This window comes from Gambusia affinis, linkage group LG06, assembly GCF_019740435.1.
Source record: "Gambusia affinis linkage group LG06, SWU_Gaff_1.0, whole genome shotgun sequence".
In the NCBI taxonomy this organism is placed as follows: Eukaryota; Metazoa; Chordata; class Actinopteri; order Cyprinodontiformes; family Poeciliidae; genus Gambusia; species Gambusia affinis.
Window position 1 is genome coordinate 9,829,247 of NC_057873.1, and position 138,950 is coordinate 9,968,196.

The 138,950-nt window shown below is 39.1% G+C and overlaps 6 protein-coding genes across 21 annotated transcripts; 3 read left to right on the forward strand and 3 right to left on the reverse strand.

Moving 5' to 3' along the window:
• Nucleotides 1-20,020: 20,020 nt before the first annotated feature.
• pax3b (paired box 3b) lies at nucleotides 20,021-49,681 on the reverse strand. 11 transcript variants are annotated; one of them, XM_044120271.1, is made up of 9 exons: nucleotides 49,061-49,681; nucleotides 48,412-48,647; nucleotides 48,132-48,258; nucleotides 47,668-47,811; nucleotides 32,475-32,674; nucleotides 31,756-31,921; nucleotides 30,092-30,318; nucleotides 27,324-27,603; nucleotides 20,021-23,520 (listed from the first exon to the last, which is right to left on the reverse strand). In XM_044120271.1, exons 1-9 carry the CDS (start codon nucleotides 49,143-49,145, stop codon nucleotides 23,486-23,488), a joined length of 1,500 nt encoding a protein of 499 aa, XP_043976206.1. In that variant the 5' UTR covers nucleotides 49,146-49,681; the 3' UTR covers nucleotides 20,021-23,485. The 11 variants fall into 11 exon arrangements, with proteins under 11 accessions (XP_043976206.1, XP_043976211.1, XP_043976204.1 ...); XM_044120276.1 differs by having other exon boundaries at nucleotides 48,204-48,258; nucleotides 49,061-49,680; XM_044120269.1 differs by having other exon boundaries at nucleotides 48,132-48,261; nucleotides 49,061-49,680.
• A 4,973-nt stretch (nucleotides 49,682-54,654) lies between these two features.
• On the reverse strand, nucleotides 54,655-59,137 carry LOC122833116 (E3 ubiquitin-protein ligase RNF182). The gene has a single exon (XM_044120425.1). It carries the CDS (start codon nucleotides 58,826-58,828, stop codon nucleotides 58,067-58,069), a length of 762 nt encoding a protein of 253 aa, XP_043976360.1. The 5' UTR covers nucleotides 58,829-59,137; the 3' UTR covers nucleotides 54,655-58,066.
• A 2,403-nt stretch (nucleotides 59,138-61,540) lies between these two features.
• sgpp2 (sphingosine-1-phosphate phosphatase 2) lies at nucleotides 61,541-74,716 on the forward strand. Of its 6 annotated transcripts, none has more exons than XM_044119446.1 (6): nucleotides 61,541-61,600; nucleotides 62,349-62,599; nucleotides 64,097-64,258; nucleotides 68,878-69,057; nucleotides 72,807-72,896; nucleotides 73,696-74,716. In XM_044119446.1, exons 2-6 carry the CDS (start codon nucleotides 62,393-62,395, stop codon nucleotides 74,239-74,241), a joined length of 1,185 nt encoding a protein of 394 aa, XP_043975381.1. In that variant the 5' UTR covers nucleotides 61,541-61,600; nucleotides 62,349-62,392; the 3' UTR covers nucleotides 74,242-74,716. The 6 variants fall into 6 exon arrangements, with proteins under 6 accessions (XP_043975381.1, XP_043975380.1, XP_043975378.1 ...); XM_044119445.1 differs by having other exon boundaries at nucleotides 61,543-61,600; nucleotides 62,345-62,599; XM_044119443.1 differs by having other exon boundaries at nucleotides 61,559-61,600; nucleotides 62,105-62,599.
• Nucleotides 74,717-75,145: 429 nt separating this feature from the next.
• farsb (phenylalanyl-tRNA synthetase subunit beta) lies at nucleotides 75,146-87,856 on the reverse strand. Its single transcript, XM_044119442.1, has 18 exons — nucleotides 87,722-87,856; nucleotides 87,258-87,313; nucleotides 86,874-87,028; nucleotides 86,630-86,702; nucleotides 86,416-86,531; nucleotides 85,456-85,606; nucleotides 85,255-85,363; nucleotides 85,080-85,150; nucleotides 84,929-84,990; nucleotides 83,984-84,035; nucleotides 83,829-83,890; nucleotides 83,362-83,569; nucleotides 83,194-83,274; nucleotides 83,009-83,101; nucleotides 82,039-82,156; nucleotides 81,711-81,863; nucleotides 76,423-76,570; nucleotides 75,146-76,086 (listed from the first exon to the last, which is right to left on the reverse strand). Exons 1-18 carry the CDS (start codon nucleotides 87,777-87,779, stop codon nucleotides 75,309-75,311), a joined length of 2,544 nt encoding a protein of 847 aa, XP_043975377.1. The 5' UTR covers nucleotides 87,780-87,856; the 3' UTR covers nucleotides 75,146-75,308.
• A 1,318-nt stretch (nucleotides 87,857-89,174) lies between these two features.
• Nucleotides 89,175-118,118, forward strand: acsl3a (acyl-CoA synthetase long chain family member 3a). Its single transcript, XM_044120301.1, has 15 exons — nucleotides 89,175-89,335; nucleotides 95,721-96,233; nucleotides 99,474-99,651; nucleotides 103,164-103,273; nucleotides 103,672-103,810; nucleotides 105,709-105,859; nucleotides 107,234-107,357; nucleotides 108,343-108,414; nucleotides 112,024-112,163; nucleotides 112,271-112,443; nucleotides 113,634-113,708; nucleotides 114,108-114,299; nucleotides 114,539-114,653; nucleotides 115,426-115,583; nucleotides 115,665-118,118. Exons 2-15 carry the CDS (start codon nucleotides 95,859-95,861, stop codon nucleotides 115,820-115,822), a joined length of 2,160 nt encoding a protein of 719 aa, XP_043976236.1. The 5' UTR covers nucleotides 89,175-89,335; nucleotides 95,721-95,858; the 3' UTR covers nucleotides 115,823-118,118.
• Nucleotides 118,119-119,377: 1,259 nt separating this feature from the next.
• On the forward strand, nucleotides 119,378-121,410 carry kcne4 (potassium voltage-gated channel, Isk-related family, member 4). Its single transcript, XM_044119588.1, has 2 exons — nucleotides 119,378-119,499; nucleotides 119,982-121,410. Exons 1-2 carry the CDS (start codon nucleotides 119,394-119,396, stop codon nucleotides 120,560-120,562), a joined length of 687 nt encoding a protein of 228 aa, XP_043975523.1. The 5' UTR covers nucleotides 119,378-119,393; the 3' UTR covers nucleotides 120,563-121,410.
• Nucleotides 121,411-138,950: the final 17,540 nt, after the last annotated feature.

A 138,950-nucleotide genomic window follows, 5' to 3' on the forward strand; every position in this document is an offset into this window, starting at 1 on the left:
AAGATTTGCTGCTATAAGTAAATAACACTCCATTATGACCTCTGAATTCATCTCATACTGCATCACAGGCCAAGCCAAGATGCCATATATTATCGGAAAATGTCCCAGCATTGAGCTTTATGATATGTACTCACCTGACATTTTATTAGGTACACTCATTCAATTGCCTCTTGACAGGAAATGTAAATTAGGTAATCAAACGGCATGAACAGTACTGTCAGTGCCGCCTCCTCTTTTACAGTATTACTAAGAGGAAATGTATATGCTATAGCACAATGTTCTAAGTTTCATAAAAAACATATTTTACTACCATGAACCAGCTTAAAGAAAATCAATTCAGTGACCTGTAGCCATTTTGCATGTTTTATTGTCATTCTAAGCTTGACTTAGACTTTGTGGAAAGATTCTACTACAATCTTCTTGCTCAAAAGTGGTTGTGTAAGACAATGTCATGGTAGTTTCTTTAGGAGTTTAAGCTCAATATGAACAACCAAAGATTTTCACATCTAGAATTACATCATTTAGTCCATGAAAACAAAAGGACACTATGATTTTACCCATTTTAGCCATTTCATTGTGAAATTAGTTTTATTTCCAGCTCACTCATATTTGTTTTGTATGCCCAGCCCCAGTTCTCACTTCCCCTTCAGTTCTGGTCATCTGTCACCCTCTGGAGGCCTGTTTGGTCTGTTTACACACTGATTGGTTTTCTGGAAGTTTTCAGTTTGGACAAGAAACAGAATGAATCTGGAAAGATCTTTCAGTATTGCACCCAGAGTAAGCAGATTGTTTAATGAGGATGCAAATACTAGAGGTGCTGTAAAAGATTGGCTTTTGTGCTTCTCCAAACTATTATATATTTCTGGGATGCATAATAATTTATGACCACTGTCTTGAGTTATTCTAACCTATTGTTTTACAGTTAGATGTCAAATACATATCGTAAAAAGTATATGACCTTAATAATTCTTGAGGGTTACTTTCCTTTTTTTTTTGAAGCCTGGATTTATTCTTACATCGAAAGAAACATTTTTAACTCACTGTTTGCCTCGAGTAATTTCCCTCATCAGCACTGGTCTGGGCTAAGGACTACCGGTGATTTTAAAATGAAAGAGGTTTACAGATGTACAGGTAGAAATAGAAATGTGGCTTAGCAGATCAGTTTAGTCTGGGTAGCTTTCTCCTCATCTCCTCCTGAGGGCAGCTTCAAACTCAGGGCTACATTAATCCCTCATGCCACAGCCCAGGTATCTTGTCCTTTCAGACTTAATGGGGCTTTGAAGAACACTTTGAAGTTTTTAGAGAGACTTTTTTTTTTCATTTACAGCTTGTAACATTATATTAATTTGCCAGGACCTAATAAATAGATCTAAGTATTTCTTTTTTCTTAATTAAATAAAATGCCTTCAGAAACATGGTCATTTGAGCATGATCTTTTCTTTAAAGTTCTGCCATATCCTCAAGGAGTCATGTTAATGACCGTGTTGACTTCACTGCACGTTAGCCATCTCATGTATTCAATATATTTACCATTGGTATGATAGATCAGAGGGAATTGCATTGGAGAAGAAACCAGGAAAATTCAAACACAAGATTTCTGAAACCTTTAGATATATAAACAAATATTAAAAGTAGTTAAAGTGGAAGGATGATTCTCTGCAACAAACCTGCATCAATAAGACAAACCACACTGAAATCATCAGCATGAACAGGAAGGCGGATCCACTGACGGAGAAGCACTTGGATCCAAAAAACAGGGCAGTCATAGAAGAAAACCAGTTTAGACATGACACTAAACATATAGACATAACTTTTGTTCAAGTATCTCCAGATATGCAAAGCTTTGAGAGACGAATTCCCAAGAGATGCAGCCATAGATGCGGTGAAAAGTTATAAAAAATCAAAACTTGGATGGTTTTGTTGATCATATTAAAGTCCCCCCAAAATACATTTTAGATTTGAGGTTGTAATGTAACAATATGTGAAAATGTTCAAAGGGTATAAGTGCATTCACGCCTTGGAAAAGCTGTGCTTTGCCTTGCAAAAAGCATCCTCTTCCATTATGTATGTACTAGAAGAGAAGTGTATTTAACTTGTATGCTAATCCCCTTCTGGTTATTTTTTGGCTAAAGTGTTTCAACTGGAAGGAAACAGTGAAAAATCTTTTCAGTCATGTGGTTCTCAGATAGAGACATCAGTCCCCACCTTCAAGGAGGTTCCAGAAGTTGCTTGGTTCAGCCTGTCTGATGGTAACCAGGATCTAAATGAACTACAGAACTACAGAGATCAGCCAAAGAGCAGCTCATTCCGTTTTACTATGAAAAAAAGAAACAGATGTGCAAGAATATCGCTAATGCACCATAGCAAAGAGTTAGCCTTTTGAGCCCGTTGGAGGCTAGAGGCTCATGTGATGCTCCCTGGAGCGCTTGTCATATTGACCTTTCAGAAGTGACAGATTATTATGCTAACCATGTTGTAAAAAACAAAAAAAGAGAGAGTTCTGTAAGGGCATTTTGCTGCTCTCAGCCTCTTAGGATTGAATCCATTGGTATATTTTTTGCTATTCATGACTTTCAGACCATCCTGATTACTACTATTGTTTCTAAGAATGCAAGTTGAATTAAATTTATCATTTCAATTTTACTGTTTCACCCCCGCGTTGTGTCAAACTCCAGCTGGAGGAGCATGGTGTCTTTGCCAGAGGAAATCAACTGAATTCCAATATTCCAGCCCTTCAAGACTCACAAATAGCAGAGGCACAGAGGGCACAGACAATGTCAGCTGAGTTGTATTGGCATCATTCTGCAAGCTTGCCAAGTCTTAGCCCAGTTTTAATGGGTTTTTACTCAATAACAATGAAGAGACAGAGAACACCATAAAGACAGAATCCCTCTTTCCTTTGTGAATCTTAATAAGTTTGGATGCATTTTAATACGAGCAGCTGTGTACGTAAGACTGCGTTTGCATTTCAAGTTTCATGCACTGCCAATCACACAGGTTCTAGGTCATTCACAGTCTGGAAAAAGTTTAGGGGAAACAACCCAGTGCAGTTCCAGTTACAGGACACATTCACTTGAACAAGAGAGGGAGCAGAGAGGCTTGTCTAATTATGGTCACTGAGGAGGAAAATAAGCTCCAAACACATGTCTGCAGTAATCTGACCCAGAGCGGCCTAGCCTAGCAAACAATCAAAACACTTGTGTTGTTTTTCATGCTTTGGATGACTGGAAGGTGGTTTTTCAGAGTGAAAGGATTGTAAGAAACAGTGCTGTACACTACAGGTACATGAGGAGACTGGAGTTAGAGTCTGAATTGTAGTTTATGATTCTGTGTCTACTTAAAGGGCAGTTTCTGAGTTTTTTAAAGAGTCTGGACTGGAGTCAAAATCCTTAAAGGTGGAAGGTCTCTTGATCATCACCCTCAATTTTAACTCCCTCCACAGATTCTCTATTGAATTCAAACCTCGACTCAGGCTAGGTCACTCCAAACAGTCAATATTGTGTCCGGTCATAAGAAATAGGCATTAATTCTACGTTTAACTGCTGAGCTAGGTCAAACCTGAGCTGAATTATTCCACTCTGATTATGGATACTTTCTAAACTACTTTGTAATTTGTGAAACCACAATGTAGATTTTCAATTCCACCAAAATTTTTATTACATCTATTTGTTCAAATAAATGTTTTAATGTCAATGTCTAAAAACTACTAGAAGAAAATGCTTTTGTTGTTCTGTTAAGACTACGGTAAAACATTTAAGCTCCTGTATGAAATGTAAAGCTTGACAGAAAATCCACAGAAGTATAAAACCGGTCTAATCTGGTAAGACATAAATAAGCTTCGTAAGTGACATTGCTGTAAATGTAGTGCATGTGGTGCTAAGTGGGGGAGTTGTGTCCTTGTCCCACATTATTGTTATTCTATTGTTAACATCCCGGGACAGTAAACCAAATCAGAGACAGACAGTGTGAACACAGAAGGAGAGTTTTGTTTCTGTGGTCTGTTGCTACTGCATCAAACAGCTGAAACTCCACATGTATGAGTCAGAAGCTGATCTGCCTCTTCCAGCAGCAAAATCTCCCCCAGGCCTCTCCTCCAAGCTGAGTGCTGAGGGCAACAAAAGTGACAAGGCCCATTTCCCCAGTCTTTGTGTTTCTGCAGTGGATTGCCTCATCTGTTAAAAATTGGTATGTGATGCATCTGGAGGGATGAAACATTTATCGGATGACGATTTTTCATTACGGCAACAGGAGGGCCCACATCAATATTTCAGCACTCCTTCCTGCCCCACAGGATGTGTGTGTGTGTGTGTGTGTGTGTGTGTGACAAAATCTTAGACAAATCCTTGAGAAATCCTTGAGATTTCGGTTTTGAGATAAGGATTGATGGCAAATGTAAAGAGTGGAATTGTTAGATACATTTTTCAAAGAAAACTATCATCTTGTTCTGTTACAACCAACTTATTGTCCGTACACATCACGTTTATCTGTCTATCATCTACAAACTCACACTGTCTTCTCCTTCCCATCACCCAAAACGACTCTCCTATGTCGCAGCTCTCCCATCATTTTGCTCCTAGATGGCTGCTGTAAGCCGCCGTCTTCAGAGCATTTCCAGCTGTCACACTTCCTCAGAGTTCACAGCGCTGGTTTTAGTCTCCTGCATGAAATATTTATTGAGCTAGAGACCGGAGAGGCAGGTTTGCCACGTGCTCTTCTATCCTCCATCCATGTGACTTTCATTCCATCCATCTCTCCAGATGCTTCCTTTAATCTTTTCTTCTCATCTGGTTGTCATCAGCTGCTGTTGTCCACCTGCAGACTTGAATCTGCCATGAGTTGGACGCTCCTTAACGGGGACGAGACGGAATGCCTGAAATATGCCAGATATGCCGTTGCACAGGGATTGTGATGCTCTGGTTTTATAATGAACAAGATGACATAGGTAAAAGAGAGCTTGTCTTCCTATAGAACAGCACTGCTATAAAGAAAGCCACAAATTGGATCAAGTGAACCTGCTACCAAACAGGCCTTTGTTCAAAAAATTGACTGAGGTAGACTCGGGCATGTTTTGACTTCTCATTTCAGGCCCACTGATTCTTGAGGGGACTACTGAGATCTGCAGTTGTTGCTCAAATACAGAAAATCACTTAAACAGAGAGTATTATGTATGTTCCAGACACACAGAGTCGTTTTACAGTACGACCAAGCAACTATTTTATGCTCAGTTATTGTAGAAATGCTGTATAAATCAAAAATAACTTCAAAGAAACTTGACTTTCTAATTTGACTGCAGCTTCAAGGAGGAGCTCTGGAGAAATTTGTGGGAGCAAACACTTAGGTACCTCCAAATGGAGATCCAAGAATTCATCAAAAATGCTTTTCTTTTTTCAGATATATTATGCATTCAGCTCCATCCATCCTTCCATCATTTCTGACCAACCTTCTTGTACCCCCTGAAGAAAAGGAAGATGATGCTCCTGATCACTGTTGGATTCATCTAACCAGAGCACATTCTAAGAGGTACATCATCTCGATGGCCTGTAGAAAATTGCCTTTTTTTGTGGCTTTTTTTCAGTAATAATCTTCTTCTTCTCTTTCATAAAGACCAGATTTGTGGAGGGCTAATAGTCAGCCTGAAGACAGATTCTTCCACCTGATCTGTGAATTCCTGCAGCTCCTCCAGAGTTTCCGCTGGCCTCTTGATGGCTTTCAGTTTATGTGGGAGTCTTGTTAAGTCTACATGTGAACTCTGTTTACTATAGGTCATTTCTGGAGATACATTGTCTCACAGAATTTTATTGAAGGGTATCAGATTAAAGGAGGCTGACCATTTTCTGTTCATGTAACAGCTCAGTTCTCAACAAAACAGGCAGCAAGTTCAACTTAAGTTACTACAGCGCCATAAAACATTGAGTGGAAGATAAGATTTACTCTTTAAGCTTCCAGCAAGAAGCCTCGGTGCCGTCACACATGTCTCATGATGGAGGGGCTATATTGTTGCACTGCTCCTTTATTCTCTAATCCTACTGAAATACAAGTGAGCCACTGCTGCGCATATGGCTCCCACCTGATGTGTTAACTGCATGTGAAGTGAGACCCAAACATGACACACATATGCTGCCGCCGCTTCCCTCGGAACGGCGCTCTGCGAGCATATGGACGCAGGGGGATACAGGAGCTGAGGCAGGGAGATGTGAAACGTGAGCAGCAGGGGCGAAGGCAGCAAGAGTGGGAGTGACACAACTGAAAATGACAACCCGTGGGGGTTAAACACACCGAGTAACATCGAGATGAGGAGAGAGATGATGAATATTTGAACTCGCGGCGAGGGCGGGGGCCCGTCTCAGAAGTCCTTGTGATGAGCGATGCTGTAAAAATATTTACCTTAAACATAGCACTATGGGACGTGAGCAGCGGGGAGAGGAGGAGAGATGTGAAGTCTCTGCATCCTCCCCCAGTCACTGCTTCCTTCATCCTCGCTTGCCTTTAGTTAAAGTGGGTCAGCGTTACACATCAGTAAAACACGCTGGAGGGGAGGGCTATAGCTGAGATAGACAGATGGGGGGCGATGAGCGGCGCTGCAAGAGGGTGCAAAAGTAAAGGAATGCTGGCAAAGAAACAGTGATTTTGCAGGAGACTGAGAAGAAGCAGACAAGGAGGAATAAAGGGGTGCATGGATGCGCACAGCGGATGATTAATTTATCTTTGTGTTTCTGTGGACCACTTGCGAACGGTGTTGTTCTGATGCGGGGCCCTGAGAGGCTCCGCATGATGGAGGAGCAGCCATTACTGCGCTTAAAGAGCTGAATCCCAACACTCCTCATTGTCCTCCTGTCTTCTCGTTTAAAACTTACAGTTCATGAAGGTCTGGCTAAAACTAGGAAATGATGAAGCCATGCATCTGAGGGAGAGGAAGGCTTTTAACGAGAGATGGATGAAGAGTTTAGAAGAGGGATTAGCTCAGCAGTGAGTCAGCCTGCTCTTGCTGATCCAGTCTTTCTTAACACGTTCATTCCACTTACTGAAAACTAAAGGCAACATCAGCCAACATATCCTGCTGGTTAATACGGATTATAACAACTTTTTACACAAAGTAAAGTGACATTGTTCACACAACGCAAGGAATAGTGATGGGTCATTCACAAAAGCATTGGGTCCCATGAACTCCCAGTAAGGCACAACTAACTCAAAGCATAAAACAGAAAAACAACCAAGAGGCTGATGGTTACTCTGGAGGAGTTGCAGAGCTACAGCTCGGGTGGGAGGATTTGTTAACAGGACAATGATTAGTCATACACTCTGCAAATCTGGCTGTTATGGAACAGTGGCAAGAAGAAAACTATTATGAAGGAAAACCAGAATAAGTCAGAATTCTCTTCCTCCATGTTCCTTCATCATAGAGGAAGAGGTTCTGGTCAGATAGAACCTCATTTTTTGTCTCCATGTAGAGACAAAACTGTATGCCTTACACTGTCAGGCTTACAGAAAAGGCTTTCCCATCCTTCACGGTCAAGGAGAGAGCGCCACAACTTTCTGCTGACACCCTCCACAAGAACTTTGGAATTTTCATCCTGGAGTTTATTTAACAATCCCTGTAGGTATCTGTTGATAACTCCTCACTGCATCTGATAATTGTTCTCCAGGAGTATTCATCTCACTTGCGGATACAAAAACTGAATAGTGGAAGTGGACCAGTTGAAGAGAAATATTAACATTGCTGTCATTTCCAAATAAAACACGGCAACAAGCTTCTGGCCAATCGCACAACACATCACACAGAGATCTGTCTGATTGATATGGAGCAACAGATGTGTAAGTGTTAGAGTTGTTCAGTAAAAGTTTATACGGAAATGTAACTGGAATACTTGGCAAAGCCTAGTTGAATGGAGCCATTTTGTAGGAAATATTGCGTAAAACATTTCAGTGTCAAGACTTAGGGTTATATTCCACTGGGTGTCTTTCGATAAACCAGCCAGGTCTCATTCAATTATAATTCACTCTTTCAGGGTTTGTTATCCATATCAGCTCTCTAGACAACACCCAGGCAGGTTTTGCAGATGCTGATTTTGCTTGGCAGGAAGAAATTCTGCACATTCAACCAACCAAGTTTTGTCTCTCTATTTGTCACCAGTTCAGAAAAGTCTTCCACTTTCTATCAAAGCATCTGCCAGGACAAATCAGCCATGTCTCAGGCTGCTCAGATTTCTCTCACCTACGAGAAAATCCCTCACTTCATGCCATCCCAACCCTGCCAGCCTAGTAGATAAAAACTAAAATTTTGCTCATATTTCTTTTTTTTTTTTTTAAACCTCAAAGCAAAAAGGGTCTTTCTGCTTTGCAGTTCTCTGATGCAGTCCCTGACATCAGAGGGTTTGCAGACCAGCTGGGGCAGATGGCTGAACTCAGATTATTCAGGTGAAGGTGAGGCATTAGCAGTCTGGACACCCACCAGACAGAGGCAACACACACATCTATGCATCGCAAAGCAGAAAGCAGGTGAGAGTCTATGCATACTTTAAGGAGGGAGATTGGGCAAAGCAAACCATCTTGGAATCTGAGTATGCAATATTCACAAAAATACAGACATCCACACACATCCATGACCATTGCGCATGTCAGTTTGGCAGCTCAGTATGAAACTCGAAACTGCATAGGCTAGGCTCATATTTCCGTCGCAGCGCTGAGAGGCTGAGGATTTTTGTAACTGGGGGGCTGCGGCGTGGGGGAACAAATGGGTTAACGGGTTCATCGGCCCAGATCAACTCCATGTTAGCACTGCCATCTGGTGGACGTATTGGGAAAACAACTGTGATGGATGAAGCAAGGTATTTTGTAGAGACTGAGCGTGAGGAATATTCAGGGAATCAAAGTCTCTTTAGAAATAGAGATGTGTTAAAAATGTAATCAAATCAAAGCATGGGGGATTTCTTCAACCTCATAAATGATGATGATAGAAAGGGATTCTGTTGTTACAAAGTGCATTTAAAATGTATCTGGAACAACCGATGATGTCCTGGAGGTAGAGCATCATTTTTTCCTCTAATGGGAGAAAGCAGACAGAACAGAGGATGTCTGTTTATAGAAATGTTAATGCAGTGCCGACTGCGCTAATTTGTGAATGCTTTATTTTTTCTCTACACTAGAGGGCGCTGTCATCACGGTGCAATTCAGCTGAGAAATGTACAATGTGGCTATTAATTTACTTCATTCGTTCTTTCATGAATTTCTTACAATTATTTTTAATAAATGTATCTATGTATGGAATTTTATTTCCTTACCTGTTCTTGCAACTCTTACAACAAATTTTAAAGTATTACATTACCTTTCTTTCTGGGGAGAAGTCAACTAAAATTCCTCTTCTTAAACTCCATATTTTTCTGTTATACATAAACAAAAAAAAATCGCACAATTTATCCAGCAGAGGGCAGTGTTGAGCAGTCAAGTCAAGAATGTGTGAACGGAACATTTCAGCAACAAGGCAGTTCTAAGGGCTTTGCATGAACGAAAAATCATAACTAAATCAACAAATAAAAATTGCATTATAGAGACTCGATAAGGAGAAACAATAAAATGTTGTAATCCAGGGATGAATTAATCCAAGTTCCAATTATTGTTAATCAGAGGAAATGCTACACAAATGGGTTTTTAGCTTTGATTTAAAAATAATAATAATAATAATAATAATCATGATTCAGCAGCTTTTCAGTTTTTTTGAAAATTTGTTCTAGATTAGAGGAGCATAAAAACTGAATGCTGCCTCTCCATGTTTGTGTTTTACTCTGGGGTTGTAGGGAATTTGAGAGCTCAGTGGTCTAACAGCACATTCATGAGAAGAGTTTATTAACAATAAGAAATAATTCAATATATTCAACAAAGAAGAACTTCAAGCATAATTTTATCTCAGAATTCTTAGCAAATAAAGTTGTTATGGCTGATATAGTTTGTCTTTTTTATTTCAAATATAAATCAGGATCCCTTATTAGTCCTTGAGGAAAAATGAATAAAGCCACTTATTTAAGTTTTTTTGTGAAAATAGTGGATATGAACCCCCAGAAAAAGCAAGACAAATTAAATGACACCCAGTGCCTCATCAGAAGAGAGATGCTAAACTCTGCAATTATATTAGATATAGATTATAGTCATATTATTACTTATTTATGTAGGTTTAATCCATAAGGCGCTTATTGGGCTTAATTGGGATTAGATCTAGGTTTTGAGACAGTTTTAATTAATATTTGCAAAACTGAGCATTAGTTAGGAACATGAATTGTTTCTCCTTCTGCAAGAGTGTTGTAGGCCATCGAAACCAAGCCTGCTGCATTAATATAGTCATTTATCTGAATTAGTTAGGAAAATGTTTTTGGTGTGACTTCTATTTGAAGACATTATTGTTTCATCAAGGAACTACCACTTCAGCACTTCATGTGTTTTTAAAATCATTAAATAAAACTCATTTTAAAATTGTGTTAAAACATAGAAAAAAGGTCATTAAATAAAATTGCTGCCACCATAAATTCATGTATTTTTCGTTATTTCAAGTTCAAAATTGTATGAATTTTGAAATTCCTGCAATGCCCATTTAAGCTTAAGTCTATATATAGATTGACACGTGTGTTATAAAAATGTTTTTAACTTTTTATATGTTTATGTATGTATTCTTATATTTTAATCTGATATATGCTCCTATATCCTATATTATCAAGGCAAAAATATATATGGGTTATGTTATGCCTTAGGATAACATAACCTACTAAGATTAAAAAACAATAGCGTTGTAAGACTGCCGTTCATTTGTGTCAATCCTTTTCTGTTTTCTCAGCTCTCTGCTCTCTCTTATAAGGCCACTGGATCTCATTACACTCAAATTCTCAATAAAATCTGAGCATTAATCTGTGGACACTGTCAAAATATTTCCAGCCGCATCAGTAAGACACAATGACTAAGCAATGACTTTGTCTGTTTGCTCAATTAAGAAAGGTAGATGCAACTCAATATCTCTGCGTATGCATGCGTGTGTGTGTTTCCTCGATTGAATGGAAGTAGGAGGAATCCTAAACCTGCGCTGTTTGAAAGAGTTGATGCTGCATTGGGTGTTTATTCTCATATCAACAAAACCACATAAAGGTGACTGGTTAAAAAAAGACCTACAAATCCCTTTACCTATCAGGGACTTAGAAATACAAGTCGGGTAAAGGAGCAAGGCTGATGAAACTCACTCCCACTAGAGAAAAGGAGCTTTATTCTTACATTTTATATCTTATCTTATCTTACAATACATTGGTGCATAATGAGGATTAAGCTATTTGCAGATGATGCAGTGGTTATTCTGGATAATTTTGCATTTTCCAAATGACAAAAAAAAAAAGATTAATAACTAATAAATAATCTTAAGAAAAGCAAGACTGACCCAATCACAAAGGTCGTTGGGTCAGTCTACATCCAAAAGAATTAGCTTTTGGGATCTCAAACCCAAAAGAAGCTGATCTCTTAGCTGCTGCTGCAAGATGAGCAAGATCATTTTTCGTGAGTGAATTCTGGCTCTCAAAGTGACAAGAGAAGATGCAACAAAGTTATTTTTTTTTCTCACTCTTAAATCTGTTAAGAAGCAAACATTCCAGTATTTACAACAATGTCATTTAATATTTCTGAGCTATATTACTTTAAGAGTAGTTTCTGCCAATTTAACCTTTTCCTCTACAGACGGAAACAATAGACTAAGCATCGTACAAAAAGAAAATTTTGCCAGGGGTTGTAACTTTGTTGGGGACAAATGACAAATGAAATGTTTCACATTCTAGAACTCCAGACAAAAAAGTTTGGTAGTGAAAGGAGAAACGGAAATTCTACAACCTAAAAGATCGAACGGAGATCTTTGAAAACTGATCATAAGTCCATCTTCAGTGTTTTATACTGTAGAAGCATTTTCAACTGAGCATAAAAGCTGAAAAGTACAAAAATCCAGAGCATTTTGATGAAATATGGAGCACAAAATATAAATCTTATTAATTATTAAATCATTTTTAGTTTTCACACATATTATCTAGGCCTCTTGTATTTATTTCTGCTGCGTTCTTTTTGGTTGTGTATCGTACATCTAATACCATACACTCCTATCGAATAAAAGTGTTCGATAGGAGTCTTTTTGTATGCTTTTGCCTGTTTTTCTGCGCAAAACTTAAGAGCCCATGGTTTCCATCTTGTTTGTGTGTGTGTGTAGAGTTTCAGCCTAAGCTGGGTCAAGCCAGGGGCCCATCTGGCTCCTGTAAGAGCCTCCGCTTCACGGTACCTCATCCTGATTCATTGCTCGATGGACAGCTTCAGCTGCTATCCCACTTCCAGAGTTTTACATCCCATACTCGTCCAGAAAAACACTCGGCATACCTCCCAGCTCTATCCGCTCTCCCACAGTTCGACGAACTCTGCAGAGACACAATATTTCCCTAAGTGGGCAAAATCCTAAAGAAAAAAAAATGTTGGCCGCTGTTTACATCTGTCTCTGTCAATTTGTTCTCCATCTTGGGGTTTTCTCTTCCCTCCACCCCTCCACCCCCTTTCTCTCAGGGATTACCAATTTACCCCCGCATGCTGTAAATACCCCTCTGTGATGTAGTGGCGCTCACAACCACCTTCCCTCTGTGTGTTGTTTTGCCTTTCTCTCCTTCCTAATTCGCCCCGCATCTTCATTACTCATTTTCTATCCCTGTCTTTTCGGCTTTCACACTCATCACCATGATGTAACCACAATCGCAGCGCTGCGATGTTATTCTCATACTGCGGGCCAAACCTCACAATGCTGGCTGTGTGGAGTTTGGGCGATTCCGTTGCGCGATCCGGAGCCACGAGGCTCTCGTGAAGTTCACCATATGCGCTCATTGGAGCGCTGCTGTCAGTCACATAGCAATGCCACAAAGCTCATGAAAAGACAAAAGGAAAGAAGTTACATAAATTATGAACAGGCATCGACTGGATTCATCTTTCGTCTTGATGTGGTAGTGTAATCACTCAATGACCTATGAACTTCCATACATCTACTTGCTCCAAGCAGGAAGTGTTGGTTCTTCCATGAATCCCGCCCAGGGTGCTAATGTCTTTTTGCACACCACATATAAGCAAACAAACGCACGCACGCCCACACACACACACGCACACACACCAACACACACACACCCTCCCATGAGGAACTCAATTCTCAAACAACAGTCTCTTTTCATAACATCAAGAAGTAAAAAGTATTTGATCTGGGCAAAGCAAGTCTTGTGTTTTACTAAAAGAAATGTACAGATGACTCACAAAGGAATCATTATAAATGCTGCTTAAAAGATTAAAAGGTCCAGTTTAGGTTTGACCTGGTTAGGTATTTCAAAGTTTTGAATTTGAGATAATGAAAACAAACAGTGGAATATGGTATCTTCAAATCACACACCGACTTCGGCCTCATTTCCAAGCAATTGTTTTCAGCCATTTTGTCTCAGTGCAAATGTTGGAAGGGGCAGAGAGCCGCAACAGTTCTCCCCATTATAAAGACAAAATACATTTTATGGAATATTATGATTCCTTGATTGGTACCAGTTAAACTCCTCCAAGATAATATTCCTTATATCAGCTTCCTTTATCTTTTTTGCAAGATTTTAAATCACATATTTTTTTTAAGTAAAACCTGCATTTGTGGCATCAAAACTTGTGTAACTTTAAAATGTAAGTCTTGTTTTTGTAGCTTCTTTTGCACTGTGAAAATCGGAAATTAAATCAAGTGCAGTTTTTTTTTTGAAACATAAATTTAATTAATTTATTAGCATTTCACTGGGTAAAGCATTATGTCACAAGGTTGTAGTTGTTACATTCTACAATTCTTCTCCACTGAACTGCTTTCTGTTTCTGCTAATGAAACCTTCATGTCAACTTTTAGATGAAGATTTATACATTTATATTGTAAAGATCAGGTATCTTAGAAGAGTCACAGTGATTGGTCTTAAGAGGTTGGAATAGCTGAAGTGTGTCCACTCAATTAAACACACCCTGTTTGTTTAAGAACTGTTAAAGTCCCGAATGTTGCTGCCAAGGAGTGCAACCATAGGAAAATTGTAACAAGAAAACCTTAGCGATCTTGACAGCTGGATAAGGTTAAGTGGCTCAGCATGAGACATACATGAGGCTGAACAAATGGTTTGTGAATTTATTATTTGATATCAAAGCAGTGATATAGTAATATTACTGCTAATGGTTGTTATTTTGCTCTTAATAACAGGAGGCAAGTTATGCAACTTTTTTCTGTAAAGAAAATTTCTGAAGGGATAATTGATGGTGGAGGGAGTCTGAGTCTGTGGTGGGGGTGGAAGCTTTACTATTGCTATTTTTCATTTTGTTGAGTATTTATTTTATTCCACTTTTATGGTTTAAACGTTTCTATTACCCAATTGTGCGACAGACTGGCGACCTGTCCAGGCACAAGGGTGAACAGAAAATGGATGGATGGATGGATGGAAGGATATTATCCAATTGGCTTATCTGTGTAAGGTATCTATGTTCTAGACAAATATTTTCTATCGAGTTGTTTTTGCTGCTGCCAGAGCTGGTTTCATCATCAGAAGTGAACAAAATTTATGGTGATTTTTTTTTCTAAAAAAAATTAAATAAATAAAAAAGCGGGGAAAATAGTATAATTGCCAATGTTTGCTTAAGCTGAGTAAAAGTCTGAAATGAGAGAGTCCACATGAGCCGGGGTCTGCCGACAGATGCCTCCATGTTGGTCTAGATGACTGTCAGGAGACATTAGGCATGAATTCAAGGCCTGTTGAAACTTTTCAGTGCTGTAATGTCCAGGCCTGCAGGCCAAACTCCACTTGCCTTGTGGCGTGTTATTGTGTTGCGATAATAACGCTCTGAAAGTTGGAGGATGTTGCAGAAAAGAGGCTGGAGATCCTGATAACGTTTCATCTGAGCGGGGCCAAAGCTGTTGGTTTCGGACCTGAAGAGCGACTCTGTTTGTGTTCTTCGAGTCACGTGGCTCTTGCTTCGCAAACCAGAATCTTCTTGTCTTTCTGAGCTGACTTCATTCCTCCAGCTCTTCCTCTCGATATGCGTCACCATCCCCAAATTGCCTCCTTCCTCTGCAGAGAAACACGTGCAAGTTGCATTTGAGCTTCTGCTGAGACAGTTACAAAACACTGTGCATATTGTCCACAAACCTCTTCTCCTGTTTTCTCATTGACTCACAGCATCATGTGAGACCATAAAAAATGAATCAAGGCAGTCTTCCTTTCACAAAACAAGGAGAGGTCAATTACTGAGCATCAATATTCACTATGTCTATTGATGCTTATCAACATTCACCAGCTGTTGGTGCTTCAGGAATAAGGTCAGAAAGCAATGGCGTGTGACAGCAAAACTTGTACCTGGACCAGTTACTTCCTGATATAAGTGTTGGATGACAACTTCAGTGTATCAAGGGCAGTATGTGTAAAATAATCTGTATTCCAGTTAAGGTTTACGAACATAATGCATCATTTGTATAACGTGTAGGAAAACATGTCTGATATCTTATACCTGGCAGCTTAGTGCACCAGGTTTCTATGCCATGTTAAATGAGAAACATTATCATCGTTCAACTCTGGATAAGCATGGAAAATTGAATACTGAGCATGGAAAATGTTTGACTATATATATATGTATGTATGTATATATATATATAAATACATCCACTCTGTGACTTAAATCTGGGGATTGAATTTGGAGAGAAAATAAAGGAAAAAAGTCAGAAAGAGGAAGAAGTCCTTTGAGGTTTAGCAGGTTGTAAATCCAGAAACCAGCCATAAACAAGCTGATATGGAACCACTTTACTTTTGAACTGGGTTGTAAATGAGAGAATCTTCAGGTTCATCAGGTCCAGATTGGATTCAAGCGAGTTATATAGGAAACTGCATGGTTGCTTCTGTAATGTCGGTGGCACAGATGTGTCGCGTAACGCATTCAGCAGTCAAGCTGACCAGGTTACACCCTGTCAGCTTTCACTTTCTGATGTTTCAGTTCAGATTTTAGTTGAAACAACCTGATTTAACCCCAGGATCCTCACAGCATCAATTTTTTTCATTTTTATCTTTAATGAAATGACAAGTTTGAACAAAAGAGAGACCAAAACAAACATGTGATGACATAACCTTCCTGCTCCTCACTATGAACTAAGTTAATTTCTCTAAAGTCCTCCAGATAATGGGTGAATCTCAGCTACAGTAACCTCTGCTGTACTCATTTTATTGCAGTACGCTGTGATTCTTCTGGATTGCTGCTGTTAGTTTTCTTCAGCTCTGAAAGTTTTTGGCCAAAGCTTGACTTCCTGACTAATTTCCAGCCCGTTCTTCCATCTACCAGGGAAAGAAAGCATTAGACAGCACAGGGTTTTATTGTAAAATGTGAGAAGGAAACTCGTCCTTATCTGTCTTTATCCAGCGAGGGGCAAAGATTCTAAGTTTCTATAAGTAATTATTCATAATTTCCCCATTCCTAAACGTAATATCACTTCTTGTGCAAACCTTTTTCTTTCTACTCCTTTTGACAATGCTTTTACAAAATTACAAAAACTACAAAAAATCTTTGACCAGTTACAGAAAATACAAGTTAGAAACATTCAATATTTTGGCTGGTACATTTGTATGTGAGGGGTTTGGAAAACAGATGTTGAGATTTTCTACTGATGCATGAAATGAAATCAGATGATAACATGGATACCAGTACTCAGCCTCTGCTCAAGCATCTCTTTCTCTGCCTGATCCCCTCTCCTCCTCCTCCTCCTCCTCCTCCTCCTCCTCCTCCTCCTCCTCCTCCTCCTCCTCCTCCTCCTCCTCCTCCTCCTCCTCCTCCTCCTCCTCCTCCTCCTCCTCCTCCTCCTCCTCCTCCTCCTCCTCCTCCTCCTCCTCCTCCTCCTCCTCCTCCTCCTCCTCTGCCTCCTCCTGCCCTGTCCTGTCCTCTGTCAATCTGTTTTTCTGTCTGGAGGTCCAGAGGTTAAGTTGTCCCCAGCATGTGTTAGTGCTCAGGTCAACAGCAGCCGGGACCTGCGATGACAGAGTGTGTGAATGCAGGGGGGCTGTCAGGGGTTAAGTGTGTGTACAGGGGTAAAGCTGGAGGACGTGTCCCTGTACTTCCTTCCACCTGGTGCAGACGCGGAACAGGAATGAGGATTCAACGGGGTTGAGGAGAACAATTAAATAAAGACAGGAAGAGGTGCGTTAAGCTAATGTTCATTTAGATGTAACAAAACCCAAAAATGAAGACAAATTGATTCTGTATGTTTTAAATTAAACTTAATCGTATTGCCGCTTCAAGAGGAGGGTACATGAGGATGATTTTCCCATGTAAATGTGAGACTTGCTGTCAGATGTTCACTGTGCCCAGGAAGGACATCTGGGCTAAATCCACACAAGCAGAGGGAGAAACTGTCTAAGGAGCAGCTGGTCAGAAACGTATGGAGAAACCTGGGCCATCAGAACCAGTCCTCACACACATCCAACATGGTGGGAATGACAGAGGCAGCTGCTAGCCTCGTTTGGAGGTCATGTCGGATCACAACACTGAGAGAAAAACAAATTCCTTCACCCGGGGGCCTGTCTGCTGCGATGTGAAACACTGGATGACTTGGTGCGACGCGGCTGTGAGAGCTTCCCTGACTATCTGGCTGGCTGAGAACAAAAGCCAGAGTGTGCTATGCTTTTCACATCAAATATTTTGTTTCTCTGGTATCTGCAAAGGCTTCTACAGATTCAAATCTGTCTTCTTGTTGCAGCAACACAATGAGTACAAAAACAGTGTCAATAAACTGATCTCAATATTTTGAATATTAGCGGAACTCGATTTCAATTTTTAATCAAGTGGATGGAATCGTCAGTAATTAATTAATTGCAACTTAATCGAAAACCATACATCGACAAAGTAAGCAACATTTTTAATTCAAAACCCCTTATGCAGCTAAATTATTAGATATACAGGCACATGAACATGAGAACAAAGATGTTTATTGTTGAGATGGTATTTTAGTCTTGAAGGGCTTTACTAATAGGCTGACTCCTTTTAGCAAATAACAGCAGTCTTTTCCAGCATCTCATCAGTTTTTTCAAGTAAAACTGAACCCCAAGAAGGCCCAGAGAAGTTTGTCACTTTTCTGTTACACAGATGTAAACATGTGGAATTTACTAAACTGCTTGGTTCATATCTGGAACTGTCTTCTTTGGTCAGATAAAAATAAGATTAAGCTTTAAGCAACAAATGCTCCTGTTGAGTTTGGTTTGAACCAAAGGACTTTTGGGAAATCGCTGTTGAGCGTGGTGGAGGAGCCACAGGAAGACAGAGAGAGTGTGTGTGTGAGCTCTTTCAAATACCTGTTGATTTCAAATATTCCAGGAAAATGAAAATGTATTTTCCTCTGGCTCTTACAACAAGACAATGACCCAAAACACCTTGCCAACACTCCTCCACTGGCCATAGAAAAGCTGCTGGGTGAGCTGAAGAGAGGAGAGAAAAAAAGTAGGATTCAGGATCTACAGAGATTGTCTGCAGATCCCTCCGTACAGAAGGGGTACCAACATGTGTGCCTGCAGCAAAACAAGGATTATTTTCTCAACCTGGGATTGTTTCCTAACTGAATGAAATAAACTCGAGCCAAAAGATTTATTTTTCAGCATTTTTTTCAATCTGAGATTATGGCACTGGAATACAATGTAGTGAGAAGATATTTACACATCGTTAGAAGGGGGGGCCAACACATCCGTCTGTTTGTTTATGTCTCAGACATACAAATTCAGACTGTGGTAAATCAGTCAAGCAAACAGTAAACAACTCATAGAGTTTACCAACTACAGTATTTTTTTTTTCTTTTTGGAATTTCCTTAAAAATAAAATAAAAAAAAATACACACAAATGTATGAAACAACTGTTGGGACAGAGCATGTGTTGTTTCACAATATTGATATTAAGATCTAATGAAAGGGGAAATTTAGTTTGTTTGATTTGGATTGCTGTCTAAAATATTTATCATTATGTGGCGGTTTGAGACGTCATTAAAATACGTCTCAAACCGCCCGGGGGTGCATTAATGAAATAATGGGCTTCTCAGTGCAGGAAAGTGTTCATTAATTAAAATAATGTCTCAATTTAGGAACCCAACAGGTGTGATTTGTCTTCATCCTTAATGGTATGGACTGATTAAGAAAGCAAACAGTGTGTGGGTGTGTGTGTGCGTGCCTACTGGGAGATCTGAGCATTGCTGCTTGTGCTTTTCCAGTGTGTGTGTGCGTGTGTGTGTGTGTGTCTCAAGTGTTCTCACATTAGCTGAATTACTCAGGCTCAGCAAACAGAGCTGACAAGACTATGAGTGATCCTCGGCGTTGTTATTGACTCAGACTTTATTTATAGAGTGTGTGGTCCTGCTGCACAAGCTGCGCGCGGCGGCGCCGCCCCTCCGAGGCCGGCCGGCGAGCAGACGCGATTAATCAGAAGAATGTTATAATTAGGCTCAACACCCTTGGGCTGCATGAACACATGCGCTCACAGAAACAACACTATAAGTGAATAGAAAGTATGAATGCATGTGGAGCACAAACACACACAGAGGGGGCCTTGTGGATGTGAGCACGGTGCATGGGGGCTTTGGGGGTTTCGGAGGGTGCTGGCTGTTTGTACAATATGCTTTAAGGCTGGCTCTCTGCATCGAGAGGCTGCTAAACAAAAGTTAGTTTGTTACAATATGTATGGGGAGAGGAGTATTAATAAACACCAATGCAGATGTCTGCATCTGTGAGAAAGCCTGCTGTGTTCAGTGTCAACTCTAATGTCTGCTGATCCCAGGCCTATTTTGGTTTGAAAGCTTCACATGAGCCGCTTTCAAAAGTACACATTTATCTCTGAGTGCACTTTCATTCGTCCTTAGAGGGGGAATCTCATTCGCTCGCCTTTCTTCTTCCTCTACTGCAGCAGGAAACGAAAATAGCACAAAGAGTCCATTTAGCACAAAAGATCAAAACATCGGCTATTTTCAGGGGTTTTCTTTTATTATAAATAGAAATTATAATGCGCTCGTACACATGACATGACGTCACATCGCTTTGTCAAGTAATACAAAAAATATATATCATGGGAATGAAAGGGCTGCATCAGTCTGTGCAGACAGAAGGACAAAAACAAAAGCTCTTCTGGAAGTACTTTTGAAGCCGGCACCTTGTTGGACCGTGGTGAATAGTTTTTAATAACACTGCTGTCACACACCACATAATAACAATAGATATGTACAGCTCTGCTCAAAAATGTGCACCCACTTATCAGGACATGAATATCATTTTAGTTTGGGTTTTTTTTCGTGATGCAGCTCAATCGTTCTTTTTCAGGGAAGGAATATTTTTCTTAATGACACCAAGATACAGAGAAACCAAACACTTTTTATACCCACCAACTAACTCCCCGCTTACATGAGGCCGAATATTTGGCCACTCTTCTTGCTCTGCTTCATTTTATAGCACAATCAAGCCACTATGCTACCTTCAGTTGTTACGAAAATGGAGTATAGATATTTGTGTTATAACTGAATCTGACGCCTTAAAATGGGCCTCCGTCTCTTTAAGAAGCTCCAACTCTTTCTGACACTGCTCTCAGTACGTCGTCACTGCAATGCTTCTCTATGATGTTGTTTACAACCAGTCTTAGCTCAGCAGACGTGCCGTTACAACAGGTGTTTGCTAACTGCTGCTGCCGCTAGTCTGAAGGAGTGGGAGAGATTTTGTGTGAGAGGTGTTTAGACTTTCCCAAATGGCTGCCATGGGAGATTCAAGGATTTGTTGAAAGTGCATAACAAAGCAATTTTTGGGGGGGCTATGTTGATTTTACATAAGAGACCCCCCCACCCCCCTTTAAAAGAAAGGTTTTATGTGTGTCTGGTATCATTGTCCTGTTGGAGCGCTCATTTGTGTCCAAGTTTCACTTGTTTGGTAACTATTTGGTCACAAAGCATGGTGACGTCATCATGATGAGGTACTGTTATTATTCCAGTGGTAACAGTGGATAACACAAACTGGGTGGAATAATAACCATGGTTATTTCTGGCGTCTAAAAATTTCCTTACATTCAAACACTCAATGAAAGTTGGACACAGCAGGGCAATGAAATTAAACAAACATCCCCTTGGCTTCTGATAAAGGCAGCAAATACTAGGCTTGTGTGATGCTGCTGCTGCCCTAAGACTAGAGAAAGTATGAACTACGCTGAAAAGCCGAGTCTGAGCCAACTTAAATGACCATTACCATTAGAAGAGTGGTCAAGTTCCCAGTCTGTGTTGTAGCTGGAAGCAGAGGATATTTCTCTGGTTTCTCTGGTTATGGGACTATGACCAAATATTAGGTTGGATGTACAATTGGGGCCTTCATGTATATTGTTGACCCAGTTTGGACTGAAGACAATTTGCAATAAATTCAAAGTAGTGCACCCAGTTCTTGTGAACAGTTCCAGTTTCCCAAAATGAATCTGACATTCATATCCACAACAAGTGCATACGTAAAAGCTACAGTAGGCAACTTTACTAAAAATAGATTTATTTATACTTATTTTGTTAAAACTGTCACTATGTGTCGACAGTAAAATATGAGTTAAGACAATCTGAGAAAAATATTGATCTATTCTGCATCCTTGCTGTGGTCCTAATGCCATCTGCAGAAATACACTGCTTGGTCAAAAACAACCAATCAGAGCCAGGTGAAGGGTCTTAGCGCTGTCAAACATGCTCTTCTATGCACTGCTCACACCCTCCCTCTTGCTCTCTGCTAGGCTACAGCTCCTTATCCACAGTGGGGCCTACCATGGATACACAGGCATTGGAGCATGGCCTCCAATGACGGCGAATAAACAGTATTCCAGTAATGTTAGATTGTTTTGCCACCAATAGTATAGCTGCATACACTAGCATGATTGACATCGTTAAGATCCTCCTCCTGGCTCTTACTGCTTGTTTCTGACCAAGATGTGTATTTCTGCAGATGGCAGTCGAACCACAGGGAGGAGGCAGAGGAGCTTCATTTTTTTTCCACAGATCATCTGTCTCATAGTCATGACAAAACGACTGTTTTAACAAATGCATAAAGAATACCCTTTTATAAAAGTTATATACTGCAGCTTTAAGACCAGGACTTTATGCATCAGAAATTGAACCAGCCTTGATTTCCTTTGCAAACTGCAGGAAAACTATAGGTCAGAAGCAACACAAAGTAATAAACTGAAGAATTTTGGCTTTGTGTTTCTTCCATTTTACCCCTTAGTCCTTTTTGAAACGTTGCCCTTCAGTGTTAGAAGTGTTGCCTATTTGTTTTGGACCCAAAAGTTTTTAAGGCACACATGTTCAAAATTTGATCCACGGTATGAATCCAAAGTGTTTCTTAAGACTTCCAGACATGTATCTTATGCATGTATTTGTCTTCAAACAGCTTTTAATGGGAGGGTGGTCTCTAAGATATGTGATATTGCACTTTTGGTCAGCTGGGCAAACGGCCGCCTTCAGTCTTTAACTCTTTCTGTTTCTCAAATGTCCCTCAGTCGTGACTTGTGACCCGTTGGCTTTCTCTGAGCAAGACGGGACCTTTAAAGGTTTTCTTTTACGCTGTGATCGATCTTGCTTGTCCCCTCCACCCCTCCCCACTCTTCTTTAAAGCTACTTCTTTTGCTGCCCTCCACTGCCAGCTCTCTCATCTGTCACTCTCGCCGAAGTCACCCTTTGACCTCCTCTGAGTTGCTCTGAAAAACTACAAAAGGCCGGGATTTTCGCCTTGGCGTCCAAAAACACCAGCAAGACAGAGGGACGGATGGAAGCGGAGACGGGGAGAGACGGGGGACTTGAAGAGGCAGGGGGGATGCTTGACCAAACTCTGCCTGTTGTACAGCTGGAGTGTACATTAGGGCGTCTGATACTGTAGAAGAAAAAAAAAAATCCCCAGATTCATTAGCTTGTGTTTGTTTTCGTTCTCTCTGGAATTTCTCTCCATGTGTGGGGTGTGGACATCTCAAATGAGTGAATGTAACAAAAATCAACTGAGCCCCTTCCTTTTCCTGCTATGACTGGGAGGGATTGATTTGAAGATGATATGTGGAATTTTACAAGTGATGATGCAACGTTCAGGTATGTAAACAGTTCCCATTAAGGTAGGCTGCCATACAGAGTCGGGTTTGGGGTCTTTCCAAAGATGCCGCGAGCAGCAGACACTTTGTGATCTTTGCTAATGTCAGTGGAAAGTGCCTCTCTGCGGCAGATGCAGGAATGTCTACTATCAGTGTGCAGTCTTTGCTCTAATATTCTATCTTATGATCCCTTCTTTTATGTTTTTAAAATAGTCTGTCACTCCACAGAGAAGATCCTGCAGCAGGGAATGTGTCCTAATACACGAAAGCAGTTTTTGGTCCAAACGTTAAGGCTTTTCAGTCGCTGTACACAGACACCCATGGACGTGTCCCTCTGTGAAGTGGCTGATCAGGTGATCTCAGGCCTCAAATAAGGAAGGGCACCTGTGAAAGAGAATGGAGAAAGCAAGTGTTAAAGTATTCCCTATGCGAAGGAAATATTAGGTGGAAAGATAATAAAAGAGATATATGGCTGCCATAAATTCTGGGCATGTGTTTTAGTTCCGCTGACATGTGGCTGTTGTTAGCATAGCATCTGACAAATGTGATTTGGAGGGGAAGGTCAGAGCAGGGTGATGGAAGAGGTGTGAGGAAGAGGGAAAAATAGACAGGACAGCACCTTGCATAAAGTATTCACACCCACGTTTTGCTAAGTTACAACCAGAAGCTTCAGTGTAGTTTATTTGGGTTTTATGTGACACACCAACACAAAGCAGTTCAAAAAGTGGAGCTAAAACAACACAAAGGACTAAATACAAACACAAGCCTCACTTTTCAGTTCTATATTTGTACACATTTTTGGAAACCATGTAATCTTTTTCTTCCACGTCATAAATTTGAGCTGTTTTTGCCTATCATAAAATTTGTGTTTAGAATTAAAGTTTGTGGTTATAATTAAAGTTTGTGGTTATAATTAAAGTTTGTGGTTATAATTAAAGCATCAACTATGAGGAACTTCAAGCGGTGTGAATACTTTTTCAGAGCTCTGTGGAAATGATGAAGTTTGGGTTCGTTTTTTGTGCAATAAACGAATTAAATACTCAATTTAATGCATCATCATTTATTAATGCTGGCGCATGTATTTAAATTCTACTAATATAATACAGTAATTAGGTTATTCAGTAAGGGCTGCATGTAGCAAACCTGTTGCTGGTTTTGCCAACACTGAAAGCAATAGTGACGTCCAATAATACCAGACCTCGTTTACATGACTGGAACGTCATTGATTTAATCTGCATTTCAATTTTTCATTACATTATTATATTATGCAATAGAATGCTATGTTTTTTCTGATGTTTCCATCTTGTAAAGCACTTTGAAGTTTGTATAGCTGAAATGTGCTCTACAAACTAGCTAATAAAATATACATAAACCTCATGAGTTGTAGAAGAAATGTCTCAAATGACTGGTTTGAAAATCTTGTTTGATAATTTGGGTAATTGCTTTATGAAAATTGCACAACTTCACAAATTAATCAAAGGCAAAAAATCTAATGGCTGCCCTGACAGGAAGGTAAGCTTTGCAAAAAAAACTCACTGTAGAGGAGAAAAAAAAAAAGACATCTCTTTGGCAACAGTGACATTGCCCGACTAAAAACAAACAAGTGTTTCATGGATTGCCGCTGTGTTTTCCATGAGGCAGCCCGGTGAGAGCTCAGTTATGGTCCAGTTTCTGACGGAGTATTGGAACCTGGAGCGGCGCTGCTTCCCCAGCTGACCTCAGTCCGACCACCTGTTTCCAATAGTCGACCTGCCAGAGGCTGTTAGGATCTGTCCACCCCCAGAAAAGACCTTTTCCTACGCAACTCCAAGAGCCGCGCACCAGCTATCCAGTCGCACTGATTAATCACATCAAGATGGACCGTTCAGCCATGCAACGCTGCGGAGAAGTGTGCGAGTGTGTGTGCTGTCCTTTATGCACACACGGCCACACTCTCATTCTCTTTCTTCTGTCCACATTAAGATATCTGACCGAGATATTTCATTGGACATTTGCTGCTCTCGGATATTAAGTTAGTTATTCATTTGATACCTGCAGCCACATGGAGGCAGGCGGAGGCAAGCTCCCCGCTCCCTTTGAAGGTCCCGGTTCTGTTGAGGTTGCTATGGGGTCAGTGGATGAACCTGATTGACCAACCCCCTGCGGACCACAATTGGAAACGCCGGCCGTTGTAATCATGCTGTGACGGAGAGTGACGTTGTCCTCCGAAGTTAGACGGAGGCTTGTTTGAAGTTGATTTGAGTCCTTTAGCATGTGGGTAATGTGATGTGAGGGAGCCTCTGGCTGCATGGATTCTCTGGGGGGAAACGCTCTGAGGGGGGCCAGCAGACAGAGCTGCAGCCTCGCTTCACCCTGATGGGAGCTGACTCTGCCGTGTAACCGAGCGTGGAGCTCACTAACAGCGCCGGGACGTTTACAGCTTATATTGAATCAGCTCTGCACAATTAACCCCAACACTTGAGAGCACATGACAGGGTGGAGGAAGAGGGACAGGCAGCCGGTGGATGCAGACGGTAGAACTGAGGCACTCTTCTCTGGCTGGTTTGCTTCAAATATTTTATCTTCAAGATCTGCAGATTCCAGCAGAAAGCTGGACCAGAGTGTCATAAAAAAACACAAAAAATTGGCTAAATATTGATGTTGTTACATAATCTTTGAAGGCTGAGAAAAGTATTTTGTTGATTTATGTTGGTGGAAGCACAATTATTAATTAATCAGAACTACAATCTGACTTCAAGACATCAAAATGCACCATTCACTGCGGTCACTGGTCTACAAAAAAATAAATCTGATTAAAAATGAAACAGCAGATCTTATTATGGCACTGCATACATTTTGTCTTTGGCTCTGCTTTCTCCATGTGAATTTTAATAAAATTAGGCTACGATTTATATACAGAATCAACATGGATGGAAAGAACTAAACAAAGCAGTCGTTTGAACCTAATTTAATCTAGCTGTTAAATTAGCATTTTTATTTTACTTTAAATAAATGTACAAGTTTGGCATACAATTTTACTCAGCTTTGTTTAACTTACATATTTCTAAAAGTTACATTTTAGTTTTTTGTAGGAAAAAAAAGAAGAAATAATCTAATCATCAAACCAAGAGTGATTGAAACGGTTCAGGTTGAAGAAGCTGTGATTTTCTCCAATAAACTAGGCTACAGTAGCAAAATGAAAAATCTGTTTTTATCAATTTACAATTTGCAGATTCACCATGGAACAAATTGATTCAAGCATTGGCCTAAAAAAATTAATCATGTAAAAAATTAACATGATTAATTTTTTACTTTTAATTCACTTTTGAAGGAATTCAGCTTCTTTTTCTCATCAGAAAGAATTTAAGGTTTGCAGAGTTTTCTGTCCCTCCTCAAAGGAGCATCAGTAAACGTCTGTCACTGAAACTGATATCTTAAAAATGTGTCCTAATATTTATTTTAATAGACTTCCGTTACGTTCATGCTCAGTCTGATTTGGAACAACTATAGGGAGGATTCCGAAGAATATTGTTTTTAACATTAATTGAGGAACTTAAAAATGCATTCATCCTGAAATTGTTAAGGCATTTATTTTAAAGAAAGAAGCAGTCCTTACATTGCATTATGAAAACTTGATTTGTGATTGTTTTATGTATTTCCACAAACCCATAAGGAACAAGAACTGCATGATATCAGGGAATCTTGTAATTGTGAATTTATTGCTGAATATTGCAATGGAGAAACTGATTATAATTAGCCCACATTTTCTTGACATATATTGATATTGCAAAAATAAATGCTAACTGCAAAATTGCATAGCACTGTAAGAAAATATAAGTTTTACAACCATACAACCAAATTAGTCAATTAATATTCATTATATACTGATGATTCACCTATAGAGTAAATAAATAGTTTCTCATCATTTTTAAATCCGTGTTTCATTTTTCTTCTGCTTCACAACAATCAATTACTTTGTGTTAGTTTATCACATAAATTTCCAATAAAATACGTCACAATTCAGGATTCTTACATCAATACTTTAACGAGAAATTTACTTGCATCTTTTTTCCTCTTTGATTTTTTTTTTACACATCAATGAATGTACAAAAAAATCTTCTTATATGTTGATCATGTAATTATTTGAATTTGCCAGTGCAGATGTCAAGGTATGTAGAGTTAAAAAAGGGGACGTTTATTGACCTTACTTTGCCCGTACTGGCTGTACTGGTAGGACGCGACGTGGTCCACTGTGTAGCCTTGTGAGCTGTAGGACGGGGTGCAGTAAGACTGGGAGCTGGGCAGGGAGGGCAGTGCTGACATGGAGGGAACACTGGAGAGACCCTCCAGACCCTTAATGTGGTCCATGCGTTGGCTGCAGCTGGCGGCCATGCCACTGGGGGGCTCCAAGCCGCCTGTCAGGGGGGAGATGGCGTAGTCGCTTTGGGGCTGGTGTGGCACGCCGCCTGGGTTCAGCAGACCCATCACCTGATTTACAGAGAGAAAACAATATTACAACAAGATGTAAAAAAATAAATTAAAAAATTTTTTTTTGCTGGTTTTGATGGCTCTGATACACTTAATATATTTATTTGTAAATATACAAGCACAGAAGAGAGTGTACGTATCATAAGCACTTGGATACACAAAGGAAATCCCCCCGCCGAGGACATCAAAAGACTCCCAGTGAGTCAGTTCCAGACAGAGATCGCACCAGAGAGGAGGAATTAAACAATTTGTTTCTGATCCATGGCTCCACTTATTCTAACATTCCTTTTTGACGCTGCTCCAAAAAGCCGTGGCACAAGATAGAGACTTATCTCTGAGAGAGATACGCTAGGAGAGATAAGACAAAAGCAAAGATCTGTGTGAGCTGGGCTTTGTTAAACCAAAGAATAGATTTGCAGTTTGGAGAAATCCTTTAGCTCTTGACCTGGTCTTTATTAGCGAGCAGATAATCAAATTTAAGGAAACAGTCCTTGGCCCGCAAAGGACGGAAAATGGCCGTGGGTCAAAGCATTACAGCTGCTTCAAAACAGACGTGAAAAACCACCAATGACCCAGTGTCACTTATCAAATCTACCTGTCCTTCATTAAGGCGCTCTGTGTACCATTATTAAGGAAGTGAGACCAACTCTGTCTTATTTAAAACTGAATCTGCTACCTTCAAATGTAAAATATCCCACCTTTTTCTTGCAAAGCAAAGGCCTCCAGGCTGACCTAATGAGAAGCAGGTACGCTGCCCTTTGCGTCCTCTCAGCCCCTCTAAGTGACACATTATTCAACATCCACACACACACATGGTCCTGCTTAAATCATTTCCCTAGCAGGGGAGGTGAATGGAGCAGTCCATGTTGATTTTGAGAGCAGAGTTGTGTTTCCTCCCATGCCTGCTAACATTTTCCTTAAAAATTACCCAAAATTTTGAGGGGTTTGTTTAAGCAAAAAGCCAGCTGAAAAAAGTGTTACTTAAAATGATGGGTGCTTGTATGCTGCCTTTTGTTTTATCTCTCTCTAGCTAAATCCTTACCCATCATGCCTCTCTACCTGTGAGCCTCTCTCTTTCTCTCCCAACATTCAGGGTGTTTCGTTTTGGAACGATGCCGTTGCCAGCGGCCTAAATCGACACAGCTTAGCAGGGAAGAATGTCGGTATGGAGGGGGGAGAATATCTGAGACAGGATATTCCTTCTTTGCAGTATGAAACATATACAAATAAATTAGAACTTTCTGCTTTCACAAGGAAAAATGCAGAGGCAAAAATTCTAAGAATGCCATCAGGAGAACTTTAACCTTGAGGCTGCAGAAAATGTTCAGCTGTTTGTCCATTCACAACATGGCCTTCAAGCTCTTACAGTGCCTTGAATGTTTTATACTTACAGTTGTCAGATTACACCCAGCAACATCTGATGTATTTTCTTGGGATTTTGTGTCATCAATACCAACAAAATAATTGTGAAGTGGGAGGAAAATGATACATAGTGTATTGTGCATTTAGAGTAATTTTTCTGCCTCCTAAAGCTCCTCTGTAGAAGTGTCTTTGCTCATATTTTCACTGCTTTGTTTTCTTTTAAGGCACTGAAAATGCTGAAAAACATTACTGAACAAGCAGAAGTACATGGAAACAAACGGCTTTTTAAACTAATCTATTCATGAACGACTGATTTTATTTGTAAAAACATTTGAAAGCCATGTTTTGATACCTCTTAACAATTATGCTCTACTTTTTTGTGATCGAAAATCCAGCAAATAATGTCAAAGCTTGTGGGAAAATGTAAAAAAGATCAACGGATGTAGATAGTTTTCCAATGAAGAGGAGAATATTTTATAATCATTAAGGAACACTCACATTATCAAATCTTTGAAAAAAAAAAAAAAAAAAAAAACAGTAGTGTGTTGCTGAAAAGTAGTCTCAGCCGTGGCGCTCAACCATGTCGTGTAATATTTGTGTTAGAGATGTTGCGAAACCCTTAACTGATCCTGTGAATGTTATGGAGATGATCAATTATCCCCAGAATGTGGATGTTTGTCCCTGTAACTATGCCAATCTGCATGAGTGTGTCGCTGTCCTCAAACTCTGTGGAGTCTGACCGCGCCGAGCTGAAATCTCATTTTCTGCCTGTTAGGGTCCCAACCTCTCTGCCTCCTCTGCTGCACCCGTCGTCTAGGTGCCGAGACCTTGGGACTTCATGCCTGGATAATTGACTGTAATTGTCTTTTCACTTCTCATTTGTCACACAGTGATTTGTCCTCTGTCCTATAAGAGTCATCGCACTTTTTTCCTCCACAGGGGAAGTGCTGATCCATCACTGAGTTCAGGACTTATTCTGCTAACTTGTTGTGTGACACAATCACAAGTCTGGAAAAACGCCCAACATAATTCCTTTCTGTGCTTTCAACCTCAGATTATACTTTAAAACTATTGAGCATGAAATTTTTTCATTTTATGACATGAAGCAGCTCACACATATTTGTACCTGGTGTCTCACCTGTGGAGAGAGGCCGTTTCCTATTGCGGAGTTCATGGGATTCGTCGGCCCTCCTGGGCTCACGAAGCTGTCCGAGTAGCCTGAGAAGGAGTGGCGTCCGGAGGCGAGGCAGTAGGCAGAGCCGCCGTCTGCCTGCCCTCCGCCAGCAGAGGCCTGGTGGCTGGAGGAAGGAGGCAGGGGCTGGGGACGGTGCACCGTGCTGGGAGGCTCCGACACTACAATCAGAGATTAACTGTAAGGATTTTGGAAAAAACGTGCGCTTTCTTATCTATCTTGCCAATTAAAACAGTGCAGATAAAAAATATATATAACATGGCTTCTAAATTAAATAAAGAAGCAGTGATGCTGCAGCAGCTCTTCAGAATAGTTTTCAGTTGTCCAGACTGCCACAGGATCTGTGAGATTAGTCAGGTGTCTACAGGGAGCCTAAAGGATATTAAAAAGAAAAAGTTTTCCCCAGCTGCAGTCTGGCCACTGTGCTGGCTTCCCATAACACCACACAGCAGACACATCAGAGGCTGCGTTCACAAAACGGGCAAAAAAATAAGCCTTTTTTGCCCATATGCAACCCATATGCGACTTTGAACCGCAATCTGAACGGCCCAATTCTGATCTTTTCACTCTAAACAAAATCTGATTTCAGCCACTTCCATATGTGGTACTAATTTGAATACGTATATAGTTTTCTGAACAGTCAACTCACATTTTATCTGAGTTTTATATTATTGATATGAGATTATATGAATTATAATTCTGCTCCAGAAGAAGCCAGACGCAGCGAATCCGAAAGTTAACACTTTAATTTAATTATGGTGAAAATTTGAAACTTATTAAAGAACTCTGTCACTCAAGTAAATCACATCACAAACAGACATCTCAACATAAGTTGCAGTCAAAACTGGGCCTGCCAAGGCAACAAATTTTACTGGATGAGAAACTGTTCCTGACATTCTTGCAATAAACGATAATATTGTTTTGAGACCATTTTCAAATAATATATTGAATATAGCGCAGTAATGCTAGCTCGCCCTCTCAAAGACCAATAAACTATCGTTTTGTAAATAACCCATAAATCTGGAACTGGAAGACATTTTAAATATCCAGAATAAAACATAACCAAAAAAATAAATTAAACAAAAAATAATTTTATAAATTACCACATAAATTATGTTTTTTTACACAACTGTAAACATAAACTAAATGGATTATGGAATATCTGTAAACAAACTTGCCCTTCAAAATATATTAATTCTCAGAATGGAAATTATTGAGCTCGTTTTAATTTATCATGTGATTAATTGATTAATTGCTGATTTGACAGTCTTAGTCAATACTACACATTGGTATTAGTTATTAGTCTTTTTATTAGCCTCCTTCATTTTGTTATGATGTTGTAACAATACTTCTAAGCAAATTCAAATTCAACAATATTTCTGCACATTTTAGAAAGGCAAAAAAACTGACACCGCATTTCACCCTGAACACAACACCCACATGGGTTACATGCAGCATCATACAAATTCTAAAACACTATTAAAAACTGTCATTATTTTGTGTTGGTCTATCAGAATCCCAAATTATGAAAAAGTTAAAGGAGCGCGAAACTTTCCACAAAAATCAAAAGCCAGTGATTGTTAACAGTTGTCCCGTACCCTGTGCTATAGATGACGGCGAGTATGTGCTGTCAGAGAGCTGGTACGGCGGGATGCTGGACATGGCTGTGGGGGGGAATCCACCTGGGATCAGGTGGTTGAATGCCATCAGCTGATTGGCTCCAGCTTGCTTCCTCCACCTCGCTCGCCTGTTGCTGAACCACACCTGCAAAGGACGGGGAGTTATTTCACTTATATTTGAGTTTTAGTTGCTGCTGAGTGTGTTATGCTTTCATACTTGTGAGAGAGTGAGACGTTGAAAGGGAAAGCGTTAGACTGTGTGAGAGAGAAAGTGTGTATCATGGCTGGCTGCACTGACTGACATGCTGAGCCCATATGGGTGTAGCTCCTGCTGGGCCTGTTTATGTTTCCCATATGGAGCCTGTGGAGGAGAATTTTCTGGACCCTAGATCATAAATAGGAAGGTCCAGATTGGGCCCCTGAGACACCAGGACCAGAACCTGATTGTGATTTAATGTGATGGAGCACATAGAGCGCAGCAGGTTGTCCTTAAATGCTGACAGAGTAAATAAAGCCACATTGCTTATGTCTGAATGTGTGTCATAGGGATGCCTGCCATCAACAAGTGTGTGTTGGTGTTAAAAGCTGGAGGTATATTTGCAATCTTTCGGTTTGTACAAGAATTATTCATATAAACTTAATGACTTCTGAGATTAGATGTGTCTGACTGCCCCAGAAATAGCTAGAAAAATTCCTACCTGTACCCTGGCTTCAGTGAGCTTGGCCCTCTGAGCCAGCTCCTCCCTGGTGTAGATGTCTGGGTAGTGGGTTCTCTCAAAGGCTCTCTCCAGCTCCTCCAGCTGCTCGGCTGTGAAGGTGGTCCGACTGCGCCGCTGTTTCCTCTTCAGTGGCAGATCGGGCTCTGACTCCACGTCCGAGCCTTCGTCTGAGTGACTCGCTGTCCAGGAGAGAGGAAAACAGGGATTATTTCTCAAATATCAGATGTTTAATGAGCAGAAGGTGACTGCTTCTGAACTGGTACCACATTTAGTGCTCCTCACTTTAAAAGAAAAAAAAAAAACGAGTCTAAAATTTCAGTGTGCATCCACTCTGTCCCTTTTGGTAGTTGGGAGTTAAAACTAATCTAATGCAATGAAAAATAAATTTGTTCTGTGTTACACATCTGCACACACACCTGATAAAAATATTGTATATTCTCACCTCAAGGTTAATCACATTGACCCAAATGATGTCAGCACAACAGGTGGAGTGAAAACCTTACAGAAAGACAAATTATTTTGATCCTGTAGCTATACAGGAATAAAATTGTGACTTAAATATTTAGGGGTTTATGATCTAAAGCACACAGACTAAATCCAATTTGCCTCTCATATTAAAGATAACGTGTCCAAATCTTACAGGTTTGTAGATTTCTCGTCATTTACTATAGAGGCAACAGTTTTCTCTTACTATAATTTAATAATTCAGGTATGAAGTTCAGATTAGCATGAAATCTACCCTCTCATTAATGATTACACTGCAAAAACAAAATATTTTTACGTATTTTTGGTCTAGCTTCTAATGTAAACATATTAGCACGCTTGGAATTGGATAAAACTAACGTATAAGTAACTTTTCAGAAAGATATAGGCTCTTGTTTTAAAGAAATAATTCCTTAATATTGATGCAAAAGTACTGGTTCTATTGGCAGATTATTTGACATAAGTAACATATCTTATATTCTATGTCCTATGTTAATCTTGTCTCATTTCAAGTGCATTGAGATATTGACACCAGAAACTAGACAAAAATTAAGATTTTGTGTTTTGGAAGTGTACACTGTATGTTACTAGGGTTAAGTTAAAGAGTGGCCTCCAAACTAATGTGAGATTCACACACTGGCTATGTATTGTGCGTCTTATTTCAGTATCTCTAATACTTTGATCAGCCTTGTTTGCTAGTTTAAAGTGTTTTACATATAGAGTGTTGTGTTTTATGAGATGGATGGATAACAAAGCACACAGATGGACCACAGGACTGGAATTTTAGAGATATTTCTCCATAATTATGATCATTTCATCTTTACAAGAAACTTTCTATCCAGACATTTCCAGATTGTGTAAGACCGCTGCTACATTTTCTTTACCAAAACAAAAACTTTGTACCAATTTTAAAACAAAAGATTGTCACTGAACAAAACTTCTAATTTGTAGTTGACAAAAATAAATAAATTATCAGATGCAATATAACCTGAGGCTTGGTGATGTAATATGCCTTAGAAGCCTTTGTGTTTTATTTCTTTTCATTTCTGACTCAGATCTGTGCTAACACTATTGTGAGATCTTCTCTGTAATCCAGCAGTTTGGTTTTTAACTACTTCAAACACTCGATTGGCTTCCTTCTCAGCTCACCGTGGCCAAAGCGCCCACTTTTTGTGCTACACTTAATTAATTCCCTCTCAGCACAGGGGAAGTTTTGTGTGCAACACTGTATTAGTTCCCCCCTTGGAAGCAACAATAAAATACAAGAGAATCCAAATAGCTCGGGGCCCCTCATGTGAAACTGATCCTCTCTTCCCCTTTGGCGATTTTCTCCTCACAACACCAAAAGCTGTGGGAGTCAACTTAACTTGTATTAGGAGCAAATTGGTAAAGAAACTTTCAAGCATGAGCGGCCAATACATAAAATATTTTTGAGGTGGGAGGAGGGACAAAATTGAGACATTGGCTTAAGCCTCCTGCAGGTTGTTTTTGTTGTGGTTTTAGCTGCGTTATGCTGCCTGAACATGTCGGCATTTTAACAGGAAGGACAAATGAGCAGAGTCTCCAACAGGTGCAAAGAAAAGATGATTTGAAATCGCCGCAGCGGTTTAGGGTTTCATCTCTACACTATCAGCTGTTTCTGGATCTGTTTCAGATGTGGTCATCACAGAGCGCCTGTAAAACCTCTGATGTGTGGGGGCCGAATTTTTCCTCGACTTCTGAGTGACTGGGCTTTGTGCTTTAGATGGTGAGGAAGGAATTCAGGGTGTGGAGTTTTGGACAGGACGACCGAAAAACAAGAGATGAGGCCTTTTGTAGCCTCCCCCTCCAGTGCCTGCATAGAGGAAGGCCGCAAGGAATGTCCACCCTGTCCTACTCCTCCTCCTCCCCCAATCCCACCCCAGCATGCACGTTCCTCAGCATTTCACAGGGATTTGGGCCTTGGGAAAGCCGAGGCAGCCCAGGAAAATCCTTAATCGCTTTGGAATTACCCATTCGGTTATGACAGCTACCGGGGTTTCTAGAACTTTTCAAAAGAAGCGACAGAGTGGCACCTCTCAAGTCTTGGGAGACTAGCACTGATAAAGTGCTTTAGGGAGAACCAAAGCAGGCTCATTAGTTTCATTTCACTTGACTTTGGATTGCTGCATCATGTGATGTCAAGAGGCAGCATTTATACAAGAGGCTGAGCTGAAAAAAAAACGATCTGTGGCAGGAAGCCGAGCACCAGACACAACAAATACTGCAAAACGAACAGAAAGAGAATCGCCACAGTATCACATTCACCAGACAAACACGTTATGTGCTTTGGCGCACAACCCTCCTTAAACAAGCACCACCTTCTCCTCCCTTATTCTCCCCCTCCTTGTCACCCTGTCTTTGTCCCCCCCCAATCTCCCTCTTTTCCACCCATATTTCTCTCTCCGACTCTCGGGCTCTTTGTTGCTCCACAGAGCTGAGGTCTTTGCCGTCGATTTCCACGCTCCATCTGTGGAATCCGTCATGGCTCCCTCAGCCCTTCACAGTGGAGGCCTGTCACCTGCCCCATGGGGGAGCTTGGGAGGTGTTGGAGGAGGTTCGGGGGGAGAGACATAAAGAGGCTTCGCAAAGAGGGTTGGGGTGGGGTAGATGGGGGCATTGCCTGGGGCATTGAAACCCCTGCCTTACTGCCCCCCACCCCACTCAAAAAGAGAAAATTCTCTGCTAGCAGAGGGAACTGTAAGAGCACCTGAGGGGGGGAGTTGTGGAAGAGGGGGTTTTGTTATGGTTGTAAATGTACCCAGGAGGATAGACTGTCAGGGCATCTGTGTTGGTTTTAGTTGAGCATTTAGGCACTAAACAGGGAGAAGCTATACTTTGTGTATTTTCTTTAAAAAATCGAAATATTTATCTTTCAGTGTTTAAAGAAAACATTGGTATATGTCAGCTTAAATGTGCATTAATACCCCTTGAGCCTTTCCTAATTTTTGTCAAATTACACCAACTAACTCCCATGCTTTTTATTGAAATTGTGCGATAATGAGAAAATTAAAGAATGACATTTCTATTTAGCTCCATTCACTTAATTTTCTTTAGGAGCAATTTTGGCTACAATTATTACTTTAACTCTTTTGAGTCACTAAGACAGAAAAAAAATATCTCTTAGACATTGCTCCAGAAATAAACATAAAATCCAATAAAAAAAATTGTCTAATCTTTTTCACAAGAACCAAAAAAAAACCTAAGCCCACACATAACAAATGATTCTAAATTTTCAGAATTTTTAACACCCTAAATGCCAAACAAGAAATACAGACAATACTTTTTGGATCCTAAAAGATAATGACAAATACATAAAATAAAAGCAACTGCACTTGAATGGGAGTCAAAAACTACATAAAATACTTCACGGACAAAGGTTGACATTAGTTCAAATGGCCCACGAAATTAAGAAAAAACATCACAAACACACATCATTCACAGAGTTTGTGCAATTTCAATAAACACAGCGAAAGCAAAACTAAAATGTAATTTGACAAACTCTAGTTTATAAAATAGCTGAAGCTCGGTAAGATTGGATTGAGAACATCCGTGAACACCTTCAATGCAGTCTAGTCACTGATTTTCAAATGGGATGGAATTAGATCTGGTAGTTGACTGATCCAGTCTGACACATGGAAATGCATTTATAAACCTTTCCATTACAACACTGGATGCATGACAGGAGCATGGAGTTGGTTCTTTGCCCCAGTTTCAGTTTTTTTACAACCACCAGCAGAATTTCCCCCCCAGGATTGCTCTTTATTTCCTCTATCTATATTCCAATCAACTCTGAACAGATTTTCCATTCCTTACTGAAGGAAAGCATCAATACAGCATGATGCTTCCACCGTCATACTTCACTGAAGGGACCATGTATTCAGTGCGATATGAATGACTGGCTTTAAACCACACATTGTGCTGAATATTATGATTAGCTATAAGGGTCAACAAAATACCAAAGCCGTAACCAAAGATAGAATGAGAATTTATGCTAAAAAATAATGCTGAAAAGGAATGTATGCTAAAACAGAATTTGAAAAATAAATAAATATTAATAAATATATATATATATATATATATATATATATATATATATATATATATATATATATATATATATATATATATATATATATATATATATTTTTTTTTTTTTTTTCAAAAACTGAATTTATGTTAAGACAGAAGCTATGCTTTATGGAATTTGTGCCTAACAGAATTTATGCTAATACTGAAAAGCTATATGGAATTCATACTAAAACAGAGAATGTATCCTAAATCTCTATTTATGCTAAACGAATTTTGCTAAAATGTAATTTATGCCAAAATGGAATTCATGTCAAATGCAATTACTCAAAAATGGAATTTATGCTAAACATAGGTTATGACAAATGTCACTTTGATCAAAAGGAATTGATATTAAAATGGAATTTCTGCTAAAAAGGAGTTTATGCAAAAACGGTAGTTATGATAAACTTGCAAGCAGGATTTCTGCAAACCTTCTGTTGTGGCTTTAGTTCTTGTTATGCGGCTTTTGCATTTTGTTGACTCTTTTGGGCCATTGTAAATTACAAACAACACATTTTAAATTGTAATTTGTAAAATAATTGTGAGTTTGAAATTATTCATCACAAAAGTTTGGTTGTACCTTAAGAAAACCATATGAATTCCTTAAAATACATCAAATGTTAAAGCTGGTTGTGACAAGGAAGCAACCTAATCAACCCAAGTTCTCTACAACTTGCTTAAACAGGTAAAAGGCACAAGGAGGGCAATACTCCACGTCTATTACGCAACACAGCATGCAACAGTTTTCCCCTCATCTTGCATGCACTTTAGGGCTATGATAATCATGTCAGCCCTGAGGCGTCTGCTATCAATTAAGTCTCTCCCTTTTGAACACATCTTTACCCTTATTGATAATGGAACGTGCTGTTGAATCAGTACATTAGCCTGCTTACTCCAACATGGAGGGGATGAGGTTTAGCTAAAGAAATCGTGGTGAAAGCTTTTCTAACTTCTGGTTTCACAGAGGCCTGTATGCCATCATCTCTCCCTGAGATCTGATTGTATCACTTTGGCACCGCCACATAGCCACGGCCAATCAAATTATCCACTCTATAGTTTATATCACTTCCTGCTTGTATATACACCCTAAATCTTAAAATGCTGTATTTACACAGTTATATATATATATATATATATATATATATATATATATATATATATATATATATATATATATATAGAGAGAGAGAGAGAGAGAGAGAGAGAGAGAGAGAGAGAGATTTCTTCTCCAGGAAAGAGCGTATGATCCTCTCATAAGTTCATCCAAATATGAGAAAATGTGGGCCTTAAAAGAGTCAAATGATCTGAGTACGAAAGGGCCTGGAGAGACGGCCCGGGTGAGCTGCAGAGCATTAAGCTGCAAAATAAGAGAAGAGCGGTGGAAGGGAGGTTGGTGTTGGGGGTTGGAGGAGAAAAGAAAACTGTTTAATTTAACCAAACTGAGGACCTGAGAGGCGCACAGCACGAGGGGCTCTGAGCCAAAACAACCTCTCCTGAGCCAAGGAAACCCAAAATGGCTCCCACCATGCTGCGCCATCCCAAAGGAGAGGAAAACAAGGAGGAGAAGGCAGAGCCGAGGATTTAGCTGCAACAGTCTATTGGAAAGACTTTCAGCATTGACAAATTTCTGAGAGGCAGAGTGGGGGTGGGGGGGGGTGGGGGGGGGGGTCGAACGGGGACACAAAGGCTTAAATATGTCCACTGAGACACGGGACAGTACACACCGAGCATAAATGCATGTGTGCGTGATTGTGGGGCCGTTGGGAATTGGCCGACCATATGCGTGTTATTTACACCACAGTTTGAACGTACGGCTAACTCATCAGAGGCAGGGGTTGGAGGTGGTGGTGGTGGGTTGGGGGGTATCTTGGTTAATAGTCAGGGTAAATCAAGCTTCTGACACATCTCCCCCTTCTCTCCACCTACTCCTCTCAAAAAACACAGAAAACAAAAGGCAGAGGAGACAAACGCAGCATTTATTTGGGCGGAGACGACCATGCTGCCTCCATTCAGGAGCTGTGGGACTAAGTGACTGGTCGACTGCATTAAACAGTACATAGAAGTCAAGGCAGGCAGATGCTGGCCTGGATAATGGCTGTGCTGACAGCTTACGGACCCATCTGTGACGCTTTCTGCTGGGTTAAGAAAAACATGGTGCGTGTGGGTCTACATGAATTGTTGTGTGTGAGTGGGTGTGTGGGAGGAGGAGTGGTGGGATGGTAAACTCACTTGACTTGCTAAGAAGTTGCTACATTGACAGCTGCGCTGCAAATGAGAGGATATGCGTCCTGCATGGAAGATGAATATGCAGAAAACAGTTTTCATAACTTTGAGGCATTTTCACGCTTTCTCACTTTACAGCCAGAAACCTCTGAGTATTTTTGTTAGGATTTTATGTGACAGAACGATACGGAGGATAACTGTGAAGTAGAAGAAAACCAACTAATGATTTTCTAAACGTTTCAGATAAATCTGAAAAGTGTGACATGCATTTGTATTTCACTCCCTTTAATTTGATACTTCCAAACAAACTTCCGTCTCATCAACTGTGTTCATAATTACAGTCCACCTATGTGTGAATTCACCTTATAAATTTCAATGCAGCTGTTCTGCGAAGGCCTCAAAAGCTTAGTACAGAACATTAGTGAACAAACAACAGCATAAAGGACATAAAAAATCAGCCGACAGGTCAGAGAGGAAGTGACGGGGAAGTTGAAATCAGGGTTATGTTGTAAAACCATTTCCCAAGCTTTGAACAGAGAGAGCTCTGTTCAATCTACCCGTCTGAAAATAAAAATAGGACGGCACAACAACAAATCAACCAAGATCAAATACCTTGCATGGGGAAAAACAAACAGTGCACATCAACGTGAACCAGGGGTGCACCTAATGTCACATGAAAGCTTCATGTTGAGGGGCTGGGATGTTGGATGGATAAATACAACTATGGCCACACTATTCAGGATTCCCTCTGTAAAAATTATCGAAAGTAATGAATAATTTCCATCTTTATTATGCTTCTTTAGTTATGCACTACTTTGTGTTGATTTAAAATAAAAATAAAATGTTTGTGGTTGTTATGTGAAAAAAATGCTTAGAAAACCCTGCACATGGCCTCACACACAAAAAGGCAAACTCTCATCAATCAAAGCCTTGTTATGCTCAGAGTCATGACATGACGACAGTCTTAAAGAGTCTGCTGCTGTTAGCAGGGACTTCAGGGAGCGTGCTTGGGGATGTTGAAGGGTACGAGGAGGTGGTTACCTGTCATTTGTAACTAAATGTGTTTCTAACCCTGCTTCCTGTGCAGCACTGGGGGAGAGTGACCTTACCGGGACCCGATGACCCTGCACTTCTTCTGTCTAAACTACAAAAAGACCCCTCCCAGCAGCAGACAGAGGGGGACATGTCACAAATCGGGTTTGCTATCACTGCCATTTTTATTTGTTGACAGATATAAAGGATGTTTGACTTTTTCTCCCTTTCTTCCAGAGCCTAGGCAATCTTTTTTTATGCAGCAGAGTTATCTCCCACAGGCATTTGCTTGAACAGCAACATACTTGAAACAGAGCAATGTGCTGCATAGTGGTGCATTCATTTCATGTGGGTGAGGGGAAATCTGATTTTCCTATTTTTTTCTACCTCAGGTCTCAGATGGTAAATATTACCAAGGAACTCCTGGTTTGGCAACAAATGTTGGAACAAGGAAGTTCCTGTAATCAAGTTTCAGAGAGTGGTGAAACTCTAGATTCAACTGATTTAATTCTTCTTTTCAGCATTTTGTACCTAGGCTTATAAACAAATAGTGGCATAAATATGACTGTTTGAGAATACACCTGTGGGTTATCGGAGAAGATGTTCCCACATGGGATGACTACTACATAAACATGCTTTTTAACCACCCTTCTCCCACACCCTCAGAAGGCTTTAGGCTAATTAGTTAACAAAGCTCTGAAAGAAAGTCAGGCTTCATCAGTCAGATGATTGACAGCTGCCTGTCCCCCCCATGAGCTACGTGGATGCTGCGTTTACTGCCCCCTCGTTGGCCTCTGCCATCTCTTGACACTCAACCCTGACCCCGGTAAGCTCACTTGCACGTATGCACACGTTAGAAACAATCGAGCTCACAAACAAGCAAGCGGATACATGCAAGAGAGATTCTGCCTTACTTTCTCAGAAACACACACTCAACCAGATTTAAAAACAACCTCTCTCCTCCACCCACCCACCCGTCCCCCAACTGAACTGTTGGGCCTATGGTGCATACTTGCAGCAGATAAAGAGGGGCCTTATTCGAAAGCCAGCCATTCTACTTGACCTTCGCCGAGCCTTTTCACTCTTTCACTCCCTTCAAACCATCTTTGGGGCGCGCTCGCTGCTCAATGTGGCTCAGTCCGTCGCGGGTGAAGGCTGGGGGCACTACTGCAAATTTATTTGGGAGGGGGTGCCCCCAAATACCCCCTCAAACACGCACATGCGCCTAAACACACGCAACCTCTCTGGGCCCCGCCCTTTCAGAAAATCGTCCCGACTTCAAAGTTGGTGTGCATTCATTAATTGCCCTTTGAATTGATATCAGAAGGTCACAATAAGAGTGTGAAAGCAAAAAGAGGCTTTAATGAAGCATAGAGCAGCCATTCATTTGCAGATAACTATGTTTTCATGCTTGGATAGTCATCATGCAAGGCCTTATTAGAAGAGAGGGAGGCGTGCAGAGGGCTAGGAAGACGGAGAGAGCCCCAGGGTAGAGGAGAGTGATTTGGTGCTCGCCACTTGGCCCCTGTGGCCCCCATGCCCTTGTGCCCAGGGACTCTCTGAGTGACACATTCATCCGTTCCTTGGACAGACAGAGCCCTCTTCACGACACATTTGGCGGAGTCATAGCCAATAGCTATTATAGGACTCATCAAGATCTTCTTTTTTCCTGTCTTTGTCAAATTTTGTTGGGACAAAAACAGCAACACTAAAAATACCAGGGCCATCAGTTTTAATATAAGTTAATTTGCTGACAGCTGTCCCAATTACACAAATGATTGGTCTGAGAAGTGCTTCGAAATGTCAAATAAACTTTCTGTGTAATATTGGGCTCTTGTCTGAAACCCAAACTTATGAAGTTTGGAATTTGTTCAAAAAAAGCTTCACAGTAAAAGAGCCTTTAGCTTTTTTGCAGAAAACTGCAAACATGTTTTCAGACTGACAAATTCCACATTAAACAGTTTAAAAAGTTTTTGTTTTTTTTCTTATTCCAGACTTGGAATGCAGTTCCACTGACCTACAGCATTTGATGCAGAACAAATGTTCAAAAACTAAAGGATTATTACAGAACTCCAGAATAGCTGCATATGTTTGTCATTTCAAACCCAGTGGCATGACAATGTAATATGTATACCATTATCGTAATTTTCTATTTCCAAAAACCTCCACTGTGCACATTTTTCTTTCCAATTTGTAACATTAAATTATCATATTTCTATACCCTAATACTTTTTTGATTGTATGACAGATAACTTGTAGAAGGGAACTGATTTTTGTGGCTGTGTAGAAAAATGACTAATGCTGTGATTCCCCTCCTCCACCTGTTGCTGAGTATTGCTGTTTAAAGAGCTGCAGACTAGTTGCTTCATTTTTTTTTCTTGCTTAAAGGAAAGACAAATTCATATAGATTCCTACAAATATTGCAGGTTGCAAAAAGAAAAATACAAGAAAGAATTATTTTAAAACTGCAGAGAAGATAGCCTAAAAGCTGATATGAAGTTAAACTTGTGTTCCAGTATGAAGAGCAGAAAATATATATGTAGTAATAAGTACTTGAAAAGTACAACACGGTTTTGTCATTCTAAAGTTTCTGTATCAAAATCAAAGAAAATGTTATAGTTAGGCTTATAATCACTGTAATGCTCAGCTTGGTATATTACTATTGCAGCAGTAAAAAAATATTGCTTTACTATTTTAAATAAAAACAAGTAAATCAGTGTGTTTTAAATCATTGTGTAAAGTACTGCTATACCCTATACAGTTGGAAATTTAGATTTTCAACCTAGTTGTTTGCTGTATAACAGCTACAAATTCGTCTACAAATGCATCCATTATATATGTTCTTGGGTGGCTGGGTTTATGATTCTTAATGTATTCTATATAGATCATTTTTGTGTCAAAAACTGGAAAAAATGCTCCCAGAAAACAACCATTCACTAGCAATATCAAAATTGAGGTTTAAATGTCTCCTGTAAACTCTTTTATCACTAAAATAAATCCCCTCACTTGGCTCTAAACCTAATCTTTGTCTCCTTGTCTGCTCCTTCCTCCTCTTGTTCTGCAGGTTCTTCATATTATTTCATCCCCTCTGCTGTGGCACCAATGTGGGCTGTGCCCCCCTCGTACCATTTGCAGCTCAAGGTCCCACACCCCAAGTGGCAGAGGAACCTAAGTTTCTCATTCAGTTGCATTATTTACACAAACAAAGTCCCGCTCTGTTTCTGTGACAAAGCTGGCTAAATCTTTATAGCTCTTTCATGTATTGTCTGTGCACGGTTCTCTTTTGTCCCTGAGCTACTGGCCTGGGGTTGTGGACACAATGAGGCCGGCAGAATGGAGGCAGATTGAAGGAATGTGCCTCAATAAACCTAATTATGACATGATGACTGCGCTCACCATGGTAGGGGTTTTTCAAAGATCCTGGGCTTATTCAATTAGCCCTTTCCAGGATCCTCTTTCACCAAAATAAAGTTATCCCTTTGACTGTTTGCATTGCAGAGTGGAATGTGTGGACATGTGTGTGCATACAAACGGCCGGGGTAAACGTAAGTGTATTGGCCCTCGACAAGGCTCTTCTGTATTATCGGGCTAATTTCACCGAAGTAAGTTCGGACTCTCAAAGATACACTGTGAATATGTGAGGCAGGAGGAGGGTGGAGGCGGGTACACCACGTCTGTTTTAATCATTAACTTTGTCTTCAGGGTTAATTACCATGATGTTAACAGTTTGCCAAGGCCCTAAAAATGGGCCTGGAGGGCCAAAACTGGTGTCAAATAAATCTGAAAATGAAGCGGGGTATATTGGTTTTTGAGAACTAAAGTCTTCCTGTTTAACGTTTAAAGAATTTGTAGGATGTTACTGTTGAATACATTTATATTATTTAAGTTTAAAAGCAAACTTTGTATTATGTAGATATTTTTTAACTTATCATAAAAAATTATTTGTAAAAAAGTATTGTTTCTAATTAAAAAAAAATCAACAAGTGACTTTCAGAGCATGATGTTAACACATTCTGATTACTATTTAGGCCACTGTGTATCTCTTTTATTATGTACAGCTGGTATTTCCATTGCCTAAAGCAGGGAACATGGTAGTTATCATCTGAGAAGATAATAGGTTCCTTTTTCCAAAGTAAACAGTTTGAGCTCTCGATGTAAAATCAGTCCCAGTGAAACAAAACATATGCATAATTAACCCGCAAATTGACAATACACGCCCTAATAAGGTTCCTTTACAAACTAGATTGACTTTGCTTTGTGCGCCGTGGAGGATGTAGCGGAGATATAACCCGAGCTGTGCGCCGCAGGCTCCGAGAGACACACGGAGAGCGAAAGAATCAGAGGGAGAGGGGCGGTGTCGCTCTCCAGATGAAAGTGCGATGAAATAAAAGAGTCGATTTAATCTGCTTGAAGAGATTTAGGAGAGCAAGTGGGGGTAAGAGGGGAGAAGGAGCGGCTGGGAGGAGAGGGGAGGGCAAGCGGCTGAGTTTTCGGAGCTGTGCGCATGCAGCGCAGAGGACGGGCTGCCCGGGGCCCCCATTGTCAAGCTGTGCTACGGGCCAGACTGGGGTTCTCCCCGGGAGAACATTGGTCCCTATTCACCGAAAACACTCGGTAATGCCCCCACCCCCCTCGGTCATTAAAACGAGACATGGCACAATATCGACATCATTTAGAGGACATTATTAATGTTTGAGAGGCCAAGGCCAGGGCATCATCAAAGGATCAATGATAGCTCACGAGTTACATCAGGCTGGAGAAGTTCTCTTTGTTTTGTGGACTAGTTATAGTTTGAGAATGGCTATCTCTGCAATTTATTAAAAGCCATCACGTATGAGGGCAATAATGTCTTTTTCCTTCTGCAATGGCTTTATTTTATCGAATTTTATTGGTGTCTCACAATAAATTATATACACTCTAAATAAGTTTGTGTTGGCTGGAGAAACAGCCTTCTTGTTAAAGCTTTGAGGCCGATTTCACCAGCTGGGATTTTCATGCGCGCCCCTGTTTTAGGGGGTGAGCGCGCATCTTCGGGCTGTAGGTGGCTTTCACAAGTCTGAATTGCCTAACTGAATGGCAGCGGGCTTCTTAAGGCGAACCCTAAAAGAAAACATTTTGTAGATGAAAATAGCCGGTGAACGGGCCCTCCGAGCCGTGCCGGACCAGCCGGAGCGCTTCCTGAATAATTCATCCTTCATTGCGGCCTCATAATGTCTTGCGTCGGGTTTTTTCTCTCCCTCTTTCTGTGAAACTCTCCTTTTCCTTTCTATTCCTCTGGCTGAATATTAAGCAGGTCGCCTTCTTCTTCTACTTTAGCGGCGGCCAAAGCTGTTTCCAAGCTGGCCTTTTGTCCGCGCGCAGCCCAAGCGTGAGCCTCAAATGGACTCGCGAGCCTTTGTCTCCCAAGTTCATCCGCGAGCGTCCCGTTGTGCGCGCGAGGCGTGTCTTTGTGAGGAGATGGAGACCGTTGAACAAATGTTTGATCAACTCATCTGGGGGACATTTTGTCTCTTCGAACCAAGGACCTTTATCTCTCCTCCCCTACTGACGCAAGAGCAAGCGGCAGCAAATGCTGACATTTGGCGCCTTAAACATATTTGACCAACAGATCAATATTTTCGGAACAATATAGTCTTCACTTTGTTGCTGACAGGGGAACCTGCGTGCGCCATAAGATTAATAAGCTACGTGTTAAAAGTTTGCTTTCTAAGCTACTAGTCATACACTAAAAAATCAGAGTGTTACAGTTAAACCAACAAAATTGTGGACAATTTGCATGTATTTTATTTGAGAATGACGTAGCCTACATCAATATTTCAGAATGGAAAAAAGAGGAAATGTGATTCTTAGCAAAAACTAGTAAAAGTTTGACAAATTCTAATGATCAATGTAAATGTGTTAATTTATCTTGTTAAAAAAAGACAGAATTAATATTTGATGTGAAACCATCAAATATCACTGAAAATTTCACCAAGTTGTGAAACTGTCAGTGAGATATAGCTAAACTATTTAAACGTATTCTAAAATGTAAACTTTAAAGCTAGGAAGCACGATATGCTAGCAAGCTTGACATTAGCACTGCGGCTTACTAAACTGACATATTCATATAAATATAAAACCTTACTGTTCTATACACAACATTTGATAAATTACATTTATCTTGGGTGAAATTCAAAAGATTTAAGTAGGATCTGTTATCAAAATAAAGAAGTTAATACTGGTGAAAACTAAATAATTATTTAACAAAACATTTATAAACTAATATTTAAATAGTGTCATAATCTTGCTTAAATTTCACAGAGCTGATTTTTTCCCCCAGTTGGATGTAAACCAAATTAAATTATTTTAAGCTAGCAAACTCTGACAGACTCATTACCCTAACAGTTTTTCCCTCTGTCAGTCACAGCAAGGTCTACATGTTAAAAGATGTATGTTTGTAGAACTGTAATATAATATGGAAATTACAGAATGCTGCCATGCAACACAAATTTCCACTCTAGTGGTGCAAGACAAGCATAAAAAAACAACGCAATGACATTCAAAAACAATGGAATTTGCCTTAATGTAGCAAAGTTTGATAAAATGAGTCCAAAATGTCAAAATATCCCACAAAGCTGGAATAACTATACTTGTATTCAGCAAAAGGTTCAATCTGCAAATTCTGATGGTTTACTCTGGCATTTTACTTGTTAATTTTTTTACTCCTCATAAAAATTTACTACTTAGAGTCACCAAAGCATTAGGAAATATTTTCTTTTATGAAAACAGTTCTGCCTTTAAGACTTTTTCCACTGCTTGTAACAGTTTGCAGCCCTAGTAAAAATTGATCTGGTATTTAATATGGAGTTCAAACTACATAAGAACAGCAATAAAGAGCAGTGTGATTAGTTTTAATAATGAATGAAGAAATTAAATGGTTGATGGGTTTATAATGCCACACTAGAACATTACTGAATATATGCTGAAAGGCCATACGGACTTACTGTAAAGGCCATTCATTTACTGCTTTTAAACCACTGCTCAACACACTCACACAGACAATCACACACATGCATTCTCCTCCTTCCCGCACAGAGCCATCGCCTGCTGTTTGATTTACGGTATAGGGCCTCATGGGAAAAGCATTAGTGGAGAGAAATGGTCGATAAAGAATTCCTCACAAAGGTTGAACCATAGTCTTAACATCCAGCAACTTTAAGCCACACCTTTTACTAGTCAAATATTCTTCCTCAAACTGGCTTGCTAAATGTGGTGAAATTTCACAGAAGCCTCTCCAATAATTAAATTGCAAAACAAACCTGAACATTTTGCCAAGCCAAAATACAAACTCAAGAAGTAAACTCACATCTGTCTCCCAGGATGCCTTCAATGCTGTGTTTGGCTCTCCGTTCACTGTCCTCCAGCTCCTTCTTCTCGATCTCGTCTTCCTCTTCTTCTTCCTCACCTTTCCCCCCAAACTTAGTCCTCATGATGCGACTGATGGAGCTCACTGCAAAAGTGGAGGTTTCAAACAAATTGATGATGTCACGACGAAAATAAAGATTAGGTGAAAATATATGTAAAAGTTAAGAACTGTGCTGACAATTGGATTTACACTGATGAAAAATTATCTAAAATGTGTATATATTTATGTAAAAACGATCATTTCAATATTTTACTGTTTTATTTGTATTATTATTTTTTGAAACAAACAAATAAAAAAGCTAAAATAAAAACAGGTACTTAAATTATGAAAGCAAAATTAGGCTACATAACTTTAAAAATTCTGCCAAAAATTACGTGAAATTCTTCTCTTTTTTCCCTTTTTACCTGAAGGAACGTTGTTGCGGTCACATATCCCATCCTTCAGTAATTTATCTCGAATCTCCCAGCTAAACATACCCGGGTTTTCCCGCTTGTATTCCTCTATTCTCCTCTCGACGTCCGGCGTTGTTCCCTGCTTTAAGCACAACACGAGTTGTTTTATTTACTGACCAAACAAGTAAGCCGTTTTACAAAATCAACAGGTTATTATGACGCATCAACACGTAAGTGCATGCACAAGTTTTACTTTGATGGACTGGACGTAAGAAAACATAAATGAAATTACCTTGGGTTTGCTTCCTCCGATGGCTCCGGGTCTGATAGAGCCCGTCTCCTGGTACCTGCACAGAATTTTGGACACGCAGCCGTGGGAGACCCGGAGCTGTCGGGAGATGACGCACGGCCTGATCCCGTGGTGGGCCATCTCCACGATCTTGTGTCGGATGTGGTTGGGCAGAGGTCTGCCGTTGATGAAAACCCCTCCGAGCTGGTTTACTCGGCCTTGACCCAGCGGGGTAGACACTGTAAATTTAAATATTAAAAATATGAGGGGGAACTTCTCAGGATAAAGCCCGGTCTCTTCGGGATCTCTAATAAAAATCTATTTATTTTGGAATAGAAAAGGACTTGTAGCACTTGGAGTAATAGATGTTTCAATGGTCTGTAAAAATGTAGCTTGTCTAAAATCTCAGCAAAGTAAACTGTAAAACAAGGTGGAAAGAACTGGCACGAAGTTTCCACGGTCAATCTGAAAAGTTGTACCAAGAAATAAAGAATCGGCTTAACCGACACGTTTTAGTTCACTTAAGCCCTTCTTTTAGCCTTTACATAACCATTTAGGGACAGAGTCCATGACTGACTTTTCAATAGAAAGGTTTTAAAAGTTTTTTTTTTTTTTCCCGACGTCACTAAATCGACATTTTGTCGTGCTTTACCTTCCAGTGGGAAGCCGCTGCGGGGGTAGTTCTGAGCCAGCGTGGGTCGCATCATCCTGGGTACTGACCCCGCCAACGCAGTCATACCTCCACCACCCCCACCGTCTGCACCGACCTCCTCTTTTCCCGGGGAGGACTCTCTCCTGCGGCGAACAGCAGCAGGAGTCGGTCAGTAAATGGAAAAATCTCCGTCCTTGTGAGAAGTTAGCACCGGTTAGCCTCGGTAGGGCTTAGCTGAGCTCCGGGCTACAGCTAAGCACCGGAGTATCCCGGGACAGCAATAGCCCCCCAAAGAAGTCAAAAACTGACGTCAAAAAGATGAAATTTGGTTTTAAGGGACTTGAAGGGCTTGTGTTTTTCAGCTTAACGGGTTCTGTTTTTAAAGATCACGGCAAACAGGGCGTCGTTTCTATGGCGAGGATGTTGTTGTTGTTTGTTGACACCGGTTCGAAGTGAGAGTGGGCAATCAAAAGTAGTGGAGGTTCTCCCCTGCTTGTCCAGCGCTCACGGTTGTGATTGGCTGAGAGGTTTACGAACGTTGCCCAGGGGAATGCTAGGATTGGCTGAGGCATAAAACTTTTTTATCCTATCAGAAACGCTGTCATAGTTGCGCTGGACAGGACAGGGGCGGCAATTCACAGAGCGCAGATCTGTACATAAAGTTCACTTTTCAAGGCACTGAGATACTAGAAAAATAGATATTAGGCTTGTGCTGTGTAAAATTATACAGCACAAGATATGATAAATCAATTAACTGTTTGTTTAAATAACTAAAAAAAATTCTCAAGTGTCGTGGAGTATTTTTTTCCTCAGTTTAGATGTTGTGAATTGATCTTTTTTATGTAATTGCTTTATGGTGAAAAGCAATAATCATTGAAAACAAATTTTTTTTGTTGATATACAAAGAATGGTAGAATATATGTCTTCTTTTGTGAATTTTGACTCTAACTCTCCGACACTACACATATGGGCTATGTATGGGATTTCTACCAACTAAAAATTAGAACAGATCAACGTTTTAAAGTCCAACAAAATGAACGATTTAGTCCAAGAGTTAACATTTAGACCAATAATTACTGCTGAAAATTATTTATATACATTAACATGAGCGCAAATAGCAATATTTTCTCATTGAACACCACGTAGCTTTGTGAACTGATTTATGAACGCACAAAAAGTAAGAAAAAAAAAGAAATCAATTAGAATTCCATGCCGCCAATCTGTGCGTAATATCATCTCCGAAGTGTTTACGCGTGCTATTGCCCGCGACCTCTAATTTGTTTCCTCCCCGTGGCCTCACATATATGACACAAATGGCGACAAAGAGCGTGTACTTCCAGGAATTTATTGTGGTTCTTCAGAGTGCAGCACCAACCAGCGAGGAACAGTCTGATGGGGGCCGTGCGCCTCAGCAGGGTATGACGCCAGGGCGGCCGTAAAGCCTGTCTGGCGCAGTGCCACTTTGGAAAGGAGGATTTATTTTTACGCCCTTACTACTTTGCCCCCGAAAGATGTCTAATAATCAATATCGTTCCAAACAAAGAAGTTGTCTTGGGTTTGATGGGGTCACGGGTCACAGCAGCCTGTATCTTTCGCGGGATCTGACTGATGCAGTGAAGTGCGCTCCTACATGCTCTGAACTGGCACAAAGGGTTGCTTTAATTCACAAAAAGGCAACTTTATGAACACCAATAATTTTTTATTTTTTATTTTTTTAATTAAGAAAGGTTCAAGCTTACTTATCAACAAGCTATACCTTAACAAGCTTATTTGTTTTGACAAAGCTGTCTGGGAACCTAATCAGAATTTTATTTCGGCGTCCGTCAGTTACCCCGCATCGTTGTATTTAATTCAATTCATGTTCGGATGTTCCTACATAATATAGTTTATAACCAAAAAAGTAACATCAGCCACATAATTCATATATATCGTCCAGAGCCAGGACTTTAAAAGTTGCATGTTATGAAGGTATGACATTATAAATCTATTACCACGTCCAGTGCCATCATCTTATATACTGAAGCATATCTTAAACAATCGACGACAAGTTTTGATTTTTGCCTTATTGCCACTGACTTGTTCAGTGGCAATCTTCCCGGAATGGTCATAGTTATGCACATTGTGCCGTGAGTTCTTGCAAAACCCGAACACCTGATTGAGTCTCTCCGCTCACCTGTGGAGAGTCTACAAAGGCCTCTGTCATTCACCCTCATTTACCTAGAGGAGGTAGAGTCCCCCAGACTCAGTGGGTTTCCGTCAACACAGCCCCGGTTTGCAGGATCTGGGTAGAGAGCAACTTTTAACATGTTGTGTTCGCTGTCAAAAACTTACGCGAATAATGGAAGGTGAGTTAAAACTAAATAGGACTAGGCGCTCTTCATCTGCTAAACGGAATCTCATCGCATTTTATTTTCACGAGTGGAGTGCTTTATCGTGTGCGCTTGTTTTGAATTTCACATTTTGTTTGATAAAGTTACGATGCTTGAGCGTCATTTCACTTTAACCTTTTGAACGAATGATTAAACAAAACATTTAAAGGCCCAATGTTAAGAGTGGTTTCCGAAAAATAAAAAATAAAATCAAAAAGAAATTTTCCAAATTATTTTAATATTACAAAAAGAGGGAACGTGACTGTGTAGGCTGACGAATGTGGCTATCTGAGAAGGATTTGACTGAAACTAGATATTGTACGAACTGAAAAACACGCACATGCAAAAGGGGGCAAATAGAAAACAGAGATAGAGGCTTATGCTCTTTTAAAAAGCGACACTGAATCTCCGTGTCCAATCCATTACCGGGGGACGAAACTCAAAGTCAGAAATCTCTCCTGATGAGAAATAAATGAGTTGCATCAGATGCTCTGCGGAGAAGGACATTCAAAGAGTGCTGATTGATTTTTTTTTTTTTTTTTTTTTTTTTACACATGCTAATAATAATTCACAAAAAAGGCAGGAAGCGAATGTCGTAAAACAGTAACTTCTCAAAATTCACCTAAAAATACATTTTTCTCTCTCTTAGAGGACAATATCTTTACTAATTTTTGGCCTGTTAATACTGCCCATAATGCGTTTACTTTTTTAAAAGTAAGAAACGAACATGGGTGTATATCAAAGCAGAACACCGCCTTAAAACTATTTATCACCCAGTGTATAATATGATGCGTTTAGATCAAATCATTAAAACCTGTTCAATGAAGAAACAAGTCAGCTGTTTCTTCATTGCACCTTATAGTAGTGGACTCGTATATTTCGCCCCTACAAAAAATAATTGAACAAGAACATATAAAAGATATTCAAATCTAGAATGATTTTTGACAAAGCGTTAAATAAATACCAAGTTTATTTGTTGCACTGTGAGCCATGAAGCTCTCACATCTACATATAATCAAGAGGTGAAGCATATTTTGCTAGCCAGCGTTAGAAGTGGAGGTTGTAGAAGTATAAGGAAACAAGCTAATTTCAATTTCATATAGGGATTACAGGTTGAGACTTGCAATTGAATGTGAACAGTAGGTAAGGTAGTAAATATATTATTTCATATATTTTCTAGTATCGACACACTTTCAGTTCAACTCATGTAACGAGCATATTAAAACTTTACAAATGTAGCAATTTCACTACTTGTCATTATTGTAATGTTATGCTTTTTTACGTCTGAATCCTAGAAAATGTACTTAGCTGCTTTAGTCACATCTGCTTAATTTTCTCTCTCAGAACGTTTTAGTATTTGGATCATGAGAACCCAATTATGAAAAAACAAGATTGGTTCTTTGATCTTATTATTACTCTTAAATTAAATCTATCAAATAGTTTTATATTTTGCGACCAAGACAGATAAGTAGAATGCAATTTAATTTTAATTTAATTTTAGGATAATTAGGAGATTTTAAATAACTGCAACGAGAAACAATTACCATTCTTTTCACATCCCAATTACATTTCACTGTGACTGTAGAAGGCGCTGTTTCAACCATACACATCAGCTTTGTAGTCCCATTTATCTTTGAGAAAAGAAAACAAAGTGACAATAAGATATTAAATACACACATGAGTAAAATATTGAGTTGGAAGAGAATAAATATTTGCTTTTTAAAATGTATCATAGTTGATATACTTACTAGTCGTAGGAGGTGTCAGAATAGTTGAAGGCGGACACACTTTATTTGCTTCTGGAGGTGATTATATTATTTTATTAAACGCATTTAAAAAAAAGTTTTGTTGACTATTCTGCACGAAAGCTAATTTCATATGTTTTTAGATAGATAAAAACATGTAATTAACATAATAGATAGACAGACAGACACACAGACAGATATAGATAGATAGAAGTTAATGGTTTTACATGCCAGAGGTTCAAAATGACAGGGCCCATAATCAAACCGTGGGGGACTCCGCAGGAATAAAGCCAATTCTTTAAACTGCACATTTCCAACATGTGTATTAACCATAAATAATCACTGACATTTTATTGATAATTACTTTTAATAATTTAACACTGTCCTAGAGTTTACTCATTTGGTTTACCTCAGAGACTTTATGGTTACTTTCTTTAATCTATTTACATGTAGTTTGTAACCCATACAGTAAAACAGTGGTTCTCAAACTTTTTAGAGCAAGTATTATGTCATCGTCTGATATGTTTTTCAAAGTGTCATGTTGTCAAGACATTCCCTTTGTTCTAAATTCACTGTAGTTGGCTTCATTTTCTTCTGAGAGTTCTTGAAAGATCTTCCAAAACACTCCCTTCTACTTGTACCTTTTTGTAGCAAAAATTAATATTCTTGACCAAGTCATCTTTTTTTTATATTGAATATCAAGTCCAAATAATTATTCATTTGCTTGCTATTTATTTTCTTAATAGCCTTCAACAACATTTTATTTTGCCTATCTCAAAAATGGTCCACCACAGTTTTAGAACCTGATCACACACTATTTTCTTGTAAACATACCTGGATACAACAGCCCTCACTTCCAGTAAATACAGACGTGTTTACACACTGTTGATATATCATGAATGTGGCATCTTTAATAAATGCGTCATGCTGGTTTTGGAACTTTTCGGTTAAGCCCGTGATCTGACGCATGCATGCATCCGCAGTTAGCTGCTGAATAGTCCACTCAGGCTTTTATCTGCCCTGCTCATGAAAAGCTTGTTTTATTTCAGCCAACAGGGAGGCCTTGTATGAACAAGTATGACTAATCTAAGAGATATTAATGGAAAATTTGCATTTAGCTCACTCTGAAAAAAAAAATCTATTTGCACTTCATCAAGCTTGTACCACCAGAAGTTTACTCTGCATGAAAAATGCAACCACCCCGTTGCCTGACACACCAGAAAGGGATTTCACTTTTCTTTTTTTCCCTTTTTTTGTATACTAGCATGTAACATCCTTAGTCATCCAGTAGGGGGCACATTTGATGCACAGCAGGGAGCTTTATGTGTCAAGTTGGATCATACTCAGTTTATTGTGAACCACATTATGTAAGAGCTAACATGAGAGAAAAAACTGCCTAAGTAACAGGCCTCTCCAACAGCTGTTGTTTACATTCTGTGGAGAGACAAATGAAACCAATGCGACTGGTATGCATGTTTCCTTTATTACTGAAATGTGTTTATGCATGTAAATCAGCACATAAAGAACATGTCTCTGTGCAAATACATTTGGAACTTGAACGACAACCACAGACTCTCATAAAAACTGAAAACGTTTTCTAGGTCCTCAGAAATAAATACATTATGCTTACATTGGTCAAAGGTTTTTACCCCATTACTTGTGTAAAATAAGAGGGTGAAAGTGCATCGTACTTGTTGGGGAAAGGTCGAGCAGGCTGATTGAAGCAATAGGTTTGGCAGGGCTCTAGCTCAATAACCATCAATAACCATGGGAAACTGGCTTTGCTGTTTCCCTCCTCCACTGCAGCCAGGAATACTTTCAAACAGAACGGCTCAGAGAAAAACATGTTAGTCTCACTATTTCTCAGTTTTACATTAATACAGTTCATGTTGACATTTCGATTTAGATTATGAAGCATCAGAATTGTACAATCACAAAAATAACACCCTCCAGTTTAGCCTACTTCCATCATAATACACTGTCTGATCCTGATTCTGTTGTATTCCATGAAGACTCAAAGTGTATTCCAGCATGCAAACATTTAAGGTGGAAATATTTTCATTTCACCACCTGCATGGTGTTTTTATAGTTACCTACCAGCTTTCAACATCCGTCGTCCTTCTCCATTTACCTAAACTCAGCCACATTCACTATAAAAATGTTTTGGGACGGTATTAGCTATTACATTTTATGTAATATATAGTTATAGTTTAATCAAGGAAATTAGTTTGTAAATGTAATGGACGATAATAGCAAAATGATAATATTATCTACTTTATTTTGGTAGCAAAGCCTACATAGTCATTTTAAACTCAATCTTACTAAATATGTTGGGTAAGCTAACTCTTCTTCATCTGGTTCAGTATCTAGAAGATACCTATCTGGAAGGGTATTACAAATTGTGTTGTCAATTAAATGTTAAAAACTGCAATAAGACTGGTGGTTTTTGTGTTGGAGCAAGAATTAAAGATTGCATCCAGCTAAATTAGGTCAGCCACAGTGCTACTGCTAAAGCTAAGTTAGCTAGCAAGATGAACTTCTTGAGGCAGTTTTTGCCAATGAGTGACACAATGAGGTGTGATTGTAAGTAAAAACCACATCATTTACAATATACAAAGTGTTCATTTAAAATGTATCACTACTTCAGTAACATTTTATGCCTGAATCTTATGTTAATGTGTCAAAATTATATTAATGTGAATGCATAAGTGAGACATGGATTCTGATTCATGTAAAGCTTTGAATGTCCAGCTAAAATAAGTCCGATTCGATTTCATAATCCAATTTATTTGTTTGTAAGCTTCTTTTTAAAACTGGAGAACAAAAAAGGGGAGCAAAATTATGTAACTGGTTAGGACACAACTCATTTAGTGGATCGACTACATTTTCAATCCACGTGACGTCTACTCAGAAATATTCATTTAGATTTAGACAATCAAGTTCAATTTAACCAGTTTTTAAAAAATCACTGCAGGTAACTGCAGCTCATTTAGCTGAATGATAAAGCTGAGTTTCTAATCCTGAGGATACAATGCAAATTAGAGAAAATTTGCTTTATATATCACATTGAGACAATGGATTCAAAATGTTTATTACCATTTTATGCCTAAATAAAAAAAAGTATTATTTGTGGTTCCTTGTTAGCAAGGTGGACAAACCAGAAGAGCAAAACAATCTAAGCAATTAGTTACAATTAATCAAATTTAACTGTAGATTTTAGAACATGTTTGGAAGTAGTTTTTTTAGCAGTAGGACTTAGATGATTTCTACTCAGAAATACTCTATTACACAAATTGTTTACAAATTGTTCAATTAATTTTAAGAGCCAATTTTAACAGTGTCTGTGATTAGGCTCCCTTAATACAGAACAAAGTGGCTGCTATGATAATATGATCTGTGTTATGGATAAATATTTATAACACAAACCATCAATTTTTTAAAAGTTCAGAGCTTTTTTTTATTTCAGCTACTATGATTATGCTGATGATAAAGTCCAACTTGTAAGCTGAGCTTTCTAACCTTGAGGCAGGCATTGTCAACAAAAGGCTGGTCTTAGCTGGGGTGGTCAAAAAATCTCCTAGCTAGCACAGACATAAGGATCACGTTGGCAAATCTTTTTGTTTTCAGACAAATTCAAAGAAATCAATTCTATCATTTAAAGCCGCAATTTAACAAATTGAAGAGTCTTTTGTAACCACAAAAATTAAACCTGTTGAGCCAAAAGTTATCAGTTGTATTCTAACAGTCTGTTGTTTGAGTATAGCTAATTGACTTCCAGACCTAATGGGGAGTGAGCCAATTCAAAACCGGCTCACTGCACCTGTAAAGGTGACACAATTCTAAATTATGGCTTTGGAGAAAAAGAAGAGAGCTTTTACATTATTCTAACATACAAAAAGGTGCTATACGTTGGAAAATCCTGTCTTTAACTTCCAGCGTGTGAGCAACAGATGAGAGCAGATGAGGGAATCCCCATTTACACCCGAGCTTAGACGCTGTCTGACTCTGAAAGCAGTGAAGTTTAACTTCATTTAGAAACACGGTGAGGCACAAAAGTCAAGCGACAACTTGTCTCTTTCATTATAAAGTAAAGAAAGAAATAGAATGACCTCACATGCACTAAAGTAGCAAAACACGGGTTCAAAATCACAAGTTGTCGCTTCATATTCCTTTGCTTGGAAGAAGTGGGCAGTAAAAACAGTACCATCCTGCAAGATAAAGGTAAAGCACAAAGGAAGGTCTCTAAAAAAAGGCTGATCACGTCAAACATCCTGCAGCAGTTGTCCATACCTCTGACCTATTTACATGATTCCATTGTGGATGCAGCTTAGCTGAGATCCGATTTAAAGATTTACCACATAAACACACAGTAAGCATCCATCAAAACCAAACCCTTTCAACCAAAACCCCAAAAGTGAGCGTATCTGTACAATAACACTGGCAGGTATTTCTGAGATGTGACTGAATCACTGTGGACAGTTATCATACAGTGAGTGGCATAGTGGGGGTAAATGCATATTATATAGCTAGACAGTGACGGGAAGGGTACCAAGCCCAAATCTAAGTACTTCATGTTTTTTTATCAAACCAAATACACCCCAAAAATCTCATCAAAGTAAGAAGTTCAAGCAGCAACACTTCCAGTCAGCTACCACCTCAAAGTCCAGTGCATAAGTTCAGGAAAAGCATTTTCAAGGATCAAAGTGGCCTATATTGCTCCAAACAACATGAAGGCCTTTGGGTGTTTGCTATACTGATAAAAGGCCATATCCCCTATAAAAAGAAAAGAAAAGGGAGAAAGAAAAAAAATCAGTTGCCAGGAGGCTGCTATGTACATGGTCTCACAAACACAGACATACACACAGCCCTGGTACATCAGAGCCAGCAGCCAATCAGGCGTTCCTCCTGGAGTTACTGGTAGCGGACGCGCGGCCTGTCTCGTGGTCAGGTCTGTATTTGAGCCAGCAGATGAGCCACGTGACGACCACCGAGAACATGGCCAGGATACTGGCGACAGACAAACAGATGGGTCCGGCCGGAGAAGGGGGGATGCTGTGGCTGTGCACAAAAATCAGGCCCATGAACAGCAGCACCAGCATGGACAGGAACGAGAAAATCACGCACACGCAGCCGGTGGTCAGCGCCACCCTCTTGCAGCTCTGACAGCTGTCGTAGCGCACCGAGTCCTGAGAGAGGGTAGTGGCCGTGGACACCGTGGTGGAAGGGGTCGCCTGGCTCGCGCCCGACGCCTCCTCACGGCGGAGAGCGACCAGAGCCGGGTGCAGAGGCGGAGGGTACGGCGGCAGGGCGTCCTGCGGCAAGGGGTCCGAGTCGATGTAGAGCGGGAAATCCTCCGTCACCTTGGTGTTGTTGGGCAGGTTCTGGATCCGGTAGTCCGGGACAGGCGTCCGGTGGCGACACACTGGGCAGCTGACGCGCCATGGCCGCTCCTCCCGGAGGTGAAGCGTGTTCAGGCACTCCTCGCAGAACGTGTGCAAACACTCCAAGATCTTCGGAGCCCGCCGGTCAAGGTCGAAGTAATTGTAACAGATTTTACATTCGTACTCCTCATAGGGGAACGCCGGGGAGGCTTCACCGGGGGGCTCCGCTCCGTTTGATGGCAAGTCTACCTCTGCCATGTCATCTCTCGCCATTCACGTTCTCCGGTGAAAACAAAGGGAGCTGGCGGACAGATGCTGATGACGGTGCACGTCTCTCCTGCTCTCCCCCTCCCCTCCACTGCTTTCATTGAAACGCCATCGTTGTGCGTTTCATAAATCCCCGGTGCTCGATCCAAACGGCCGGGATCCCAGTTAGAGACGGTGATTAAACGGCTCTGGAGCGGGGGAAGATGATGTAATGGCGGTGACTCCTGCGGAGCGCGGGGCGCATCATCCGCTGGGTCCCAGCAGCATCCCTCAGTCCCGAGTGCGTGTTGTTGTTTTCAGAGTTCCAGCAGCCAGATTACGTAGACGCTGCGTACAGTGGGATGCGCTCATTTGGGGGTGGGGGGAGCCACTTCATTGTTTCCTGGAACAAAGAGCGTCAAAACTCCCCCGACTGTATGGCAGCAGAACGTCAGCTTCGTCCAGCTGTTTCTCCGAGACCTTCTCACTTTGTTTGACCTTTGACAGTCAGCGTGCCTCTGTTTACTGTGTTGACAAAACGCTAACACAAACTGAAAATGAAAACTAACAATTAATCAAATTGTTAATTTCGTTCAAATCATTTCCTATCAAATTAAATGGTAATTTGTATGACTGAATATGTTAACATCCCAGTCTTTTAAGCCACGAAACGTAAATATTATATGCCTTACATGGCAAAGAAATCCCTTGAATCTTTTCATATTTTGTCCCAGTACAGAAATTTCAAGAGTCAAGAAGCACATTATTGAGAAGTACATGGATACATTTATACATCATTTCAAAGTATTTTTTTCCTGCAGTAAAATTCTGAAAAGTGTGGTGTGAATTTGTATGCATTTTACTGCAAATTGCCATAAACTTTATATCATAGCTTCCTTCACAGTCAAGCTGGGGCTTCATAGGTCACTGGCAAACATTAGCGACTGGGTAAACTACGTTTTATTTAAAGGTATCAGACTGAAAGGATTTGAATAAATATGTACCATTTTCAGATTTACATTGGCAACAACAACAAAAAAAGAAAAATAGATGATATTTTTTTCTGTACTTCATTATCTCCCCTTTGTCTCATAAAATCCCTATAAAACACACAGACGTTTGTGTTTGTAGACTGAAGGTGTGAAAAAGTGTGAGGGTACAAACACTTTTTCAAAGAACCATGGCTTACACAACACCTCTGGGGGTGAACAGATGCTGGAGCAAAGGACAGCTGCAGCCAGATGAATTCTGATCTGTTTAGGGACCGAAGAAATACAGTTGAGCAAATCCAAAAGGACAAATGGATGATGACTCGAAGGAACACTGCAGCCATTCTAGAAGCTACAAAAGCTGATTATTCTACAGGAACTGAGTTTGTGGTCTGATCCGATTAAACTGTCCTCCAAAATAATATTGAGTCATAACTTATGTTGTGATAAGCAGCTGTGCGTAACATGTGCACACCCAGCTGTTCGTGCTGACGTCTATTCTTGGGGACAGAGAAGACTTGTTATAAATAGTTATTGGTGTCCGATATGAGGCTTTTCACTCTGAGGTTAAAGTTCTTTGCTGATATAAAGCCTGAAAAGGGTCGGAGTAGTTCTGCTGCTGATAATGAAATAATGAATAATGAAACAAAAATGCTTTCCTTTAGTATCTGCAACATGATATAATGATAGCACGTGCCTAAAAAACACACAAACAAACTTAAAAAGTGTAACATTTAATGCTGACAGTACTTCAGCTGTATAACAGCCTGAAGTACAAACCTGTTCTGGTGGTTCTGTTTTGTTGATGCCTTGATTTTTGGATGACTTTGTATTTATTGGAGAAGGCTAAGAGCCACATGACATTGGAAGAGTTGCACAGATCCACTGCATCTGTCCTAAGGGCAACTGTGAGTTAAGCTTGCGATAAATCTGTCATTTTCTGGAAGTGTGGCACGAAGGCAGCAATGCTGAAAGTAAGCCATAGGAAGTTCAATTAAAGTTTAAGCTAGATAAATTTGAGTCCTTTCTATAAATGTAGAATTAAAACCTTTGGCTCACACTGTCTGTGTTGGAAAAATACTTCTCACCGCTTTGAGCACAGTATACTGTCTGTGAAACATGGTGGTGGGAGCATTGTGCAGTTGGGATGCTTTAATTCTGCAGGCAGCTGGATAGGAGCATGGGAAAAGGAAAAATCAGAGGCAGAGAAAGACTTGAGACTGGGGTGAAGTTTCAGCTTCCAACAACACTAAACAGGACAGGGAAGTTGGTTATGGATGGATGGGAAATCAAATACAAATCAATCCTTTTAGAGGTTTGCAAAACAAAACACCAACAACTACTTGAGACTGGGTAGACAGAACACAGTCCTGCATTACAACCCAAACAAATAATCACAGCTACAATGGGGTAGCTTAAGAGTAAAGCATTTTCATGTCTTAGAATGGAATAGTCAAAGTTCAGACCTAAATCCAATTAAGAATTTGCAGCAAAACTTGCAGCTTATGTGATACACCATAAAGTGAAAGATTGTAACCATCATTTGTTTATATAGTCAGAAAAATTTAAGTGTATAAGCCACCACATAAATTATTGCAATGCATTGTATATGTTTTTTTAGAGTGAAATGCACCAAAATATCACGTCAAATTAAAAAAAAAAAGAAAAAAGAAACAAAAAGGAACCAAATTATAGACAGCGCTCCACTAGGAGACCTAGAGTGAGGAGCCCCGCCCCCTGGCCCCTCAGACAGTTTGGGGAAGAAGACGGCGGTCGCTCTCTCATTCACTGGAGCTGTTCTTGTTTACAGGTTAGTGATGAGAAGCTGGTGGAAACTGTAAACGCTAAAAAAAAAATGTTAAATTACAAATTAATTTCGTACCAATTTCACAATTACATGACAGATGTGCTTAAAAGCTAGAGAAAAAAAAGTGATTTTGTTCATGATTACGGTTAGCAAGATTGTAGCAATAACGGTCGTGTAACAGCCGTTATAGAGTTCGCTACATGTATCAAAATGCCTATAGGCCTACTAGGGTGACCATATTTTCATTTGGGAAAACCAGGACACCTTGGGGGGAAGAAAGGAGAAGCAGAGACAAGAAAACAAAACATCATTTGTTACAGCTGTTTCATTCCACCTGAGACGTGTAACACTTACAGCAACTCTCTACTCTGTAGTATGACTGAGCTTCCGTTATATTGCAAAGTAAATTTGATAAAATTTATTGTGCAACGCTGGTAGAAACATAAACTAATCTGCAGGTGATTCCTTCCCCAACCCCCTCTGTCTCTTTCTCTCTCTTTCTATCAGTTATTGGCGTACGAATCCTCACCAATCCCTGCAGCAATATTAGGGTATAAATACTTTCCACTTGCTATATATACTTTATGACATCACCTGAACCATCCTGGTATAAAGGTCACATAATCACCACTACAGCTACTGGTTGATCCCCGTTGTAGCCCCGCCCCCGCTGAGCTCACCTGTGACTCAGCAGCCGCACCTACCCGGGATGTTTGCTCTCATTCTCCTTGATCTCCTCTGCGTAAGGTAGATCAGCCGCATCGCTCACCGACACTTCCTGACAGCTCACGTGACATGCAAGAGCTGATGGCCTCCCTCCAGGATCCGGAGCTCGTGGCCCGGTTCCAGAGAAGATGCGGGCTGTACCGGGTCGAAGGGTCGGATTCAGGCTCCGGCAAGAGCCGATCTGCGAACGGAGCCCCTATCACCTTGGAGGAACCACGTGGGCAGCTGCAGGGAACTTGGGACCGACAGGACAGCAACTCAAACTATGAATACAAGGTCATTAGATGTCTCTGCTAATATATGTTTCATTAGAAAAAGAAGAGAACTTGAGTTTGTTTACACGTAGATCCTGCATCAGATAAATTAGAATAAAAAAGACTAAACCAATCGGAGAGCACATGCTTAAACAAAGCGTCAGATTTTGCAAGCCAAAGTTTGACTGGCTTTTCTTGTTTGTCAGGTGTTTGCTCTTCCTGCGCAGCAAGACAAGTTGTGTATGGGATGTTTGCACTTTTTACTTTTATATAAAAGGCTCTATGGTCTATATTAGATGTATTAAACAAACATTTAGAATTGAATCAATAGTACTCATGTATTAGATGCACAGATTTTACTTTGGCAGATTTTCTGAGGATTTCTGAGTAGACACTTAAGTAGAACGAGTTAATGAGATTTTAAAACTCTGCTTACTAAACACCAATTATGGTTCCAATAGTGTCCAGATGAACTGAATGAAAATAAGAAAACACAAATTTGATGATAGTTGCTTTTTTTTTTTTTATCGATACTCTGTCGCGCAATTCACACAACAATAACCATTAATGTGATACAAATTGAAATCATTTGAATGAATTGTTGAATTAAACACCACAGTAAATTAATTTTTGTAGTGTGTGTACAAAATGAGGAAAAAGGAAAATGGTGTAGCCACCAGACAGTGGGCTGGTTGCAAACTTCGGATTAATGGATCTAATCTTATTCCAATGATTCCTCTGCTGGCTTTAGCTGCAGAGTTCTATTATGTTTTATGTCAGTCTGTGTAGGCAGGGCCAAGTTTGAGCTTCTCCTGGTGTAACACATATTGTACAGATTTACAAAATCACTGTATTAGCACTATTATTTAAAACAATATATTTCTTATGTGGCTAATTATATAGCACATTGTTGAGTTCACTGGTGTATAATGGTGTGTGAAACTTGCATGAAATGTGATTTTGATTGGACTACGTAGACTCAATCAAAATGACATAGCTTCTCTGCCGTATTTGTAAAAGTGCTATAAAAGGTGACTTTTCTGTTCGGAAAACACAGCTGGTGATTGTCCTTTATTTTCAATACAGAAATATTCCTTAATGCCCAAAATTGTCTTTCTTTTGAGAGAAAAGTGTAGTATTTGTCTCTCAACCAGGGTTATTTTTGTTTAAATGTTTTTATCAATCTAAAACATTTTATTAGATCAATCTTTAATTGATCTAATAAATTATAGTCCTAGCACTACTGAAAACCAAAAATATTTCCTTGAAGTTATCTGGGTTATCTGTTCTACAAAAGATTTGCTTATAAAAAGGGGGGATGTAAAAGCTAGATGAAGTAAAACTTTCCTAGGAGATAAAGCGAAGGAAAGTAGATGCAGGTGGGCACAGTGGGGCTTATTTCCATGAAAATGGTTAAAACAGTAAAATTTACTTTTTAAGAGAAAGTCAGTGATTTCTATACCTCAACTACCAAACAGTGGTAACAACCCAAATGTAAATGCGTATTTCCTCTGTGTAGGACTCCAAAAAGCCTCAGTATGAGGTAAGAAACTGGCTGCTCCACTTCCTCTTCCTGTTCTCGGCTGGTCTAGGTCATGAAGTGTTTTACATCACCTGCTTGCCCTGCATACACTGGAATCTGGACCCGTTCCTCTGCCGCCGCCTTGTCAACATGTGGACCGTAAGTTTCAGCCAAAGAGAGATCACCTCTGGCCGTGTGTATCTGTGAGATAACCTTAGCAGGCACAAACACAAACCATCAGGATGAGGTTCTCCTCCTTTACAATGCTGCCTTTCTTCTCATGTTGCTCCGTCTCCTTCTCTTCACCTTTCAACCTCCTTTCATCGTTTGACCTCCTTCCAGTGATCTGTCTCTGACACCACCAAGGCCATATATCCCCAGGCCAATAGGCAGGGACACAAGGGCCAGCTAGTCTAGGGCCCCTGACATAGCAAGACAACAAATATGAGGACACATCAGTGCCAAAAGACCGCTTGGCTCTCTCTTTGAGATGTTTATCGAGACAGTGTCCTGCCCTGTATGACAGGAGACCTTGGAAACATGTCAAATGAAACCTTCATGACATTTTCAGTGACACACAGGCAGTCATACTGCCTCACTCCCTCAGTGTGTGTGATGGGCAGCGTGTTTTTGTGCCCTTCATGTCCCTGCCTCAAGCGCTTGGTGGGTGCCCTGTGTCTGAACCTCTTGTTTGGCCCCCCAGGAGGAAGAGAGACCATTCTTCTGGTGCACTTCGGCCCCTTGTGAACTCCGTTTCAAACACACACATAAACTCCAACACACACATACTTGCAATGTCTCTGTCGCCTGCTAAACACACTCATTGCCCTCCCTCTAGTTAGGCATTACCAGCCTCACTCTGTAGAGCGTTTTATTGGCCTCATCAGCGTTTGAGCTTTCTCTCTCTGGACCAGCCATTTGGTCTGTCTGCCCTGGGGGCTCATCACCCTGCACCTCTCACTCGCTGCAGCACCCTGCCATTGTGATGTTGGAGTTATCTAAGGGTAAAGCTGAGCTACAGACACAAACACAGGCACACACACATGCATGCTTCACTAGTGTCCTTTAATGTTCTTTCTTAGTTTTCATCGCAAGTCGACTTTGGTTGACTTAGAAAACAGTAGTCATAAGAAACTATACGGTCAAGAATTGCATTGTAGTTTTGCAGCACTTTAGCATAATACATTGGAAATCATGCAAATACTCTGCCAGAGGGAATATTTCAAAGTACGCTCGCAGGTAGTGACACTAGAGGCGAAACATATTAAGAAAAGCTAACATTAATCCAGGATTCTGTTGTATTAAAAAAAAAAGAAAATCTGAGGGATTTTATAAATACAATTTCTAGGTAGTGTATTTATTTATACAGTGGCCCAGAAGGGCCAACAAAAATAAAAAGCCACAACGGTCAGAAGTTTTATGGTAAAACACAAGTTCTAATAAACTTGCTGGCATAACTTTGGTTTTACCAAAACAGTCAGAAAATGTCGGAAAACTTCACTGTATTTCCTACAGCACTCCATGTTAAAGCTTCCTTTAACATGCTCCTATTTCTACTTTTATGTTTTTTCTTTGTGCTTTGCAGTGCTGTCTTTTTCTTTCTATATCACAATGACTTGGTTGGACTTTTAAGAGACAAACTCAGAACTTTGAGAAAGAAAGAGTGTTTTCTGGACTAAAATCCAGTTTCACCACAGATTCTGGAGTAACCCATAGTGTTTTGCTTTTCCTATCAATTGTTAAAAGAAATGCACTTATTGTTTTACAAATGTCAAGGATTATTAAAGAAATGCAAAAAAGCAACTGAGAAAAACTGTAGTCATGTCACTGTGGAAGAAAAAAACCCACCCATCACACATAGCGTGTCTCCGGCCTTACAAACAACGACCTGTTCACCAGCCCAGCGTCTCAAAATATACACACCCGACAGTCCTATCCAAACGTGGAAAGATCAAAGTCTGAATCTGCTCTTGGCTCAATCAATATACTTATTCACAAAGTCAGACAGTCTTTAACTCTTCCCTCAATGTGAGGAGTCTGTCTGTGGGGTCAGGCCTTTTGATGTGAATGTCACAGAGCCATCAATGAGGCAGCTCAATGTGATGTTTGTGTAGAAGATAAGGGTGTCGCATCAGGCTCTTTCTCGAGCTGGCCGCCAGATTCAGTGTGTGTGAGGACAGAGACACACTGTCGTATGGATTATCGTATGAATACACAGTGGTGGTGTGTGTGTGTGTGTGTGTGTGTGTGTGCTGAATGGGCTTGCCATTGTCTGTCTCTTGTTTATTGTCTGTTTTCTGTTAGGAGTTGTGCATGTAAAGTACAGATGAATATGGTAATAGGACATTTTATATTCAGAAATGACCCAAGGGCAACAAAAAATGGAAAACAGCATCTCTACATAACAAGGCTGCAGTGAATAAAAGTGCAGCATTATTTTTTTTCTCCCTTTGGTTTCAGTTAGCTTGTCAGTGTTGTGATTTTACTGCAAATTTATGGTCATTGCAGTTCCTTAAAAGATTTGTAGGTGTTAGCTAGAGTGTTATAAGTTTAGATTGGTGTTGTAACAACAGATGTCACCATCAAATTTGAGGGTAAAGTCATTTTGAATCTTTATTGTTGCAGCACACTGCTTTACATATATATAGTTACACACACCACAACACAGTAACAGACTGGAAGGAGAGAGGAAAAGCATATTACTTTTTCATTTCATACATGAAAACAAATGGAGAAGACACTCAGTCTCAGAAATATTTTTACTTTTGTTTACATTTTGGGCTTCAATCTGAGCCATTTTACATGGTAAATGGTAAATTATCTTACATTTGCTACCTGCTTAATAAGGTAGCACCTTATTAAGTCAGAGGAGTCCAAAGCGTTTTATGCCGTCCATGACAGAGTTTCCTTCCTGAAACTCCTCTTCATAAGATCCAACACAGGCAATTTTGCTTTGCAGTTTATGGACACTGTAAAACTCAGGCTCTGATTTTCCATTGTTAGCTTTTGCGATCATTAAATTTTTTTTTAGCTGACTTATGCTATATCATAACTGTAAACTCCAGTGGTCAAAATGTCATCCCCTCTACTGTCTTCAATTTCTAGCACTGACCTTGCATAACAGGATTTTTATAGCTATAAAAGAAGCAGATTGGTTTGTGAAAAAAGTAAATCTGGCTCTAGTCCCATCTAGTATTTATGTGAGGAGTCAAGTTGAAGTGTGCTATTTTTCAGGTTTTGTTTCCTATCATCATCGCTTACCCTCAGTAATGCCCATGTGGCTAAAACAGAACAAATCTCTGCAGCCTGCCTTCCTCCTGTTCAGTGTCTGCCTCAAGTCCTAAAAAGCTCATTGTGTCTCCATGTGAGCAGAAACAGTGGATCAGTCGAGTTACTTTAATGTCTCCCTTGCCATGGTAACAAAATCTCGCTGATTGCTGTGTCAAACGGGATTGTAATAACAACCTCTCTGTTCTTCTCCTTAAACACATAGATTACTATCCTGCTCCCTCTGTACTCGCTGCCTTCCTGCTCCTCAATAAGACAACCATTCATTAAATATACAAGGCCTGGCTTTAAATAAACCTGGAGCCGGAGAGGGCCTGCCTATCCAGTCGCATATTCTCACGAAAGAGAATATGCAGCAGATTTGGCTGGGCGCAGAGGCAGAGACGTACACACACATCCACCCACACGTGAATTCACCCTGCTCTGGTCTTTTGTCAGGTGAAGAGCATAGTCTCACCTAAAGATGCTCAAAACGGTGTGTCAGCAAAGTCTGCTGTCTTCAGCTCTGTTTCTTATAATAGATTTAGTTACTCCACATTTGCAGCATCGACACTTTATACTGTGTGGGATCTGCACTTCTGTGCAGTTTAATCCTTGAGTCGGGATGTTGATTAGATATTTATGAGAACTGGAGGTTAGTTTCAAAGGAAATGGTCATCAGGATTTTTACTTTTTCAAAAATCTTTCTTCCTTCATTTCTGCTTTCGGCTTCTTTTTACTTCTTTATGGCCACTAGCCAGAAAGGTTAATTGTCAAAGAAATATGGAGGTATAAATAACTACAATGTGTAAGTTATTGGTTGATAAGTCTCAGAATATACCAACGTTTTTGAAAAAAATAGGGCTTCACAGTACCTAAGTTTTTCCATCGTAATATGGATCATAGAGGAACAAAGCGGTGCCCCTTTCTGCACTGCTGGTCAGCTGGATAAGCAAAGGCTATTTCTTCCCTTGTGTATGAGGCAGACTGTTTTTGGAAATATTAAAATTTTCAAACCACATAAGTCATGGCAGAAAGCTAAGGGAGCACAGAGAACTACAGACGCTATACAAGCAAAAAGCTCAGACTGTCAGCCAGCTGATATCAGTCTGACATGCAAAAATAATCACAAGGAACTGATGTGATACATGATGTGTCTGATTTTAGTCATTGTAAGTGGGAGGAATAGTATGTCCTAATTTATTCTGCATTTGAAGGATTTTTTTTTTTACATTTTAAAGAACAATTAAAATGTATTTTCTTTGACTGTGTGTTGCCAAAATGATTAGAAAGATTTTTTTAAAAAGTAAGCAAAAAAGAATAAGGCGTGTAATGGTTTTTGAAGCTGTTTGTGTTAACTTATAACTGGCTCATTAGAATGGCTTGTACCTCCATACATAGGAAATATTTGCCAACATCTTTTGAGTGTTGATAGCTTAAACGGACGTGAACTGCTGCCATTAAGCATTGATAAAAACACTTTAAAATATATATATATATGTCTGCTCCAGTTGGTGATGTACGTTGGCCAGGTGATGAAGGACCTGCTGAAGCTTCCTCGCCCGCCCTCGCCGCCTGTGGTTAAGCTTGAGACGCGCGTGGACGCTGAGTACGGACTGCCGTCCACCCACGCGATGGCCGCCACTGCCATCTCCTTCACACTTTTACTGAGTGCTCCCTCCAGAGTACAGGTGGGCGTACGTGTTTGTTTGCAGAGAAACATCTTTGATTAGTACTTTGGTTCGGGCTTCATTCATATGTCAAAAATCCACATTACTTCCACAGGTTAATTGGAAAACAAATATAGTGGGTATATCGGAGTGCGACTGCACACTATGGAGAAATAAAAGCAATTAATGTCTTTTTATAGTTGATTTTTACTGTTCTTTGAAATACAAACTAAGTCATATTAAAGTTGCCAGAAAGACTTCGTTATAAAATATGATCAAGCTCACTTTCAAAATAGCAAATCCTATCCAACATCTGTTGTCAAAGTGGAGTCTGTCTGACAGAGTGCTATCCGGCTGCAGTCGGCATGTGACTTTTACAGCTGCGATAGGCTTTTATTTTGACGTAAGAAAGGAAGCAGTTCTCAAGCTGTGCCGTTGTGGTAATGGGGTGACAAACATCTGGAGACAAACACTTTGAAGAAGTCCATTGCACCGTCTCCACTTTGGTTCAGGAGGAGGATGGCTGCAAATTCAGTGACTCTATGCTGTCGGCTGGGTTTTCTTAGAAAACTTTTCACCACCAGGCGTAATAAACTGACCTTGATTGAACTGTTTTATTACTATGACTGAACTGAATGTACATAATTGACCTTGGATGAGTCTGTATGACTAAGAAGTGCCAGTTACGAGCATCTTCTCTACGTCACTGTTAATAGAAAGCAGTTAAAGTGTTAAAGTGTTTCTAAAACCACACAATTCAGAATGGCTTCATCAGCCTCCATTAGTCTTTCACAGCTGCTTTGAGAAGTTCACATGCACTCATCATGTACATGAATCTTTCATTTTGGGCTTTTAAGAACTTATTTGAATTGTGGTTTTGAAACCCAATTCAAAACAACATGTGTTCAATGTGCTGTAAAAACAAAAACAATGGGTGCACAAGTTATATTAATCCTGGATCTATTTCAGTTGCACTGGCTTAAATGTTTGCAGACGCAACACCAACATTTAGTTAAGAGTCTCTCGGTAAGCTGCACTTTGATTGCACACATTTAGTAGCCATCATCACCTAAGAGCAGCCAGATTGTAAAACAAAGGATCCGTCCTCCTCAGAGCTCAAGCAGGCACCACATACAGTGTGTGCCCGCTGGAATTTATTTAAAATGGTTTTGTTAACAAGAGATTTCACAACAAAAGAGGAACTAGGTATAGCTTCAGAGTGAGGGTAATGCTGAAAGTAGCAAATAGAAGGAGCCTATTTTAATAGTAACCTAAACTTACCTTTTTAAAAATTATTAAACCAAAGAAAGAAAAAAACAACAACTCCCTAACTAAAATAGACAGGAGACAGATACGTTTTAAATAACTGGCAGTTCATTCCTGCAAATTGCTCAACAAAAACAGATACTACTGGATCTGGTTGGGATGAGAATATGGATGACAGAAACTGATCCATTGTCTCTTTTCGATCTTGCATCTCAAATTTGGATAATACATCACAGCAACTTATGACACCAGTTGTAACAAGCAGGCCTCTGGAATTAACCTGCTGAATATTTGACCACATGAATAAGTTGTTAGAGGCGATTTGGTTGCATGACTCAAACCCCACATTTTCCATGTTTTGTTTATATATTTACAGTAATGGTTTTTAGATGGCCTTTCTGGGGCTTTTTCATTTATATGACAAGTTTTGGTGAATGCGTGGAAGCATCGTCCACGTTTAAGATCTAATTTTGTCTAAATGTATTAATCTGTTGATTTGAAGTGAAGCCTTATAATTATATCAATTATGCCCAATGCAGCATTGCACAGGCAGAAAAACAGCCCACAGCATAACACTACCACCACCATGTACTTAGTTTGAAGATCTGGCATCAATTCATAAAAATGTATTTCCTACCATTATGGGCTGACGGGTCAATCTTTGTATGACCGTGTTATGTTTCTCATTGTGAACAGCCACTTTTTATCCAAGTAAAAGTAAAAAAAGTGGTTTTCCAAGAAATCACTCTAGTGTAGAAAAGTATTTGGTAAAAATGCAACTCGAGTACTGAGTAACTAATCATAAAACCTAGTTTTATATTTTAGCATAACAAGACCAAAATAGAAAGAATTACAACAAATAAATGCAAATTAACACATTGAAGCAGAAGAAACACTTTTTAAAATCTTCTTTTTTCAATATTAAAATGAAAATAACATGAAAATAACATGAAGTTATTACTTACAGTAGGTAATGCATATACAGGATAATCTACTTCCAGTGACAATTTATAGTGTTTAATGTATCTTATAAAACTCCAAATGCCACAACAGGCTCAGCAGCTAGAAAACAACATAAGAACTAAAAGGTGGTATAAAAACGAGACATAAGTGTGTGACTGTTTCACATATTTTTGGTTAAAATATGGTTGTTCATTCTTCATTAATGTTGGACAGAGTATTCTGAAATTTTACTCAACTAAGAGTAGCAATAGTTCATAAAAACATTACTCAAGTAAAAGCAGTTGAGTAAATGTGACTAGTTACAACGTTGCATACGTTACAAACTGTATTTAAATCAGCTTAATTCATAAAAGGTCCTTACTTTTAAATGTTTGTCGTGTCATTACCATTATTATGGCTGCCACTGAATCACCTTCTCTAATCAACAAGGCAGGGAATAGTGTTAAAATCAGCATCCTTCCAGACTTGCAGTACTTTGAGTCATGGGGTCACAGATTGAAATGAAGGGAGTGGTCCTGCTGTCCATCACATGCTGTCCTGCCTGCTGGACAATGGGCCGTGAAAGGCAGGAGCAGCCGTCACCATCAGTCACATATCAGCCACACCCATCGAGCTGCTGCTTCATCCTCTGATAGACTGCAATGAGTCAATGACTGTCAGACCACTTCTCCGCCTCCCTCCTCTTCACTCTTCCTCTTTTTATCTCTCCATCTCAACTGCCAAGTCAATAAAACACTCAAAGAGCCAATCATTAGCTGTCTTAATCAAGCTCTGTATTGCCGTGAAGACCAGGACGAACCAGAAATCGCCTCAGCCGGAAGTTTTTAAGCGGGCTCTGGAGCTGTCAGACTGATTTGTGGTCAGATCATTTCCACTTGATCTCTGCTCAGAGGGTCAGAGAAATTGGACCAACAACTGAGACACCAAAGTACAGTAGAGCACTTAACTGTGCCCTAAAATTCCTCCAGGAATCCCCTGACAGAGAAGAGCACGCACAGATATAGACGAGGAGCAGGCTGCTGCTCAAGTCCTCGGGGCAACTCAGCCTTTTCCCGAAGCAGGTCGGAGGTCACGGCAGTCAATCACAGACTGACTCCCGAACCCCCCGCCCCTCCTGTCCCTAGCATCCTTTGTGGCCATTCAGAAACAAAACCCCTCCCTCTTTATGAACTACCACTGAATAGGCTTCCAGCTGCAAAGGACAGGAAAAGACCAAAAAAAGGCACGGAGGTGGATGAATACAGGAGGCTTCTCTTCTCACTGTTATTTAAATGGGAATGGGGGATAAAAGCTGTTACCATAGGTAAAAGTGTGTGTGTGTGGGGGGGGGAGTGTAGGGAGCAGGAAGAGAGAAACACCAGCAAGATAGAGGAGCAGTGAGGTGTTGTCAGGCAGGCTGACGCAGAGAGGAGTTACATGTGAATATGCAAAGATCTGATGAAAACATGAATATCTGGGGGGAAGTGTGTCATTTTTCCGTAGAATTAACTTGTGAGTGTGTCAAAGTGATGCTTGGTGACAAATGTGTGTTTCTGTGTCAGTTCTGCTTCCAGACAGGCCTGCTGATTGCTGTGACGCTCTCGTCTCTGGTGTCTCTGAGCCGGCTCTACACTGGCATGCACTCAGTTCTGGTGAGCCAGTCACCACACACACACACATACACACACACACACACACACACACACACACACACACACACACACACACACAGACACTGTCTTTCTATCTTCACAGGGCCTTAGTATTGACTTCCATTCATTTTTTATTTATTTCTATAGCCTAACATATAGGTTAACATATAGCCTGTATGTCATATAGGCTATAGAAATATAAACATAACAAATGCAGGATTTTAGCTACATTATTGATTTAGCAGAAATATCCTTAACCAACTGGTCTTATCAGGTTGTGCTTTATTGGGGTACATATTTCTTTCAACAAAAAATAAAAATCAACAAGCCACAGGGAAATATTCATATAATGGAGGATCTTTAAAAATGACAAATTTAACTCAACTATGTCCATTCAATATTTGGAAGCCTGTCCAACATGGACTGAACACCTTCGTTCACTTCCTCCGCTGCCATTGCTAAAACGATAACCATGATTTGCTTTATTACAAAAGCCTGGATCATTAATGATACATTTTTAGATCTACTCTTTCTTGTCTTTACAAACAATGTAATTCAGCTGCCAACTAGTGAATGTCAGAAGGTGGCATCAATGCAAAACCTTTGATTTGGACAATAATTATGCTTTTAGCCACAAATGACAACATAGTTTCATACATCTCAGATTTACAGTAGTGCTGGTTTTACTAAACTAACTAAAACCACTACAGTAGTAATGGTTTTAGTTATTAAGAATCAAACCTAATGACACTACGTCATCTGACATGCTGACTAAATGCTGCCATCGCTGTGCTTTCAGGATGTGGTCTGTGGCATTTTGATCACTGCCGTCCTGATTCTGCTCACCTACCCTTTCTGGGAATCCTTTGACAGCTTCCAGCTGACCAGCCCACTGTCCCCCATCATCGCTCTGTCACTGCTGCTCTTCCTAAGCTACACATACCCAGAGCTGGACCATTACAGCACCACACGAGGAGACACCACCATCATTCTCGGCGTGTGCGCTGGTTGCTCAGTGGGATACTGGGCCAATGTGCAGCTGGGTGACACTTTTGAGCTCCGGGAGCCGTTACCTGTTCCTCTACCCACAGTAACGGGGCTGTCTGTGGCGAGAGGGGCTGGACGCAGCCTGCTGGGAGTTGTTGCCCTGGTGGGAACTCGGCAGATAATGAAGAAACTGAGTTTGGACGCGTTGTATTCTTGGTACAATGTTCCGAAAACGGACAAAAATGCCAGGAGGAGGAAGGAAATAGAAGTACCATCCAAGTTTGTCACATACACAGCTGTTGGACTGGTTAACTCTTTATTGGTCAACAGAGTCTTTGTTCTGATTGGGCTTCTATGATCATCTGGCATCCAGTGACACTGATCTGTAATTACCTCAACAATGAACTTCATATTTATGTTACCGTACGTTATGGGGCTTTTATAAACTGAAAAAGAAGTGAATGTGTGACTCCCCAGTGGAAATTATTCATATAAGACTGGATACAAGATGTGTGACTGATGTAGAGCTTAGCTGTAAATAAAACAAGTTTGTCCACACAGAAATAAAGCTTTCATGGTTCTAAATTTGTTTGAATCAAAAGTTAGAGTGCGCAGTTATTTATGTTTCAAACAGAACTGTAGCAACTTCATTTCACTTTATAGCCTTGAACTTTCTCACATTTTGCCAGACAACCACAAACTTTGATGGGTTTAATTAGGTGACGAACAGGTACGTTGAAATTAAACAAGAAACTTATGCTACAACGGTGAAAAGAAGACCTATGCAGGTAAAACCTGTTGACAGGACAAGGTCGCCAGTCCATCTCAGGACAACAACAGAAAAAAACGTGTGTAAATACATACCAGCACCTAAGAACAATTCATAGAGACCAACTAACTAAACAGTTATGTTTTTGAGAATATCAATGTAAAGAAAAACTTTGATTAAATCTTTTATATCCTTCTTCTTTGTAATTAATACAACACTTTTTATTTGTCGGGATCAACCATCTGCTGGTTGGTTCAAACCATCTGTTGCTTCACCGCACGGTAAGTGATAAGATTTGCTTCAGTCGAGTTAGAAGGAATGCCGGCACACCTGTCAGACTACATTTTCAAGATGGGTTGCCTTCTGCGCAGGTTACTTTAATTTAACGCTTCGCTGACTGCAACAGTTTCTCTTTGAGAAGCCAATAAGACATCAACGGATTCAATGAAAATGCTGAATTAGGCCGTATGAAAATATGCACTCAGAAGAGAGCTCAGCCAAACATCAGAATGCTTTTATTTGACGTGTCAAAGCAACGGATCAAAGAATATCGAGTCTTTGACGCACTTGAGTTTCTATGGAAAGCTACCACACCGCCTACAGCCGGGACCAGGCTACATTAGGCAATATCACTCAGTCAATTAATTCTGTCCAATTCAGATCTTATTGAAGGCAGCCACATCCACAGACTGAACGTATTCCTCAAAAGCAGTGATGGCTTCCTCCAGCAGATCAGTGCCCACTTTATCGTCCTCCACTACGCACCCTATCTGCAGCTTCTTGATCCCGTAGCCCACTGGCACCAGCTTGGACTGCCCCCACAACAGGCCCTCCATAGCGACGCTACGGACGCACTCTTCCATCTTGGCCATGTCCGTCTCGTCGTCCCACGGCTTAACATCGAGGAGGATGGAGGACTTGGCGACGAGCGCCGGCTTCTTAGACTTCTTGGCGGCATACTCGGCCAGGCGCTGCTCTCGGAGCCGAGCTGCCTCTGCGCTCTCTTCGTCGTCGTCGGAACCGAAAAGGTCCATGTCATCTTCGCTCATGTTGTTTGGGGAGGCAGGCAGAGTGGGTGGGAGAACAAACTGACTCCTGGCTGACGGGAGCCGCGCTCTCTCCGTCTGGAAGGACTTGATGTGGCAGTACCAGCGCCGGAGGTGGCAGAAAGCCTGCGAGGGCGGAGAAGGGATGGCATCGAACACTGCGGCGTCAGCTTGGGACACCGTGAAACCCTCTATGTAGCTTCTGTCTGTTAGGAAATCATTAAGCGCCTTGAGGCCTGCCTGTGAGCTCAAATCGCCAAACACCGTTTTAGTTGAAGGCGGACGAGATGGCAGATTCGGCTGGGATGGGCTGGGAACTGGAAACGGGTGCTTGAAGGTTTCCTGCATGGGAACGTCATGTGTGAGGAGGATTTCAGCAGTGTGGCCACTGAAAGAATCAAAGCAACACATAATAAGTCACCGAATTTATTCATCATGCACCAATAAATGCATGAAAATCCAAAATTAAGGGCATGCAGGCATGCAAAACTCACACACAGACTCACAAACACAAAGAAGTCTTGTTAATTTTTAATTTAGTGAAAACAGTCCTGTTACTTAAAAACCACTGGATCAACACAACAAATTTGTACACTCTGGTAGGTTCGTGCACCAATTACATAGACAACCAAAATCACATCCCATAAACACAAAACCAAACTACATATCTGGTTGATTTAGCAACTCATGAATGTTTGGTAGACATTTAAGAAGGTGAAATCACAGAAAAGGTTCGAGGTCCATCTCCAAAGCAGAGCAGGGCATGGTCAGGTCAAAGCTGCTTATGACGTCAGGGTGAAGGACTCCGAGGCGTCCTACACTCGTCCCGCGGACAAAGATCTCAGCACAGCGACCCGGGAAGAAGGTGGAATCTGAAAGAAACATTTTTTAAAAATTTAAACTTGGAAAAACATATCAGAAAAAGACAAAAAGTTTGTACAGGTGTATTTTAACAACTTCTTTTTGTATAAAAGCAGCTCAAAGAAATCCAGCTCAATGGGAGAAATTTCAGACAGAGCACTGAAGAGAAATGAGAATCGTGGGTTTCGGCCACCACTGGTTCAAAAGCATCACTTTCAGTCGCTAAGAGATTGTTCTTGACACTGTGGCCAAACAACTCCATTTTTATCATAAAACCTCTCTATAAAGGTTGAATATTTAGAACAATACACAATTTAGAGTTTCAACATTGAGCTTCCTTCATGGCCTCAACATCAGCCCAATTGAAAAATTTCTGAAATTATTTCTGAAAAAATAATGCAACTCGCTATGAGATATTTCACTAAATATTATTGGGACTGGATTCATATGTGTGTGATTTTGACCCTTTTTGAATAACAGAAAATCCAAAATAAATTTTTAATTTTAATCATCCTTGTTTTTAAGAATGACTGAAGTTCAGTCCTTAAAAAGATTGGGAAAATAAGAACCAAAAGCATGGTTATTCTGTATATTTATCTAATCCACCATCTGCAGTCTCTATCTGCCAGTTTTTACTCCTGCCATTTGTCTCCCTTAGATGATTTTCCCTTTGAAAAACAAGGATTTCTTCCACATCACAGATGTGTGAGTAAATCACAGAGTGGGTGAAACTGTTCGGTTCAGGCTTAATGATCATCATTTGTTCGCCCACATTCATCATCAACTCTCTGCTCTTCCGGGCCCCAAAACGAGGCACAACTTCCTGTGTGCCACAAAACCCCCAGATAAAAATCGGCGTACTCCATAAGTCCTCATAGACTCCAGTCATAGTCAAACCTGAATGCTCAATTTTTTCGCAAACAGACTTGTCAAGAGATGACAGGAAGCAGTGGTTACTACAGTAACCACCCCTCCCCTTTTCCACACACATACACAAACGTGGCATGCTCCCATAATGCCTGGCTTCTTCCCACGCTGTCTTGCTAATGGGTTCCAGAGCCCACAGCCTGGACGTTCTCTCATCACCGTGGGGGAATAATAAAAGGACCAGAGCGAGAGGAGATGACACAACGGCAGGGTAATTCTACCTCTCACTTTAGCCTCGTGTCCATTAGCGGGACTATATCAGTGGGGTTGCTTGCGTTGGCAAGCACGTCATTAGCTTGCACCATAAATGGGAAGCCATGGCAACTATATAAATAGCACCGGGTATATCCTAAATAACTTGGCAGTCAATGAAAATCCTCCACTGGAGCCTGGCAACATTCCACACACTTCTCCATCTTTCAGGAGCAGAAACGGCAGGCGGATCGATTATTTCCCAGCTAATGATGTTGTTGGATTTGAGACCATTAAACAAAAATCCTATTTTCACTTTAGAGCAACTCTAGCGTTATTCCTGAAAACAGGCAACTTCAGGTTAGAAATAATAGACAATTAACTCAAGCATTTGCTATGACTTGGAGTAAAATAGGGGGAATGTTTTATAGAAAGACCTAAAACAATTTTTTAGTAGCCCTTAATGCAGAAGTAAATAGTCAGTACTTGTTCCTTGTAAGAAAAAAATAAGAGAGCTTGAAAGTCTTTCTGTCATAATTTGCTTTCACTCAAAAATAGCAGTTTAAAAGAAAATAGAGAAATGGACACAATATATAATAGAATTTGCCTCTGGATGTTTCTATGCTTGTTCAGACTTTCTGGTTCAAGTCTTATTTAAGAAAGAAACTTTGAGTCAGTGAGTAAGTTTTCATCAAAGTTGACAAAAATCCCATGTGGTATACCCCAAGGTTCCAGCCTGGGGGCCCCGCTATTTAACAAATAAGATAAATTACCATAGTTATGCAGATGATGCACAGCTCTACATTACAGTAACACCAGGGAATTCAACCAATCCAAGAATTGAACAGATGCTTAGAACAAATCAATGCATGGGTGTGCCATAACTTTCTCCAGCTGAACAGGAATAAGTACCAACACTGGTACCTGTACCACAACTTGAGAAACGGTGACATGAAGAATACCATATCTTAGGCTTGAATGAGCATGACGGATATGTTCAACAATTGTTTCTTTTGGTGAGACTAATCATTTTTCTTTTCTTCTAAAATTTTAAATTCTATTTGAGATTGACTATAAACCTTCTATGTTCTAGATATATTTCAAATAATGGAACTCATCTATTTTTTTAAATCAAGAGTATTCAGTGAGCCACATTTTAATCACACAAACTATGACAACAGCAAATCGATATCTGAACAAATAAAAGACTTGCTCCAGGTCGAAGTCTCTGCCTTGACAAATGGACCGGGTCTTTGCATTGGACACAGTTGTTAGCTGAAACATGGGCATCTGTCTCCTAAGTGATTCTGTCTGACTGTGGATCCCTCGGCTTGTCACGTCATCCCCTTTCTCCAGGTTTGGAAACGGAAGCTAACCTGACATGGACTCCCCTGGAGGGGTCCTGCCTCACCCTTTGGATGGACATATCGTGAGGATGCCTGAAAGATTAGCTGGGATCATGACCTTGTAATGGGGCTAAGGACACGCTGGCATATGTGGGGAGGCGCTAAAGCTGTGTGTGGAAAAGTGAGAAAGAAAATTGTGTGCCGTGTTTCTGTCCCACTGCTGATGTGACTCCCATGCCCAATCTCCATACTGCAGGCGGTGCACACTCCTCTAGGCTTACGTCGCACTGTCACACTCTTTGGTCTCCTCTCATATTCTCCTCCACCTCCCTAGCTGCCTTTCCTCTATCCTCTCATCTCTCATTCAGTGATACTCAAGCGCATTGATTTGCAGTCTGAATGGGCCGTCTGAGACCGGAAGGATCTCCGACAGGGCGACCTTGGAGGCAGGCAAGGCAGGGGATGAAGGGAGTAAAAGGTAGGTAGAGATGGAGAAAAGGAGATGAGTGAGAAATCTAACACTGCGATGGACTTCTCCATCGCAGTGCAAACAGAAGCCAAGACAAACACAAGCCTTTCTGATTGCTAATTTCACAGGGGTGGAAGAGAAAAATCAGCCCGACTCATTCTTCTGCTTTTTAAGTTAACATTCTTCCTCAGATATTATTGTTCCACCTCCACACTGATAACATTCATCCTCTGCAGTGCAGAACTGTGGCCAGGGGTTGGAAAAATCTTGCGGTTCTGAGTTTCTTACTTCATCTCTCATCGTGACAGACAGCCTTTTGAAGATCATTCTGACAGATTTCATCACAAAAGGAGAAGGTTGCATTTTGGCCCACAACCTCATAAACACTGAAGCTCATGTGACAAGTTTGAGTAAATGATAGCACAAACAAAGTCCAGTGCTGTTTCAGTTTATTTGACAAACTGTGATCCAATTACTGTATTGGATGGTGGACAAAACGTGACCTGTTTTTGCAAAATGATGCGAAAACATGTAATGCAGCCAGAAGCAAAATTTTTTATTCTATCTCGAGTTCCTTGAAACTGAAAAGTTGCTAACTTTCTTAAAATATCATAATTATTTTTGTTTTGCTTTGTTTTGTTCTATCCACAACACTTCCACAGTACTGATTATTCACAGGGTTCCTACATTTTATCCAATCAACAGAGTAGAATCTTATTCATGAAGGACAATTGGTCCTCAGGCTCCAACAAAAGTCCACAGGAGTTTTTTTTTGAGTGGGAATACTCCAGTTAATGAACTGATTACTCAATTAGTTGATGATTAGTTCAATCGTCAATTCAACCCAATTAATAGTATTAATCATTTCAGCCCTGATAACATGTACTCAGAACGATCTCAAAGAGGGTGGCGTCAATATTCCACCCGTTTCCAGAATCAAGTTTACAAAGTTTATAATAATTTTGATAACGTATAAATACTCCAATTATAAAAAAGTACAAATGTTCCCAGTCCTCAGGCTTTAAATATGGAACGTACATCCAAAATACTGGTCAGACAACTGATGGAAAAATACACATATCCAATTCCAATGTTTATCATGTTCAACATGATAAACATGAAACATGCAAGTCTGGAAGAATAATCGCTTTTTCTTTTTTTATTCCACACCATTCCTAGTCTGGGAAATATTTTTCGCAGACTCCTTAAGACTACCTTGTATTTAACGTGTAATAACCACGTCACGATCCTAATTTTGTTGCCTTGGATTACCGTGTTAAATCATTAATCGGTTCAGACAAAAATAATTTCAGCCTGAGTGATGCTACGTATCTCTCAGAGCAAGCTGAGGTCAGAAAGTAACGGTGTGTAAAGAGCTGTGGAGGCTACTTCCTGAACGGGTTGAGCTTCCATCTGACTTTCCACCATTATTCTCTACTCATCTGAGCTGGAGTCCTGAAAGCATTGGGTCCATTTGGGGAAACTCAAAGATCCCCCTCTGGAGAAACACTCTTCATGTCTTCCAGAGAGTGTATACAGGGAACTCACTTTTATCCAGGATCTTAATTCTTCAATCCTGAGCCATATCTTGTGACCACATGGGGTTGGAACTAGGAGGAAGTGAATCAAGTGCTTCCCCCTTTGAGTTGGCATTGATTTTAAATGACTGGATGCCAACTTGCAGATCCTCTGCCCATCTTTGTTCCTTAAACACAGAGCTTTTCATAAAAGCTCTTCTTGGGACTATATCCGGCTCATTAAATCACTTAGCCAAAATAACATTACTGCCCCCGTGTTGCTACTTTTTAAAAATGTAACTGAAAAGACAGAACAGGAAGCATCTTAAAATCAAACTGAATGAGTCATTAGGACTTTTGTTTGTAATTTATGTAACCATCCAGATTTTAGGCTGCATTTACAAAGTAGACATGCTCACTAAACTACTTCCTCTTGCACCTCAAACCCCATCAAATTTCACCTACGCTAAGCTCCACAATTTACCATGGGAACAGCAAGATCAACAATCCTCTCCTAACAACCAGTGCTGTTTAGGGATTTACATAATTTCAACAAAATCTGCCTCATATCACATTTCTGATCATTAAATTAAAAATCTAAAAAAATCCCCCCATAAAACTGTGTTTTTCTGTTTTAATGGACTCTGAGCCAACAGAGCACATTCCTTATTGGAGTCCTAGTTGAGTCCAGATTGCTTACCGTCTGCAGCCTGGATGTGGTATCCCTCTCCACGAACTGCTTTCACCTCCAGCAGCTGCATGGTTCGGTCCAGCAGGCCATGGATCACCTCAAAGCCCGGAGTCTTGTTGTAATAAATGGCACAGAAACGCCGACTGTTCCTTGCCCCAACATCTGGGTGAATGAAACGATGTTTAAATTCGTTGACAGTGTGCATTTGTGCACCTAAAAAGCATTCTAGTAAAATAAAATGTCCTCTACAAAAATAAATATCTGATTTTACTCAGGGAACAGCAACCCCCAATGGGCAATGTGTCATACATTGTTTCACGCTCAAGCATATTCACACCTTTGCTCTCGTCCTTCAGCACCACATCAGATATCTCAAACAGTTTGAGAGGAAGAGGCATCTTCTTGTTGGCAGCTATCGTTTTCAGCAGGCCAGGTAGTAAAGTGGTGCGTGCCACCTGGTGGAGGAAGAAAAAAAGAAACATTGGAAAAGTTGAAAGCAAGGCAGCAGTTTATTAAAGAGGAAAAGGGCACCACCCAGTGGAAGAATAACAGTACAAGTCGTATCGACATGGTTTGAAAAGTTTGACTTGATTATTTTAATTTCGTTACAAGATCAGATGAAGGGAAGAGATTAACTGCAAAGAAGTTTTTATTCTTTATATTTGGCTCATGTAGTCAATTGTTACTGTATAGCTGGGTGCACAATTATAGGAGGAAATCCCTGGGCTGAGCTGAACTACACTGGATGAACTTAAGAACACCTAGGGACGACCCAGAAGGAGCAGAAAGTGTCACCATAGTGATGACAGATGTATCAAATTCTCAAAAAAAGGAGTTTTAATATCATTTTAAGCCAAGGAAAAATTATTTCAGAATTGTCATTTTAAACTTTATGTAGCATCTCCAACCAGCAATTAATTTTATAAATAGTTTACACATTTTTAAATAGCTTTAAATGCTATTCCTCTTAGATTGCTTTGAATACCGTTACAGCGTGTTCACATAAAAGCATTTTCAGAATTTATTTTAAATTGTAGGGTGCGAACATTAATCAGAAAGCTATCTTATGTTTCCAGTCAAGTACGGATGAAATTAATCTCCAGTCAAATGGTAAAATCTGAACAGCACTCATGTTAAAGTTACATAGAAAACAGTTTTGAGAGACTTAACATTATAGTAGAGGTCAGGTGGTAGAAAGCAAGATAATTCTCATAGATGGATTTTTATTTAACAAGTAATCTGCTTCATCCTTTAAAACTCAAAGTTTGTATGTAATTATTCTGTGTTTCTGTCAAACTGAATCTCACCTGGAACTCTGCAGTTTTGGGGTTGGAAATGTGAATAGCTCCAGTCTCAGAGATCTTTTTTCCAAGCTTGTCTGCTATATCATCTTTAGAACACTATAAAAAGTGAAATAATGACAATTTTTAGGTTTACAGAAACAAAAAAAGCAAGCTAATGTTTATATTAATGTAATTTTATCGTTTTTCACCAGAGCAAAGTTGAAAGCCTCTGTGAATCCAGCAGCTGCCAGGTCTTGTCTCAGCAGCTCTGTCAGTTTATTGAGAGGAAACTGCAGACAAACAAAAACAAGTCTAACAAGATGCCTCACATGGTGCTTCTAAAGACGAGTTGTTTATAAGAAACCAAAGCATGGCACCTGGTTGGCTACGGTGTAGGTGCTTGGCGTAGTGCGGGTGATTTTGTTAAACCCGTAGGCGATGGCAGCGTCCTCCATGATGTCACAGGCGTGGATGATGTCTGGACGGGTGGGGGGGATCTCCACCTCAATCTCATCACTGATGCCGGTGGGTTGGGAGAGGAGGCACATCCGGGTCAGGAGCTGAGCAATTCTCTCCGCTGATTCACTGATGGGGCAGGAATGAAGGAAAAATATCAACATTTGTTTAAAAAAAACAACTAAAAACTTATTTGTGTTTGTTGAAAACAATTGGATGCAGTACAATAATTATTGCTAAAGCAATGAAGCAGTACCTACATTTATTCTTTACCAAATCAACATCTGAGAAGATTCAATATTTACTTGAAAACTTTGAAACTGCATAAATGTTGGTTTGAATGCATGTAACTTGCATATTTTAACACTGAGTAATCGAAATGAGTTACCTGATGCCAACTTTTTTGTTGATGAACTCGGCAGACAGCTTCTCCTTCCTGTAAGCCAGTTCCTGCAACACAAACCAGGAAACAGCAAAAACTTTGAAACCATGTCAGTGAAGTGATTATTGTTCAAAAGAAGAAAATAGAAGTAGAAGCAGTACGGGGTATATGCAGGTCCTTCCATCTGGGTACACTACTTCAGCCTGCTCCACCCTGCAGAGGAGAAAAAAAATTCATGAGAAATTGAACATTTTTCAATAAATTAATGAGCATTGAAGCCAGTGAGTGTGAGCTTAGCAAAACAAAGCAAGCACAAACAAAGTCATCCAACTGCTAAAATCTGGAGAATATTTAAGGTTGCACTAAGAGGTCATTAAAAGATCAGTGTTAATAAATGACTTTCCAGCAGCTGAATTCGTTGTATCAGTAGGGCTGAACCAATTAGGATTAATCATGACGAAAAAGGTTATTTGCTCCAATATATTTATCATATAATTGAATTATTTTTATTTGAATCTTTAATGTATTTCTCATACTGTTAAAATGAAAAACAAGTAGAATTACTAACTTTTTAATCTGATCAATTATCAGAAAAATGTGTCATTTGAACAATCGATTACTAAAATAATTGTTAGTTGCAGCTCTACTTTTCAGCCCTCTCTAAATAACAGATTTTGCAACAACTTTATAAAATGTACAAAGCCTTGGAGAAGTACTCATATAAATTCAAATACAACTGAATCTGTGGCAAGTCTTAAAAGCGGCTGTTAAAAGATGCTCTTCATCCAGTGTGACTGAGCTCAAACTATTTAGAAAAACAGAAAGGACAGAAATTCTACGGATGGTTGTAAGTATCAAGCTAAATACAAATACACACTTTTTAGATTTTTAAATATTCACAGAAATTTTAATATTCAACTTTATTCATTTCACTTCCTCATTATCTTCTACTTTGTGCTGATCTATCACAACAAATCCTAGTAACATATTTGTGGTTTTCATGCAGCAATACGTCCGAAAGTTTGAGGGGTGTGAATTATACGGCAAAAACTACAAGTGAGAACATATTTCAGCAATCAGAGGTGGCTGAAGGAATGGAGACGTACATGAAAGGCTGAGCACAATACCCGCTGAACATGGTCACGATCATGTCCAACACGATCTTTGCCTGCAGGGAAGAACATGGCAAGGGTTGAGCTGTTTCTAATGGCAACAGTAAGAGGTGATGAGTTTGTATTTGTCTTGTCTAGGTATTACCTTAGTAAGATCAGTTGCTGTGCACTCGATAAAGACGTTCTTCGTCTTTAAACTGATTCTTGAATGGTCCCCTGGAGCCAAAGCAAACTTTCTAAATCAGTACTAACTGTACAGTAGTTATGTTCATTTTCAAGTTTAAGTGACCACAAAAAAAAATAAAAAAAATAATTCTCACCGTTGATTATAGGAGGCATTGACAGTACAATGCCGTTGCTGTCATAAATGACTGGATAAACAGGCTTGTCTTCAATAATAGGGAGATAATGTTTCAAGTGACTGTCTGTCTGTGTGAACAACATGATTACAATTGGGTTAGCTGTTAGCATAATGAGCTCCTCTGAGGACCAAAATCCAGATATCTAAATCAGCTGTTTACCTTGTAGAGGCTCATGAGCTGGGTAGCCGTGTACTCTTTGGTCTGGTTTAGCGGTCTGAAGCAGATGTCTCCGGGAGCTTTAGCTGTGTAGGTGAACGGACCTGAGATGGTGTCCAGGTCATGGGTGCCAATGGCAACCAGGCTCCTCTTCCTGGATAAACACAGTTAATACGTGACTCAGTTAGAATAAATGAAAAGGATATACGTTTTTTTCTGTCTCTGTCAATCAGTTTTATTGGTTATTGTCTTGAAAAAGCCTAACTCGTTGCGCTACGTCATCGCTTTGAATTCATCTGTGGAGTCCGGTTTATTAAGTCGTTATGTTGAATGCTTTCCTCATTGTTAGTATGAAATGAAAATTTCTCTACATTAAAATAAAATAAAAACATGGAGAACAAAAACAATCATTCAAAACCGTGCATTTATTGTATCATCTGTCAGTTATCATGATAGATTTCTTATAATAATTTTGAATTAGCTGTGTCACGATAAATTCTAATAAATGATGAAAAAAAACAAAACCAAAAAAAAAGATCCCTATTGTCAGGTCTGTTACTTCTACTATTTTTTCCATAATTTGTTAAACTAAAGTATGAATAAAGACCAATATATTTGCAAATGTGCGAGCAGTTTGGTGATACAAATCACACTTTTTTGTGACTAAAGTCATAAAGAAGCATAGTGTAAATGCATATGTTTTTCAAAAACTGCATTTGTTTTTGTGGGGCTATGATTGAAGTACCATGCAGTCAGAGCTAAACAAAAAGTAATGACTAGTTCTTGATACCATTTTTACTGTTATCATAATAGTACTATAAGATATTGTGATAATTCCTACTGCAGGTGTTCCTGCCTAAGCTTAGCGCTGGCCAACAGTGAGTGGATCAGCTCAGAAAAACACTACAGAAGTGATAGAAACCTCCACCTGGTGCTCAGACTTCATTATTCTTCTGCACTGACCTGCAGATGTTCTGATGTAGCTTCTCCTGCAGCTCAATGAAACTGTCATAACGCTCCTGAGTGAAAGTGATGTTCCTCAACACTGCTGCCACGGCATAGGGTCGCACTGCTGCTGTCTGGAAAAAAACACATCAAAAACACTTTATTCTCTACAAAAAATTTAATTAGTTGCAAAGGGAACTTCAGACAGAAAAACAAAGCTCTTCTCACACACCTCTTTAGTGATGATCAACCTCTGAGGCTCCCCATTGTCTGGGCTCAAGCGTTTGTATCGAGGCGCCTCGAGCCTGAAACAACGTTTTATTTGTATCAAAAGTAAAACAATTCAAGAAAAAAAGATGCTTTTAACAACAATAATTGTTTGTATTTAAGTCAGAAATTCTTCATTTCTTTCCCCCAACAAACCATATGATCATACTGAATAAGATTCCCATTAAATGAGGTAGGGTGTGACTCACTTATTCTTGAAGACCTGTAGACCACGGACAAGCCCCTCCAGACACAGCAGGTCATAGCGGTTAGCTGGCACGTCGATCTTATACAGAATAACATCGGATGCATCTGACGCTCTAGAGTCACCCTGCTCCTTGCTGATTATCTCCCTTTCTGAGGTCTGGGATAGAAAGACAATGATGGTTTATAATTTTCTTTTGTTGTTAAATTTACTCCTGTCTACAAATAATCTGTAACTTTATATTTTACTATTTGTTGACGGAAAATTTCAGATTCCTTGTAGGTGCCCATAGGCAGTTGAAGAATTCATGCCAGTAAAGCTACAGTGTTTTTGTTTATCAAATATAAACAAGCATTTTGGGTTTATGTAACCAAAATAAATCACTTACAATTTCATCCAACTCCAGCCCAAACTCAAAGCATAACTCGTCAAACTCCTCATCAGCTACAACAAGAGAAAAACTGTCAGTAGTAATGTATATTCGGTTCATCAGCCATCTGATGATGTGTCTACAGCTAGAAGAGAGGAAATGATGCAACCATACAGATATAAGCTGAAGAGATGACGCGTTTTATTTTATTAAACACAAAAACTAACGAAAATTAACTCATGTTTAAATAAACATAAATCTGCCCTCAAGTGGTAGCATGTTTTTCACAAGTTAAAAAAGTTGTAGAAAAAAAACTTGATGGTTAGCTTGAATTAGCTGTTAGCACTCAATAAATGAACTGACAGGCAGCAAGTTCAGTCTTTGCTATTAACCTTTTTAACTTCTTTCAATGTCTAAAAGGCCCATAGAATCAAAGACAAACAATTTATCAGTTAATTATGAAAGAAAACAACAAAACTTACTGTATGTTCTTCCCAAAGCTTTAAAGAGAAAGTCTCTTTTAACTCCGACAGTCGGCATGTTCAGCTGCTAATCCTAGCCAGCTCAGAGGTGAAAGGACCCTACTAGTCGAAAATAACTGTCTGTTGCAGTGCCTGATTCAAAATCGGATCGCAAGTTATTTGAGTCCATACCGCCATCTACTGTACATGTGTAATATATCCTTATCGTCCCCCAACTCAGTTGAGATTTTTTATTTATTTTTTAATTTTTTTTAGTTTTTTTGTCATGAAAATAAACACGTAATGCTTTCCTAAAGATATAATTGTTGTCTTTATTTCCTTCAGTTCTCAATATTTATTTTACTCTCTTTCAGGTGTAAACTAGCAGGTCAACAATTTATAGTACTTTTGATTCACCCTTTCCGTTCCCAAAAAGAATAAAGGAGAAGAAGGAAAAACGACGACAATAAATAGTACTTTATACTTAGACACAATGATGGAGAAATGGAGAACTCCTTCGATTGGATGGATGGATGGATGGATGGATGGATGGATGGATGGATGGATGGATGGATGGATGGATGGATGGATGGATGGATGGATGGATAGATGGATGGATGGGTGGATGGAATGATGGGTGGATGGAATGATGGATGGATGGGTGGATGGATGGATGGATGGATGGATGGATGGATGGGTGGATGGATGGATGGATGGATGGATGGATGGATGGATGGATGGATGGATGGATGGATGGATGGATGGATGGATGGATGGATGGATGGATGGATGGATGGATGGATGGATGGATGGATGGATGGATGGATGGATGGATGAATGAATGGATGGATAACATTGTTTGTAAAACAAGAAACAATTAGAAATAAAATAAATTTTTCCATTCAGTTTCTTTTCCATTCTTATCCCAGAAAAAAATATTTCAATCAGATGGTTTACAGGCTGTATAAGAAACCCGAACTGATACGTTTGTCAACATAACTGGTGTTGATTAATATTCTGACACCCGCTTCGGATGATAACATCCGAAGCCGGTGATTCTGACGTTTCCAGGCAAGCAGGAATAAAGAGTCCAAAGTTTATTTATTCCTCGGGCAAGCTGTGTCAAAGACAAAACGCATGAAAAGATAAAAATAACTTTTATGGATATACTTGTTTATCTTAAATAACCCTAAAACGATCTAAACGAGCGGTCAGTGTGCTGCTGTAGCCTCTTTCATACACCACATTTGTGGATGATTATTTTAAAAAGCCGCATGTTATGCGTGCGCGTGAATGTCGTGCGCATGGCCTTGTCTTTCTTGTGACCGCCAGTAACCCGTGTAGTCACCTCGAGAACTCCTTCTATCTATCGCTGGTCGGTCTCTAGCACGCGCCACCTTCACGAGTCCAATCACAACGCAGAGAAGCCGCCCTCCCTTTCTCCTTCTTCCTCCCCACGCGACCTGCCATCCACACGCGCGTTCCATATACAACAACGCGAATGCGCGTGGGCGCTCTCGGTGCTCACTGGGCGCGCAGCATCCACAGACCGACGCAAAGATTCGGTGGCTTCAGGCTGCGAAGAAAGCCTGGGCACAGTCGGAGAAACTGACCGCTGGTTGGAAACCTGCACCGGTGAGTTTCCTCTTCATTTTGTCGACTTGTGGGATGCTATGTCAAGTTACTAATAAATGACAGAAACCTATCAAAGTAACGCATGTTGTACTTAAAAAAAATATTAATACAAATGTCTTTTTTTGAGCTCACGTGCTTCAAACGCCTTTAATGTAACCGACTGAAAATGTTAATTGAATATTAGAGGGAGCGACACACTGAAAAACGGGTTAGGCAGCCTTATTAATAATTGATGACAGAAAAGCACAGATAAAGTCCTTCAACTCTCGTCGTTATGTGTCAAATGCGAATTTTTCTCGTTTCCAACTATGTCGGTGTACTAAACAGGATAGACACAGTCAGCATTATTTGTGCGGTTTTGTTTTTCAACTCCCAACTCGCTGTTTATTTTTATATTCATTAAACCGGAAGTTGTGAGTAAAAGTATGTGCATGACGCTTCTCGGTGCATTTGGATGTTGTTCCAGCTGGAACATCTGAGGCCCTCTGCTGAGATCACTATGGTAATTAGATCTAAATTACACTACATGCGTTTGGCCTCTCTGAAGTGTTAAACCACAACTTTTAGTAAACTTTAACGCACAAGTTAATATTTCTTTAGGTGTGAACCTTTGAAGAGTTTCTGTTTTTGATAGAATAGGAATAATTTATATTGGAGATAATTTTTTTCTTGCCCCTAATATATCTGCATGTGTTTGCAAGACAGTGTCCCAGTCTGATGCCGGTTTAAAATCACTGCCAAATCAGGAGGTATAAAGGGCAAAAGAATAACACGACATTTCATTCGTGTTGCATGGTCTGTGTTAGAGTTGTGATTAGACCAGAGCAGGAATGAGATTCACATGATGTCACAACTTTAAGTTAAAAAATAAATCACAGGATTACAGTTTACACACCTAAAAAAAACAAAAAAAAAAAAAAAAACAAGACACAAGTATTTAATTTATAAACAAAATATTTAAAATGCCTGCGATAGACTGGCGACCTGTCCAGGGTGTACCCCGCCTCTCGCCCAGGACGCAGCTGGAGATAGGCACCAGCAACCCTCCCGACCCCATTTAGGGAAGAAGGGTGTAAAGAAAATGGATGGATGGATGGATATTTAAAATGCTAACTAAATATTTAGTATGAAATTGGGACATTTATAAATGAATGAAAAACATGAGTAACTTTTAAAAATGACCCCTCCACTCCCAATATTTCGCTGACGAGAGTGTAAATAACTCAGATTACTGCTGTTAATTATTTCCTGGGTAACTTTAAAAAAGTCCCCCATAACCAACCCATGTCTTATTAGGTTTGCATCCTACTTAACTTTCTCATCATGTTTCAGACATCTGTTTTTTTTTCTTGAAAAAACAAATATTTTGTGCCAACATGATATTATATATGTTTCACAACTCAAGAAATACAATTTGTTGACAATAAACTTGCATCTCACTCCTCCTGATGATGTTTTAATGTGGAAAAATAACTCAAGTGCTAAAGTTAGCATTATTACACTGTGTTTTTTGCACTTATCGATAGTTTGGCTTGTAACATATTTTAATATGATTCCAGTTGATCATGTGTGCTTCAGATAGAAAAATAGGTTTTCCTCTGCTACATAAACTTAACTTTTTGCTTTGAACCTACACATTTTAAGTTGTTGTTTTGGCTGCCATTTTTGCAGTCCTGAGCATAAACAGCAGTTTTATTGCTAAAATAGGTTAATTTTAAAAGAACCTCTATAACTTGGTTGCACAAAATGTGAGTTGGAAGTGTGATTTTAAAAATCCCAAACAACTGATTTTAGAATTTAGTTCTGGAATTGTCTTTTAGAAGTGTATTGATTGGAACTTTGAGCCAATACTCACATCTCTCTGGAATATTTCAAATTTTTATAACCACATCTGTTTTCAGAAATCCAAAGTGTCCCCAAAAACATTGACTGTGAGTTCAAACCATTAGCTGCTTGACAATTTGTACACTGGCCTGGGCAAGAAGTGCTTGGAGTTTGTTTGTTCTAGGATGGTTTGATGTAAATATAAATCACACAGGCAAACTCTTACAAGGTAGATTTCTCTGAAGTGCCTCTTAAAAAAGACATGTCTGTTCTGATGTAACATTATAAAACACATCTGACGTTAATATTTTAAAAGTGGAAGCATTTTTTATTTATTCGCCTACGTCTTTTAAATATGAACACCCATCTGACATGGTTTTATAACATGTCCAGATCAGGTTCTGAAACTTTAGGAAAGCTTGCAGCGAAGGAAAGTTTGTGACCTCCATGTCTGCCAACAGTTTGTGTCAACAAAACATGTGCTTACAAAAGTAGAGTAAAGCTGCGGTCTAATCTACACAATCTAAACAATTAAAATGAAATCCCAGCAAACTCAGTTAAGTTGTTTTGCAAGCTTTTGGTTATGTCATTATTTCAAAAGAGTAAATCTGTCCTGCAACACCAATGCTCCATGCCTACACATACAAACTAACCCCACATAATGTCGTCTTTCTCTTCACACACCTACATAGAAGCGCTAACACAGACTGTCTCTGCGTCGTCCTCTCTCCAAGGGCTATGTCAAAGTTTCTGCGAGACATCCGCCTGCCCAGCTGAGAGGGTGTCAGCACCATGACGTCTGCACACAAAAGACCTCATTCAGTCGATCTCAAGGAAGCAATGATTCCCTCTCACACACACACAGACACACACACACACACACGCCTGCCTGCTCACCCCACCACTACGTAGAACATAACACGATATTATTCAGCTAATCCAGAGAAAGGAGGCTCACTGCAAAGCTCCTGTTAGTTACATAAAACAAGCCATTGAGCAACTACAAGGTACAAATGAATGGTGAAAATTTTCAACCATGTTTAGCTGTTTTTTTGTTTTGTTTTTTGTTTTCATTCTTAAATAGTGCTGCACTCATGTATTATAATCTATAGGATCTGTATTACAAAATGAAATTTCCTCTTTACAGTTTTATTCTGTCAATATTTCAGATTGTTAAATTCATTTTAAAATTAAAGATAACCACAGTAAACATAAAATTACATTTTTAAATAATCATTTGATCTATTTATGTGGGAAAAATTACCTAACCCACTGAAAAGTAATTGCTCCCAAAAAATATTAACTGGTTGAGCAGAAATATCTTTCATCAAGCAAGTCTGTTACATCACTGTGCAGAAACTTTGACCCACTCCTCCTCATAGAATTGTTATTTACGTTACACTGAAGGGTTTTTCAGCTTAAATGTACCCTAGTTCAGAGTTTGATTAGGCTACTCTAAAACCTCAGTTTTTTCCCTTAAAGTTGAAGGTGAAAATATTAAAATATAACAATAAATTGCTGTTCGACGTTTACTTTCCTTTTTAACATACTGCTAAAAAGAGTATAGTGTAAGATGTTTCTGAACTTGGTCATTTCAGCTAATACATGATCTAATAACGTACATCTCCTCTGCTGCTCCAAGAGGAAGTCCTTTTTGTGATCAGGGTTATGTTAGATTTTGGAAATAAGAGTAGTCACAAAAGCTGTAGAACTGCTTTGAGTGAGTTCCTGTAACCTGCTAAAATAAAATTAAAAGGTGATTTCCAAAGCATTTTCAAACACTAATAAGGAAACTGCATAACATACAATAAAACACAAAGCTAAATAAAAAAATTTCTCTCAATAATATAAAGCTGAAACATCAGGTCTGCTCTGCAGGGCAGCTTTATACCCTGGTTGTCACATTCATTATGTGATTTTTCACATAATAAAAAATGATGTGGTTTGCTGAAATAAACAGGAATTTGACTAGGACACTTGTCAAATCTACATGCCTAATTAAAAATAGTCAACAAATAATTATTAATAATAGTTAATTCACAAAGGCATGTCACAATTATTGCAGGTGGTTTACCACTAGTCTTATTGAAACAACATTCATTCTTAAACATTCTAAAATAATTATTATTGCAAATACTTTATTATTTATTTATTCAAAAAGTTTTTAACTCTTATGAGACAAGGTATTAAATAAGGAGCCAGTTTGTAGAAGACATATTTATTCTGTTTTTCTTTGATTTAGTCAGGTGAGATTTTATAATAATAAATGCTGGTTGCACAGTAAACTATCTTTCAGTTTCAAGAGGTTCATTTTTTACAGCAGCCCTTCAGCAGTTCTGTTTGTGGTTTTCAGGGAAGTGAAAAAAATTTGTCTGTCAACTCTGCTTAGCTTTTCTGTATTGTCTCAGATTAATATACTTCCTGGGTTAGCAAATTACTTCCGAACAAAAAGAAACTGAGCACTGACGAGGTAATAATGTAAACTATGTGCTCCTGAGATTCGGTAGGCACATGCTTGCTTCAAGAACCTGAACTGTAAAAAGTCATTATGGTTCACTGAAAACCATCTAGATGCAAAATAATGGAAATCTGGGAAAGCGATGATAAAATCTTTGTGTATCAATCTTAGAGACACTTGAAGGATGACTGTATGCAGAGGAGACACAGGCAGGATGTGTCACTGAGCAGTTTTTTATGGATAACAATGTGATGCTTCAGAGAAGCTAGATGAGCCGCTCCCTCATGAATAATGAATTACTGTTCTTAAAATGGACTGCTTGGGGACTTTAAAGGGGTAATACTCCGTCCTTTTTTGGAATTCATTAGGGGTTTTTTCTGAATTTTGCTACATTACATCCAACAAACATCAGTGTATCCTATTGTGATTTAATGTGACAAAACAATAAAGAGTTGTGTAAAATGGTGAAATACAAAACAGGATGCAGCCTTAACTGTAGCATAAGGTGATTGACTCATGCCATCAAGAAACACATGCAAAGCTTACTTTTCAGATTTGTATTTGTAACATTTTGAAAACCATACAAAATTGTCCTTCCACTTCACAATTGCTCACCACTTTGTGTTGGTCTGTCATTTAAAATCCCAATGAAATTCCTTAAATTTTAGGATTATAGTATGACAAAATGTACCAACAGTTCAAGGTTCATTAATGCTTCTGCCAGGCAATGTAGGTCAGAAGCCTTAAGATGTAAAGACAACCATTGTCTCTATTCAGGACTATGGACAGCTCCCAAGGTCCTCCACGGAGACGGGATGTTTATGGGACATAGTAAAAAATAGATGTATGTATATATTGTCAAAGAATCATGTTGCATGCCTTTGTATTCAGCCCTCTTTAAATAAATAAATACATAAATATAGAGCAAAAATTTGCTTTTAGAAGTGTTAAAGGGTAAAAAAATGGCCATATATGGGAAGGTGCTGCATCTTCTACATATGCATTTATAAACCTGGTACATTTTATATTTTACAACCTAAATACATCTCCTTACTCTTCTGAACCTTTTTGACTTCCTTACTGATCTATTTTGGGTTTGATGTCAGTGGTGAGTGACACTGATAAGCAGCTGGTTTCCATCAGTGAAGGAATACTTCATGTAAATATTTCACAGTATGTTTTTGTGCTGATTAATTAAACAGTACCTACAGATAAAGTCAAATACAGCAAGACTCGAAACCAAAGATTTAGTTTTTTGTCCCCAGTGAGGATGAAGCTGAAGAAATGATAAAAACATCATAATCTCTGCTCAGTAACCTTGGTTGCAGACAGTGCATACATTAGAACAGATTGGCTGGTGCCACAGCCTCTGATAGAGCACTTACCAAGGCCGTGGATAGAAGTGTGCAAATGGTCATCTCGACATACTGTAGCTGTAATGATGGCTTTTTTCTCCTAACAAAAAAAGGAGACTTTTCAAACTTTGCAAAAATTAATATATCTGTACTCTACAATCACTGCATAATGTAAACTGTCTTTATATTTATAAGTTTCATATTATGCATATTTTTCAAAAATAAGCTTTTGAATCAAGACCATGAATTCCAGGGTGAAACATGACCACAGAACGAAACATAGGCTGAAGACCAAGAGATATTTGGAGACAGGCCTTTTCATGGCTTTTATGAACTGAGATGCGAGTGACTACTCAAATGCTAGTAAGGATTGGGTAAGATAGTCGTTGGTACTAAAACTATTGAAAACAACTAGAAATTAAGTACCATCAAACTTCATTTCCCAAGGTTGAAGGTACTTTCCTCAATCACTAGGACTCCAAACTCCAAAACAAAAAATCTCACTTTTGCTTTCTTAAATATTCTGGCTTATTATTATTTTTGGGTTAACTGACTGCCCTGTAGTTCTTCAGTGATTAAATTCATTGTAAAAATCACAGTTTTCCTAATAACACGGTATGAATGTTTTTCTTATATCTTAGGATCTTGTCTATGTCAAGATTTTTCAAAACCTACTTAATAATGAAACCAGATAGCCTTTTACAACTTGAGTTGTGCATTAATATCATCTTTTATTGTTTTTTCCCAGGTTGAGTGGACATTGTCTTCCAGTAAAACAAATTGAAACTCTTGAAGAAAAGTCAAAGTTAACAACATAAAGCCAGAGAACTTCAACAGCAGGAATAGTGTCTTCCTCCTCACCTTTTCATCCCTCATCTCCACCAAAATGAGGCTCAAAGAGGACCTGAATCCCATGCTGCTGCTCCTCTTCCACCTCATGGTGTGGATCTACACCACACTTACCTTCCTACCTTCCTACCTCCTCAGCTGGGTCTCCAGATCCCATGGGAATTTTTACGGGTCAGAGGAGGAACGGGCCAAGAGACCAAAGGCTTGTTCAGTTCTAGGACGCTCAGAGGGACCCTACAGAGCAGTCAGCGCCACCAAAAGGCTCCTTTCATCGCTACACCCTGGAGTGGATACGTTGGATAAGATGTTTGAGTACGCAGCCATGAGGTTCCCGCAGAGAGACTGTCTTGGAACGAGGGAAGTGGTTACAGAGGAAGATGAGCGACAGAGCAACGGGAAGGTGTTCAAGAAGGTAATCTGATGGTGGTTGCAGCAGCAACCTCTTAAAATTGCAGCTCAATGGAAGTAGGTGGAGGTATATGGAAAAAAAACTTTTATTAAATTAAATATAAAGATAGTTGAAACTGTGTTTTCTTTAACCACAGATCTGTCTGATAATACTAACATCTTAATTTAATGTTGCAAATCTCAAAACTAATGTACTGAGGAGTCATCTTTTTCTTTCATAATTACATTAATCAAAAACCTTTTTGAGTTGTGTTTTTAAATCTGAATTAAACATTGAACTATCGTCTGTAAAATGCAACAACTTGGTTAAGTTTTGGATTTTTAAACATTCAATGTCTCATAAGTTTTATCGACTTACCTTGAAGGTTTATTGCTCGTTTTTAGAAAGTTCAACAACATGTCTGCAACTTTTAGCCGTGTCTCTGCTTCAACACACCTGAATCAGATATTCAGGCTATTAGATTGACTCTGGAGAACTTTAATATATATTGAGGATGTTATTTATCCATATAATGTAAGAACTAGGGACATGTCTAACAGCTGCAGGACACTGACATTTGACAACTGGAATTGAAGTCCCCTAATTAAGATTATGTTCCAGCAAGACACTGATGAACTTTGAATAAGCCAGTGGCCCATCACTATGAGGAACCAGAGAGAGACTATCTCAGCTCTGACAGACACTTTCAGATCAGGTTAGAGCCAGCATTAAGAAGACATGAACAACTTTAGACGGGGAGAGGAAATCAGAGTATCACGAAAGAACATGCAGAGGTGCAGCAAACTTCACACAAACACAGGAAGTGTTTGACAGCTCAACATCCATCTTGTACAGACTGTCCTTCAGGTTTCATTGTAATCCTAGTTAGTTACCCCTGACTTCATGTAGGGCATCAGCTAATAATTAATAGAGCTGTAATTAACTTCAATTTTAATTTTGTATTGATGGAAAACTCTCAGGTTATTCCAGCATATGTAATACATAAAGTAGTACATTTACTTAGTATCTGAAAACAGACATGACAGGAAGAAAATATAAAAGGGAACAGAGTTGTTGAGTACAAGGAAAGGTGTCAGGGAGTTTAAATTGTTTAAAGTACGTAGGTGAAATCTTCTCTTATGGATTTTAGTGGAATTATGTGATAAATAAACTCTAGAGAACTGTTTACATCGTGAGTTGAGAAGCACAGTCTCCCTAAACAGACCGTATCTCTCGCACAATGTTTGTTTTTGTTTAATCTAGTTAAATGATCACAGCTTTTGCTGCTCTACTATGTCAAACATGTTGTTGTTAATGTAACTCATACTGAAATTTAAAATATTAAGAGAAATTAGTGAGGAGGCAAAGTTATATTGTTTTTGTGTGCAGTGGAATGAGTACAAATCAGAAGTTTCCCAACTTTGACGTTCAGGGATTTGCCCCTGAATTCCAACACTAATCCCACCAGCCTGATCCTTTTAATCCATCTAATACTCACTTGGTTTTGCAGGTCTAAATGCCTTAACTATTTATTTCTCAAGTTTTGAATCCATCCAGCAAGTATAAATCCTTTCTAATGAGTAAACATTCTGTCTGTGTCTGCACTAGCATTAATGAACCAATAGGAGTCAGTATAACCTCACTAAACGTGCAGGATCTGTTTGCTGTGAGCATTTAGAGTGGGTGTTTAAAGGTAATGTCCAGAGTAGGGGCATGAGGATAACAGAAGACAGAAGAGTATTTATGCAAAATAGTTTGCTTCTATAATGTGAGTTTTGGAGGAAGAACATAACTCAGTGCACATTGAGTTGTGGTAAAAAGAGTGAAACTGTTTTGGCTTTAATTTTTCGGTTAATAGTACCTATTAAGTGAATGACTTGTTCCAAGTTTACTTGCTGAAGCTTTCTTAAAGATCAAATTAAATAAAACTCAATCTTATGTAATTTCAATTTATAGAAATATGCATAATCTAAAAGCTTTATTAAAAATACATTATTGATCTTTGGATCATTGATCTTTGCCAGTAAATTGCATTCTGCTGTTTTTCTGAAAACCCTGCCAATCCCATTACTTTCAGTCAATCAAAGATATCTTTTAGACCTGCATATTAAATAAGAAAAAAGTATTTACACAAAAAAATAAAGCATTTTAAACAAAACCTCTTACATGCATTGTTGTTTCAGCTGCAACCTTGAGGTCGGTGTCATGCTGAAAGGTGACTATCTGACCCAGATTTATTCTGTCAAGGTTAGGGATTTAGCTGCACAGCTGCAAACTGGCTAGCTTTTTTTACCCTGTTTAAATCTCCGCTCTGCAGGACAGACTATTAGAAGTATTCATGTTTCTTTTTAAGATTTATATTTATTAATATTCTTGGTGTATGGTAAGTATTAGGACATAATATTTCCAGTAGGAACACAGACAAATGTATAACCTTTTAATCACCATAAAAGAATAATTTGAACATCTGAGAAAACAAAAAGAAGAAAAGGGAAAGGAAACAAGCAAAAAACAAATAACCTCCTTTCCCATCCCACACCCATTTATACTTCCTACATAGTTCTCACTTTACATGCATTTATGCACATACACAGTCATACCATTTTCAACACTCATATGTGAATGTACATCAGTCAATATATTTATATTTTCAAAGAATTTGCACAGGGCATAGCTACAGTAATTTGAACCTGGTCCATGAAGGCTCATATCACTGATTCACACTGATATCACTAGATTTAGCTATGGTCAGCTGAATCTAGAGAAGGTAGAATATCTGTAAAGATGCCCCATATTTTTTCCAAATGCTGCCTTTTTCCCTCTCACATAATTTAATATCCTTTCAGGCTTTCAGTAAGACACCAGCATACATTTTCTTTACTGCTGTACTTCAAAATAGGAGATATTGTTTTGTTTTGTCTTGTTTTTGTTTTTCATAGAAGGTCACTTTAGGGCATATTGGCTCCCCCAGAATCTATATTTTTGGGTAATGTTCAATTTGTTTTCCAACAACCCTTGAGAATATTTAAATGTTATATTTCCAACATTCATCTATAATTGGGTGACTCTAAAGAATGTGTACAAGGTCACCATACGACATTTCAGGCATCTGGGGAGGAATTTGCTGTCAATTTTATGTAACCTGTAGGGGCTATTTTATGTCTTGAAATGTATTAAATTTAACTTGCCTATGCTGTGTGGAGATTAACGCAGTAGTAACTTTCCATTACTATCCTTTATTGCTTCCATGTATGATACATGCAGGTAGTCCTTGGAGAGTACCGCTGGCTCTCCTATAAAGAGGCTCTGACAGCAGCGACTCAACTGGGCAATGGTTTGGCATCTTTGGGTCAGCAGCCGAAAACCAACATCGCCATCTTTTGTGAGACCCGAGCGGAGTGGCTGATAGCTGCCCAGGCCTGCTTTGCATACAACTTCCCATGTAAGTTCACTCTGAATGCTGAGATTTCAGGAAGCCATAAGGTCTGTATTTCTAAATCAAAAAATAGCAATGTTATCAGATGTTTTAGAGATAACTGTTTACCTTTATTGTAAATTAGCCTCATATTTAAGAATTAAAAGGAATAAAGAAAACTTAGCTGGAAGATGTCATGTATGTGACTCTAGGCCTCAGGATTGAAAAATCTAATCACTGAAGGTTAAAATGGAGAAATGTAAAGATTTATTCTACAGTCATATTCGAAATACATTTTGAAAACAAAAACTTTAAACAAGTATTAAACATGCTTTTTGTTATGTTCTCATTTCTGTTTTTAAAAATAAGCCTTTATTGGGCTTAAAAACATCCATCTGTGTGTAATTAATCTATATATGGTAATATGTGTAACTTAGTGATAAAGTTCCTAAAATAGCTTTTCAATAATATTCTACTTTATTGAATTGTTCTTGTTTCTATTACAACTTTTTTCTAACACAAGAATGAAATAGTGTATTCTCTAATGATCATAATGTGTCTTGTTCTTCTTTTTCTCCCATAATGTTTAGACAGTCACATTTATTTATTTTTGTTTGGTTTTAGTTTAAATGTTAAACAAGTCAAAAACTCTTTTCCGCGTATTTAAAAGGGTAAAGACAACAAAACAAATTCTAAAAAAGTAAAAAAGTGAATCTACTGTTTCAATATTTTTGTATGAGTTCCCCCTCCCTCTATTCTCATCAATTTAATGTGGTTCTTGTTTGCTCTTGAATTGGTTTTGGTTTTAATGAATTAAAATTTATCCAAACAAAACGATGAGCACCTGCCAACAAAGTTTCATTTTTACTCACATTGTGAATCCTTTTAACTAACAGCATTACAGCTACTTCTTCTGACTTTCTGTATTTCTCTTGTGTTGCTCTGTCGGACATTTTTTCACTTAGCAGCTTTCCAAAGACGCTGTACTTTCAAGAGTACAGCGTCTGAACTCTGTTGCATTTGTGTGGTTGTACATCTGCACATGTTATTGTTTCCACTGCAACAAAAATAAAATCAGTGGCCCAGCTGAAACAGTAGGAGGTTAGTCTGTCCTTTCTGCTTCACTGTTACATAAATATCCTACTTTTCCTCCTTTGTGCGCTCCCTCTCTCATATATTTCTTCCTCTAAGTAATTTTTTAAACACAGAGTCTCTAGAGTGTACAATGCCTCACAAAAGCACTTATACTCCTTGAACTTATCTGTTTACCCTGCAACCAAAAAACTCATTGTAATTTTGTGGATTCTCTTTTGTAATAGAGCAGGACAAAAATAATAGTACATGGTTAACTGGAAATGGTTTGTTTTGTCAGGTTAAGTAATCACTTAATATTAGGTTCCATTTTTTTTTTTAAAATAAGAAACTTTTTCACTCAGTGAATTTTCCCCCTTAGGGACGCTGGCCGGATTTATTCTTTAATATGTTCTGTGTTGAAGAATAATGTGCCTTTTAGTTTATGTGTTCAGTTTAAGTGTGAGCGGCACTTCATTAAATTGTTTTGATTGTCCACAAAGTGACTTTCATTTTGTCCATGCGCTGTGGTTTAGGCTCCATTAAACTGTCATGCTTCCTTTAAAATATGGTGTCCGTATGAGCAGAGAAAGCATCTTTGTAAAGGACACTGCTGTCTTTGCAAACAAATGCAGGGACTATGGAAAAAGCCAGAGGCAGTCTATAATACATAGCGAGGGGAACAGAGAGGAGTCAAGGGTTGGAAAGAGCAACAGTGGGGAGAAAACAGGACAAGGCAAGTGAGGGGTGATGGCGTCAGAACGAGGGTGAGAGGGCCTACGTGAGCATCTGATGTTGACAGAGGCACCACGGAGTCAGCCAAGGCCCCCAGTGAACTCAAACACTGGATGTGTGTGTGTGTGTGTGTGTGTGTGTGTGTGTGTGTGGGTGTGTGCGTGTGTGTGTGTGTGTGTGTGTGTGTGTGTGTGCATTCCACACATGTGTCAAACAACCAACATACAGCCTGCAACACATGCACAGCTTAAAAAAAAAAAGAAAATCAGTTTTGAATAATGGAGCTCTTATTGAGCTACGATTTGCAGTGTGTTTTTCTGTTTCTTGTTGTTTGCTTCCTGCATTACAATATTTTTCTAAGTGGTGTGTGGGCGTGAGCAACCGTGTTAATCTGGGGTCCATTTGAGTGTTTAGATCTCACGGCTGGAGGTGTCACGGCCTTCGTTCAGACACACATGCAAACATACACACAGACACAGGCGTAGTAACAGCGCAGGAAGCAGAAGACTCCATGACGCAAAAATGTGAAGTCAGAACTCCCAAACTGCTGTGTGTCAGAGGAGGAACACGGGGTTAGAGAGTGGTACAGTGTGTCAGGCTGACTTCCTCTGTATCTTCTGTTGATTCCTCCAATCACTTTCAATCTTTTGCTTTCAATTTTGTTATTTTTTCTCCTTCTCCCCAGTCAGTGGGAAAAGGAGAGCTATTCGATTCTTCATGTTCTTTATATATCTGTCTTGTTCTGATATTATTAAAAGACTTTACAAGCTGCTGCTCTCTCCTCTCTCTCATAGAGCCTGGATTCCTCTCACCAACACTGTCATCCTTTGCAAGTTCTCTATAAATGATTTATAGAACCTTTTGAAGTATGTTTTGTATTTGTTTATGTTCCAAAACCATTAGTTTTCAGTGTGAAACCATAAGAGGATTTGATATTTCCTCATCTCAGATGGTCAAAGTATCCTTCCAAATCAGAAAAAAAAATACTTCATGAAAGAAAAATATATGTTTTGGTGGATTCTAACAAGACTCCAAAAATTAATTGAATTGTTTTGTAAGGCAGAGGAGGCAGATATTTCAAAACAAGTTGACGCACTCCAATCAAAAAGGTTTGGTACTTAAGTTGACTCCAGCGATGATTTGACAAAGTTTTAGTAAAAAAATAAGCATACTTACATAAATACAATTTTCTATTCCTTCCTTCCTACAGATTGATTAGTTTTTCATCTAATTTGTACAGCATAAATGTCACATAATGTGGTAAAAAATATTATTAATAAATATTATTTTTCAGCTTCTCTTTATTTACATTACAAAAATAGGGGTATGCAGATCTTTTAGTTCCACTGTTAGGCGACTGCAGTCATGCATTCCATTAGTCTGTCTTATGTGTGCTCTTAGTTAAGACGTAGGCCCGCCTCACACACATACTAACACTGTTTACATTTTCTACAGATTGCTTATCAGACAATGGGAGCTTGTGGTCCTTCAGCTCAGTTGCTTGTGGACGGCAAGAGGTCAAATCCAATCCTCTGAGCTGTGTTGACTCAGGGCACGTACATTGTGCATCGTCACACATCTTCCAGTCAAGGATTTTATTTCCGTATTGGTTCACATGCACTTACTGAAAGTGATGACGATACATAAACTTCCTTCACATGTTTAGCTGACCTAAGTGTGCTTACTGTTTTTGTGGTCAGTTTAACTTTTTAGGTGATCATTTTATGTTTCAGTGGTTACACTGTACTCCACCCTGGGAGGTCCAGCCATCGCTCATGGGCTGAATGAGGCTCAAGTCACCCACATTATAACCAGCAGAGAACTCCTGGAGACCAGACTGAAGGTTAGAGCTTCAAGAGATGAGAACATTTTTATTAGCTCTCATAACACAGAGGAATGAAGCCTCCATGACAGTGATGGTGACTGATGTAGGGCTTCAGTTCAGGCTTAACTGCAGTGACACCTTGTGACTGAGCAGAACGACAGCATGCTGTATGTACTGCCATTCCTATTTCGCTGTGTAACTGCAATGCAGGTTTGATATTTTCAAAAATGATAAATAGTGGCAATTATTCCATATCTGGATATGTTTCTGATAACAGATCCTTTTATCTTTTTCTAAATATTTGCTTCACTGCTTTGTGCAGAAATTGCTATATTGAAGTAATGTTGGTGGTGATATGGAGCCCTTATAGTTTTGTTGATGCATTTCTTTGCTGTTGCTTTGTATGTGTGTGTCAGGTGATCTTAGCTGAAGTTCCGAGGCTGCAACACATCATCGTAGTGGACAACACACCGACCACATGGCCCGGCTTTCCACGGGGCATCAGCATCTACAACATGGCCACTGTTCAGAAGCTGGGAGCCAGACCAAATAAAGGTACATTGTGTGATCGTGTGCAGTGTTTATAAAAAATTACTCACCCTTATAGATGTTTTTCCCTTTTTATTGTTTCAACAAATCAATCACGATCAGCAAAATGTCTCATTTTTGACAAGAAAAAAAAACTTTAATATCAAAGCAAAAAGGGATTTCTGCACACTTTTCTGTGAATCTGCATGATTTGACTGAATTTTCCTACTGGCAGACAATGAAGGTTATTTCTATTCTATTCTATTCCTCATACAGATGTGTAAATATGATTCATTCCAAGGAACAAGATGAAGCTGCTTCAAACTGTTAAACTTCATCCACCAAACTAGTAAACCGAGGGCCATTTGTCTTATGAAGATCCTGTTACTAAAAAGATGTCTAAACAAGTTTCCACATGCGTGTTAAACAGTATGAAAGCATTTTCTCTTGTTTTCTCTACAAATATGTAATGCTACCCATCTAAAAACCTCTGCATATCCTACTTAATCCCTCTAATCTACTTTGCTTGGGTAATATTTTCAAAATATCTTGACAATTTACAGACGCGGTTGCTCATGTAACAAACGAAACATCATGGGGTTTCTAATGGGCATTGGGGTGCGGGTGAATTGGTAGAAGTCATGTAAGGTCATGTGAATGAGGAAGTCCTGACATCTGTGTCAGATTAAGTTTGATACCATACGTCCTGTACTAGCGGATGGATGTGAGACTCATTGCCTCCCAACCCTTTCCCTCACCCTGCTCGGCTTTTATTGAAGCCCTTTGAGCCAGCTGATCCACAACATGACCAGCTGCTACTGTCATGGACAGATAAAGGGAGAAAGAAGAAAGAGGTAGGATTAGGAAGGGAGTTGAGAACACTGGGATCTGGGGGAGAGTCATGTTTACACACAGCTCTGTTAACTTCACATGACATCAGATGTTGATGATGGGAGTAAGAAGAAAGATGGTTGTTGCTTTTTGATACTTCTTTTATGTTTATCCTCTGTTTGATTTTTTGACAACTTAATTTCTTATTTTGATTTATATTAAACTTTGCAGATTAGGAGACATGGAAAAAAACAGTTTCATAATATTACTTTAACAACATGAAAAAATTCAAGATCTATGTATATATTAACAATTACAATTGCAATATGTTATCTCCTAAATGTTTTTTAGGTTTTTGTATTTCATACATACATTTTTTCACCTAGAAAGTTTCTATTTCCATATAATATTTTAGTGCAATAAAACTGCAGCATGGAATATATCAAGTTTTTTTGTTCTTTTAAGATTTGTATATTTCTTTATGCACATTTTGTAATAAGGTCTCAAGACAAGAAAACAGAAACAACTGGATTTTACTCACAATTTAGTGAATGAGTATGCTGATAATAATACATAATTTAACACCAAATGACTAGATCAGAAAAGAGAAATAATTCATACGGTTGCTGTGGACAGATTGTTGAGTGAAACTAATGTGACAAAGAAAATCATCACAGAGTAAAAAAAGGAAAAAGAAAAGGATAAGTGAGATGGCACTAAGTCTGCTCAGTCAGACAGCAGGACGATCAGTAAAGTCTTTGAAGACAATCTCTTGCATCCTTAAATGGAACAGGAGACTGCTTCTCACAAGAAGGAAGCCATTAATCAGCTCTACTCAGAATCACTGGCAAATTCTCTGGACTTGATTTTATCTCAAATGAGCAAGAAGAAAGTACAAATACGGTTTGTTCCACTGTTAGACAAGCTCTGATTTGTGTGGAGAAAGACAGCTGCTTCTCTTGCTAGATGTGGCTATCTTCCAGGTTTTAGTTGCTGGTTTGAATTAAAAATAATGATGTAAATAATGTTTCACACATAATCACTGTTTCATAACACAAATCTGTCATGTTCTTGTGTCTTCACTGTCACTTCAGCAACATTTGAGCGTAAGCAGCCTCTGTCTTCAGACATTGCAGTCATCATGTACACCAGTGGTTCCACAGGCATTCCAAAAGGCGTCATGATCTCCCATAGCAACATCATCGCCAGCATTACAGGGATGGCAGAGAGGATACCCAACCTGAGGTACTAATACTATCATGATCTATTATCGTATATAATTTATCAGATCAGGAATCAGGAATGTCGATTTGCTGATTATCAATTCTGCAATACATCTAAATAATTCTGTTAAGTTGCTGCGATAGAAATTATTGATAATTATTGGACGTAAAATTTTCAATAATAAAACAAGTTCTTTCTCAAAACATCAGTATGGGGAATTTAACTGGCGGTCTACTAACCACGTGGCAAACTCCACCTTTGACATATTGCAGTTGCTTATTTCAAAGAGGTATGCTGGAGAAAAAAAAACTGTTCAGCAACCAGAACTATGTTGCAGCTCTATTGTTTACAATAAAAGATAAACCAAGACTTTTCTCCTGGGACAGATAGGAGTCCAGAGGAAATGTGCTCAGGAGGAAGTCTAGCATGAATGGAGGAACAATCTGGGTGAAAGGGAGTCATACTGAAGTGGATGAAGATTAGAGAGTTTACATCCTCAATATCAAAGACATTTTTGTTAGAAAATAAAATAAATTTGCAATGATAACTTTCTCCTGATTCAAATGATGCACAGCACTTTGCAAAGGTGAACATACCCTGTGAACTTTTCATCATTTTGTCACAACCACAAACATCAATGTATTTTATTAAGATTTTATGTGAAGAACAAACAGAAAGTACTGCATAGCTGTGAAGAAGAAAGAAAATACGTTGGTTCAACATTTTTGGCAAATAAAAATCTGAGAGGGCGCATAGTAAAAAAGTTAATTCACCAAATAAACAGCCAACAGGACAACAATTAGTAATCAATCCTTAAAGAAAGGACAGCAGTAAGAAACATGGCGATAAAAAAAGTTATTAGAAACATTTGCTTAAAATTCGCAAGAAGTCAAAAAATTAAATTTTTTTGCTGTTTATGCAAAACACAGTGTGTGGTAATAAAATAACCCTACACCTCACCTTGAACATCGAAACAACCTGCTGAGTAACCTGCGCAGCAGCAGCTTCATGTTTCACCACTGTGCCTTATAACGGCTTCAAAATAATACTAAAAAAAACCCAACTGTGGATAAAACATGTACGGTCATGCCACCGTTTTGGGAGTATTTCAAATACTTAACCCATACAAACTAATAAATAATTATCCATATTATCAATAACATTGACATACATGTATGAAACGCTCATATCGGTCAGCCCTAGTTCATAGAAGAAAAAAGCTTTGAACAGATTCACTCTTCTAGATTTGCCATTTCATGAGTAAGGTACAGCGGTATGCAAGAATTTACAATTAGCTTTAAATATGTTTACTTTAAATGACTTAAAAGGTTTATGAAGTCAGTTTCTTTAATTAACATCACTTTCTAAAGGAGAACACTGTCTCTGTGTTCACAGTGAAGAGGACACCTACATCGGGTACCTCCCTCTTGCTCATGTGCTTGAGCTGTGCGCAGAGCTTGTCTGCATTTCTCATGGCTGCCGAATTGGCTATTCTTCACCTCAAACACTTGCTGACCAGGTAACACCATCTAGCACTAATGATGAAGTAACCTGCATCAGTCAATGTTGGGAATTGTTCTTTTTTTAGCATTAAGCAAAATGCAACTTGGGTAATTTGAGGTTGATATTACATTAGTTATTTCTTTGCTCTGTTTGATACTACTGTCATAAAATTAGATGTAGTCTGAACTTTTAAGACAACCTCCTGTGCAAAACTAGATGTTACAGATTATAACAACCGTCTAATTATAATTAGAGCTATGAAAATCAACATTCTAGCTCATCAAAAGGGTCCTCATTAGAGTTTCTCCCATGATGTGCTACATAAATGGCTTGTGCATAACAGTTTGGATATGTGGATAAACCAAATGCAAATCATTTTTTTAAATTATTAATAGGCTTTAATTAGATAGACTTTAATGAGATGTGTTACCTTTCAAGCACTGCAGTAGTTTGCTGTTTGTTTCCATGACAGCACTCAACCTTTGCTTTAATAAAAAGCTGCAAAACTCACCGAATTATTCACAATAAATATTTGTTTTTATTCCTCTTGAGAATAAAGAGGAACAAAAACAGTCTGGTTTTTAACCTTTAAGAAACAGTCAAATTTTAAGAAAACTTTATTTCAGAGACTTAGATGTTGACTTTTTTAAAATGGAGGAATATAATGTTTTATTGAGCAACATTTTATACAAAACAAATTGGAAACACCCAAAATTGTTTGCGGTAGGTCTGGCTTTTTAAAGATCAGCAATCTGCCAGAAAACCGCAATCGGTTTACGCCTGTTAAAATCTACTATATAGCGATATACATATTTATTCATGTAAATCAATGCATTTTGAAAATAAGAATATATAATAAGAAACATCTCTCTGATAAAAACTAAAACACTACTATTAAAAAAAAAGTATTCATGGAGCTAAATGCTCACCTTGTTTTAGCTCAGACTCAGAACTGTGATCAGTTCCTATTGTAACATTTCTGGATTTGTTTTTTCTCATAGTCAACCAAGATCAAGAAAGGAAGCAGGGGAGACACCAGTGTCCTAAAGCCCACTCTGATGGCAGCTGTCCCGGTATGTCATGAGTTCAGCTCCATACATCGGAGGCCCTACCTTTTGCTGGAGCCCCCCTTCATTTAGTCCTCCTGAAATTATTGATTAAGTTTGGCTTCATGGACAAGAAGATCCAATTTCTCTCAGACTTTATTCATTAACCCACAGAGGAATATTAGTGTCCAAAAGCCCTGCAGGCCTGAATTTGCTGGGCCTATCTAAACATGACGTAAATACTCTGAATCCTAATATAGTCAGTGATGCTCTGCTTTGGTACAATTAATCAAATTTGATGCACTTCTTTCAGTATTTAAAGAATTCCACTAATTATGCTAGTAAACTGTTTTCACGGGCTTCAACAAATCCCATAAACTCCCATGTGTGGAGAGACTTGCAGTGATTAACAAAGCGGCTTTAAGATACCAGTTGACATTTTTGGTTAGATTTTTAAGATTCTTTTGGTGAAAAAAAAAAGTTGATTAAACCATTGAACTGAACAAAATGTACGGAGACAGAAAGGAAAACAAGGAGAAGGAGCAGTGTTATGAAAACCTACATTTGACTGAGAGTGAAGAAGCAAATGTAGGTTTTCATAACACTACATGAAAACCTACATTTGCTAGTTAACTAGCAAATGTAGTTAACTGGGTAACTTATTTACCCAGTTAACTATTTTATATCAAGACTGAAACCAACTAAATCTTAAATAAATAAATGAGAAACGCAAAATAAAATATATGTGTTGTGCTTGTCATGAAAACATTACTCACTTCATCACACAGGGTTTAACTCAGTCATTGGCTGTCTTTTGTGGAGCTTAATGGCATTTTGGGAAATTATTTAAAACATCTACATGTATTGAAGCAGAAAACATAATAAAGATGCAGCACAGTAGGACTGAAGACCTGGGTTGGGAACCTCAGTGCTTCAGCATATAGAGCATGTAGATCCTGCATGCAGGTGCTGAGGCAGCCAGCAGGGCAACACGGGCAACCTGAATCACAAACATGCAAAACATATACACTTTCATTACACACACACATATATCATATTTGATATATCACTTAAGGTAACATAGTTACCCGATTGTGCTATAAAATGACACTATGTGCCTATGAAATACATAATACCTTTTCATTTTTGTAGATTATAGATTTGAACTGCAGCTGCACTTTTCACTTTAACATTTTTACTTCTTTATTTGTTAGACTTTCCTATGCCTCTCAATAAGCATGACTAGTTTGGTTTAGTCTTATAAAAGGTAATATACTAGTTAAGTTTGTCCTTTTGTTCATTGGATAGAAAGTTTATGTTATGATAAAGATCTACGGGGAACACAATGTAGATTAAAAGCAAAACCTTCCAATGTTTTACATATAACAAAATAAATGAGTGGAGCTGCTGTTAAATAACACATTTTTACTCATATGATGGATGAAATACCAAACTGCTTGAGGACTGGATAATAATTGACCCTCATGTTGTCTGCTTGAATATCTTGTCTTACCTTATTTAAAGCTGACCATATCAGGTCTTAGTGCTGAATCCATTTTGCTGTTGTACTGCACCACCCTCTCTCTCATATCCCGACGACGCATCCCACCAGACCGCATATCCCAGCGGTGGTGGTGTAAAGGCCACAGGGTCCCAGTCTATGGAAGCGTTCACATCTGTAAACAGAACGTGAGAAAGCCCCATGTGGTTTTCCCCACGGCATGCACACACATCCAAACTGTTTGCTGTGATACGACAACTAGCCGCTTCATGGATCCTGCATCTACTTCCTCTCTCAACTCCTCAGCTGTACACACACATGTAAACAGCCACCAGGATCAGTTGCTTTTTATTGCTTTTTATTGGTATCCTTTCCCCCAATTACTCTGTGAACTTCTTTTAGGGACACTCTACTGTTCCTTTACCATTTCGCTAAAAAGGCACTTTTTTGGACTTATCAAGATATCTTCAGCTCCCTAAGCTATCCCGTTGGCTAAAAAACAAGTAGTAATTGTTTAAATAAACAGCTTTGTTTGTGTTTTCACCGTCTTGAGATCATTACTGGTGTTTTTGGCACATTTTGTAAGTCACTGACCTTGGGCTGGTTAAAAAAAACAACAACATTCAAATAAATCAGTCTCAGCCATTGCTGCAAAATAATTTTGTAATTTTGAATGAAAGCAAAAAATATTGCTCTTTTAAACAATATAGTTATATTTAGAAAAATGCATCTTACATTTGTTATACAAGTCCATTTGTGGCTCCATTTTCATGTCTACCATTAAGGGTTCACTAGGCTCAGTGACTTTAAAGCAAAGCTTTAAATTATACAACTGGATGAATTTAGAGATGAAACAACTAGAATCTTGTTTCCAAGTTCAGATCTTCTGTTTTAGTAATTCTTTTATCTGCCAATATCCATATTATCTAAAGAACAGCATTAAAATTTTAAACACATTATGCTATGTCCTCTTAGATTCATCACTGAGACATGTAATGTTGTTAATAGATTAAAGTAATCAAATAATCCAGATATCTAGTTCTAAATAATTCAGATATCTAGTTCTGCTGTTCTTTTTCAACCCACATTTGTTCAGTTGTCAAGAACATTGGTTGTTCTTGACAACCCACATTTGGGTTGTGAAGCTCCGATTTTGGTTGATGTCCGTTGTTGAGATTCCTCACAAGATGACAACAACTGTAAAGAGTCCAACACGTGTTTAGATAAAAAGTACAGATGTCATGGGCTTCTGTAATGCTTGATGAACAGCACAACAATTCTCTCTCCATGTTTTCCCTTCTGGCCGACTTGTGAATCAAGATGGTTTTCACCATCAGGCATGTGTGATTGCCATATGAACAGCAAGCCAAGCAGATGCACAATGCAACACTTGGCCACATGCCAATTGTCACTCTGAGACACACATAAAAATCTATCAAGTCCTAATGATGACATCTCATTAATCTGTGGCAGCTGCCTGACACATACATTCATCCATCTATGATGCCACTGGTTTTCCCTTGTGGTTTCTGCTCCACACATGGCAGCTACACACATAATTAACATCCTTTCATCGTTTCTTAAATATCACTCAATTGAGCAATTTGGTCAGGTTGTAAAAGTTTATGACTTAGGTTGAGATTAGTCGACACTTCAGTTCTCATGATTTTAATTTAACAATTCTCTCTTGAAACTTTGTTTTTTCTCTGTTTCTCGTGGTCATGTACTATTTCTAATCCCCTCAGGGACCCAGTTATTTTGCAAAAATGCCCAGAGACAGAATAAGTATCTTAAAAGATTGTATATGGAGGAAATAAAAAGAAAGCACTCCTTGGCTTTCTTGTTTAAACAGAAATACTGCTGCTATGATGACACAAACTATCTACACCTTAATTTTCTTCATTTTAGCTTGTAGCAGTGTAGCATAATTTATATCATGACCATATTAGAAGCATTACAATAATCAAGGTAAGGAGGGAACAAAATGTTCTGTTTGCTGCTCTCTGTGCATAAACAGGATAAAAACTTAGACTCAATATAAAACTGGACTTTTGGATCTTGTTGCAATTTCTCCTTGTGCTGCTTTATATTGTCTCTTTTATTTCTTTCCCCTCTTTGCTGTCTCGTAAATACAGGAGATTATGGATCGCATCTACAAGAATGTGATGACTAAGGTGGAGGAGATGAACAGTTTCCAGCGAACTCTCTTCATTTTAGCATATAACTACAAACTGGAACAGCTTTCAAAAGGGTACAGCACACCACTGTGTGACAGGTGAGTAGCAGAGCTGCTGATTTCTAGTCCCGCTGAATGAGTTGTTTGGAAATGTAAGTTTAACACTAGCAGAAATCAATGAGCTCTTTACTTTCTGTTTTCAACAGGCTTGTGTTCAGGAAAGTTCGTTCTCTGCTCGGGGGTCGAACACGAGTCTTGTTATCAGGCGGAGCTCCACTTTCTGCCGCCACACAGCGCTTCATGAATGTGTGTTTATGTTGCCCAGTGGGTCAAGGATATGGCCTGACAGAGACCTGTGGTGCCGGGACGATATGCGAACGTAAGCTGAAATGACTTTCGGTGTCCAGACTGTTTATTCACACATTTACCTTATATTACTTTAGATTTGTTAAGCATTTGTTTTGAAATAGAACAACAGAGAGGGGATATGAGGGTTTGTTCTTCCCTGCCCTCAGAAGATAACCTCTACCCTCAAGCTAAATTATTCTCTTGAAGTTATATAACAAAGCTCAAATGTATAAGAACATTACATTTCTCTTCATAGGGCAGATTTCCGCTCTGACTGCTTACATTTCCGCATGGCGCCTTGTAATTAGCTTCATCAGTCCTCATCTTACTGTCAGTGAGTTTATGGTTTATTCTAGTAGATGACTGACAAAGGTTATATTACATATTACATAAATTTTTCTTATATTGACCTTTGAAAAATGGGTTCTTGTTACTTTAGGCCAACTACAACTGATCACTCAGGGTCAGTGGTGGGTTGATGTCTATAGCCAGAGGCCAGTGAGGGGATCTTGAACAGGTGGGATAAGGACAAAGTTACACCGAATGACCAACAGTTCTGCAACATATTCTCCATTGGACTTTAACTAGATCACTCTAGCAGAAGAAAATGCTCTGATTTAAAACATTTTCTTGCTGTTCATTACAGTTTCTCCTATGTAGTCAGCGGTGAACTACAGACGCAACATTTTGCAGCTGCATTTTCTTCCTGTCACTATTTCATAAAAGCTAGATTCTTTTCAACAAATTCTCTAAACTGACAAGATAAAACAAAAAACTGGGCCTAATATGATCTGGAGCTGCAGCAGAAGGGTTGATGTTTTCTCTCTTAGTTTTTTAGTGCTAAAATGTTCATCCTGTTTGGTAAAAGTGAAGGCATACACCCCCCTCAAAAATCCAGACATATCTGATAGGTTCGTAGAAACACAAAACAACCTCTCTATAACCAGTTATCCATCAGATCTGTTCTCAAAGACACAGCAGTGTTTTGGTTTTCAGCACATAATTTTCATCAGGCTTTCCCAGGAAGACTAAACCAGCAAAGCAGCCCACTGCCACTCAAATTCACTGTGGTCATCTGAGTCAGGAAAGCACTACGCTGTAACAGCTCCTTTGGGAGGAGGTTTCCATGGCAAGTGAGGTCGTGTTGCCATGGCAATAAATGCAGGCCCTACATGCTTGTGGGCTTTCTGATTATGTTTGTTTGCCTGTTGTCTATTCCAGACTGGGATTACAGCACTGGTAGAGTGGGAGGGCCGCTGGTTTGCTGTGAGATCAAGCTCAAAGACTGGGTGGAAGGTAAGTGGGACTGACAGACCATCCTTATGATTCTTTATCGTGCATCCTGTCTTTTACGCAGATTGTATTATACTATCAGTCTCTCCAGCATTCCCAAATTTACAAGGCTGGTTTGGCTGTTAGTCTTGTAGGAATGCTCCCTGCAGTCTCTCCATAACCTTGTAAGGAAGCCAGACCACAGTTCTCTTCCCACTTTCATCATTTCACGTCAGGGTTCATAACTTATTTTTATGGTGCTCTGCTAAATCTTGATGTGCATCCACTGGAGTTTACTGCTCTCTTCACAAGCCAAACAAAATGAAAATTTAAAGCTGACATGATCTTCATCACTGTCATAGGAAATGTTCTGCAGCAAACAGTCCTAATGTCAAATCTGCTGACCTTTCACCTTGTCCTTAGGCGGTTACCGAAGTACTGACAAGCCTCATCCCAGGGGAGAGATTCTTGTTGGTGGACCTAATATCACCATGGGATATTACAACTGCGAGGCAAAAAAACAGGAGGACTTTTTTGTCGATGAAAACGGCCAGCGGTGGTTCTACACTGGGGACATTGGAGAGATTCACGAAGACGGATGTCTCGAGATTATCGGTGAGAAGTCATGCCTGACAGCTGGGGAGTGCGGCGAAGATGAGGAATTGATTAGACACTCCTTATAAAAGAAATGAGCACATACTTCATCACTTTTAGTTAGAGTAGTGGTGGTAAAGCTTTTAAACAATCAGATTTTATTATTCTGCCAAGAATGATCAAATTATTTGCTAATTTGGCACACATCTCTCAGCTTCTTTGTGCACATGTTACAAGCTGCTCCCTGTGCTGCGTTCCAGATCGTAAGAAGGACCTAGTGAAGCTGCAGGCAGGAGAGTATGTCTCCCTAGGAAAGGTGGAGGCCGCGCTGAAAAACTGCCCTCTGGTTGACAACATTTGTGTTTATGCCAACAGGTTTGTGTTGATGAAACATTATACGGTTAAAAAAACATTATTATAATAAAATAATGAATTGATCAAAATATCACAGGTCATATATCACATGCCAGTTTTGATATTTTAGGTAATATATATTGAAAGTACATCTGCATTTTTTGGTGATCGTCATTGCAGGCAGTTTAGAGTCAGTCAGATTGGGTTTGACACAGGCTACCCATTAGAGTTAGCAGTGGACTTTAACTAGGCCATTAAATGTTGTGATCCTTCGCTTTCATAATGCTGTCATTTGTCTAATAGTGACGAGGCCTTCAGAGAACAGCTGAATTTATACTAAAATAAAATCAAATACAGATGGACTTTTGATTTTACCCTGGAGTATCAGAGTAACCATGAAATGCGCTGAAGTTTGTAGTTTTGGGGTGACAAATTATAAAAAAGTTAGAGTTTTGCAAAGCACAACAGGAACATGATGATTAGCTTCTCTTATTCTGAACATATTTCTGTTGTTTCAGTGTTTATTCAGCTCTCTAACACAGTGTTTCCTCCAGATTTTTAAGTTTCAACAATCTGTTCACACTCACTTCAGGCAAGTGTGGCTGCCAGCTCCTTATAAGGACACATATTCTCCTGGAATAATGCACACGCATGCATATCTTTGTGGCTCCATCACCTTATTCCAGTATATTACACTATTACACTATACAGTTGCTGAGGGCCTTTTTCGTTTGTTGTATTTTTTTTTCCATCTCCCTTCAACACTGTTTCATGTGACCCTTCTGCTTTGCAGTGATGAATCGTACGTGATTGGCTTTGTGGTCCCCAATCAGAAGCAGCTGCTGGCTCTGGCTGGCCAGTACAGTATCCGGGGGTCATGGGAGGAGCTGTGCAACAGTAAGGCCATGGAGGAGCTGGTTCTTAAGGTCATCACTGAGGCTGCACTGACAGGTGAGAGCAACCTGAAGACTACCTCTGATATTGCTGGACCTAACCAGGTTGCTAGCTAACATGATCTTCCTTTCAACATAGCCCAACTGGAGCGCTTTGAGATTCCTCGCAAAATCCGTCTGAGCCCAGAGCCCTGGACGCCTGAGACGGGGTTGGTGACCGATGCATTCAAGCTCAAGCGCAAGGAGCTGAAGACACATTACAAAGACGATATTGAGAGAATGTATGGTGGAAAATAACAACTGGTAGCAGCAGATCACCAGTTGACTCAGCAGCTCTCTCTGCTACTGCTCTCTCCTTCACCTGCAGCCACAGAATCATAATGTTACTGAGCTCTCAATGACCTAATTGAACCATAGAAATAGCTTTATGATTGTGTTATGAGTCATGGGACAAGTGCTGATGAGGAAACCTGCAGATTCTGATCTTGGCAACTGATTTTTTTTTATTCCAAAAACAAAAAACGTTTTTCAGTGAAATGTTTCTTCTTGCATATGAGAGGTATGAAACAGAGCAGGTGTTGAACTCTGATCTAAATATATTCATGTCTGCTGCTTCATAAAATTGGTTTATTTTAATTATATTCTTTGTTTTAACTTAATAATTAAGCTTCCTCCTGTGTTGACTTTGTTTATCCTGCAGGTCAGGAGGCAGTTAACATTTTTGTTCATTTTCCTTTTGTCTCCATGTTGTTTGGGTTTCTTGTCTTGGTTTATTTTGTCTCCCACCCACAGTCCAACTGTGGCTCCGCCTGATCGTGGGACAAAAGAACATTCTGACACAGAAAGCACAAGGTCTTTTTAGGGCAAATGTGAGTAGAAACGTTCTTCTTGTATAATGGTTGTATCTGACCTGAGCCTTTATTAGAACACTTTCATAATTTAAAGAAACACAATACACATTTGTTTAATCTCCTGAGTTTTCTTACAGCAATAGAAAACAACTTTTGGGAGTGTAAAGAAAATGCTTGCATAACAGACTAAATTAATGTTTAGTTGTTGCTGTGTTTGAAAAATTGATCGCAGCAGGAAAATGTATTGTTTCTGCCCAAGTAAGGCAGCTGATTTCAAACAGGACTATGAAAGAGTCAAGCTCTCCCAGTATGCGTGGAAAAGAGGTTGGAGTGTAAACACACTAGTAAAAGTAGAGCTTTTGACTTCCATGGTTTATTATGTTTCAAGCATTCCAACAGAATTTTGTCTGTTGGAATTTTGTGGGTGAGAGAAATTTGGATTCAGTGTCACCTAAGGTCACTCCTTACGCCAGTCTAAGACAAAAGTGAGATATTATAAATATAATAACCCAGAAGGCAGATTGTTTTTCTGGACTTCAAGAGAGCAGGAGCAATGTGCTCCTGATTACGATGGAGCAAGAAACTGATTTGAAATAGCATGAGGCTTCTGTGAGGCGATTGTGTTGTTTCTATGCTGCCATGGCAACATATCAGAGTCCTGTGTGAAGGAGAAGCAGAAGCTTATCCATAATGGTCAACTGTGAATTTGAGCACCAATATCACTATATCTACATAAGACTGGCAGCACTCCAACTAGGTTATCAGAACACTCTTTGGGGTCCTACCGCCGCTCTGCCTGGAGCGAAAAGTACATCAACAAGCATTTTTAATGACTCCTCCTGCATTAAACACGGCAAGTCCCTAAATCTTACCAAGTATGTTAATTCTGGTTTGTAGTGCAAACATCTGAGTACACTTAAAATAAGACAAAACTAGCTAGCAAGTACATTTTCAAATTGTTTTTAATAAATACGGTTGTCAATATTGAATTTTTATTTCAAGTGTACTAAAGTATTTGCACTAGAAACTAGACCAAAAATATTTGGTAAAATTTTGTGTGTTTGAAGTAAAGTTCCCAGCTATGGAGAACCAAAACAAAAATTTGACATGAAGGGTAGCTGCTATAAGGGGCTAAGAGAAGTTGTGAGTTTTTCAACCTGTTGCACAAATGGAAAATGTAGACTGTGAGCAGCAGATAATAGGGTTCATAATACAGGTTGAAAATAGTCACGGTGTTACTCATAAAAACTGCTTCAAGGTTCATAGCCTTGCTGTGATCATGAGAAATGTGTACCAAAAACTCGGCATGTCTGCAACTGGAGATGTGACATCCATGTCAACAGTGCTGTGGTGGAGTAGTCAAGAAAGCAGCAGTGTAACCCCTGAGTAGGAAGAGCACACAGTGTGTCATGCTTGCCTTCAGAGTGAAGCTGTTTTCCAAATTCGTCGACATAGAGAGGATCGCACAGACCCAACTTCAGTGTTCCTCACAGATTGTCACATGTTGCCTTTTGGTGATTCTAAAACAAGCCTTTGTTGTTTTGAGCTGATTCTTAAATCATACTTGATCACACGTAGGGTTTGTGGATATTCAGCGGGACTGTATTTGTGGATACATAGGTAGAGAAAGCAAATTTGTATGAGGCTTGCCTCATCACATGAGCACATCCTATTATTTATTTGCCATTTTGCTTTTGGAAAAATGAAATCAAATGAATTAAATAAAGTTTGTGTTGAATCTACATATGATTGCATGTCATTTTTGTGAATGATTGTATTAAATCAATTTAAAAAATGTTTTCTATGGAGCTCAACACATGTGAAAGGGTAACTAATACAAGATTTTTGGACTACTGCACCTCATCACATTTGGAGAAAACGCAAATATGTCATTCTAATTGTCAAACACAGTGAGCTGAAATATATTTTTACAAAAAAAAAAGTTTGATACACAATTCTATGATAGAAATATAAGTAAGAGATCTGGTCATACAGAATTTTTGCTAAGAACTGGTCTACAAGTTAATAAATTATAGGTTAGTCATTCACAAACTGAAATTATATATATGTGTAACTCTAATGATTGACAAATATTTATAAATCATGTTTTTGTTCAGTAAGCATAAAAAAGATATAAATGAAATCTTTAAAAATCTCAGATCTCAAACCTAAGTAGACATAATCATTGTCAAAATACAGTTTAAGACATTTTGCGTGCACTGGACATTATTTTCTTGATAAACTTACATTAGAAACAGTTCAACTGATAAAAGTATTCGTAGAGTAAGACCCAACTGGTTCTCGAAAGTGTTAAAGAGCATTTGGTAATGGTAATTGCTTCATTAGTAATCACCTTATGTGGTTGGCTACTGCTGAGTTAAATTTCAACTGAAATTTTACTTTTGTGAGTGATTTACCTTTACTTAAGCAAGATGTCAAAGCTCCTGATTGTTTAGGTTCTGTCTTTGAGTTGCATGTTTACTTTTTTGGAAACTGGGAGGTTCAGTCTCCAGATGGGTCAAGCTAGAGACACATTTAAAGACTGTAAACACAGCAAAATGAGTTCCTGAAAGTAATGATTACTTGATCACTTTTCACGTCTATAGTTGCAAAAATATTTTTACACATTTTTCTGGCTTAAAATTATGCATTACTGAGAGTTAGTCTATCAAAGTAAACTATCTTGAACTTTTTCCTTGTAACAGAATGTGACAAGCTTCATGGGGTGTGAACACTTTTTAGGATCGGCTTCAAAGCCCTTCCATTACTTTGTAAAAATATTTTTCCATTACTTCCCCTCTGGACTACTTTCTTCTGGACTCTGGAGATTTCTTCAGTAAGAATCTGATGCATGTATGACCTCACAGTTTTATAAGAATCCCCAAGTGGTGTGAATTCTCTTAAAGTTGTGCTTTGATTTATTTAAAAAAAAAAAAAAAAAAAAAAAAAAAACTATGACTCCTTAGCGGGTCTGCTCAGGGTTCATCTTACAATCGGACCAGGCCATGTGATTCCTGATGACGCTAAAAGGACTTTGCATAAATAACTTCATCTGTGTCAGAGTTCTGCCCAAACCTCAGCGGGGAGAGCAGAGTCTCACAGCAGACACAGATCCTCAGTTCGGTGAGTTTATTAGTTTTTTTTTCTTTGTGTAACTTTTTCAGTATTTTCCCTACAGTTTGGATGAACTTTTTAAAACTTTTATAAATAGCTGAAAATTGATCTGTAGAAAAGAAAAAGTGGAAACACTTCAAGTTAAATTAAATAGGATAAACATCCATATTTGATCAGGCTGAATTAACTGAATTTACATATAAAAAGGTGCAACGATCATTTAAATTTTTTTTTTTTGTTGTTGTTTATTTAGATTTGATCAAACATACATTTAAATTTGAGTTACACAATCAATCCAAACAAAACAATTATACAAAGTCTGCGTGTATATATCTGCATACAATGCATACAAAACAGCTAATTGGAAGTCAATGTCCGTGCGTAAAACGTGCGTAAATGATGGTAATAGTGTCAAAAAAATTGTTTATACATTAATAAACACTTTTTATTTACTTTTCTCCATTCTGTGCATCTTCTTCTGCCTTTTATAGGCTTTCACCACAAACTACTCAAAGAAATGGATCGTCTGGAAAACTCTACAGCAGCGTCAGAGCGCCTCTTCTCGTATGCCGAGAGTGCGGCGGAGTCTCAGGCCGCCAGAGAAGGCAACGGGAACGCATACCTCTACATACTGATAGTCATGTCTTTCTATGGAGTGTTCCTCTGCGGTATCATGCTTGGCTACTTTCGCTCCAAGAGGAAGGAGAAGAGGAGGATCAACATCTTCACGCGCCTGGTGCACGAGGAGGAGCAGAGGGAGTGGGGGGCTCTGCCCAAGAAGCCTAGCGTCCCCTTCCCGGCCACCGTCTCGGGGCTGCGAGCCATGCAGGTTTCCCTGCCGTTTTGCGGTAACCACGGCAACCACTCCGGAGTCCTCCACCACGAGGGCTTCCTGCCATCTCCGCTGGCTTGCGCGCTATGCGCGGAGCAGAGCAGCGTCAGCTCCCTGTGCTCCTCCGCAGATACGCGCCTGACCATAGAGGAGGAGGAAGCCGACAGCGGAGCGGCGGAGGAGCCGGAGGCGAACCTGAAGGCAGCACAAGTGGCGCACAGCGGAGATGATTCAGGCTGAACTTTAGATCCGAAAACTCAAATTCAACTGCAGGACAAAAGATGGAGGAAAAGACAACTTGAGGGAAAATCAAAATGGCCTCAAATGCGTTATTATTGGGACCCTAAAGGGGTCAGTGGGCAGCTGTGCAGTCCTAATTTTGTTAGTGAAACTCAAATCATCATCCGTGCCATATGTATGGGAGAGAAACGACGAGGGTCTAGATCACAGATCCACATTTTGTTTTTGTTTTTATGCTTGTACCAAACGTAAATTGCTGCTTTTAGCCTTATGACAAGTTCAGCACAACGCCACACCTTAACACACACAGGTCATATCAGCTGCAAAATTCCAACTCTGTCAAAAAGCAGAATAACATGCAAAGGACAATATACCAGTTTTTTGTTAGATATTAAAGGCAGTTCTTTTTGACTAGTTAATATTTCAGTGTGTGAATGATGGGCTCTTTTTGCGGTGCCTCCCTCCTTGCTGTTAAAACCCCTCGCCCCTCCCTGCTGCTGCCACCTCACTGGTTTGGGCTGATGACTCATCCTGCAGGAGACTTGGATGGAAGACTGGTTTTGTGTTTTGTTCTTCAGCAGAACTTGACCTGTTCCGGCCGACACAGGTCTCAAGTACTGAAACATACCTGGAACCCACTTGAAAGTTCTGTCCGAAATGAAATGAGTCTATTACAGCTTCATGGTGGACGAATATCTGTTCACAAACAAGCACTAGATTAGGTTTACTTGATTAACGCAACGCACTGTAGGATATATAAATGTTTGTATTTGTCACTTCTACAGTTTTAATTTAAAATGGAGACTTTTAGAGTGTTCATGGAAACAATAAATGTGTTTGAAATGGAAGCAGTTTCTCTTTGTTCATTTATTTGAATTTAGCTTTGTTGCTTCACCAGTAGAGGGCAGTGTGGATGGGCATTTTGTAGTTGCTTAGAAATAGGCAAATGAATAGGAGACAAAATTGGAAATCTGCTTAATCATTAAAATAACCCAGGAATGTTCTGTTTCTTAGTGGAATCTATTCACAAATCAGATCGTCTCAAGTACTTCATCTTGTACTTGCTGATGCCTTTTAGTTTATAAAAATAAACTAACTTTAGGGTAATTTATTTTAGCATTTAGAAAGCCACCAGTCTCTATTGGAACATGTTGATTTGATGCAAACCCAGCAGACCATAGCAGTGATTCACCAACACGTTTTCCTTTTCACTTTTAATCAGCTTCCATCCTGTCAGAAAAGAGACAGGTTGCCAACAGGCACCTTTAGGGTTCTTTTTTATTGATGTTCAATCTTTTACATTTCTCCCATCTGCAAGACTCAGCCCTGCCTCACACTCTTTTCTCTTTCTCGCTCTCTCTGTTATTCTCCAACACACACACACACACACCCACCCACGCACACACACACACACACACACGTATACAAAAATATAGTCTATCAGCAGTGCTGCAGGCTCTCAATCCCACAAACCACTGAAACGACAGCTCGCCACACCATCATTGATGACATTAATGGCTTCTGGGAACACATGCACAGATTTTGTGACGTACATGTATTGACAGCGTAGTAACCCCCACAATCCCAGAAGTGTCTGCAACAGCCTGTCTGGGAATTCACGAGGGTGTACGACTACTTGTCTTCATTCGTTTCATTCGTTTTACACCATAAAAATCTGTGTGAATTTAGTTAATGAGCTTCCAGGGCTTTAACGTGAGCAATGTTTATGGGCTTTACTTCAGCACTCCTCACTTGTCCAACTTTGATAGAGCTTGGTTTCTTTGAGACACGAGAGAGCTGGACTAAGTAGGAAATGCAACAGAAGGGTCTGAAGAAAGGAGGAAGTTTGGCATTGAAGCTGCTGAAGAAGAGGACACTCCCAGCTGGTGTTTATTTGCTGTTTGACGTTATTCATTGAACTTGATATAAACTTTTCCAATCAGAGAGAAGAACGGCTAAAATGACTTGACCTTCAGTCCTCGTGACCAGACCAATGATGGAATGGTTTAGCTCCTAGTATACTCGTGTTAAAATGGTCTAGTCAAAGTCTAAACCGTAATCCAATTAAATATGTGCAAAGAATTGAAAATTGACCTTCAGACACATATGATCTGACTGAATTTTATTTGCTAAATGTTGCTCTCTGCTAGATGCCCAAGACCAGTAGAGACCTTTGGGGCATCATGCAGCTGTAGTCACAGTGAAATGTGATTCTACAACACACTGAGTCAGGGAGCTGAATGCAAAAGCATGTCACACTTTGCACATTTGCATTTGTAAAAGCTGTTGAAAATGCTAAAAAATTATACTGAAGTTAGTGGATGTAATTTGACAAAATTTGAAAACTTCCCATTTCGCCACCTTGTCTCTCAGTATCGAGAACTCATGATGGCCATTTACTTTACTTTCTGAACAATCTGCCTCTGAACATCAAACGTGGATTTGGGAAGTGAGACCCGTTGTTACCTCAGAAATCTGAGTTTTCCAGTTCCAAGTCATAAAATTCAGCAAGATCAGTTCCTGGAGCCAATGTGTAGATCCACCCATAACACTTGACTTTGCAGCACTTAAACTGTTGCCAAGGTTGCAGAAATACAGTAGGTTGTTTTTTTGCACATCTGACATTTTGTATATTGAGAAATCAATACTAATTATACCTTTAACACTGTAGAGAAAAACACTTATTTATGAAGAAACAGCTCTAGTGTTTGAAAACATAAAATGTCGAGAACATTAAATAGTTAGTAAGCAAGCAAGCCTGTGTATTTGGAATTAGATAAGAATGATAAGATCAAGAAATGAATCCATCAGACTTTCTGCCATTCTCACCTCTAAACTCTGACTTTTGAGGTAGAGATTTCCAGAATGTACCATAACATTCTATACTGTGTTCTAACTACAGGAAGAAAAACCATTAAGAATTGAAAAACTGTTGTCCTGAGTGACCTGGGATGATACACTCTTTTTCTCTTCATGTCCTGCGTTTAAATGTTAAATGATAATGTAGCTATTGAGCACCAATACCTAGTTCCTAAAGATTTCACTCGCACCACCCTTGAATACAGTTCTGGTGTTCAAATGACTTCCAACCAACAGTTAGGCATGCAGACTGCTTCTATAAATAAGTTATAAATAATAATTCCTGTGGTGAAATAGCCTCTCAACTAAATATTCCACAGTCAGCTGTCAGTGGTATGGAAATGAGAACAACTCATCCACAAAGTATTAGGCCAATCACAGAGGGATGTCAGCGGATGCTGAGGCCTTTAGCGCACTGAGTTTCTGCCAAGTTGTCAGCTTCAGATTAGTTTTGAACAACTGTGTTTAAAGAGCTCCGTAGGATGGCCGAGCTGCTGAATGTGCGGGATGCAGTGAAAGCATGCTGCTACAGGACTGTAGGGCAACTGAAAATTATTCTTTGGTTTGACCGATCATGGATGAATCTGGGTTTTGCAGTTACCAAGAGAATGACATTTGCCTGACTCCACTGTGTCAAGTTTAAAGCTTGGTTGTGAGGGAATTGTATTGTGGGCCTGTGTGTTAGCTGCTGTAGCTCAAATGAAAACAAATCCTAATGCTTCAGCAGGCTAAGACATTTTGGACACGTTTTGGTCCAGACTATGTGAAAAGCGTTTGGGGATCGTCTTTTTCTGTTCCAACACAACAACCTGCACAAAACAAGATAAAAACACAGCTAAGTTGGCTTGGTGTGGACAAACTTGAATGTACGCGACTCATACCGACCCATGGATGTAAGTTATTAAAGTTTTTAAGTTATTGAAACAGTTGATTTAAATTTTGTGTTTAATTTAACTTTGTGTCTTAAGAAATACCTTTATGTCTTTTTAAGAATGTTTGTAAATTATTTTTAGAATAATGTTGATGTGGACCCCTGGAAGAACAGTTTCTACTGCAGTAGAGACTAATAGGTAGCCTTTAATAAACCATAAACCTTGCAGGATTAGTCAGAACCAGACCTTTTATCCAACATCAGTGTCTGACCTCACAAATGTACCTGTACAAGAATGGTAAACAAGGTTTCCCCCAGAAAACTCATTAATCCAGCAGCTCATCTTCCTTTTGAGTTAAAAAATGCTTAAAGTTGACCGGAAATTTATGTTATAATTTATGTTGAATATTAATGTTATTAAAGGATTGGAAGAACACCAACTATAAAGCCTTAAAAAAATGCAAACAATTTAAAAAGACTAAAATAAGCATTGCATTGCATCAGGCAAAGGGTTATATCTATCTATCTATCTATCTATCTATCTATCTATCTATCTATCTATCTATCTATCTATCTATCTATCTATCTATCTATCTATCTATCTATCTATCTATCTATCTATCTATCTATCTATCTATCTATCTATCTATCTATCTATCTATCTATCTATCTATCTATCTATCTATCTATCTATCTATCTATCTATCTATCTATCTATCTATCTATCTATCTATCTATCTATCTATCTATCTATCTATCTATCTATCTATCTATCTATCTATCTATCTATCTATCTATCTATCTATCTATCTATCTATCTATCTATCTATCTATCTATCTATCTATCTATCTATCTAACATGTTAATTACATGTTTATTGCACAGAGTCCTTAAGGAAAACATCCTCTTTTCAACATGAAGACTTATATAGGTCATCTGTTGCTTTGCTACCCGCAGGGGTTAAATAAATGGGAATGACTCTAACAAGACGCGCATCAGAGGAAGACTTTTTCTTCCAATCTACCAGACAAATTGACATAGATACAGGCTTGTTGACGCACTTTAAATCTAATTTCCTACACAACATAAACACCCAACCCTGAATAATTTACAAGCAAGAAGTACAGCAAATCACACTGAGAACCATTCATTTGTTATCAACGAGGAAGCTGAAGAGGATACACCGCTGTGTTGTTTGCGAAGAGCATGAAAAATGCTCTCGCGTCGCCTTGTTCTGTTCTGCTGTGAAATGGGAGCAGGGTAAGTGCAGATGTGTTGTGAGGAGTAAATGCGATGCATGGAGCATCTCTTTCACTGTGGAGCAGGATGTTTGTCATTAATGTCCCCCTGTGGGAGTCAGTGGTGGGCTCTGTGTGCAGCCCCAGGGCTCACACACACACGCATGCACACACCAAATGAATGTGGAAATGAGTCACGTCAAAAACCACCATCTATCTGCATGTATTCATCCTCACACCCTCCTGTCTTCCTCTCTCCTATGTTTCATTTGACATCTTTATGTCACATGGGGTTTTAATAAGAGAGGGGTCCCAGCAATTTGTTTCTGTAATATTGATGATCCAATAAACATATAAGCAGCCACTGTTCCTTTAAAAAGTGCTTGTGCTCCTTGATCTTTTTCACATTTGTCACTTTACAAGCACAAATTTTAGTGAGTTTAATTATTAGCATTTTGTGTGATAGATTAACATAAAGCAGGGGAAAAAAGAAAAAAAGATTTCAAAAATTCTTTTCAAACATGTTGATAAATAAAAATCTTAAAAGTGTGGCAAGCTTCTGGATTTTTCTCTTCTTACTCTCATACCCATAAATGTAATCCAGGTGCAGTCAACTGCCTTTAAAATGTAGAGAACAGCATTCTTTATTAATACAGTTGTTCTCACAAGACATTAGGCACATTATTGTTCATGGTGCACAAATGGCACCATGAAAAATAAGGTACACAGCAGACATGTCAAGGAGAAAGTTCCATCTGCAAACTTACTTAAACATGGCCATCCACCCAAAATGGCAGGTCTGTTAAGGAGAGCAATCAGACAGGCAACCATGAAGCCCATGGTAACTCCAGAGGAGCTGCAGAGATCCACAGCTCAGGATGGAGAATTCTTGACTTGTCTGCAAGGTAAATAGTTTTGTTCTAGACAAATCTAGAAAGAAAGGTAAGAAGAAATTCCTTACAAAAAAAAATAAAAAATCTAACTATGACAAGTAGTTTTGTAGTTTGCCGCAAGCCATGAAAGTGACACAACAAACATGTGGAAGGAGGCATTCGGTTCAGATGAAACCAAGTCTGAAAATAAAGCCCCAAGAATTAACACTTCACATCACTGGAAAACAAGGTGGCTCTATGCATTGAGGGAATATTTTAGAAGGTCAACTCCTACAATGGTCTTTTCCAGTGACCTATCAGATCATTGGCATAGGACTTCAGTGAACTGGTTTCGTTGAAAGCATTTTCATGTTTGAAAGTCAGAGTAATAAAAATTTTACAAACAAGTAATTTCATTTCAATCACACACACATTCCAATTGGACCTAATCATCAAATAAGCTTGGTTTATTATTTAAACAAAGTTTTCTGTCCAAGGAAACCCAGCAGATTGTTTCAAGTCACTGACTTGAAACAATGACTTTTCCTGGACGAGCATGTAATCGTTTGCATTGACTTTACAGCAATCTGTCTTACTGTGCAAGTATGTGACGACAGTGGAGAGGAAAACTCCTCTTCAACAGGAAGAAACCTCCAACAGAACCTGGCTCAGAACACGTACAAGTACATAAACAACGACCAACTGGGAATTTGAGAAGAGCATATATAGAAAAGACTCAGAAGAACTGATGTAGAAGTATGATGATGAAAAGTAAAACATTAACAGCAGAAGAGGGACGTTTTGTAACTGCACATCTAATATTTTAACCTATAATAATCCAGGCTCAAGAATCAAACAAACAGAAAATGAGTTAGAGATACAATCAAACTCTGCTGAAGCTTAATACAAAGAACACAACTTTCTTCTGTGTTCTGATATTGATTCTGACCTTTTTCAGCTTCATCTCAGAGACCATTAGTATCTGATCTCCAGCAGCTTCTCATTATATGTTGCTTGTCTAAAGTGGCATATTCCGATAATTATTTCTGTTGCAACCCCTGCGCTGTTATCACTAGGCTTTCTTCCAGCATTTCCTGTTATTCCACGGTTGTTACCAGTTGGATGTCGGACACATCTTGTTAACAGTCAGTCGGTAAACACACTCACACAATCTGTCAGCACCAACAATGGGAGCAGAAAATTGGCCCTTATTGTTGGCTCTTCCCAACTAACATGTTTCTTTCAGTGTGGAAAGATTTTTTTTTTTTCTTTTTCTTCTGCTCAAACACTCTGGAGTCAAGCCTTTACGTAATAAGTGTTACTATGGAAACGTAAGCCAAAAGCTAATTTGCATCTGTACAGTTTGTCTGGAAGAATCACTGCTAAAAGTAGAGACAGAGATTAACCTTAGAGTTAAAACAACAAGTTGGAAAAGACAGAAACGAAGATGAATTCACAGTGACTGCATTTAGAGATGAAGAACTGAGGCCATTGCCAACTTGAATATTCAAGCCATTCAGTTAATTAATTTCACTAATGTTCAGGAAACATAAAAATGCATGCCATCCTCTTTACCCTCCATAAAGCTTTTCTTGAGAGAGAGGTTCAGATTTAGCTGCATCATTACCAGCATGACTTGAGGAAGGCACCTCAACTAATTTTCTGATGAGATCTCTGGGTAAATAAATGGCATCTTGTCACACATATAAACCTAACCTGGTAGCCTTAGAATCACAGCTACACATCACAAAACTCTAACTTCACAATACAGGTTCAAAAACAGTCCATTGAATATTTTTTTATGCTGATTTCCATACAAAGCTACAGCGTTTGATTTGAAAGGAACACATTTCAGCAACCAGGCCAGTTATGATGTAGTGATTATTAACTTTATTTTCAATTGTGTTTACTTTTTACTTGTTTTGTAAGAAAAACAAAAATAAAGAGGGCTTGGTACAGTGCTTCATGTTTATTGGCAATCTTAGTAAGCATGTGCAAAAACCTTGAAACAAATTATTCTTTTATTGAGGTGGCATACTTTTATTTGAATACATTTAATCAGCGCAGAAATGATGCATTATAAAAATAACTATGTTCCAAAAAAGAAAAAAAAAAACATCTATTATTGATTTATTGGCACATTAACCATGGATCAAACTCTGTCAAAACTCATTAGAGAAAAGGTATTGAGACATTAAATAGTTGGACAAAAAATAACGACCAACTGGGTCATCTGTAAAGTTTGAAGTGCATTTTAGGTTCACCCTAAAATTTTTACCTAAACGCCGAATATCCTTAAATCTTTGTGAGTAGTGTATCTTATAGATTTGTGATTTCAGCCCATCGTCATAAAGAATGAAACAGAAAGTGAAACAACCTCCCAGGAAAGATGTTAGTGGAGGGCAGCAAAGTCTCTTAATTAGGCAGAACTTAAAATATTCATGTACTGGAGCTGCTGGGGCTGCAGCTTCCTCACAAGTAAAATAAAGCCCACTTTTACACTTTTCTCTAAAATGAGTAAGAAAACACATATCTGACTTTTTTTTTTTTTTGCCACAGACCCTTTTCAAATAATGAGAACCTTTCTGAAATAATATCATCTCGCTCACTAAACGAACTGGTCCTGCCAGAGGATTGTGACTTACAGAAGATAGTACGAGTGTGTGGACATGGTGACACATGAGACGCCGGACCAGGCGTGGGGCGTTCAGGTCTGAAAAAGCTCGCCGCTTCACACCGTGAGTGACTCTTCATTTAGTCTGTGGGAGGTGTTGCGTCCTCCTGCCAGGTTGTGCCCAGATCTCCACCAGTCAACATCGTCGTGAGCGACTGTGAAGTTGTAAAATGTCTCTTTATTTGTCTTGCTGGAACAAGACGGGCGTCACACGCCGCGGCGAGACACACAAAGCGGGCGGGAGAAAAACAGGACAGTTTAAACACACCTGTTCTGTGAATGGAGCTCTACAGGCTAATTGCTCTCAAATACGTTGTCCCTATAGACATGTCTCCATGGCAACCACGCACCAAATCCCATTATTACATTTATGATAGCCGGACACGGTCGATACTGCTGGTAAACACAACTGCTGTAAACAAGAAAGCGGTTTTCGGGCTGCAGTTTCAGACTGGTCCTGTGGCTGTCTGGGGTGATGTGTCAAGAGTCTGAGTCACAATTTGAGCACACCGGAAGTACGATGTGTGCCAGTATGTGACACAGGAGACTTGCTTTCAACCCGGGAAGAGAAAGGAAGTCATTTACTGTACGTATTTCTGTATTCCAAGATTCAGAAGTGCAGGAGAAAGCTGCACGAGTAATGACCAACCAATATTCCACAAAAGGCAGAAAAGTATAATTTGAATCCCATGAAGGGTTGACTTGTCTGTATAGTAATTTTTTAAAGATCAGTTATCACAACTAAGTCTTTTCAGATAACATCTGCTATTAATATTCACATTCTGCACACATTCTACATCAGATTAAAGTCATATTAGGACTTTCATCGATTTACTGGAGTCATACTTTTTCCAGGATATAAAACAAACTTTTAAAGTCAGAATTTAAAGAGTAAGTCATTGCTTTAGAACAAGGTGGTTGTTTTATTAGTAATCAGAGGACATGACACTCCATTGTTGAACCTCCACGTTAACTGTTTTTAGTTTAACATACATAAAACTGCAGTTGGTAACTTTTATAAATGTGCATAGTTTTTAGATATTTGTTAAAACTGTCTCCATGTCATGACGGTAGAAAATGAGACAGATAATTAGAGAGAGAAAAAAAAATCAAGCTTCTTGGGCTAATCCCTGTGATCCTACTGGCATCTGCAGAAATACACCACTCCCTGTTAGAAACAACCAATCAGAGACAGGAGGAGGATCTTAGCTCTGACAATTAGGCTCATGTATGCACTGCTAACAACGTTCCCTTGTTAAGATTGCTTGTACAATCTTGAGCTTGCTGAATGCTCAAAAGAAATGTGACAACATGGGTAGTAGCTAATCTTCTAGCCCACCATAGTTTCTCCCTATCTGAGGTTCAGAGAAAAGGTTGAGGAAGTGAGGAAAAGAAACACAGGATGAGTCAGAGAATCAGATTCAGAGGTGCAGCAAAATCATCCATCTTCACATTTCTGACTCATCCCTAAGGAAAAGGTTCACATCAATAAACAATCCAAGCATTCAGTGACATTACTTTAGAAGGAATTATGCTATTTCTTTGTTGTTGTTGTTTTTTTTTTTTTTTTTGTTATTTAACTCATTAAAATAAATGTCTAAGAATTAGAGGTGTTTTATTTCTCTTTTGCCCTTCAGCAACATGTCAACCAGAACATAAACTGCAAGGATTATAAAAAAATTAATTCATTGCCTGTATTATGGATCCTTGAGCTTTACCACCATATTTGCTCAAATTCTTATCTTTAGTGATTATTTATTCATAGCTGTTGTGACATTGTTTCTGCAGAATATTAAGCGAGAGCTCATTGTATAAAATTCATGTTGTAATTCCGCAGCTTATATTCTTATCATGACAAACCATTCTGGGTCAAATTTATCTCTTTTTTTTATTATTATTACTTCTCCCCAGTGATTTTCCTTCACATGTTCTTTGAACTATTGAGTCTTTGAAGCCTTTTCTTTCAACTCTTCTAAAGAAGACACTGTTGTGTCATTTTGTGGCCCTCCCACTTCACACCTCTGTCTCGTCTTAGTTGTCCAGAGGACCTCAGCTGAAGTTTCTATCAGCCATCTGCTAACCTACTTAATCACTGAGATGAGCATCAACACAACAGGGGGGCAGAGTCATACCAGGCATTCTTATAATCGTTCATATGGCACTAAAGGAATGCTATTAGTCAGATTTATTTTTCACATCATTTGATTATTTCATTTAGTTTGACACCTCTTCCAAAATGGTGTACTTTGATATAAAGAACAAAAGTAATACAGAGCTTGCAAACATGACATGCTGTGCCTCTAAGGCACATTAAGAGACAGTACTCTCTTTATTGTAAACAAACATCTTCATCGTATCATCTAAACGTAATGAGCAATTGAATAGAGATCCTCCTCTACCTTCTCTGTTCAGTAGGAGACAGCTGAACGATATGGAGGACAGATTTATTTTAGCCTCCAGTTTCAATTCATTAAGAGTCCTGGTGGGACCAGGAAATATCTTCATGTGTTGTCAACAGAGGTTAGTGTCCATTTTGTGTGTTTTAATCTTTATTGAATTCAGTGCTTATCTTTTTCAGACGTGTACAAATCGACGCAAGATTGACAAATGGGGAAAAAAATGGATTTGTGAATTTAATTTTTTCTACAAATAAAATTTCTGGCATATACATTAGTTTTCGGCCACTTTTACTGTGACACCCACAGTCAAAATCCTGTGTAACCAATTGCCTTCAGAGGTGTCCTAATTAGTAAACAGAGTTCACGTTTAATCTTAGGATGAGTTCAACTGTTGTATGATATTTTCTTTAGAGAATGTCAGTGAACAAACAGCAGACCAAGAAGCACAGGATCATCACAGACAGATCAGGGCTAGGTTTTCAAAACGATATCCATTCAAACTGACAGAATGAATTTAATGTCATTTCCTTAGATTAAGTATGTGCCTTGGTGTATTGTTTATATATGTCTCCATTCTGGCATCTTTCTTTCATGGACACTAATTTCACACAACTCTAGGGACCTCTCAGCCTCTTTGTCATGGCCATGTCGAATTCTCCCTGGTATTTACAGAAAAAGCTTATTTTGATTAATATGAAAGACAAGGCAAGTGCTTGACAGCTTTTATATAACACTTCACATGAAGGGGCGACAGTGGGAAAAAGCATAAAAGCAATAAAGGCAGTCTGTGTTTGAGTTGTGGTACTTTTTCCACACCTGTCAGTTTTTGTGGGAGAAAACAACCCAGTTTATAACGTCGTTGCCTTGTTCCATTCTGAACGTATTTTTCTCTAAACAGCTTCCTATACTTTGTGTTTATCGTAGTTGTTCATTATTATTTTTTGATAATAATCAATAATTATTATTTTTCCAGGGGAAAGCTTGTGTTCAGTGGCAGGTCTCGTCTCTCTGATCGAGCCACAAACACAAACCACCGATATCTTTCACTCAGGGTATCAGATCTATGCAGTGTTTCATCTTTCATTTCCTTGTTTAGGTACTGAAGACTGATCCATTCAATGGGGTTTAGGGCCACCACTCTAATTACCATTTTCCTTCTGCAGAGAGGAGCTGCTGTCCTTCTGCCAGATGAGCTATAATAGTTTTTGTAAAGGTTCCAGTATTTCCTGAAATGGCCATTCATCATAATAAGCTTTGTCTTTGGTGGGCAAAATAAAGTTTGTGGTTCAATTGAAGTAAAGGGGAATTGTAATATTCAGTTCAGGCCACTGTTTTAATCAGCTCAGCTTCTCCTGTGTAGTTTTAGACACTTTTAACGCAAGTAATTAAGTTCAATAGAAGCTGTGCAGCTTGAGAGAAGGCAACAAGGAAAGAAATTATTAAGGAGCCAATGATTAAAGACATCACCTACTACCTTCCACTGCTCTGTCGCAAATAATGATCTATTGTATTGGGATCTTATGTGACTGACCAACACAAAGAAGTGCGTAGTTACAAAGTGGAGGGAAGTGAATATAGGCTTCAAAGATTTGTTGGAGGTTATCATTGAACAAAGAGCGTCATGAAGACCAGAGAGCTCATTAGACAAATTTTAATTTTAAAACAGAGTTTCATGTTATAAAGCAATATCACAAGATCTGATTATTGCAATCAGCTCTGTTCAATGCCTTATCTGAAAATGGCCAAAGTATTGCTCAAATGGAAACTTACGAAGAGCATTAACCAAAGAAAAACACACAAGCAGCAGCAGGTATCAAGTGGTCAGGTGGGAGACACTCCACAAATCTGACCAGGAGCGCTGTGTTTCTGCAGACGTCTGAGTGTCTTGTGTTCTACTGCAGGACATGGTGACAGTTTAAGAAACATGCATAAGACATATTTTTGTAAAAGTTGCTTACTGCGCCATAAAATAATCAGCTCAAGCCAGCTTTGGCTGAGGATTATGAAATTTGGTGCAGGTGTAACTTCCCAAGACGTACAAAAGTGTTTCTTGGAGCCATGGTCCAAACCCAACAGGAAGTCGGCCATTTTGGATCAATCTGTTGAAAGACAGATGATGCAGGAGCATTATTCACCCGAGACAACATAGGCCCATTTTTCTGTGATGTTAAAAGCATACAGTAAACAAACAAAAGCTTGAGGAACAAGCTCAAAAAGATCACATATCCAATGTGTGACCTCCGCAGGAAGTGGTGAAAAACTGAGGAGAGGAATCTGCAGGCACTGTTTACTCAGCTGGTCCTGCAATGGCCCTGTTGTAAATTTCCTTGTGAACTAATTCACACAGCTACATTATCATAACATTGAAGTCTGCTAAGTCACTCTAAGTGGCAATGGGTGGCGATGAGAGACTCAGATTAGAAACACACGTTTAAAAAGCTAATGTTGCATCAAAGAGAAACGTCTAATGTATTTTTTAATCAGGGTTTTCAAACCACAGCTGGCGGAAAAAGCCTTAATGTTCTCTATTTTCCTCTCATAAATAAACTCACTCACAATGAAGCTCAACTTTGCATAATGTGCACAAGCATAAATGTAATTTCACATTACGCTCACAGGAACGCGCTTTTCACATTCGCTCACGCAAATCTGACCTATGAGTCATCCTGACTCTGCTTCCAGATGCCCCTCTTTGTCTCTCTCTGTGTTTCTAACCCACTGGATGTTACAGATGGATGCAGCAGACAGCCACAGTCCTAATGCTCCTTCCTGTCTCTCGCTGGGCACTTAGCAACCGCTCGGCTAACGGGGGGAGCTCAACCAGCAATTAAAGGACCAATTCGTCATCATGGACGAGGAGCAGGAGCAGATAAACCAAAACAAAGTGGTCTTTTGTCAATAATACCTCAGGCCTGGCAAGAAAGGGTGTGAAATAAGGTGTAAAAGTGTTTGCTTGGAGTGAAAACGGCTATTTGGTGCAAGTGACTGACACCCTTGAAAAGTAGCTATTATTATTAACTGTACTGTGAACAGAGCCTCGAATAAGAATTCATTCCCCTCAGACTTTCACATTTTGAGACATCAGTGCTACAGCTTTTCGGTGGGGATCATTTAAGGACATCAGTTTTCTTCCTGCTAAATCAGAAATGGTTTGAGGGAAAGGACTTTGGCTGGGCAACCATGTCATTGTAGCTCTGGCTGTATGTTCAGGGTTGTTTTCTCGCTGAAAGGTGAAGCTGAGGTCAATTCTCGAGTCTATTAAAGATTCTTCTTTATTTAACTCCATCTATCATCCCATTAACTCCAACCAGCTTCTCTTTGCTCTCAAAGAAATGCGTTCCCACAGCATCCCACTGCCATTACCATATTTCTCAGACTGGATGGTGTGTTCAGGTGATATGGAGGATTAGGTTTTCTCTACAGATCCCAATAAGTTGTGTTTACATTTGTAAAATTTGAAAAAGCCAAAGGGAAAAGAAAATCTTTGGAAGATTCAATGAATCCAAGCAGGAGATGGGTATACCTTGTAAATTACTTTTAATGTATAATCTGCCCATTTTGTGTGTTTTTCTCTTATGTTGCATTGCTTGATTTTATATTTTCATACTCCTGTAATGTGTCTTCACACCTATAATTTAGAATCACCAGCTAAACTAAAACATATTTTTGGACTGTGGGGGAAAATCCATGCATCTCCTAAGCCCTAGGAGGATGCTTTTGGGTTGGAATTGATTCTTTTGTGCTTTTTGTTAACATTTTACTGGAGATCAAGAGAAGCAAAGAACTCACACATGGTATCTGTGATCTTCTCCGTGTTAATTGAGGGCAATGTAGAGACAAGATGTAAATATTAGGTGAAGATAGCAGAGTGCTGTATCTGATATAACACACCTGTCAGATGGAAGGACAAACAGCAGCAGATATGCTAACTGGATATGACGTTTGACCTTATTAAATTGAATTTTTTTTTTTACTAGACAGGGAAAGTGAGGGAGGGCAGAGCTTAGATTTTACTGGAAAACAGCAGGTTGTTGAGGGCTAACTTCCAGCAAACAGTCACGCAATCAAAGCTCACTAATTATGGTGTCAATCATAGCCTAGCAACCCCTCAGGCCTGGTCAAGCCATGTTGCACCATCCACTGTTTCATTGATAGTTTTACCAGAAAGTTGAAATTGTAAGTTTTTCCATAAGTATAGCCCTTCCTGTGGTTCAAGGATACCTCAATAAAGCATGAGCTTCTATAGTTACATTTCTACTTTCAAGCAAAACCTTAACATTGGATGAGGAGTACATACATCTCACAATTGTGCTCAGTGTCAGCCAAAATTATTAGTATCCCAGGAAATTAAGTCAAAAAGCCTTAAAATAAATCAATTCCTTATTGTAGTACCAGAACTTTGCATTGGACTTAATTTGTCATTAATTTGAGCATGTTCATGTTAAAACTTATCCCTTCAAAATAAATGTAACAGTTGCATTTTGCATTGTATACATTACTTAAACAGATCAGAGTTTCTAGAGGCTTCTATTTAGTAATGCATGACTTCCTGTTTCTCTTCCCAAGGCACTGGGAGCAATGTTAGCATGTACTGAGCAACCAACTCTTTAAAACACAAGAAGACGGAGTTTAAATAAAAATAACAATGAGGTGAACCCTGCTAATAACCTGAAAGGGAGCCTTTATTAGGTATTTTATCACAACAATGAGCAAAAACATATTGATATATAGTAATAGAGAAAGTTGAGACACAAAGTCAGCCTAAATATAAATGAGTTTGTGAAGACTCAACCCTATGTGAAACGTTATAAAGAATAATAATTACTGTCCTCTTCACAAAATGTGTCATGTTTTCAGTGGTTATATCAAAAACATGGGATATTTTTATAGATACACTCCAGTTAAAGGATGATTTTTTTCAAAATGTTTCAGAATAAGATTATGCAAACTTACTTGAAAGTGAGGCAAGGTTTCAGTCCCTGGTTAGAAATTGCGAGACCGTAGTGCATGTATGGAATAAGACATTTAGCTGCACAGCTCAGGATGCAACAATAACAGGAAGCTTTACAGCACAAAATAACATGACAGTCATTTCCTAATCATTTGGAGCTTTGGACCCCCTTAATTATTATGGAGTCTGTTATGAAATCCTGTTTCCATTCTTGTCGCAAAAGATGGAATCCAGCTTTAAAAAGAAATGGGCCTCACTGGAGAAAAACTACTCTATTCCATCTGCCTTTACTTTTTGTAAATGTTACAAAGTGAAAGTTCACTACTGGTTAGTTTTACAATTATCTAGAACATTCCCAGATGTGTAACAACACAAAGCCTGTCTGAGAGGAGGAAACAAGGTCAAGTTTATTTTTGTGCATCAGAGAGTTAAATAAAAATACTTCCTTACATGTCAAAAGGAAAGCTGATCCCTAACTTAAAGTTTTTTTAAAGGAGTTACATAAGAAAATTGGATGTAAAATAACTGGGCTGCTTTCATAAGCAACAATTTGCTTATGAAACAAAATAAATGAATCCAGCAGTTCCGCACTATTATATTTAGGAAGCTGCTTAGGCTTTAAGTTTAGCAGAGTATGAAGTGAAGCTAAGAAGAAACTGTCCTGCCTTTTATAATCCCTTTCATCACATTTTCCCAGCTTCCCTCTTTTTTATGAATCATATTAGCTGCCTTAGGCAAGAAAAGCAGAGAGAGGAAAAGATGTAGAACACATTAAGGAGCAAAGATCATGCACCACTGTGCTATTACTGTGGTAAAGCCGTGCTGCTTTGTGATGCGAGTGGAACATTGGTTCAGAGGCGTAATTAAAAAGGTGTTTAATAAATTTTACAACTCTTAATTTTCTGTTGTCTTTACACTTGTAGCTCAAGATCATTTATTTAATTTCTGTCAAGAAATGTGTAAAAGACATTTAAAAAGAGGGGCAAGAGGCACAAAGCAACTAAGAGTGCAGACGGTGATACTTTGAAAATGTTTCTGTGCAGATGGCAAAGATGAACCATGACACAAGTAGTGATAGCAAAGTCCATCCATCCATCCATCCGTCCATTTTCCAACACCCTTGTTCCTAGTGGGGTCGGGAGGTGCTGGTGTCTATCTCCAGCTGATGTTCCAGGCGAGAGGCGGGGTCACCCTGGACAGGTCACCAGTCTGTCTCAGGGCAACACAGGAACATACAGGACAAACGTTAGTAAAGTCAGAAGCTTGAATTTCAGACCATGTGTGCAGGTTATATGTTGATTTATCTGTTTATGAGGAAGAAGTAGTGAACTGTTAGAGGGAAATTGGGAGACCTAAAAAATCAACCCCCAATTCAGGGATTTAAATGGCTCAGTTTTTCTGTAATTCACCCCAACAATGAATGACTTTTGACAAAGAAACATTAAAAAAAACACAGTGAAGTAACTTTTTTACACAGGTTTTGCTCTAATTTAGCAAATATTGATCTGAGATCCATAAAATGTGTATTCTGTCTTTTCTGTATCCTTTAAAATTCATGACCGGAGGTGTGTATTCCTTTTCACAAACAACTTTTCAACAATACTGACTGATGAAATATGAATATCCACTGCAGGACTTCAGAAATATAAAATTATTCCTTTAACTTGTACAAAAAACTTGATAATTTGATTGTGTTTGTATTCAGGTTCATGACTTCAAGGGAGGTGGCAAAAATCAATGCAAAACACCAACGTTTGAGGTGAATAGTTTGTATTCTTCAATTGCTCAGGGTTACGTCCCTCATCCTACAATCAAGAGTTTAATTTTTTTAATTTTCTAACATAGTATTGTATTCCTTCTTCTCTTTTACCTTTTCTCTCCCTGCTACAGTTAACTAAGTGTCTCCATTTAGTCCTGTCTTCTGAATCCTCAGAGGAGGATTCTAACGTCATGCCCTCTTTATCCACATCCATAAATCTAATTTTTGGCCTTCCTGTTGGCCTCATTTCCTTATTGTGTGCATTCCTAATTCCTCACCAGTAGTGAGTGTGCAGCAGTTCTGCAGGTTCTAGCAGGATAAACCTTGAAATTCATCTTTCTGTTTCAGGCTCTGTGGATAAACTAACTTTTCTTCAGAGGGTTGCTCCAAATCTTCAGTAATAAAATATGACCCTTACAGTCCATCCTATAACTTGCTCACAAACTTGTATATTTACTTTTAGATAAGAAAGTTTTTATTGGTTGCCATGAGCTGCTGCTCACGTTTTCTTCTTCCTCTTCCTGTCTAGGTAAATACAACGACAAGACTTATTTTTGACAGTGTGGAAAACACATTTTTCATTTGAGCAGCAGCTTCAAAATTCACAACTTTTCAGTCTTTCAACAACTGATCTATGTGCAATCCGGAGTGGTATGTGCTTCAACACACTTCAGTGTTCTTTTCCACTGCAAGCCAGGTTCATATTGACCTGTAGCTATCATGATACTACATGTAAACATCAAGATTATCGACTGTTCACTTCAG

What these genes read in the sequence shown, in the direction of transcription:
- pax3b (XM_044120269.1), bottom strand. Translation starts at nt 49,145, where the DNA reads ATGACTGCGTTGGCGGGGTCAGTACCCAGGATGATGCGACCCACGCTG. An exon ending in TCGGAGGAAGCAAACCCAAG is followed by an intron (nt 48,262 to 48,411) that starts GTAATTTCATTT and finishes TTGTGCTTAAAG; the next exon opens with CAGGGAACAACGCCGGACGT. An exon ending in CTCCACAGGTGAGACACCAG is followed by an intron (nt 27,604 to 30,091) that starts GTACAAATATGT and finishes TCTGTAAATCAG; the next exon opens with GTGATGGGTCTGCTGAACCC.
- LOC122833116 (XM_044120425.1), bottom strand. Translation starts at nt 58,828, where the DNA reads ATGGCGAGAGATGACATGGCAGAGGTAGACTTGCCATCAAACGGAGCG.
- sgpp2 (XM_044119446.1), top strand. Translation starts at nt 62,393, where the DNA reads ATGCAAGAGCTGATGGCCTCCCTCCAGGATCCGGAGCTCGTGGCCCGG. An exon ending in GCCTTGTCAACATGTGGACC is followed by an intron (nt 64,259 to 68,877) that starts GTAAGTTTCAGC and finishes TGTCTGCTCCAG; the next exon opens with TTGGTGATGTACGTTGGCCA. An exon ending in CTGGCATGCACTCAGTTCTG is followed by an intron (nt 72,897 to 73,695) that starts GTGAGCCAGTCA and finishes CTGTGCTTTCAG; the next exon opens with GATGTGGTCTGTGGCATTTT.
- farsb (XM_044119442.1), bottom strand. Translation starts at nt 87,779, where the DNA reads ATGCCGACTGTCGGAGTTAAAAGAGACTTTCTCTTTAAAGCTTTGGGA. An exon ending in AATGCCTCCTATAATCAACG is followed by an intron (nt 85,151 to 85,254) that starts GTGAGAATTATT and finishes CTTTGGCTCCAG; the next exon opens with GGGACCATTCAAGAATCAGT. An exon ending in CCAAAACTGCAGAGTTCCAG is followed by an intron (nt 82,157 to 83,008) that starts GTGAGATTCAGT and finishes TTCCTCCACCAG; the next exon opens with GTGGCACGCACCACTTTACT.
- acsl3a (XM_044120301.1), top strand. Translation starts at nt 95,859, where the DNA reads ATGAGGCTCAAAGAGGACCTGAATCCCATGCTGCTGCTCCTCTTCCAC. An exon ending in ACGGGAAGGTGTTCAAGAAG is followed by an intron (nt 96,234 to 99,473) that starts GTAATCTGATGG and finishes TGATACATGCAG; the next exon opens with GTAGTCCTTGGAGAGTACCG. An exon ending in ATTTGTGTTTATGCCAACAG is followed by an intron (nt 114,654 to 115,425) that starts GTTTGTGTTGAT and finishes TCTGCTTTGCAG; the next exon opens with TGATGAATCGTACGTGATTG.
- kcne4 (XM_044119588.1), top strand. Translation starts at nt 119,394, where the DNA reads ATGACGCTAAAAGGACTTTGCATAAATAACTTCATCTGTGTCAGAGTT. An exon ending in AGACACAGATCCTCAGTTCG is followed by an intron (nt 119,500 to 119,981) that starts GTGAGTTTATTA and finishes TGCCTTTTATAG; the next exon opens with GCTTTCACCACAAACTACTC.